This window comes from Mus musculus, chromosome 7 (genome assembly GCF_000001635.26).
Source record: "Mus musculus strain C57BL/6J chromosome 7, GRCm38.p6 C57BL/6J".
Classification (NCBI taxonomy): domain Eukaryota; kingdom Metazoa; phylum Chordata; class Mammalia; order Rodentia; family Muridae; genus Mus; species Mus musculus.
Window position 1 is genome coordinate 85,450,123 of NC_000073.6, and position 144,179 is coordinate 85,594,301.

General features: G+C 37.1%; 1 protein-coding gene and 5 pseudogenes across 1 annotated transcript; 3 read left to right on the forward strand and 3 right to left on the reverse strand.

Moving 5' to 3' along the window:
• Positions 27,444-28,383, forward strand: Gm18359 (predicted gene, 18359; annotated as a pseudogene).
• Positions 31,666-97,200, forward strand: Gm18360 (predicted gene, 18360; annotated as a pseudogene).
• On the reverse strand, positions 61,804-62,028 carry Vmn2r-ps70 (vomeronasal 2, receptor, pseudogene 70; annotated as a pseudogene).
• Positions 108,581-118,966, reverse strand: Vmn2r70 (vomeronasal 2, receptor 70). The gene is made up of 6 exons (NM_001105183.1): positions 118,770-118,966; positions 115,717-116,005; positions 114,528-115,334; positions 113,555-113,782; positions 111,735-111,858; positions 108,581-109,500 (listed from the first exon to the last, which is right to left on the reverse strand). Exons 1-6 carry the CDS (start codon positions 118,964-118,966, stop codon positions 108,581-108,583), a joined length of 2,565 nt encoding a protein of 854 aa, NP_001098653.1.
• Positions 124,545-132,222, forward strand: Vmn2r-ps71 (vomeronasal 2, receptor, pseudogene 71; annotated as a pseudogene).
• Vmn2r-ps72 (vomeronasal 2, receptor, pseudogene 72) lies at positions 139,531-140,435 on the reverse strand (annotated as a pseudogene).

Genomic DNA, 144,179 nt, shown 5'->3' on the forward strand with positions numbered 1-144,179 from the left:
ATTTTTAGGACTTCCAGAAGAACTCTAAGGATTTTGAACATCATACAAAGTAACAAGAGTCTTTTATTAGAGTCAGACCCACATGGAAAACCTTCCCACTGTGAGGGATAGGAGTGTGGGTCAGGAGTGCAACTAGGGGTTTGTAGTTTTTATATAGATAGAAGCATAAACAAGGATTCTCGGTATTAGGGGTAAGTGACAAGAGTAGGTGAAAAGTGAAGTAATCTTTCAAACAGGATATCATTTTTTCAGGCAGAGGAGCAGAATCTAGCAACTGGGAGTGGGGACTCTTCTGAACTGGGAAGTAACCTTGTGGTTCTAGCAGGAACTAGCGTTTTTAAAAACTGGCAAAAGATGTCTGGGAAATCTTTATTGTCTCCATCTCATGGACCCAAATTAGGACAATTATTTCTACAAAGATGTTTGAACTTCGCTTCTCATAAAGACAGAAGTCATCTGAGGAGAATAAGACACTAGGAGAGAGGCAATCCAGCATGAAGGACAGAAATTGCAAAAATGACCACAGCAGTAGTAACCACTGGAAGGCAACATCCTGAAAGATCACACCAGGGGCAAGCTAGGAGTACCTCTAATGGGATTCGAGCAGAATTGGTTGAGAGAAAGCATCCTGGGACAGCAGGATTAGAGGATGGTTTAGAGCCTGACAGAAAGAGGGTCAGAGCAGAGATGTCCTCATCCTCATTGTTGAGATCATCTTGTTTTCCTGGAGAAAGCACTTCAACTGCAGCATAATTTTAAAGACTGGTGAAAACAACAAGGAGGATGGAGACAAAGGATAAGGAAGGGGTAATCCCAGACTGCGACCCTCTCTTTTTGAGGGCCAGGAAGAGACCACCTATCCAGAAGTCACATCCCCACATATTCTCCAGAAATATCGAGGGGGGCAAAGCAGCTTCATCCCTAAATTGGTCCATGTGTCACAGAAAGGATTTTAAGGACCAAATCTGGGTTTCTTTAATGGTGAAGCGGGGCGAATCTATAAGGATGAGGAGCTCAAATGAAACAAATGAAGGACAGACAGATAAGACAGATGAGATGTCAAAAGGCTTGTACTAAACAGAGGACTCCCTCAGATGTTACTCCCAGGCCTTATGGTTGCAAGATGTCCCTGGGAGACAAAAAAAAAAAAAATCAGAGATTATCCCTAGTACCATGATGTATGAAACAAGCACCTCTGTGAAGTACCAGAATAAATCCATACAGAAATTAAAAGCTAGTAGAGCTTAGAGATGAGGGGATAAAGGCAAAAAAGGAAAAAGGAAAAACAAAACAAAACAAAACAAAAACTGAAAGTGAAAATGGATGGTCACCACCATGAGAGGACAAAACAGAAAAAGAATATAGGTCCATGCACGCTCAACTTCACAGGACCCACAACATAAAACACTATGGGTCCAACTCACCTAAAAAGCGACCAAAGGGAGAACAACAGTTGTGACTCCAGGAGGAAGAAAACAGATCAGGTCTAATTATGAACACAGTTCTTGTGGCAACATGCAAGGTACTCCTGGAAAAGGAGATGCACATGCAGCCCCAAATGGAGGATAATGTAGTTCATAGACAACCTTGGGTAGCAGATGCTGCTTGTGCCCTAGACTGCCCACTGCCCTACCCTAGTTGATCCTGTGTGTTGGAGATGAGGTGGCACAGAATTTCCAACACCGACTCCATTAGTAATAAAATCATTGCAGCAATACGGTATGGATACTGCAGCATATAAATCCTCAGGGGTGCCCTTTATTCCCTCCATGCCAATAAGAATCTCTTTCAAGCATCTGATCCAGGTGGGATGGCATTGTCTTCATCACAGATCCCTAGTCTCTTGTGCAGTCTTCAATTAGGTCCTCATACCAGAGTTTCCTTAGTAGCTGTGTGCTACCCTGATGTTTATGCAGAGGCAGTCATTCATTGTATACTTTGCCTCACAAAAGATTTACATTTCATGAGTTCCCACTTATTAATTGTTGAGCTTAGAGCTTGAGAACTTGGTGTTCCATTGAGAAACATTTCACCAGTAACAATGCTGTCAAGGCTACTTACTACCTTCTCTTCTATTATATTTAGTGTATGTGGATTTATGTTGATGTCTAAGATTCACTTGGTCTTGAGTTTTGTGCAGGTTCACTATATATATATATGTGTGTGTGTGTGTGTGTGTGTGTGTGTGTGTGTGTGTATGTGTGTGAAGGGTATTGTTTCCATAATTTTTTTTCTCAGTCAAATTTTTGTTTGTATAAATGCTGGCTACTGATGTTCCTGAGATACCTTTGTGTACAGCCACATCTCTATTGGTGTTTTTCATCTGTAGAAGCTCTCTGGTAGAATTGTGAGTGTTATGTGATACTTTGACTTCCTTTCAAATTTACATTCTCTTGAGTTTTTATGTTTTTGTTTGTTTGTTTGTTTGTTTTTAATTTGTTTGTTTTAATACTCCAGTTAGACCTTAACCTCTATACTAAATAGTTATTAAAATACTGGGTATTTTGTTCCTGATTTTCATTATATATATGTATATGTGTGTGTATATATATATATATATATATATATATATATATATATATACACATATATATATATATGCCATTTTAAATCAGATAAGCAGGACAAAACAACATCCCACACCACCTCTGTATAACAAATACTAGAGTAAACAAACAACTTTCATTTGTCCTTGTTAAAATGTATTGTATTTAATTTTCAGCAAAGTTTTCGTGATCCCAGAAATTTATAGCTAACAAAATAATGAATTTGAACAACCTCTATCAATTGCTTTGCTCCAAAGATCAAGTTTTGTTACAAAGCATTTTAGGCAGTTCTAACTTAACTTGTTTTCATTCATCTTCAATCTTTCCCTTAGAAATTAAATTTAATGTAATCTATGATTTCTTACTTAGAGCTTTCCTACATATCACCAGCCCAATTAACTCAGGAAGCCCCACTTAACCAGCTCAGACATAGTGAGCAACAATGATCAATATGGCCATGATCTATTTGGCAGTACTTGTTTATTACCTGAATCAGAGTGGCACTGGAATAGGATTTTTCCTGTATCCATTGCCACTCTTTTTAGTAACAGGCTGGCTGGACCAAGTATCTCCACTGGTATTATAACCTTTTGTTGGAAGGCAATATAACATTTTGGGCAGGGAGGTAATTACCCAACTCCGGAAGATGCTTTATTACATTTACCTGAGTTGTTCTTTTATGGATATCAAATTGGTATTATTCCCGCACACAGTTAGACTTTAAAAAAAAAAAATCTCTTTTTTAGCTCCAGGTTGACACAAATTTCGTATTAGTCTTCCAGTAAGCTAGACAGACAAAGTCCCCCGTTTTCTATGATCACTTAGATCAACCAATGTCTTTCCTATATTATAGAGATCTTCATGTATGAATGGCTTAGAAAAGCCACTATAATTCCATACTGGTCTCATGGTCCCAGATTAATTATCCATTTATTTAACTTTTTTTCTTTTTTAATTAGGTATTTTCCTCATTTATATTTCCAATGCTATCCCTGAAGAATAAAAAATTACTGAACTCTTCCTCACCCCAGAGCCCGACCCCTCCCATCTAGAGAGTGTTCCCAGAACACTCCTGAACTCTTCACCCCAGAATGCATTCCTGAACTCCTCACCCTAGAGTTCGAACCCTCCCAACTAAAGACTGTTCCAAGAACATTTTTGAGATAAGGGCCTCCTGGAACAACCTCAGAATGAACCGGATACATTGCCAAATAATAGGACATGACCCCTTAGTTACGTAGAATCCCTTGGCAGAACCCCTTGTCCCTTGGCAGAACCCCTTAGTTATGTAAACTTGTACTTTCCCTACCCCGCTCTCCCCCCTTGAGTTTTCCTATATAAGCCTGTGAAAAATTTGGTTGGTCGTCGATTCTCCTCTACACCACTAGGTGTATGAGTTTCGACCTCAGAGCTCTGGTCTATGTGCTTTCATGCTGTTGCTTTATTAAATCTTGCCTTCAACATTTTGAGTTCGGTCTCAGTGTCTTCTTGGGTCCGCGGCTGTCCCGAGGCTTGAGTGAGGGTCTCCCTTCTGGGGTCTTTCATTTGGGGGCTCGTCCGGGATTTGCGCGACCACCCAGAGACCCTAGACCCACTTTAAGGTAAGATTCTTTGTTCTGTCTTGGTCTGGTGTCTGTGATCTGTTTCTAAGTTTGGTGTGATCACAGTTTCAGTTTTGCGGACGCTCAGTGAGACCGCGCTCCGAGAGGGAACGCGGGGTGGATAAGGATAGACGTGTCCAGGTGTCCACCGTCCGTTCGCCCTGGGAGACGTCCCAGGAGGAACAGGGGAGGACCAGGGACGCCTGGTGGACCCCTTTGGAGGCCAAGAGACCATCTGGGGTTGCAAGATCGTGGGTTCGAGTCCCACCTCGCGCCTTGTTGCGAGATCGTGGGTTCGAGTCCCACCTCGTGCAGAGGGTCTCAATCGGCCGGCCTTAGAAAGGCCATCTGATTCTCTGAGTTGCTTGTGGTCGACGCGAAGCCGCCGCCGCTTTTGGTTTCTTTTTTGTCTTAGTCTCGTGTTCGCTCTTGTGTCTACTATTATTCTGGAAATGGGACAATCTGTGTCCACTCCCCTTTCTTTAACTCTGGAGCATTGGAAGGAGGTGCAGGTCAGAGCCCACAACCAGTCGGTAGAGGTCAGAAAGGGTCCGTGGCAGACCTTTTGCGCCTCCGAGTGGCCGACGTTTGGAGTGGGCTGGCCACCAGAAGGTGCTTTTGACTTGTCACTAATCGCCACCGTCAGGCGAATTGTTTTTCAGAAGGAAGGGGGTCACCCTGATCAGATCCCCTACATTGTGACCTGGCAGAATCTCGTCCAATTCCCACCCCCGTGGGTCAAGCCTTGGACCCCAAATTCTTCGAAACTGACGGTCGCGGTTGCCCAGTCTGATGCAGCCGGAAAGTCCAGCCCGTCAGCTCCCCCCAAGATTTATCCAGAGATTGACGACCTCCTCTGGATGGACTCCCAACCTCCCCCTTACCCCCTGCCCCAGCAGCCACCTGCAGCCGCCCCACCACAGGGACCAATAGCGAGAGGGGCTCAGGGACCGGCGGCGGGGACTCGGAGCTGACGAGGCCGAAGCCCCGGGGAGGAAGGGGGGCGGGATTCAACAGTTGCCTTGCCACTTAGAGCACATGTGGGAGGGCCAGCGCCAGGACCTAATGATCTCATTCCTTTACAGTACTGGCCTTTTTCCTCTTCTGATTTATATAATTGGAAAACTAACCACCCTCCCTTCTCAGAGAACCCCTCTGGGCTTACTGGGCTCCTTGAGTCACTTATGTTCTCCCATCAACCCACTTGGGATGATTGTCAGCAGCTTTTGCAGGTTCTTTTTACCACAGAAGAAAGAGAAAGAATCCTGATGGAGGCGAGAAAAAATGTTCTGGGAGAGGACGGCACACCCACTGCCCTCCCTAACCTCGTGGATGAGGCTTTCCCCTTGAACCGCCCCAACTGGGACTACAACACCGCGGAAGGTAGGGGACGTCTCCTTGTCTATCGCCGGACTCTAGTGGCAGGTCTCAGAGGAGCCGCTAGACGGCCCACCAATTTGGCTAAGGTAAGAGAGGTCTTGCAGGGGCAGAATGAACCACCCTCAGTCTTCCTTGAGCGTCTCATGGAGGCATATAGGAGGTACACCCCTTTTGACCCCTCGTCAGAGGGGCAGAGAGCCGCTGTAGCCATGGCCTTCATTGGTCAGTCCGCTCCCGACATTAAGAAAAAGCTGCAAAGGCTGGAGGGGCTCCAAGATCATACGCTCCAAGATTTAGTAAAAGAAGCAGAGAAAGTCTATCATAAGAGGGAAACAGAAGAAGAGAGGCAGGAGAGAGAGAAGAAAGAAATGGAGGAGAGGGAAAATAGACGGGATCGCTGTCAGGAGAGAAATTTGAGTAAAATTTTGGCCGCAGTTGTAAATGATAGACAGTCAGGAAAAGGTAAAATAGGGCTCCTGGGCAACAGGTCAGTGAAACCGCCAGGTGGCAGAAAGATACCATTGGAAAAAGACCAATGCACCTATTGCAAAGAGAAAGGACACTGGGCTAGAGATTGCCCTAAAAAACGGGAGCGATCCAAGGTCCTGACCCTAGAAGATGATTAGGGAAGTCGGGGCTCAGACCCCCTCCCTGAGCCTAGGGTAACTTTGTCCGTGGAGGGGACTCCCATCAACTTCCTGATAGACACCGGAGCAGAGCATTCAGTACTCACTAGCTCCCTAGGCAAGCTAGGCTCTAAAAAGACCATGGTAATTGGAGCCACTGGTAGTAAATTTTACCCCTGGACAACCGAACGAGCCCTACAGATAAACAAGAACATAGTGACCCATTCCTTCCTGGTGATACCTGAGTGTCCTGCTCCCCTCTTGGGGCGCGATCTGCTAACCAAACTAAAGGCTCAAGTCCAATTTACTTCAGAAGGCCCACAAGTAAGCTGGGGAAAAGCCCCCATTGCCTGCCTTGTCCTCAACACAGAGGAAGAGTATCGGTTGCATGAAGAGCAACCCAAAAATGCAGTCTCTTCAGGCTGGCTAACTGCGTTCCCCAATGTCTGGGCAGAACAAGCAGGAATGGGGTTGGCTAAACAAGTGCCTCCGGTTGTGGTAGAACTTAAAGCTGATGCCACCCCCATCTCGGTAAGACAATACCCCATGAGCAAGGAAGCTAGGGAGGGCATCCGGCCTCATATCCAGAGGTTGCTAGACCAAGGAGTTTTAGTGGCCTGTCAGTCCCCCTGGAATACACCACTTCTGCCGGTTCGAAAACCAGGGACCAATGACTATTGCCTGGTTCAAGACCTCCGGGAAGTTAACAAAAGGGTCCTGGACATTCACCCCACAGTCCCGAATCCGTACAATTTATTAAGCTCTCTCCCACCTGAGAGAACATGGTATACAGTCCTAGACTTAAAAGATGCCTTCTTTTGCCTGCGCTTGCACCCTAAGAGTCAGCTCCTGTTTGCCTTTGAATGGAGGGACCCAGAAGGCGGACAGACTGGTCAACTAACCTGGACTAGGCTACCACAGGGGTTCAAAAATTCCCCCACCCTGTTTGACGAGGCCCTCCATCGGGATCTCGCGCCTTTTCGCGCTCGAAACCCTCAGCTTACCCTACTACAGTATGTGGATGATCTCTTGGTCGCGGCGGCCTCGAAGGAGCTGTGTCACCAGGGAACTGAGAGGCTCCTCACAGAACTGAGTGACTTGGGGTATCGAGTTTTGGCTAAAAAGGCACAAATCTGTCAAACTGAGGTAACCTACCTGGGGTATACCCTCCGAGGGGGCAAAAGATGGCTCACAGAGGCCCGGAAGAAGACTGTTATGATGATCCCATCGCCAACTACCCCACAGCAGGTACGTGAGTTTCTGGGGACTGCTGGCTTTTGTAGACTCTGGATTCCAGGCTTTGCAATCCTAGCGGCACCTCTATATCCTTTGACTAAGGAAGGGGTTCCTTTTGAGTGGAAAGAAGAGCACCAAAGAGCTTTTGAGGCTATCAAGTCGTCTCTAATGACTGCCCCCACGCTAGCATTACCAGACTTGACTAAGCCTTTCGTCCTATATGTGGACGAGAGAGCGGGTGTAGCCAGGGGAGTGTTGTCACAAGCACTGGGACCCTGGAAGAGACCTGTAGCCTATTTGTCAAAGAAATTAGATCCCGTTGCTAGTGGATGGCCCACATGTCTGAAAGCTATTGCGGCAGTAGCCCTAGATGCTGACAAATTGACAATGGGACAACAGGTGACTGTTGTAGCCCCTCATGCCTTGGAAAGTATTGTGCGGCAGCCACCTGACAGATGGATGACAAATGCCCGAATGACACACTATCAGAGCCTGCTGCTAAATGAGCGTGTAACCTTTGCGCCCCCTGCCATCCTCAACCCAGCTACCCTTCTCCCTCTAACAAATGATTCCGTCCCAGTACATCAATGTACAGACATCCTTGCTGAAGAAACTGGGACCAGAAGAGACCTGACTGACCAACCCTGGCCTGGAGCTCCCAGTTAGTATACGGATGGCAGCAGTTTCCTGATAGAGGGGAAGCGAAAGGCTGGAGCTGCGGTGGTGGACGGGAAAAAGGTAATTTGGGCAAGCGCTTTGCCTGAAGGAACGTTGGCACAAAAGGCTGAACTTATAGCGCTTATACAAGCCCTCCGAGAGGCTAAAGGTAAGATCGTTAACATCTACACTGACAGCCGCTATGCTTTTGCTACCGCACACATCCATGGGGCCATCTACAGGCAGCGAGGGCTATTGACTTCGGCTGGTAAAGACATTAAAAACAAAGAAGAAATTCTGGCCCTGTTGGAAGCCATACATGCACCTAAGAAGGTAGCCATCATCCACTGCCCCGGCCACCAAAGAGGAGAAGACTTGGTGGCCAAGGGCATCCGAATGGCAGACTCAGTGGCAAAACAAGTTGCTCAAGGGGCCATGATCTTAACTGAAAAAGGTGATCCGCCCAAAAGCCCTGAGGATGAGAGGTATAACATAAAAGAGCTATTGTGGACCAGTGATCCCCTCCCATACTTTTTTGAAGGGAAAATAGAATTGACTCCCGAAGAAGGAATAAAATTTGTGAAAGGACTACACCAATTCACCCACCTGGGAGTTGAAAAAATGATGAGACTAATTAAAGATTCCCGATACCAAGTCCCCAACCTGAAGTCAGTGGCTCAAAAGATTATAGACTCCTGCAAACCATGTGCATTCACTAATGCGACTAGAGCCTACAAAGAACCTGGAAAGAGACAACGGGGAGACCGTCCTGGAGTGTATTGGGAGGTAGATTTTACTGAAGTTAAACCTGGAATGTATGGTAACAAGTATCTGTTAGTATTTGTAGACACTTTTTCAGGATGGGTTGAGGCGTTTCCCACTAAAACTGAGACTGCCCAGATTGTGGCCAAGAAGATCCTTGAAGAAATCCTGCCAAGATTTGGAATCCCTAAGGTAATCGGGTCCGACAATGGACCAGCCTTTGTTGCCCAGGTAAGTCAGGGCTTGGCCACTCAGTTGGGCATCGATTGGAAATTACACTGTGCTTACCGCCCTCAAAGCTCAGGACAGGTAGAGAGGATGAATAGGACCTTAAAAGAGACCTTGACTAAATTAGCCATTGAGACCGGCGGGAAAGACTGGGTGGCTCTCCTTCCTCTTGCGCTCTTCCGAGCCCGAAACACCCCTGGACGTTTCGGGCTCACTCCTTTTGAAGTTCTGTATGGAGGACCTCCCCCCTTAATGGAAGCTGGTGGAACATTGGTTTCCGACTCTGACCCTGTCTTACCCTCCTCTTTGCTTATTCATTTAAAGGCCCTAGAAGTGATTAGGACCCAGATTTGGGACCAACTGAAGGCAGCCTATACCCCAGGGACCACCGCAGTACCCCACGGGTTCCGAGTTGGAGACAAAGTCTTGGTCAGACGGCATCGAACCGGCAGCCTCGAACCACGGTGGAAGGGACCCTATTTGGTGTTACTGACAACCCCTACTGCGGTAAAAGTTGACGGGATTGCCTCCTGGATCCATGCCTCCCACGTCAAGAGGGCTGCCAGTCAAGATGAAGAAAACTACGAAGACAATTGGACAGTGGCAGCCACTGACAATCCTCTTAAGCTTCGTTTGCGCCGCAGGCGCCACCCTGAGCCTAGGGAACCATAACCCTCATGCTCCAATTCAACAGTCTTGGGAAGTGCTTAATGAGGAGGGAAACATTGTGTGGGCAACCACTGCAGTCCATCCCCTCTGGACTTGGTGGCCTGATCTCACACCTGACATCTGTAATTTAGTGGCAGGATCCCCCAAATGGGACCTCCCCGATCATACCGATCTTAGTAACCCACCCCCTGAAGAGCGGTGTGTCCCAAACGGGATAGGGAGCACATATGGGTGTTCGGGGCAGTTTTACCGAGCTAATCTTAGAGCTGCACAATTTTATGTTTGCCCTGGTCATGGTCAGAGCAAAAGGCTTCAACGAGAATGTGGAGGGGCATCAGATTACTTTTGTGGTAAATGGACATGTGAAACGACAGGGGAAGCTTACTGGAAGCCCTCCTCTGACTGGGACCTAATCACGGTAAAACGAGGAAGTGGCTATGATAAGTCAAACCAAGGAGAAAGAAACCCCTATAAATATCCAGAGAGTGGGTGCGCTTTTAAAAACAGCCCCCCAGGACCATGCAAAGGTAAATACTGCAACCCCCTACTTATAAAGTTCACCGAGAAAGGGAAACAACACTGTCTAAGTTGGCTTAAAGGAAATAGGTGGGGTTGGCGAGTATACATTCCACTAAGAGATCCTGGGTTCATTTTCACGATCAGGCTGACAGTGAGAGACCCGGCGGTGACACTCGTTGGGCCCAACAAGGTCCTTATAGAACAGGGCCCCCCAGTCGTACCGGCTCCCCCAAAGGTCCCAGCCGTACCAGCTCCACCAACTCCACAGCCCAACATAGTGGTACCCTCCCTAGGGACTAATACTCCCCTCATAAAGCCTACCTTGGCTTCCCCACCGCCCCTAGGTACAGAGAACCGTCTGGTCAGTCCAGTCCAGGGAGCTTTTTTAGCTTTAAATAGAACTAACCCTAATATGACTCAATCATGCTGGTTATGCTATACCTCTAGCCCCCCTTATTATGAAGGAATAGCTCAGATCAGGACTTATAATATTACTTCAGATCATTCTCAATGTCTTTGGGGAGAAAACAGAAAGTTGACTCTAGCAGCAGTTTCAGGAAGAGGGCTTTGTTTGGGCCAGGTACCTCAGGATAAAGGGCACCTCTGTAATCAGACCCAGAACATCCAGTCTAGCAAAAGTGATCAGTATCTAGTGCCCCCCTTAGACACAGTTTGGGCTTGCAATACCGGTCTCACTCCTTGTGTGTCTATGTCTGTTTTTAATAGTTCCAAAGTTTTCTGCATTTTGGTTCAGCTTATTCCTAGACTCCTGTATCATGATGATAGCTCCTTTTTAGACAAATTTGAGCATCGGGTCCGCTGGAGAAGAGAGCCCGTTACCTTAACTTTGGCAGTTCTATTAGGATTAGGAGTAGTGGCTGGAGTAGGTACAGGAACCGCTGCCTTAATTAAGACCCCCCAATACTATGAAGAACTACGTGCAGCTATGGATGTTGATCTTAGAACTATAGAACAGTCTATAACCAAATTAGAAGAATCTTTAACTTCCCTGTCCGAAGTGGTGCTACAGAAAAGAAGGGGATTAGACTTATTATTCCTTAAAGAAGGAGGACTCTGTGCTGCCCTAAAAGAAGAATGTTGTTTTTATGTTGACCATTCAGGAGTAATCAAAGATTCTATGGCCAAACTTAGAGAACGCCTAGATATACGTAAAAGAGAAAGAGAAAGCCAACAAGGATGGTTCGAAAGCTGGTTTAATAAGTCCCCTTGGCTCACCACTCTCCTCTCCACCATAGCAGGACCTTTGATTACTCTTATGCGTTTGCTTACTTTTGGCCCCTGCATCCTTAATAAGTTAGTAGCTTTTATTAGAGAAAGGATAAATGCAGTACAGGTTATGGTACTAAGGCAACAATATCGGGTCCTTCAGGAGGTTGAAAACTCGCTCTAAGATTAGAGCTATCTCCTAAAAGAAGTGGGGAATGAAGAATAAAAAATTACTGAACTCTTCCTCACCCCAGAGCCCAACCCCTCCCATCTAGAGAGTGTTCCCAGAACACTCCTGAACTCTTCACCCCAGAATGCATTCCTGAACTCCTCACCCTAGAGTTCGAACCCTCCCAACTAAAGACTGTTCCAAGAACATTTTTGAGATAAGGGCCTCCTGGAACAACCTCAGAATGAACCGGATACATTGCCAAATAATAGGACATGACCCCTTAGTTACGTAGAATCCCTTGGCAGAACCCCTTGTCCCTTGGCAGAACCCCTTAGTTATGTAAACTTGTACTTTCCCTACCCCGCTCTCCCCCCTTGAGTTTTCCTATATAAGCCTGTGAAAAATTTGGCTGGTCGTTGATTCTCCTCTACACCACTAGGTGTATGAGTTTCGACCCCAGAGCTCTGGTCTATGTGCTTTCATGCTGTTGCTTTATTAAATCTTGCCTTCAACATTTTCAGTTCGGTCTCAGTGTCTTCTTGGGTCCTCGGCTGTCCCGAGGCTTGAGTGAGGGTCTCCCTTTGGGGGTCATCCCAAAAGTCCCCCATACACCCCACCCCCCTACCCACCCACTCCCACTTTTTGGCCCTGGCATTCCCCTGTACTGGGAATATAAAGTTTGCAAGTCCAATGGGCCTTTCTTTCCAGTGATGGCCAACTAGGCCATCTTTTGATACATATGCAGCTAGAGTCAAGAGCTCCGGGGTACTGTTGTTCCACCTATAGGGTTGCAGAACCCTTCAGCTCCTTGGGTATTTTCTCTAGCTCCTCCATTGGGGGCCCTGTGATCTGTCCAATAGCTGACTGTGAGCATCCACTTCTGTGTTTGCTAGGCCAAGTGGTAGCAGGACACTGCTATATCAGGGTCCTATCAGCACAATCTTGCTAGTGTATGCAATGGTGTCAGTGTTTGGAGGCTGATTATGGGATGGATCCCTGGATATTGCAGTCTCTAGATGGTCCATCCTTTTGTCTCAACTCCAAACATTGTTTCTGTACCTACTTCCATGGGTGTTTTGTTCCCAATTCTAAGAAGGGGCAAAGTGTCCACACTTTGGTCTTCGTTCTTCTTGAGTTTCATGTGTTTTGCAAATTGTAACTTATATCTGGGGTATTCTAAGTTTCTGGGCTAATATCCACTTATCGGTGAGTACATATCATTTGATTTCTTTTGTGATTGGGTTATCTCACTCAGGACAATGCCCTCCAGGTCCAAACATTTGCCTAGGAATTTCATAAATTCATTGTTTTTAATAGCTCACTAGTACTCCATTGTGTAAATGTACCACATTTTTTTGTATCCATTCCTTTGTTGAGGGGCATCTGTGTTCTTTCCAGCTTCTGGCTATTATAAATAAGGCTGCTATGAACATAGTGGAGCATGTTTCTTTCTTACTAGTTGGAATATCTTCTGAATATAGTTTCCACATTGAGCAGAGAAATGTACTTCAAACACAACATTCCTAATTCATTGTTCACTCAGTAGCATCTGTACCTCCTAAATAGTTGTTTAGTCACTAGTGAAGAATATACCTACTTATTAGCTCCTCATGATACCACTTCATCTGGGAAGAAATAAAAGAAGAAATTAGTCTTTTAAAATGAAACTGAGAGCACAGCAACCTCAAACTTATGGTACACAATCAAAGCAGTGCTAAGAGGAAAATTTATAAAGAAATTGGAGAGATCCTAAGGTAGCAATTGTACAGTTTTTCTAAAAGCTCTAGAACCAAAATATGCAAACATATCCAAGAGGAGTAGATGACAGGAAATCAATTTAATGGCTGAAATTAGCCAATTAGAACCAAAGAGAATAATACAAAGAATCATTACACTAAATAAAGGGCATAGAGACAGTTTTAATTAACCATAATATGAAATGAAAAGGGAGACATAATAACAGAAACAGAGAGAATTTAAAAATCATCAGATCTTACTACGGAAGAATATATTCAATGTAACTGGAAAATGTAGATGAAATTGATGATTTTCTAGACAGATATTACGTATCACCATACTTAAATCAGGATCAGGCAAACTATTTAAACAGTCCCCTAACGACTATGGAAATAATTGCAGTAATTTAAAAAATGCCTAAGCAAATACTTCACGGGACCAGATGATTTTAGTGCAGTATTCTCTTAGACCTTGAACGAAGACCTAATGCCCATACCCCTCAAACTATTCCATGAAACAGAAACAGACAGTACACTACTTCATTCTATAAGGACACAGTTACTCTGATACCTAAACCACACAAAGACCCGAGAAAGAAAGAGAAACTCAGACTTGTTTTGTTTATGGATTTCTATGAAAAATTCTCAATAAAATTCTCACAAACCTAATTCAGGAACACATCAAAATAGTCAATTTTCAAGTAGACTAAGTCCCAGTGATGCAGTCATTATTTGATAAAATAAAATGTAACAACATAATACACTATGTAAACAAACTAAAGGAAAGCAATCACATGACCCATCTCATTAGTTTCTGCAAGAGCCTCTGACTACATTCCCCACCTCTTCATGTTAAATGTTTAGAGTGATCAGGAATTCAAGGCATAATAAAACTAATATATACAAAACCAACATTAAATTAAATGGGGAGAAACTAATATCAATCCCACTAAAGTAAGGTACAAAACAACACTACCCACTCTATTTGTCTCTATTCATTACAGTATTCAAATTTCTTTTTTAAATTTAATTTTATTTTTATTAGGTATTTTCCTTGTTTACATTTTCAATGCTATCCCAAAAGTCAGCCATACCCACAACCCCAATCCACTACCCACCCACTCCCCCGTTTTGGCCCTGGGGTTCCCCTGTACTGGGGCATATACAGTTTGCAAGTCCAATGAGCCTCTCTTTGCAGTGATGGCCGACTAGGCCATCTTTTGATACATATGCAGCTAGAGTCAAGAGCTCCGGGGTTTTGGTTAGTTCATAATGTTGTTCCACCTATAGGGTTGCAGTTCCCTTTAGCTCCTTGAGTAATTTCTCTAGCTCCTCCATTGGGGACCTTCTGACCCATCCAATAGCTGACTGTGATCATCCACTTCTGTGTTTGCTAGGCCCTGGCATAGTCTCACAAGAGACAGCTATATCTGGGTCCTTTCAGCAAAATCTTGCTAGTGTATGCAATGGTGTCAGCGTTTGGGAGCTGATTATGGGATGGATCCCTGCATATGGCAATCACTAGATGGTCCATCCTTTCGTCACAGCTCCAAATTTTGTCTCTGTAACTCCTTCAATGGGTGTTTTGTTCCCATTTCTAAGAAGGGGCAAAGTGTCCACACTTTGGTCTTCGTTCTTCTTGAATTTCATGTGTTTAGCAAATTGTATCTTATAGCTTGGGTATCCTAAGTTTCTGGGCTAATATCCACTTATCAGTGAGTACATATTGTGCGAGTTCCTTTGTGTTTGGGTTACCTCACTCAGGATGATGCCCTCCAGGTCCATCCACTTGCCTAGGAATTTCATAAATTCATTTTTTTAAATAGCTGAGTAGTATTCCATTGTGTAAATGTACCACATTTTCTGTATCCATTCCTCTGTTGAGGGGCATCTGGGTTCTTTCCAGCATCTGGCTATTATAAATAAGGCTGCTATGAACATAGTGGATCGTGTGTCCTTCTTACCGGTTATTCAAATTTCTAGCTAAAGCATTTAGACAACAGAAAGATCTCAATGGTTTATCAATTGAAAATGAAGAAATGAAAGTATCACTATTTGCAGATGATATAATAGTATACACAATGAACCCCCCAAATTCCACCAAAGTGGCAGACTATAATTTTAACTCCAACAAACAACCAGTGTTCCTTTATTTAAATGGTAATCAAACTGAAAAAGGAATTATTGAAATAACACACTTTACAACAACCACAAATATAATGTTGTAATTCTTATTCAGAAAGTGAAAATTTAGTATGATAAGAACTTCAAACCCTTGAAGAAAGAAATTGAAAACTTCAGAAAATGGAAAATTTTACAATGCTAATGGAGTGTTATGATTACACAGTGAAAGTGGCCAACTTGCCATAAACAATCTACAGATTCAATAGAATCTCCAACAAAATTCTAACGGAATTCTTCAAAGACATGGAAAGAGCAATTCTCAGCTTCTTCTGGACAAATAAAAATTTCACGATAGCTGAAAAATTCTCAAAAATAAACTATCTTTTTTTAGAATGATCATCCCTGACCTGTAGCTGTACTAAAAAGGCAAAAGTAATAAGCATTACATGGTATTGGTACAGTGACTTACAGTCCAGTCAAATGAATAGAATGGATAACGTAGAAATGAATCTACTCACCCATGGAAAAGTGAACACTGACAAAGAGACCAAAAACAGAGTGTGGAAAAATAAGAAAGCATCTCCAATAAATGGTCCTGGACTAATTGATGGTCTCTATGTAGAAGAATGAGAAAAGATCTGTCTTAATCAGCTTGCACAAAGCTTAAATCCATGTGGATCTAGGACCTCAACATAAAACCAGATACAATTAATCTAATTTATGATTTCTCTCTAACAAGAGAAAGTACAAAGAGCCTCAAACTTATTGGCATAGGGGGAAATTTAATTTTCCTAAGCAGACTGGCAATTATTAAATGGTATCCCATGAGACTGAAAGGATTCTGTAAGGCAAAAGACACAGTCAATAGAACAAATTAGCAACCTACAGATTGATTTAAAAAAATCTCTAAATACCCTACATCTGATAGAAAGATTCTATCCAAAAAAAAAAAAAAAAAAAACTACTGAAGAGGTTAACCTGTAAAGATACTATTATCTAATTTTAAAAGTGAATACAGAGCTAAGCAAAGAATTAAGGGAAGAAGAATATCAAATTTCAGAGAAGCACCTAAAGAAGTGAAATGCAACATCCTTAACAATCAGTGAAAATCAAATCAAACTGACCCTGTGATTCTACTTCACAACAATCAGAATGACTAAGATATAAACATCAATTACAGCACATGCTGGCAATAATGTGGAGAAAGAGTAACACACCTCAATTGCTTCAGGAATTCTATACTGGTACAACCACACTGGAACAAATTTGCTATGTCCTCAAAACATTGGAAATAGTTCCACCTGAAGAACCAGCTATACTACTCCTGGACATATATCAAAAGATGCTTCAGGATAACCCAGACAAGTGCTCCACTTTAATCATAGGAACATTATTTGTAATAGCAAGAAGCTGAAAAAAAAAAAACAGATATTCCTCAATTAAAGAAGATAATGAAAATGTGTTCATTTATGCAATGAAATACTATTTAACTATTAAAATTGTGGACACCATGAATTTTCCAGGCAAATGAATGGAACTAGAAAGTATCATTCTGTGAGAGGTAACCTAGACCCAAAATGCCACCCATGGTCTGTACTTAACCATAGGTGTATATTAGCCAAATATCACAGAATACCCTTATGCAACTCACAGACTACATGAAGTATAATAATAATGAATACACAAGTAAGGATGCTTCAATCCCAGTTTGAAGAGGAAATAAAATTATCATGATGTAGGAGAAAGAAAGAGAATAGGATGGGAGAAGGGAAAGGAAGGGAAGGGAAGGGAAGGGAAGGGAAGGGAAGGGAAGGGAAGGGAAGGGAAGGAAAGGGAAGGGAAGGGAAGGGAAAACAGAATAAGGTATGGGGTTGGGGGGACAGGAGAGAAACCCAGAGCCAGGGGGCCAGGAGAAGGAATAAAAATGGGCAGCATCCTTGGATATGAGGAGGGATAATGCATTAAAAACTACCAGAAACACAGAAGGTAAGAGACTCTCATGACTCAATTGGGCTACCTTAGCCAAAATGCCTAACAATTGGGAGAGGGAACTGGAACAATCCACCTCCAGTAGATAGAAACGACCTTAAGTTCAGGGACAGGGTTACTAATTCACAGTCAATACTTCTGACCCAGAACTATACCTGTGTAAAAGAACTACAAGGGCAAAAATGGAGAAAAGGCTGAAAATAAGAGAATAGCATGAATGCCCTCTGATAGTTTCTATCACAAAATTTTTATTGGAATGGTTCTGATGTGTTTAAAACTTCTGTATTTCAATTTGCTGGAGGAAGGAATGTTTCTCTTCAGGCTACACCTGTTTGTATGTGGCCTCCTTTTGTGTTTATTGTTTATGAGTATAATGTTGTTAGTTGTAGTAGTGATATTTGTTATTATAGTATGTGCTGGAATGCATTTGAATATCATTTGGCTGTTGTGACTAGGATGCCTTGCCTTGTACCTTTGCCTGTTCAAGTTACATTGTTTACAAACTGCCACGGCTGTGAATAATTTATCCGCGGGTGTTGCAGAAGCTTTGGATTGCTGACAGGTGTCTCCCACTTGAACAAGTGGGCCGGAATTGATGGGCTCACCCTGTGTCTGATATTAATCAGCATCCTGGACTACTGGTGCAGAATCATCAGTGCAGAGCCGAAGCCTTGATGATACAGGGTTTTCCGGCAGTGGAAACAGGACAATCTCCTCAAGTGTGGCTTGGCATGCTAGAGAAGTAGTCAATGACAGGTAAGACTCCCTGGGAATGTCACCAACCTAAGACAGGGATCAAACCAAAGCTGTTTGTTTCTCAAGTATGGGTAAGGGGCATTTCCGCAGGGGGCAACCTTAAGACAGGCATTCTCTCGGCCAATAAGTAAGGAAGGGGGAGATGTGAGGAGTGGATGTGGCAGCAGTCCCAAGATGGCACCGGGGACTGCAGCCAAGTCTTATGACTTGCAACTGATTTCCTCATACACCTGAAAATAAGCCACGAACATCATGAGAACTTCTCAGGTACACCATGATGCAAGATCAGACCATATGAAGAGTGATGATTCTGGCCAATGAACTGCTATTACTTGGACTGGGCTGATGGGGCATGGTTGAGAGGATATATAAGGGATTGTGATAGGGGGTGGTTGGTTGTCTTTCCTGGAAATATTGATTTCTGGAGAGAGATTCATGCATGATATTGAAAGGTTCCTGAATAAACTGCTTTCAGAAGAACGTAGTGTTGTCACTCTTTTCTGATGGTCGGAATCAGAGGCGACAATCAGTGAGTACATATCCTGTGAGTTCTTTTGTGATTGGGTTACCTCATTCAGGATGATGCACTCCAGGTCCATCTATTTGCCTAGGAATTTCATAAATTCATTGTTTTTAATAGATGAGTAGTACAACATTGTGTAAATGTACCACAATTTTTGCCTCCATTCCTTTCTTGAGGGACATCTGGGTTGTTTCCAGCTTCTGTCTATTATAAATAAGGTTGCTATAAACATAGTGGAGGAGCATGTGTCCTTCTTACCAGTTGAAACATCTTCTGGATATATGCCCAGGAGAGGTATTGCAGGATCCTCTGGTAGTACTATATCCAATAGCTAACTTCAAAGTAAATGGTGAGAAGCTAGAAGCAATCCCACTAAAATCAGACTAGACAAGGCTGTTCACTTTCTCCCTACCTCTTCAACATAGTACTTGAAGTCCTAGCCAGAGCAATTCAACAACAAAATAGATCAAGGGGATACAAATTGGAAAGGAAGAAGTCAAAATATCACTTTTTGCAGATGATATGATAGTATATATAAGTGACCCTAAAAATTCCACCAGAGAACTCCTATACCTGATAAACATTTTCAGTGAAGTAACTGTATATAAAATTAACTAAAACTAGTCAATGGCCTTTCTCTACAGAAAGGATAAACAGGCTGGAAAGACATTAGGGAAACAACACCCTTCACAATAGTCACAAATTATATAAAATACCTTGGTGTGACTCTAACTAAGGAAGTGAAAGATCTGTATGATAAGAACATCAAGTCTCTGAAGGAAGAAATTAAAGAAGACCTCAGAACATGGAAAGATTTCCCATGCTCATGGATTAGCAGGATCAATATTGTAAAAATGGCTATCTTGCCAAAAGCAATCTACAGATTCAATGCAATCACCATCAAAATTCCAACTCAGTTCTTCAATGAATTAGAAAGGGCAATTTGTAAATTCAACTGGAATAACAGTGCTTATATTCTAAGGCTTTTGAAAACCTCATTGAAAATGGTGTAAAAGGTCCAAAATAATATGTTGCTTTTTGTTCCTAAGTGGTCATATTATTAAATGCATTTATAAATATTTAGGTTTACCATCCAAGGCATAGACTTCTCTCATATAATTCAGAAATGCTTATTGATATCTTGCCTATATAGTATACAATAATCAATTCAGAAGTATATGATGGTTTAAAATATGGAGGTTAACATACTGGCTGAACCAAATAAAATTAAATAGCTAACCAAATCCCCTCATCATCAAGGCTTGGGAAATATAGCATTGGAGGGATAAGAAATTAAGAGCCGGTTACTAAGTAATTGGGTGTAATGTTATCTTTATAATATGATGTAGTGTTTGAAGTTCTAATTGTGAAACAAAATATTTATAAAATCAAAAAGAATAAACTCTATCATACATTCAGGAAACAATTTTGGATTCCACACATATAAATATATATTATAAGTTTGAGGAAGTAGTGGGTGCCTATGGGAGGGAAACTCATTCTTTTTTGAGGATTCAGTGTATATTAGAATATGTAATCTCTAGTAAGAGTCCCTAAACCTATGTGCAGTTTGGTATCACAAATATATATCATTAAGCCCTTTTCCAGAGTATAGGCAGAATTAAACCACCATCATATAATAAATAGTTGGATAACAAAAGAATCTTGATGTAACAATCTGAAATCTGTTTTCAGCTAATGGTTGGTAATCCCAGATATTTACAAATAAAAATATAGTAAAGTTGATCAGCATAGGAAATTTCTGTTCCATTGGTTCATCCAAAGATCAAATTTTTGTTACAAATCTTTGAAAAACAGCTAATTTGAATATATCTTTGTAATACTCATTCACTGTAATTCTTTGTAATCTTGTAATCCTGAGAGGGGGGAGAAAGGAAGAGAGGGAGAGAAGAAGAGAGGGAAAGGGAGAGGGAGAAGGGGAGGGGGAGTGGAGGGGAAGGGAGGAGGGGGAGGGAGGAGGGAGAGGGAGAGGGAGAGGGAGAGGGAGAATTAGGGAGAATTAGGGAGAATTAGGGAGAGATCTTGAACAACTGGAAGCTATAGCTTTTGTTGAAGTAGCTTGATACCAATCAATTTATTGCCTTTCTATATTCTGGCACCTACCAGCATCCCCCAAATCTCCAATAATTCCCATACATCTCAACATTCAGCCTGGCAAATGAGTTCTAGATAACAGAGGTGATGCCACTGCTTTAATGTTTAATAAGTATTTTAGGTTCCCACACTCTAAGTTTAGGCATGGCCCCACAATAAGAGATCTTTAGGATCAATGATCAACCTGAACTGTTTGTTTAGTACCCTAGGAAGTTATGGAGGTCAAGCTGGGTCAATTACCCCTATAATAGAAGATGTGCCAAATAACATATAGGGCATAGACTTGCTAGAGGATATAGGTACTCTCATAACAACAGATGACTGAGACATTTATGAAAATGTTATGCTATACTATGAAATTGGTCAATTAAGACAACCTGCCCCAAATTACTCATACCGGGTTCACTTCCTATTTTAGAGGTTTCTGCCCACTACCATTCCAGGGGGTTACAAATACCCATTCTGATAGCTCTCTCTTGGCTGCTGGCTTATTATACCTGGTTGGCATAATGTCCCATACTGGATTCAAAGCTATTGGACATCAAAATGCTGGTCAAGGAAGAACTTTATCTCTGCCATTTAGAATCTTGTCCAGCCAACATAATACCCCATCTTTGTTGTTTGCAAGAGATTGGGCCACTACAAGATTTAGTAAATGGAGACTGGATATCCTGGGACATTATGCATCTACTTGCCTCAGGACAAGGGATTCTGTGCCTTGCAGATACTTCTTTTTGTAACTAAATATTTTGCAACAAAATGTTGACTAATATTAGAAAAACTTGAGATGGTACAGGACATTTCTCTTCTTCCCTGTGACCCTAAATTTTAAACTCCTTGCTTGACCCCATACCGGTATGTAATTCTACATCAAAGCCTGAATTTGTCCCATTACAACAACAGGACAAGGCTTACCAAGCTCCTCTACTAGTCCATATTCCTCAGCAAACAAATATATAAGACAAACTTCATCAATTTCTGGCTATGTCCTCTGAAATGAGCTTCATCACAAAAGTATAGAACAAATACTTGAAAGGCTCTTTGATTCCTCTAGTCATTTAAGCTATAATGCACCATCATTCTCTCAGTAAAATTCTCCATGAAGTTCTGATGGTCCTGGTATGCCCTGAACAGACATTCATCCCCAGGTTATACAGGCAAGGTTTTCAAAGATAAGAATGACCTCCCAATAGGCTGTCCCTGGCATGCTCTCCATGGAGGCTGACCTTCCAGAGGAAGTAGTCAGTGATGGGTAAGTCCCCAGGAGCTGGGGCAACCAAAAACCAGTGCAGTTCCCTATGCTGGTTGCCCACAGAGATGGGGTTGACAAGGTTGGAACAACAATATCTGGCTCCCACTGAGCTGATAATATTAAATGAAAATGGGTGGATATGTAAGAGTTGTGAGTTGTCATGATCTGAATAGTGACCCACAACTGCCTACACATGGGCAGCAGGCACTTCCACATTATTAACCCTGGAACCCACCTGACATCTGAAAATGAAAAAAGATGTGCAAGCCTGTTATGATCAGGCCAGCCAATTGCCCTCTGCCAGCTGAGTTGGACAGGCAGTTATAAATGGAGAAGAACTTATCCAAAGTTATAAAAGCACTCTCAAATATGACAATAAATGAGTCTGTTTCAGCTTCGCATCCAGCTCCAAGGATCTGTGTGGTTGATTCTGTGCCTTCTTACTTCGCTTTGCCAAGGATCATCTAAGGGGGCCAAGGCTAGCACAATGACAGTACAATTCAATACAAACAGAAAGCCTCCACTAAGTAGGCTGGAACAGTGGAAGTGACCAGAATCAGCTCGAATATTCTACAAAACGAAGACAAGTAAAGATCTGCAAAGACCAGAAAAGCATTGTACCATGTAGCAGTGTAAGAACATGCTTTCATTGTAGGTAAGGTTGGTTTTATTTTCTTTCTGAACATCATGTGTCCTCTTAAGTGTCTTTTTTCAGCAAAAAAACACATGTCCTCTCCAAAGACAGCTACCAGAAAAACATCATATGATACAAATGAGGTAATTTTAAAAAAACCATAAACTTCCACTTTATATCATCCTCTCTGTTTATAAAAAATATATATTTTCTCTAGAATTAAGAATCAATTTACAGTATAAATAATTTTGGGAAATATAAAATTTAAGTTTTATGTCACATTTTAAACACGCTCCTTCTGTACATATATCAAAAGATATTTCAACAACTTTAAATATATATCAAGGTACAGTAATTAAGTAAAATCACTTAAATTTGTATCAATAAAACATAGTCAAACGACACCACCTTTAAAATCAAGACACAAAAGTTAAAAAACTTGAATTTCTATCAATATGTAATATCTAAGCAATCAATATATAATAGTTTAAAAATAACCTCAGATTTTTATCAATATATATTAATCTATGCCAAAGTAGACATTACTTTTATAATTTAATTATGTCTATTTGTATCTATGTCTATATCATCTATATCTATATCTACATCTATATCTATCTGTATCAATATCATCTCTCTCTTTATATATGTATACATATGGTTATTTTTATTCCATTTTCCCTTATTCCCCCATAATTAGATAGAGGAGCTCAATCTATGATTTACACATTATTTTGTTTCCTACATGACATTACCAATAATAAGCATAAGCAACCATTCTACATAATAGCAACCTAAGACACCAAATTGAAAAAAAAAAACCCACCCCAGGTTTGGAAGTATGGGAATCAAGTTCTTAAAATTACTTATCTGAAGAGATTAATAACTTTTGGGTAGTGCAAAAAATTGGGAAATTGGCCAAATCCCAGAAAGCTATCTGCAGCTTTTTCTGTCCAGTCTGTTTTCTGTGCACTCTGTATTTTCAAGACTCTTTGCCTTCTGTCAAGTCTCTGTGTTGTCCAGTCTCCGTGTGGTCAGTCATTTGCTCTTGCTCTTTCAATTTTGTTTTCATGCATATATTGGAGAATCAGTAACTGAGACAGTCTGTGAAAGTAAAACACCTGGTCTATTTGCTTTGTGAAGACATTCATGTCTTAGCTGATAAGAAGTTTTTCCATGTTCACTTCTAAAGTTTATAACTTTTATCAGTAGTCATATTTTGCATTCCCTGCACATACATAAGCAAAACTAGGTTTACATCTTGACACTATTGCAGGTTTCCATTCTAAAATCAGCATATCATTATAGTGTATAGTTTGGCCTAGTTCCTCTCTTCTTTTGAAAATCCAGTGTTTTCAGCTGTAGTTGTTTCTTTTTCTCCAACACTAAAAAAACCCAGAGTTAATAAAACAATATTAAGCCTGACACTGGGGGGTATTATATCTTCCATTTTGATTAATAAGTATTTCTTTTAAGGTATGATTGGATCTTTCTTTCTACAATTGCTTGTCCTGTGGGATTTTGTAGTATATCAGTAATATAATTTATTCTGTAATATTAAAAGTACTGCTTCAGTTTAGTAGTTCCATTAGCGGAAAAATTTCAGCCTTAATTTGTAAAGGTATCCTCAAAATTGCCATTATTTCTAATAACTGTATTTACAAAATCATCATTTGCAGAACTTAAAGCAGTTGCCCATTGCAATTCAGAGTATGTTTAAATGATATAACTTTGTTTTCCAAATCTGCTAAATGCAAAACACCCATCTGAAAAATATCATGTCTTTTGACACCTCCATGGTTACTACTGGCATGCAACACATTTTGATTATATAGAGAATGCGTAGGATTTATTATTATTATTATTATCATCATCATCATCATCATCATCATCATCATTACTTCTACAGGTTTTGACAAGTATGTGAAAGTTTTTTTTCCAAAACCTTTCCAGTTACTATGTTTCTCATGATTTTTTTTGGTTTGTCACATATCTTATCTTAGTAATTCATCAATTTCCTCATTTCCTTTTTTATTGGACTTGGTAAATTTGTATGATAATGAATATGAGTAATATGTATTAGATAGTTTCTCCTTATGATGGCTTGTTTCAATTGAATAAATTAAAATTTAATTTTGAGTTATGAGAAACAAATTTAGCTGTCTCTATATGCAAAACTAATTTCTGCACAAAAAGAATCACTAATTATACTATGAGATTCAGAACAATCTAATAATACCATAAGTATTGCATATAATTCTTTAGAACTGAAGTATAGTGAATTTTGATTACTTTGTATATTTTCTTTAACTTATAACCTGCCATGCACATATTGTTTGGATTTGTTTGAAGTGATGATACATCTGGAATTGGTGTTTTCATCACTATACATGGAAGAACCTAACTGGTACTTTTATTAATCTGTATGCTTTGCTTTTTGGATATTTGTTACTCATTGACAACCCTTAGTAATATAATCTCAGCATTAGTAAGAGGTATTACAATTTTGATCATATCTGTTTCTGACTACTGATATATTATATAATTCTATGTTTCATAGTTAATTCTGATATAATTTCCTTACATGTCTTCACTTGTTTAACGTTGTTGAGATCTAAGAAAATCCCTTCTGTAAAACTATTATCCCTTTGTAAAATGACCCTAGAAAGATAATGTGTTGAAGGAAAAATCGTGGAATTACAGTCAAGTTTAGGATTCATTCGATACAGATTTGCATGCCTCAGTCTCTGTTCTACAAAAGTTAACACTCTTCCTGCTTTACCTGTTAGACACAGTAGACTGTTGACATGTGAATCCCATTGAAATGTGTAAAACAAACTACTTAACTTATAAATCCTTAATCTGATTGTAAGCCTCAGTCAGCTAATATCTCCCATTAATGTTTGAAAATTACTAACAGTTTGCAATTAATCCCTTCTAAACAGTACCTTTTGTGGTTGGATGTTTTGTTGAGTGATTTTAGAACCCAAATAAGTGAGTGAATCTCCCCTTTGTATAGTTTTTTTTTTTTTCCTGCAGTAATCTGTTACTCACAGCATGGCAAAATTCTTAGTGATTTCCAAACATTTTCTCTAATGCATTAGAATCAGCCAATAAGATGTCATCCAAGTAATGATAAATGATAGATTGAAGAATTTCATTTCAATTTATTTACAGTGGTTATTGCAGAAAATATTGACATAAAGTTGGATTATTTACCATTGTCTGTGGAAGTATATTTCAATGCTAACTATTTGTTGGACCACTGTTGTTCAGAGTTAAGTACTGAGAAAGTAAACCTTTCCCTATGCTGCTTATGAAAGGGTATTATGAAAAAGCATTCCAAAGTAACATATGTTTCTTATCAAATATTGTACCTAGACAACAGTTTGTTTTAGCGTTATTCAACTTTAATTTTTCAGTAATGGTAGGATGTTTGTATCATTATTATTAATAAAACATCACAGTTGAAAAAGTAAGTGATTTTTAGAAGTCAAATATTGGATTACTGATGAATCTACATGGATTGTTATGTACTTGCAAAGCAATATACTATTAGAACAAATTGAATACATTAGGATTTTCAAATAATGACCTTGATGGTGAAGATACAACAAAACTAAATGCAAGTTTATGATCCCAAATGGGAATTTTGTGTCAATATAGTATTGGTAGTATGAAGAGATATTTTGTGTAAATTTCAACTAGTAAAATTTCTAAAGTTTTATTTTAGGTAGTTGAGAGTAACATCACTATGGTTATAGAAATGTGAATTATAGGGGAAATTTAAATGTGATCTAATTTGTTCAGATTACGTAAGCAAATGCTATACCATCATCATGAACATAGAGGATAAAGGTTATGATAGTCATATGATTTCAGGTATAAAACACCGTGTATTTATTTTTTAGGACTATAGAGAATTTCATATAAACTTATGTTATATTCCATTTCCTGTCAGTTAAAACCTGTACATTACTGTAGGAGTCCTGTGTTGATTTCTTCTCTGTATACTAGTATTCTGTCTGGCATGTGCTTGTACAGTTTAACAAAGTATATTGTCTACTGCTCTATTTTCAGGGTGACACCAAAGGCCATTTGATTTTCTCTGTTTTTCTTGTCATGGAAGAAATAAATATGAACTGCCATATTTTACCCAACATTTCTCTACTACTTAAAATTCAATGTGGCCTACAAGATCATGTTGAGAAACCCAGTTGGCTGTGAAATCTGAGGAACATTTTCCTAACTACTACTATACAAATCAGAGAAGATATTTAAGTATAGTTACAGTGCCTATAATGGCAGTATTTAACAGACTTGGACTTTTACTGTCCATCTGTAGAATTCCTGAATTAAGTCAAGATGGATTAATTTAAGGAAATACTATCTCAACTCAGTGAGACTCTCTGAGTAACAAAGGAGGTTAAAAGGCACAGAAAGGGATTATGTTTATTCTGTTTTACCAAGAAATGTTTTGTGACAAATAAAACTACTTTAACATAAATCAGAATGGGAGACAGCAGTATTATGCAATGTTATACCAGAAGACCAGATACTTGTACTTGTATAGAGAATCACTAGAAATTGGATATAATTGTAATAATGAGATGAAGAATAAACACTTTCTATCATGACTAGATGTTTCTGAAGCACAATCATATCTTACAGAGATTCCTCTGCATTCCATCATATTCATATTGTTGCCTTTGTTCTATATCATTCAGCTTTACTATGGTTATTTTCATTTTTTCTGAGGGATAAAGAACAATTTCGTCATCTTTACCAGATATTTCCCTAGGACACATCTCTACTACTAGCCATGGTGTCCCTAGAGATTAACTTCAGATGGAACTAGATTGGAGTGACCATTAGAGGTTATGAACATGGATTTCAATTCCTTTCTGAATATTCAGGAGAAATGAAAAGAAATATTGTTTGTTTATCGGGTGGGATTTTTATCCAAAATGATAAGTGAATCTTTTTTAAAGTGTATCATATGTATTATCAACAAATCACAAAGTCAGCAGCAAAAGTTGTGTGTGTGTGTGTGTGTGTGTGTGTGTGTGATGGAGACAAAGATTCTAATTTACAGTTTAACTTCATTCTGTGGAACTATGAATGCATTTGGAGAACCTGGGTAAATGTGTCACAATTTGATATGATCACGATTAGAGGAGATTCTTTACTGTACTTCTCTCCTGGAATATTCATTTTTTCACACCAGCAACCTGAAATATATGGCTTTGAACAATGTATTCAAATAGTACACACTTTGAAATATAGTAGTGAATTTTCCCTTGCCAAACTATGATGAATATATTTTAGATGTTCTATGCCACCATGTAATTGTAAGAAGCTGAAGAATGGTTCTACTATAACTGTATTTAAATGGTTATTCATGACATTACTTGGAATGGTCATGAGTGATACATGTTATAATTTATACAATGCTATGTATGCTGTGGTCTACGCACTCCATGATATCCCTCTGCAACAAACTGATGCTTGGTCGAAGAATGCCGGGAAGAAACTGGAATTTGACTCTTGGAAGGTAATGATCCTTACACTAAATGACATTTATCAGATTTGTGTTCTTTAATAGAACCACATGGTCTAAAGCCATGTAAATAAGTAATTTCTTACATAAATATTTATAGTTCTGTATTATTGCAGAGGTGATAGATCATGTCAGTGTCATAAATTATGATACAGCCAATACTTGTATACAAGTCAGCATTCAAATCCTAAGTCAGGAATTTTTGTTCAGACATTTAAACCACACATGTGTCTCATGTAGTAAATTTCTCTCATGAAATTCTTAAACAACAATAAGAAAAATACTTGTTTTTTACATTCATAAACTGTTCCTGATCAATTTACTAAATATATCTCAAATAATATCAAGTACTTTAGAATTAATTTCACTTATTAAGAATATCTATTACAACTTTGTATGCCTCAATGCAGGGGAACACCAGGGCCAAGAAGTGGGAGTGGATGGGTAGGGGAGTGGGGAGGTGGGTATGGGGAACTTTTGGGATGGCATTGGAAATGTAAATGAAGAAAAGACCTAAATTAAAAAAGAATATGTATTACATTGCTAGCAATCAAATAACATTATAGTTACAAAAAAGTAGATAATATATCAATACACTCTCAACATAAAATTCAGGAGAATACATTGTAGAGTATAAAAATCTATCAAGAAAATTGTATTTGTAAACATTGTGGAATTTTACATCAACATGAAATTTATTTATTTTTATTCTAGTGAATACTTATGGTAAAGTTAGAATTTTGGAAAGGATGATAATAAAATGGGAACTTTCTAAATTTTATACTTTCTCTTCTAATGTTTAAACATAGTAGATAAGAAAAAAATATGCTTTAGATGCTCTCTTTTCTGAATAGCTTGTATTTTGTAAATCCTGCTGGAGACCTAGTCAACATGACTAAGAATTTAAAACAGGATACCAAGTATGACCTTACTTTATCATGGATTTTCTAAGAGATTATGGACTTAAAATGAAACTAGGAAAAAAAAATCAGGTCATTTTCTAAGTGATCAACAGCTATATATGTCTAGGGAAATGTAGGAGTGGGCCACAGACATGGGTCAAGTAATTTAGTCTTAATTCTAATTCTTCACATAGAGCACAGTTACCTAAAATGTCCTCTTCTTTTGCTTTGCCATGGATTAAATATTTGATATTTCTTCATTTATTCACTTAATTCACACTGCCCTAGATATTCTCTATTTCTTACTCTTACACTCTTTTTTGATGTATCTTTTTTATTAGATATTTTATTATTTACATTTCAAATGTTATCCTCTTTCCTGGTTTCCCCTCTGGGAAAACAAAGCAAAACAAAACAAAACAAACAAACAAACAAAAACCCATTATCCTTTCCCTAGGATTCATGCTCACCAACATACCCTCTCCTGCTTCCTGGCCCTGACATTCCCCTATACTGGGGCATAGTACCTTCATAGAACCAAGGGCTTCTCCTCCCATTGATGGGCAAGTAGTCCATCCTTTGCTATATATGCAGCTAGAGCCATGAGTCCCTCCATATGTTTTCTTTGATGGTTCAGTCCCAGGGAGCTCTGGGGGTACTGGTTAGTTCACATTGTTTTTTCTCCTAAGGGGGTGAAAAATCCTCAGGTTCCTTGGGTACTTTTTCTAACTCCCTCGTTGGGGACCAAGTTCTCCATTTTGTAAATGTACCAGATATTCTCTATCCATTCCTCTGTTGAGGGACATCTGGGTTCTTTCCATCTTGCAGTTATTATAAACAAGGCTGCTATGAACATAGTGGAGCATGTGTCCCCATGACCTATTGCAGCATATTCTGGGTATATGCACAGGTGAACCGTCCAGCAGATCCAGTTATTCGTGGGTCTCAAGAGGACTCCTCCTGAAACCAAATGGGGGGTGAGAGAGAAATGGAGACCAAGCACAGAAACGAAAAGGAGCCAAATCTGAATCTTGTCAAGGTCTCATTGTGTCCAGCAAAACTTACAGTTTTTATACAAAAAGGGGAAATAACCTTTACGCAGAAGGGCTGGGTAGGGGGCAGTGGTAATTTTCCTTGGTGATTACAAGGGGAGGCATGGTATCTAAAAGTACATCTTGTGGTTATGACATCTGCTGTTTGTGTCAGTCAGGTCTGGAATCATCTTGTGGTAATTCTGAAACAGTCCATTGGTGACCTTCTTCTGGACTTAGCTTGAGGAGAGGGTTCAGCTGGGAACAGTCCGTTGGTGACCTTTGTCTGGACTTAGTCACCTTGGGGAGGAGGTCCAACTTTATGTCTTAAGATTTGGTAGTTCACTTGGATTATTATAAAGAATTTAGTTTTGGCTCCCAACACACAAGAGTGGTATTGCTGGGTCCTGGGTAGTACTATGCCCAATATTCTTTTGAACTGCCAAACTGATTTCCAGAGTTGTTGTACCAGCTCACAATTCTACCAGTAATGGATGAGTGTTCCCCTTTCTCAACATCCTTGCCAGCTTCTGCTGTCACCTGAGGTTTTAATCATAGCCATTCTGACTTGTGTGAGGTGAAATCTTAGGAGTGTTTTGATTTGTATTTCCATTATGAGTAAGGATGTTGAACATTTTTAGGTGCATCTCAGCCATTCCCTATTCCTGAGTTGAGAGTTATTTGTTTAGCTCTGTATCCCATTTTTCATTGTGTTATTCATTTTTCTGGAATTTAACTTCTTGAATTTTTTTGTATATATAGGATATTAGTCCTCTATCAGATTTAGGATTGGTAAATATATTTTCTCCATCTGCTGGTTGCCTTTTTGTCTTATTGACAGTGTTCTTTGCCTTAAAAAACCTTTGCAATTTTATGAGGTCCCATTTGTCGATTCTTGATCATATAACACAAGCCATTATTGTTCTGTTTAGCAATTTTTCCCCTGTAGCCCTATCTTCAAGGCACTTCCCAACATTCTCCTCTATAAGTTTCAGTGTCTGTAGTTTGTTTGGAATTCCTTTTTCAACTTAGACTTGAACTTTGCATAAGGAGATAAGAATGGATCTATTTGAGTTCATCTACACGATAACTGCCAGTTGAACCAGCAACATTTGTTGAAAATGCTGTCTTTTTTCCACTGGTTGGTTTTAGCTACTTTGCCAAAGTTCAAGTGACCATAGGTGGGTGGGTTTATTTCTGGGGTCAATTCTATTCCATTGATCTACCAATATGTCACTGTACCAGTGCCATGCAGGTTTTATCACAAATGTGATGTAGTGCAGCTTGAGGTCAGGGGTGATGATTCCACCAGAGGTTCTTTGAGTGTTGAGAGTAGCTCTTGATGTTTCTTAAAATATAAATCATCATATATTTATACTTTTAATCTGTAAAAACAAAACAGTAAAATTTAATACCATACATACATGTTAAATTTGGACTGTTCAATGGATATCTGTTGTGTGAAACACTGTTCATTAAGATATTGTCTTATTTTGATAGTGCATCTTATTCTTCACAAATTCTACCCTCAGTATGTAGTATGACTTACATACCAGGACTCAGAAAATCCTCTCAGGAAACAAAGGCTCTCTGCTGTTTTGTTTGCAACACCTGCCCAGAAAATGAAATTACCAATATGACAAATAAGGTTGTTTTTTGATCATGACAGTCACTTTGATTTAATTCTCCCATATTTGGATAATTCTCCAAAGATCTTTGTGAAAAGGAAAAGATATATCATGTTAATTAGTAAAAAGAATCAGAAATATTGTTATTCAAAATAATAAACTCTCTTACACTTGAGCTATATTTTGTCTCATTATTCCAAAATCCCAGAACATAATATTTTTACTGATTATTTCTTCCAAATACTAATGATTACTACATTATGACATGTTTTGCTTTTCAATTTTATTAAATATGTGAACGCTATGTGTTTTTCAATACTTTACCTTTTATTCACTTTGTATTCTAATCATAGCCCCATCCCTCACTTCTGCCAGTCCCATACCTCCAAATTCATCCCACTAATATATTCTCCCCCTCCTATCAGAGAATGACAGCATCTCCTTGGATACTGCTCCACCCTGGTTCATATGTTTCCATCAGGACTATCACTGAGTCAGCAAAAGTAGGGGAAACATATCCAATGGAAGGGCACAGAAATGGAGATAGATGCCATTCCAATTGTGAAAGGACCTAGATGAATATCAAGCTATATATTTGCTATTTATGTGTAGGGAGCCTAATTCCATCCTCAGCATGCTCCCAAGTTGGTGGTTTAGTCTTTATGAGTCCTTAGAGGCCCAGGTTGTTTGACTCTTTAGGTGTTCTTATAGTGTCCTTGAAATTTCTATCTCACCTACTTCTATTCCGAACTTTCTAAAATTCTCCCTAAAGTCATCCTGATATTTGGCTGTGGGTCACTGCTTCTATTACCATCTGCTGCTGTAGGAAGCCTCTCAGTAGACAGTTATGCTATGTTCCTGTTTCCAAGCACAACAGAATATTGTTAACACCGGCAGGCTTTGTCTCCATCCTAGAAGTTGAGAAAGACATTGATTTTCAATTCTCACAGACATGCTCCATCTTCATTCCTGCACATAAGCATGACAAATATTTGTTTGAAGGTTCCCTGGGTGGATTGATGTCCCCTTCTTTCTTCTAGATGTTGTGCCTATATGTAGTTAATTGAGTTTCTATATCTTATTAAGTTTCTATACAATATTTTGCTTAGAATCTCAGCTAGGGTCATCATTGTATATTCCTTGTATACTCACACTTTCCAGGCCTCTAGCTAGTCCCACAGCAGCCTCTCATCAATTTTCATTCTCACTCCCAGACCTCTGTGACCCTTTTCCCCATACTTTCTCACCATCCGTCGTCCCCCTACTTCATCTCCTACACAGTTCTTTTTCTCAGTTGACTTCCTAAGACTACTCAATTGTATCTCCTGTGTAATATTTGTACATCCTCTTTTGGAACCACCTTATTACCCATTTTCTTGCATTCATGAAAGGGTTAGTAGCATACTTATGCTGAAATTTATGGATAACGTCTACTTATAAATAATAAAATAATATACATATCTCTTTTGGCCCAGGCCTATCTCTCTCAGGATAATATACTCAAATTCTGTGCATTTGCAAATTCTGTGCATTTGCTTGAATATATATATATATATATATATATATATATATATATATATATATATATATACACACATACACACACACACACACACACACACACACACACACACATATTTGCTAGCTGAATAGGTATGACCTATTTTCCTTATTCTTTCTTCAGTTGAGGGAAATCTAGTTTGTTTCTAGTCTCTGGGTAGTATGAATAGAGCTGAGATGAAAATAGCTGAACAAGTCGCTATGTAGTAGATTGGGGCATCTTTTGTTTATATTCCCAGGAGGTATATAGCTGGGTCAGGAGGTAGACCTATTACTAGTTTTCTGAAACAAGATCAAATTTATTTCCTAAGTTGTATAAGTTTTCAGTGCCACCAACAATGCAGAAATATTTTCCCTTGATATATGCCCTTGACAACATGTGCCATCACTTGAGGTGGTTTGTTTGTTTGTTTGTTTGTTTGGTTGGTTGGTTTTTTTTCTTCCTGATGCTTACAGATGTAAGATGGTATCTTGCAACTGACCAGCCTCAGTCTGCCTCTCTCAATCCGTGGAAATTAGGGGTTTCGGCAGGTGGGCATGGAGTTGGCGAGAAAAGGGTGACAAAAGGACACAGATACAACGGAGTCCTAAATCTGAATGTAATGTTTTCCAAGTAAACACCAGACTTTTAATAGAGAAGAAAAGCAAGAAGGTTAGGCAAATAAACCTGTAGAGGTACAATGGTTCTTAACACAAAACAAAGAAAATGTGTACATAAAAAGTTGGCAGGAGCCAGGCCTTGTTTACAATTGAGAATATGAACCCTAATTAAGATCAGCTAAACACAAGAGCCAGGTGAATGCTCTGATACAATGCTAGTCTATTGTTAAACCCACCACCAGGGGTCCTTTAGTAAATACCTGATTGTGCTATTCCTCTGGTCTTAGTGAAAAAACCTGCACAAGGTGAATTCCATTCTACTAACCCTCTCATGAATGCAATATACCCATTTCCTAGGCCATTGTGTATTCCTGTGTTTGGGTGTGACTCGGCTATTGTCCTACGTAATCGCTTTAAAGGCACCTATAATAAAACAATATTGAAAGAGAGCACATGGATCCATACACCAAACTAATGTGGAGACAGGGTTTGAGCATACGGGCTATGGGAATGCCAAGATTCCAGGAGGCTAAGTTTCCATGAAACTCTGCCTCACGATTGCTTCCAGGTTTCTAAACCTGTAATGCGAGTCACTCTGGAGTGCATGTAACATTCTCTCCCTTTCTTTTATTATTTTTCAGCCAAATTTCCAGAATGTCCTGCTTCGTCATAGCTACAGATCTCAGAAGAACTCTAAAGATGAGTGGAAACACAGTGATTACTAATAAAATAATGCCAATAATAACAAGAAGCAGGATTATATATTGAACCTAAATCCAAGGGATTCAATGCACTTAGGTTAATTTTTAAATCTCTGGACAATTCATCAATATTCCAAGTATCCAGATGGCTTCTGCTAATATCTGAAATTTCTGTCTTTCTAGCCTTAAGATTTGCTATATCCTCTGCTATTGCTAAAACTTCTTGTTCTAAAGCATTATCCTTTGCCTCCAGTTTTTATCTATAATATGCAGCTCTGACAGAGCTATGGAAATATTCCTATGGATATCATTAACAAAGTGAGCAGAATGTAGCTGCTGAAATTAAGCTGTGGTAGATAATGCAAAAGATGTTAAAATTGCAATTAAAGCAGTAATTCCTAAAATCAGTCCTGTCATAAATATCTTTGGTCTAATAAACTCATTTAAACTTTTCAAACATTGCATTCCTGAATATTTAAACCAAAGATTATTTCCTAACTATTTAGGCAGCAAAACATAAGCAGATCTCTTTAACAAAATCATAACAGCAGATTCCTTATCTAAATTAGGATCTACACAATTAGTTAATTGACAAGAATTACAATGAATTTGAAAAGACTTGTCAAGATTGGTGATCTCAACTCTGTCAAAATTATCTAACAATATAGCATACCGGTAAGGAAAACAAGATTATACCACTATAGGGGAGTTGGTCTGAGCTTTGGGTTTCTTTCTTTCATTTTTTTTAAATCATATTAGCAGCAACAAAGTCTAAATATATCTTATTGAAGAGCAGTAGTATTCTTTTTTTGTCTTTTTTTTATTACGTATTTTCCTCAATTACATTTCCAATGCTATCCCAAAAGTGCCCCCCACCCTCCCCCCACCACTCCCCTACTCACCCATTCCCACTTTTTGGCCCTGGCGTTCCCCTGTACTGGGGCATATAAAGTTTGCCTGACCAATGGGCCTCTTTCCAGTGATGGCCGACTAGGTCATCTTTTGATACATATGCAGCTAGAGTCAAGAGCTCTGGGGTACTGGTTAGTTCATAATGTTGTTCCACCGATAGGGTTGCAGATCTCTTTAGCTCCTTGGATACTTTCTCTAGGTCCTCCATTGGGGACCCTGTGATCCATCCAACAGTTGACTGTGAGCATCCACTTCTGTGTTTGCTAGGCCCCAGCCTAGTCTCACAAGGGTCAGCTATATCACGGTCCTTGCAACAAAAGCTTGCTAGTGTATGCAATGGTGTCATCGTTTGGAGGCTGATTATGGGATGGATCTCTGGATATGGCAGTCTCTAGATGGTCCATCCTTTTCTCTCAGCTCCAAACTTTGTCTCTGTAACTCCTTCCATGGGTGATTGTTTCCAATTCTAAGAAGGGGCAAAGTGTCCACACTTTGGTCTTTGTTCTTCTTCAGTTTCTGTCACAGACCCTCTGGGTCCCTGGTCTTCGAGGAACGGGATTACTTAAGCAGATGGGCAAAGGAGTCAGATGAAATGACAATCAGACACACACAAGAGAGGTGTTGAATCTGAATGTAATGTTCTGGTTGAGCTTCAGACTTATATTACAATGAATTATCAGAGGATACAAATCACAAAAGACAAGATACACTGAAATTCACCAGTTACAGCAGAAAGGTATTTGCAGGGACTAATTAAATGTTTACATTAGGGATAACAAGCCCTGCATAGGATCAGCCTAATGCCAGGCAAGAATTTCACACTTTAAGGTTAAAAGCATCAGGGGGTTGTTAACTCTTGACAGGCCTTAAGAGTAATGTATTATCACAGAACTCTAAATTCTTAGGTCTAGTAAAACTTATCCTGTCTGGAGAATTTCCCCCTTATCAGGGTAGTATAGCAACTTATACTTGACATGGAATGTAGCCTGTAGTAAAAGATTTCTATCTCAGTGAGACTTTTAGTCTCTTTCTGCAGACAGCTGAGTTAATGGCAAGTGCTTTATTGTTTTATGGTAGAGCTTAATTAGTTACTGAATAGGTTAAACTCCTTGCTGCTATCTGGAATCTAAGAACACTGGGAAAAGGCTTTAGCTATGTTAGAATACAATCTTAAAAGGCATTTACTATAAGGTAATGCTTAATAGAGTGCACGTGAATCTATACACTAGACTAACGTGGTGGAAATTTGAATATTATTGGTTAGGGAAAGAAATGCCATAATTCTGGGAGGAAAATTTCCATGGAACTCTTATCCTCGTGAAACAGCTTCCAGGCTTTTCGCCTGACAAACTGACCCAAACTGGAGAGTTGACTTTCGCCAGACATCCAGGAGGAGAGTCCTAGAAATTCATTTCTCATGAGCAGCTTTTTGGCATTTCTGCCTCACAAGCTGACTCCACCAGAGTGCCCTGACAAGTTTCATGTGTTTTGCATCTTGTACCTTATATCTTGCTATACTAAGTTTCTGGGCTAATATCCACTTATCAGTGAGTACATTTCATTTGAGTTATTTTGTGATTGTGTTACCTCACTCAGGATGATGCCCTCAAGGTCCATCCATTTGCCTAGGAATTTCATTAATTCATTTTTTTAATGGCTCAGTAGTACTCCATTGTGTAAATGCACCACATTTTTTGTATCCATTCCTCTGTTGAGGGGCATCTGGGTTCTTTCCAGCATCTGGCTATTATAAATAAGGCTGCTATGAACATAGTGGAGCATGTGTCCTTCTTACCGGTTGGGACATCTTCTGGATATATGCCCAGGAGAGGTATTGCGGGATCCTCTGGTAGTACTATGTCCAATTTTCTGAGGAACCGCCAGACTGATTTCCAGAGTGGTTGTACAAGCTTGCAATCCCACCAACAATGGAGGAGTGTTCCTCTTTCTCCACATCCTTGCCAGCATCTGCTATCACCTGAAATTTTGATCTTAGCCCTTCTGACTGGTGTGAGGTGGAATCAATCTCAGGGTTGTTTTGATTTGCATTTCTCTGATGATTAAGGATGTTGAACATTTTTTCAGGTGTTTCTCAGCCTTTCGGTATTCCTCGGGTGAGAATTCTTTGTTCAGCTCTGAGCCTCATCTTTTAAGGGGATTATTTGATTTTCTGGAGTCCACCCTCTTAAGTTCTTTATATATATTGGATATTAGTCCCCTATCTGATTTAAGATAGGTAAAGATCCTTTCCCAATCTGTTGGTGGTCTTTTTGTCTTATTGATGGTGTCTTTTGCCTTGCAGAAGCTTTGCAGTTTCATGAGGTCCCATTTGTCAATCCACGATCTTACAGCACAAGTCATTGCTGTTCTACTCAGGAATTTTTTTTCCCTGTGCCCATATCTTTCAGACTTTTCCCCACTTTCTCCTCTATAAGTTTCAGTGTCTCTGGTTTTATGTGAAGTTCCTTGATCCACTTAGATTTGACTTTAGTACAAGGAGAGAGGAATGGGTCGATTCACATTCTTCTACATGATAACAACCAGTTGTGCCAGCACCATTTGTTGAAAATGCTGTCTTTCTTCCACTGGATGGTTTTAGCTCCCTTGTCGAAGATCAAGTGACCATAGGTGTGTGGGTTCATTTCTGGGTCTTCAATTCTATTCCATTGGTCTACTTGTCTGTCACTATACCAGTACCATGCAGTTATTATAACAATTGCTCTGTAGTAAAGCTTTAGGTCAGGCATGGTGATTCCACCAGAGGTTCTTTTATCCTTGAGAAGAGCTTTTTCTATCCTAGGTTTTTTGTTATTCCAGATGAATTTGCAGATTGCTCTTTCTAATTCATTGAAGAATTGAGTTGGAATTTTGATGGGGATTGCATTGAATCTGTAGATTGCTTTTGGCAAGATAGCCATTTTTACAATATTGATCCTGCCAACTTTGTCAAAATTATCTAACAATATAGCATACAGGTAAGGAAAACAAGGTTATACCACTATAGTGGAGTTGGTCTGAGCTTTGGGTTTCTTTCTTTCTTTTTTTTTAAATCATATTAGCAGCAGCAAAGTCTAAATATATCTAAATATATATTTTTACAATGTTGATCCTGCCAACTCTGTCAAAATTATCTAACAATATAGCATACAGGTAAGGAAAAGAAGGTTATACCACTATAGGGGAGTTGGTCTGAGCTTTGGGTTTCTTTCTTTCTTTCTTTCTTTCTTTCTTTCTTTCTTTCTTTCTTTCTTTCTTTCTTTTTTAATCATATTAGCAGCAGCAAAGTCTAAATATATCTTATTGAAGAGCAGTAGTATTCTTGCTCGTTCTTTCTGTCAGCCCTTCCACCTCACAAGTCAGTTTCTTTAGTTGTTTTTAAGTCAGTACCAGGTTGGTTCTCCTTGATGCAGCCCCAGCCTGAGGCTGAGATAGGGAGTGTCTCTTCATTTTGCTGTCTAGTGTCTGCACTCCCTTCTTCCTCCTTCTCTGTGTGCCTGATACAGCTTTCACTCAGCAATTCACAGATCAGCCTGTCACACAAATCATGTTAGAAGCTAGCATACTCCAGCAGCATTCTGTGGAAAAAACCCAAATATGTTCTCTTCCCCATATTAAGTACCTAAATAAGATCATTCTATGTGCCAATAAGTGGATCCTTTCACTTCACCTAGGCATAATATGTATGTCTGGTTGTAGAATACTATAAGGTACTCACTTAGCAAGAAGTTTTTTGGCATCTAAATTTTTACATTGTAATAGGATGTTAAAACTTTACTTGGAGATGAAGAAAGATGATTTTATATTAATATTTTCTTTGCCAACGAATGGCTGTGGACAAATTTAATAACAATATCTAGAATATGGAGCTAATATTTGATTATCACTGATTACAATTGATACGGATAGTTTAAAGAAGTTTCCTCTACTTTCTGCAAAGCCTTTTGTTTCACAACAGTTAATTTGAATCTCACTAGATAGCACCTAACAAAGGTTTAAGTCCTCCTGTGGTGAGTTTAAAGTGAGGTCTTAGCCAATTAACATCTCCTGAATGTTTTGAAAATAATTTGAAGTCAGCAAATCATCTTTTCTTTCTTAAATTTTCTGTACCACAACTTTTCTAGGATAACTACGACCCTAAATATTAAAAATATATTGCCTCTGAATCTCTTTTATGGAGTAACCGCTACTCCCCAGAACTTTAAAGTTCATAATGTGAAAGCAAAGTTTGAAGTAAATTTTTCTTTAGAGGCATTTGTTAATAATTTACTTTTGATTTATGAAACAATACACTGAAAGATTCAAAGTCTTAGCTTCTTGTACTAAAGCCAAGACAATAAAAATTTCTTACATAATGTAAAGCTATATAAGCCATACCTACAGGCATTTTTTTTCCAGTGATCACAAACTCACTAGAAGCAAACCCTTTACAATTATCAGGATGCAAAGTAAAAAAACAAAATTTCAAATCTATAATAATTTTATAAGAAGTATGGAAGCCAGCTTCTAATGTCTTTATAAGTTCTACAGCCTGATTGACTTTTTTATAAATTTTGAATTTAAACTTTACTTAGAACAACATCTGGGTAAATCTGCAACAATGTTGTATAGCTAAAAAGAAATTCCCCTGAAGGCAGGGAGAGGTGAGATTTCAAGAACTTCCTTAGGCATGATTGGTAAAACAAAAGGAAAGCCACACAAGCTTCCCTGAGGCTCCTCTGAGCTTTGACTTAACTCAAATATATTTCTTAATCGAAGCATATTGTCTGAATTTTGGCCGTCCTGAAGTGAGGACAGATTCCAGGGGAAATTTTTGACTGTCTAAGCCTCTAATTTTAGACAGTCTTTATTAAGAAGAGTTATACTTAAAATTTTTTATAACCTTTTATGGTCCTGCAAGGCCGCTACCGTAGCCAAACTGATTGTGAGGGTCTAATTTTTGCACAAAGAGGAATATATCTAGATAAGTCTGTCATTGCTTTGTATGACCGGATGGCCACATTGAGCTACATTAGTGCTCTCATGAGATGATTAGCCTTGTAATAACCTTAAATAACAATATATGGATGAATAAAAAATTTTAAGCTTATGATCAAACTGCAAACTGCAGTCGATGGTACACTGGCAATTTTAATGATATTTTTAAATTTTCTTTTGCAATATTAGAATATATCTATAATTTTTGAAAAAACACCAATTTTAGACAATTTATTCTCTTAATAATCAATACTAGAAACATCACTTTAATGTTACAAAGTTAGGCTGCCATTTTATACATATAAATGCATGACAGTGCAAATTTTAATGCTTTATTAAAGAGACATTGTTCTAAATCCCATTGTGTTGCTCTTTTTCTATTATCCTCTCTAGGACTGGATTTTGGGAATATATTTTATAAGTTTGGATTTGTTTTGGAATACCTTGATTTCTTCATCTTTGGTATTTGATAGTTTTCTTGGTTATATTAGCTTAGGCTGACATTTTTATTTTCTTAGGGTCTGTGTGCCATCTTCCCAAGATATTTTAGATTTTAGAGTTGATGAGAACTCAGGTATAATTCTGATGAGTATCCCTTTATGTATTACTTTACCTTTCCCCTGACTGCTTTCAATATTCTTTATTTGATCTGTTCATTTGGCGTTTTGATTATTATGTGATAGAAGGAATAACTTTTAGAGTCCCATTTGTTTGATGTTCTGAAAGCTTCTTGTATGTTTATGGCCATCTCGTTCTCTAGATTAGGGAAGGTTTTTTTCTATAATTTTGTTGAAGATGTTTGCTGGCCCTTTGATTTGGGAATCTTAACTCTCTTCTACACCACCTCTTATTTGCTCTTTTACCTTTAAAATTTCTATTTTTTTCTTCTATCTACTTTACATATTGATTATTATGTGGAAATTGTACTTTCTTTTCTGATCTGATACATTTGCTGTCATGCATGTTTCTTGTGCTTTTAGATGTGTCTTCTTTTTAGGTAAAAAAGTAAATTTTATGATAATAATTTTGGTAAAATTATTTTCTTGGCCTTTCAGCTGGTATACTCCATTCTTTTCACCTAATTTTCATAATCTAGATGTTTCATAGTGGTCTATATGTCCTAAATATTTTCTCACATGGAGATTTATATTTAATATTTTCTTTAACTGCTGTATCAATTTCCCCTAACAGTGACTTCAATGTCTGGGATTCTCTCTTCCATCTTTAGTATTTTTTTTTTTTTTTTTTGGCAAAGCTTATCTTGTTTGTGTTTTCCAATTTTTTTTATTCCAGATATATCCTTAGATTGTGTTTTCTTTACTGCTTTTTTCTTTTTTCAGGTCTGAAAAGCATTCGTTTCCTTCAATAGTTGGTTATTCCATGGACTTCTTTTGTAGACTTACTTATTTCCTCCTATTGTTTCTGTTTTCTTGGCTTTTGTTGTTTGTTTCTGTTGACATGAATTTCTTCAAGTGTTTTTTTTGTTTGTTTGTTTGTTTAACTTTTTTTTTGTTTAACTTTTTTTTTCCAAACACCATTCTAATCATCATATTTATGCTTACTTCTATGGACTTTTTGTTTTAATGTATGTTGGAAGATCAGGACATGCCAAGGTAGGAGGCACATTGCTCTGGATTTTTATTATTTTTTGGCATCTAATTATTTAAATTTTTGCTGATTTTAGGTCTACCAGCTGACTCATGATTTTGTCTTCATTGAGTGTGATTTTACTCCATGGCTTTTGATTCACCTCTGTATTTTTAGAGTGTAGGTTGGTTGAATTTTACCTGCTGTACTTGTGTGTTCATGATCAAGGGTGGCTAGTTTTGGTTGCTGGTTAATGGAAGGCCAGTGTGATGGTCTGTTAGAACCACAGGAGGCATGGACTGCTTTGAAATAAAGCTGCTCTAGTTATTTTGTTACAATACTGAGACCTGAGGATTATGTATGTGGCAATACAGGGTGTGGCTTGGGTGTAGAGACAGCCTATGAGTTCTCCTGGTAAGCATCACAAGTAATTGACCAGGGGATTTTTCTTCTTTGTGTAATTTTAAAAGGCTTGCATAATATATATATATATATATATATATATATATATATATATATATATATATATTCACTATATATTATCATTATATATTATCACTAATTACATTATATACAAATATATATACATATACATATACATATAAACATATAATGCATATATATGTATATTATACTACCTGATTTTTAACTTTTTAATTATTTCATTTTTATTACATATTGTCTTTATTTACATTTCAAATGTTATCCCTTTTCCTAGTTCCCCACCCACTCTGAAAATCCCCTACCCATTCCCCATCCCCCTGCTGCCCAACCTAAACACTCCTGTTTCTTAGCCCTGTCTTTCCCCTATACTGAGGAATAGAACCTTTACAATAAATAGGGCCTGTCCAGCCATTGACAACCATCCTTTGCTACATATCCAGGTAGAGCCATGTGTCCCAATATGTGTTTTCTTTGATAGGTGCTTAAGTCCCAGGGAGTTCTGGCAATACTGGCTAGTTCATATTGTTGCTCCTCCTACGCGGCTGCAAATCCCTTCAGCTCCTTGGGTACTTTCTCTAGCAACATCATTGGGTACACTGTGCTTCATCCAATGAATGGCTGAGTATCCACTTCTCTATTTGTCGGACACCAACAGAGCATATCAGGAGACAACTTTATTAGGCTCCTGTCAGCACGCTCTTGGCATCTGCAATAGTGTCTAAGTTTGGTGTTTTTTTATGTGATGGATCCTAAAGTGGGGCAGTCTCCGTTTGGTCTATGCTATTAATTTTGTTTCTGTAACTCTTTCTGTGGGTATTATGTTCTCCCTTTCTAAGAAGCATCAAAGTATCTACAGTTTGGTCTTCCTTCTTCTTGAGTTTCATGTGTTTTGCAAATTCTATCATGGGTATTATCAGCTGCTGAGCTAATATCTTATCAGCAACTCAATATCATGTGTGTTCATTCTTGTTTGGGTTACCTCATTTAGGATGATATTCTCCAGATCTTTCCATTTGTCAAAGAATTTTATGAACTCATTGTTTTTAATAGCCGAGTAGAACTCAATTATATAAATGTACCATACTTTTTGTATCCATTCCTGTGTTGAGGAAAACCTAGGTTCTTTGTATTTTCAGATTAATATAAATAAGGCTGCTATAAACATAGTGAAGCAGGTGTCCTTATTACCTGTTGAAGCATCTTCTGGGTATACTCCCATGAGTGGTATTTCTAGATATTCTGGTAGTACTTTGCCTTATTTTTTGTGGAACTGCCAAACTGATTTCCAGAGTGGTTGTACTAGCTTGCAATCCCACCAGCAATGGAGGAAAGTTTCCCTTTCTCCACATCCTCACCAGCATCTGCTGTTACATGAGTTTTTAAACTTAGACATTCTGACTGCTATGAGGTTAAATATCAGCGTTGTTTTGATTTTCATTTTCCTGATGACTAAAGATGTTGAGCTTTTTTTTTTTTTTTTTTTTTTTTTTTTTTTTTTTTTTTTTTTCTAGGTGCTTCTCAGCCATTTGGTATTTCTCAGTTGAGAATTCTTTGTTAAATTTGTACCCCATTTTTTAATAGTGTTGTTTGGTTTTCTTGAGTTCTTGGTGAGCAGGGGGAGCAGGAAGGGATAGGTGGTTTTCAAATGAGAACTATAAAACGTGAAATCATTTGAAATGCAAATAAGGAAACTATCTAATTAAAGAAATAAATGAAAAAAAAAAGAAAACAAAAACTAAAACAAAAGAAATAAACAAATGTAAAATGCAAGAAACATGGAGACTGGAGATATTTCTCAGGGGTTAAAAACAATGTCTACTCTTCCAGAGGATTCAGGTTCAATTCCCAGCATCCACGTGTCAGTTTGCAACTATCAGTACCCCAGGTCCAGGGGATCTGACACTCTCACACAGAAAATATTAATGCATAAAAATTTGGGGGGATTTAGATTAGTGGTAGAGTTTTTGCCTCAAAGTGCAAGGCCCTTGGTTTGGTCCACAGTACTGGAAATAAAAAAGAGCAATGAATTAAGAAATTCAAACAATGGATCCTTTACATCAGGCACTTCCTTCACATTATCTGTTACCAAGATCATGGTCTATAATAATTGACTTGAAAGAGTGCTTTTTCATAATACCCTTTCACATGCAGGGCAGGGAAAGGTTTTCTTTCTTGGTAACTACTCTGAACAACAGTGGTCCAACCAGTCCTTAGCATTGAAATATACTTCCACAGGCAATGGTAATTAGTCCAACTTTATGCAGCAAGTATTGTTAATAATTTGAAAACAAATTCTTCAATCGATTATTTATCATTACTTGGATGACATTTTATTGGCTGATCTAATTGCATTAGAAAAAATGGAAAACATGAAAATTCTGCCATGCTGTGAGTTACAGATTGTTGCAGAAAAAAAAAATACAAAGAGGAGATTCATTTAGTTATTTGAGTTCTAAACATCAATCAACAAAACATTCAACCGCAAAAGGTATAGATTAGTAGGGACAAATTGCAAACTGTTAGCATTTTTCAAACATTAATGGTAGATATTAGCTGGCTGATGTTCACAATTAAATAAAGGAATTATGATTTAAATAATTTTTTTACACATTAAATGGGATTCAACTGTCAACAGTCTGCTATATCTAAGAGCTGAAGCAGGAAAAGTGTGAACTCTTGTAGAACACAGACTGCAACATGCAGGTGTGGATCGAATGAATCCTAAACTTGATTGTATTTGTTGAATTTTCCTTCAACTAATTCTCTTTTCAGGATCATTTTACAAAGAGAAAATTGTATTATTGAATGGATTTTCTTAATTCACAAAAAAGTAAAACATATAAAGACATGTATAGAAATTTTTTCTGAATTAAATATGAAACATAGCATTATAATATATTAATAGACAGAAACCGATATGACCAAATTTATAGTACCTCTTACTATTGCTGAGATTATGTGACTAAGGATTGTCAATGAGGAACAAATATCCAAAAAGCAAAGTTCACAGTTTATTAAAATAACTAGATGGGTTTTTCCATGTATAGTAATGAGAACACCAATTCCAGATATACCAACACTTCATCCAGATCCAAAGAAGATATTCATGGGAGGTTATAAGTCAGACAAAATATGAAAAAAAAATCAAAATTCAATATGCTTCACTTGCAAAATCTTATATGGAATTCTCATAGTATTATTCAATTATTCTGTATCTTTTAATATAATTACTAATTCTTTTTATGCAGAAAGTAATTTTGGATATAGTAACTGCTAAATTTGCTTATGATAACTCACAACTAACTTTTTATTTATTCAATTGAAACAAGCCATCAGAAGTAGAAACGATCCACTATATATTATTCATATTCATTGTCATACAAGTTTACCAGGTCCAATGCCAAAAGGAAATGAGGAAATTGATGAATTCCTAAACAAAATATGTTACAAACCAAATAATTTCATGAGAAACATGGTAATTGGAAAATTTAAGAAAAAAAAAAACCTTTCCACGTCTTGTCAAAAACCAGTTGAAATAATAATAATGATAATTAAAATAATCATTAATAATAATAACAATAAATCCTATGTGTTTTCTATAATTGAAATATGTTACATGCTGGTAGTAACCCTAGAGGTGTCAAAAGTAATGATTTTTAACAGATGGTTGTTTTGCATTTTCCAGATTTAGAAAAAATATTATATTTACCATATCATTTAAACATACACTGAGTTTCAATGGCATCTGCTTTAAATTCTGAAAAAGATAATTGTGTAATTAAACAGTTATTAGAAATAATGGCAATTGTGGGAATACCTGTACAAATTAATGCTGATAATATTCCAAAATATACATCTACTAAAGTGAAGCAATTCTTTGCATATTACTGTATAAATCATATTACTGATATATTACACAATCCCACAGGACAAGCAATTGTAACAAAAAAAGAGCCAATCATGCCTTAAGAAATGCTTATTAACCAAAACAGAATATGTAACACCCCCAGGAACAGGCTTAATTTTGTTCTGTTAAGTCTTGGTTTGCTTAGTATTGTAGAAAAAGAAACAACAGCTGAGAAACACTGAATTTTAAAAAGAAGAGAGGAACTAGGCCAAACTATACACTATAAATATGTGCTGATATTAGAATGGAAACCCGCAATAGTGTTAAGATGTAAACCTGGCTATATTTATATATGTACAGGGAATGAAAAATTATGACTACCATTGAAAGTCATAAACATTAGATCTAACCTTGGGAAAACGTCTTATTAGTTAAGACATGAAATTCTTCACAAAGCTAATAGCCCAGGTTTTCATGTTCACAGACTGTATCAATTACTGCTTCTCCAATACATGCATGCAAATAAGATTAAAGGCCTAGTGCAAATTATTGATCACTCAGAGCCTGGACAGCACAGAGACTTTACAGAAAGTAATGTGTCTTGAAAACACAGAGTGCACAACAGAGACACTAGACAGAAAAAGTTGAAGATAGCTTTCCCGGGATTTGGCCAACATCCTAATCTTCAGAAAAATAATTGTAAGAGCTTGACTCCCATACGTATAAACCTGGGGTGGACATTTTTGTTCATTTGGGGTGTTAGGCTGCTATTGTGTAGGATGTTTGCTTATTCTTATTATTGATTATGGTCTTGTAGGAAACAAATTAATATGTAAATTATAGATCGAGGTTCAATAATTATGGGGGGAAAGAGCAAACATGAAATAAAAATAGCCATATATAGAAACATACACATATGTGTGTGTATTAAATGTACACATATTTTATATATAAATATATATGTATGTATATGTAACTATATAGATATAGAGCTACATATATGTATAAATACATACACATATAGATATAGATGATATAGACTTAGATATAGATTTTTTAAATGAATTTAAGTCTATTTCACTTTGGCATAGATTAATATATATTGATAAAAATTTGAGGTTATTTTTTAAATTATTATATATTTATTAACTATTATATATTGATAGAAATTTAAGGTTTTCTATACTTTTATATCTTGATTTTAATGGTTGTTTTGCTTGACCATGTTTTATTGATACAAATTTAGTGTTTTTTTCTTAATTACTATACCTTGATATATATATGTATATATATATATAAAGTTGATTGAATATCTTTTAATATGTTGTAAATAAAGAGCATGCTTAATTGCGATATAAAATATGAGTTTTTATATTTTTCAAATTTATTTTTATTGTATATCAATTCGGTTTTGTTTGTTTGTTTGGTTGGTTGGTTTGGTTTTGGTTTTTTCAAGACAGCGTTTTTCTGTGTAACCCGACTGTCCTGGTACTCACTCTTTAGACCAGGCTAGCCTTGAACCCAGAAATCCTCCTGCCTCTTCCTCCCAAGTGCTGGGATTAAATGCTTGCACCACAACTGCCTGGCTGTATGTTGATCCTTAATTTTAGAGAAAATATATATATTTTTAAACAGAGAGGGTAAAATGGAGTTGAAGTTTATGGTTTCTTTAAAATAACTTTATTTGTATAATATGATGTTTTTCTGTTAGCGGTCATATGAGCAGACATGTGATATTTTGCTGAATTCAGACATTTGAGAGGGCCCATAATGTTCAGAAAGAGAATAAACCAACATTACCTACATTAAAAGCATCCTCTTGCGTTGCTACACTATACAATGTTTTCCTGGTCTTCACTGATCTTTACTGGTCTTCATTCTTCATTTTGTAGAATATTTGAGCTAATTCTGGCCACTTCCACTCTTCTAGTCTAGTTAGTGGAGGCTTTCCGTTTTTATTGAATTGTATTGTCATTGTCTTATCTTTGGTCCCCTTAGATGATTCTTGGGAATAAGAAGTAAGAAGGCACAGTATCATCTACACAGATTCAGGGAACCAGATGAGAAACTGAAGGTGACTCATTTATTGTTATAGTTGAGAGTGCCTTTATAACCTCTACTAAGGTCCTCTCATTCTATAACCGCTCTTCAGCGCTCCTGGCACAGGCCAAATGACTGGCCTGATCATCGCATGCTTGCACACTGTTTTTTCATCTCCAGATGTCAGGAAGGTTTCAGGGTTAATACATAAGGTAGTGCCTGATACCCATGTTTAGGCAATTGTGGGTCACTAGTCAGACCAAGAAGACTCACTGCTCCTACATATCCACCATTTTTCATTGAAATGTTATCAGCTCACTGAGAGCCAGATTTTGCTGTTCCAACATTTTCAACACTCAATGGGAAAAACAGCATAGGAAAGTCTACTGGTCTTTGGTTGCCCCAGCTTTGGGATCTTAACTGTCAGAGAATATTTGCTCTGCAAGGTTAGCTGGTAGCCTGGGGGCATAGGAGAAGAAGGTGGAAGGAAAGAGCCCATGTCCAGCCAGAGCTCTTTTGCTCTGCTCAGGCAGACATTGGAGGGCTGCCAGACAATTTCCATTTGGCTCCGGGAGGGCATCTCAGCCCCTGAACCCACAGGATGGGGTGGACAAGGGACAACCCCCAATACCAGGAGCCCTGGGGTGACACCCTCAGCCCTGGAGATACAGGAGAGAGGGCAGAGGGAAAGAGGTTCCCACATAGGTGAGAGTCCTTAGTCTGGTCTGTAGAGGGAGCCCAGGAAGGCCTACTAATGTGAGATTAGAAATGGCTCATTAGGAAAAAGCCTATATATCTTCCAAGCATAGCAGGCCTTGATGAACAGAGACAGTCTATGGTGTTAGAGCTTTATTTTAGAAAGGCAGGGGGAAAGAGAAAAGGCAAAAGAAAGAACCAGTGGCCAGGGCCTAATGGTGAGAAGGGGGAAAAGGTAAGAGAGAAAGAAGAAAGGCTAGAGTAAGAGAGAGAGAGAGAGTAAGAGGTTACAGAGAGAAAGCAATGAGAGGATGAGGAGAGAGAGAATAAGAGAGTGAGAGGAGGTTCTGGGACTTCGCCAAAAGTAGTCTGCACAAGTGAGAGTGTGCACTACAGAAGCTAACAGCTTCTGGGACAGGCAGAAGCCACAGAGCTTCTGAGGCAGCACCATTTTCAGGCTCCAGACATCCGGCCACCTTCCTGGCCAGAGGACAGGTATCTGCCCGGCCCAGGAGGACTTTGCCTCAGGATCAGAGGAAGACATCTTGGTTCTGACACTCCACTGAAAGTAATCTGCACAGGTGAGAGTGTGGACTACAGAATCTAACAGCTTCTGTGAGAGGCTAAAGCAACATAGCTTCTGGGAAAGGTCCTGTTTTGGGCCTTCATCTATGGCCAGGAGTGAGGTCTGAATGCCAGATATCTGTGCACCTTCCCTGTAAGAGGAGAGCTTGCCTGCAGAGAGTGCTCTGACAACCGAAACTCAGAGGAGAGAGCTAGTCTCCTAGGTCTGCTGATAGAGGATAAAAGAATCACCAGAGGAACAATCCCTAAACAGAGACAACTATAACAAATAACTCCAGAGATTACCAGATGGCAAAAGGTAAACGTAAGAATCTTACTAACAGAAAACAAAACCACTAACCGTCATCAGAACCCAGCACCCCCATGATGTTGGTAGAGGACATCAAGAAGGACTTTAATAACTCACTTAAAGAAATACAGGAGAACACTGCTAAACAGGTAGAAGACACTAAAGAGGAAGCACAAAAATCCCTTAAAGAATTGCAGGAAAACACAACCAAACAGGTGATGGAATTGAATAAAACCATCCAAGACATGAAAAGGGAAGTAGACACAATAAAGAAAACCCAAAGTGAGGCAACTGTGGACATATAAACCCTAGGAAAGAAATCTGGAACCATAGATCAGCAACAGAATACAAGAGATGGAAGAGAGAATCTCAGGTGCAAAAGATTCCATAGAGAACATCATCACAACAATCAAAGAAAATGGAAAATGCAAAAAGATCCTAACTCAAAACATCCAGGAAATGCAGGACACAATGAGAAGACAAAACCTACGGATAATAGGAGTAGATGAAAATGAAGATTTTAACTCAAAGGACTGGCAAATATCTGTAACAAAATTATAGAAGAACTCTTCCCAAACCTAAAGAAAGAGATGCCCATGAACATACAAGAAGCCTACAGAACTCCAAGTAGTGTGGACCAGAAAAGAAATTCCTCCCAACACATAAGAATAAGAACAACAAACGTACTAAATAAAGATAGAATACTAAAACCAGTAAGGGAAAAAAGGTCAAGTAACATATAAAGGCATGCCTATCAGAATTACACCAGATTTTTCACCAGAGATTATGAAAGCCATAAGAGCCTGGGCAGATGTTATACAGACACTAAGAGATCATAAATTCCAGCCCAGGCTACTATGCCCAGCAAAACTCTCATTTACCATACATCGAGAAACCAAAGTATTCCATGACAAAATCAAATTCACACATTATCATTCCAAAAATTCAGCCCTTCAAAGGATAATAACAGAAAAAAAAACAATAAAGGGATGGAAACCACATCCTAGAAAAAGCAAAAACATAATCCCTCAATAAACCTAAAAGAAGATAGCCACAATAACAGAATGTCAACTTTAGTAACAAAAATAATAGGAAGCAACAGGTACTTTTCTTTAATATCTCTGAATATCAATGGACTCAACTCCCCAATAAAAAGATTTAGACTAACACACTGGCTACACAAACAAGACCCAGCATTTTGCTGCTTACAGGAAACTCATCTCAGAGAAAAAGATAGACACTACCTCAGAATGAAAGGCTGGAAAACAATTATCCAAGCAAATGGTATGAAGAAACAAGCTGGAGTAGCAATTCTAATATCTAATAAAATTGACTTCCAACCCAAAGTCATCAAAAAAGACAAGGAAGGGCACTTCATATTCATCAAAGGTAAAATCCTCCAAGAGGAACTATCATTTCTGAATATCTATGCTCCAAATACAAGGGCAGCCAATTCATTAAAGAAACTTTAGTAAAGCTCAAAGCACACATTGCAGCTCACACTATAATAGTGGGAGACTTCAACACATCACTTTCACCAATGGACATATCATGGAAACAGAAACTAAACAGGGACACAGTGAAACTAACAGAAGTTATGAAACAAATGGATCTAACAGATATCTACAGAACATTTTATCCTAAAACAATAGGATATACCTTCTTCTCAGAACCTCATGGTTCCTTCTCCAATATTGACCACATAATTGATCACAAAAAAGCCTTAACATATACAAAAATTTTGAAATTGTCCCATGCATCCTATCAGATCACCATGGACTAAGGCTGATCTTCAATAACAAAATAAATAAAAGAAATCCAACATTCTCATGGAAACATAGCAACACTCTTCTCAATGATACCTTGGTCAAGGAAGGAATAAAGAAAGAAATCAAGGACTTTTTGGAGTTTAATGAAAATGAAGCCACAACATACCCAAACTTATGGGACACAATGAAAGCATTTCTAAGAGGAAAACTCATAGCTCTGAGTGCCTCCAAAAAGAAAGTAGAGAGAGCACACTATAGCAGCTTGACAACACACCTAAAAGCTCTAGAACAAAAGGAAACAAATTCACCCAAGAGGAGTAGACGGCAGGAAATAATCAAACTCATGGGCGAAATCAACTAAGTGGAAACAAGAAGAACTATTCAAAGAATCCACCAATTGAGGAGCTGGTTCTTTGAGAAAATCAACAAGATAAATAATCCAATACCCAGACTCACTAGAGGGCACAGGGAAAGCATCCTAATTAACAAAATCAGAAATGAAAAGGGAGACATAACAACAGATCCTGAAGAAATCAAAACACCATAAGATCCTTCTACAAAAGGCTATACTCAACAAAACTGGAGAACCTGGAGGAAATGCACAAGTTTCTAGACAGATACCAAGTACCAAAGTTAAATCAAGATCACGTTAATGATCTAAACAGTCCTATATCCCCTAAAGAAACAGAAGCAGACATTAATAACCTCCCACCAATAAAAAAGCCCAGGACCAGACGGGTTTAGTGCAGAGTTGGATCAGACCTTCAAAGAAGATCTAATCCTAGTTCTTCACAAACTATTCCACAAAATAGAAACAGAAGTTACACTACCCAACTCATTCTATGAAGCCACAATTACTCTGATACCTAAACCACAAAAAGGCCCAACAAATATAGAGAACTTCAGACCAAATTTCCTTATGAATATCAATGCAAAAATCCTCAATAAAGTTCTCGCTAACCTAATCCGAGAACACATCAAAACAATCATCCAACCTGACAAAGTAGGTTTTATTCCCGGGATGCAGGGATGGTTCAATATATGGAAATCCATCAACATAATCCAGTATATAAACAAACGCAAAGACAAAATCCACATGATCATCTCCTTAGATACAGAGAAAGTATTTGACAAAATCCAACACCCATTCATGATAAAAGTCTTGGAAAGATCAGGAATTCAAGGCCCATACCTAAACATGATAAAAGCAATCTACAGCAAACCAGTAGCCAACACAAAAGTAAATGGTGAGAAGCTGGAAGCAATCCCACTAAAATCAGGGACTAGACAAGGCTATCCACTCTCTCCCTACCTATTCAACATTGTACTTGAAGTCCTAGCCAGAGCAATTAGACCACAAAAGGAGATCAAGGAAATATAAATTGGAAAGTAAGAAGTCAAAAATATCACTTTTTGCAGATGATATGATAGTATATACAAGTGACCCTAAAAATTCCATCAGAGAACTCCTAAGCCTGATAAACAGCTTCAGTGAAGTAGCTGGATATAAAATTAACTAAAAAAAGTCAATGGCCTTTCTGTACATAAAGGATAAACAGGCTGAGAATGAAATTAGGGAAACAACACTCTTCTAAATAGTCACAAATAATATAAAATACCTTGGCATGACTCTAACTAAGGAAGTGAAAGATCTGTATGATAAGAACTTCATGCCTCTGTAGAAAGAAATTAAATAAAATCTCAGAAGATGGAAAGATCTCCCATGCTCATGGATTGGCAGGATCAATATAGTAAAAATGGCTCTCTTGCCAATAGCAATCTACAGATTCAATACAATCCCAATCAAAATTCCAACTCAATTCTTCAACGAATTAGAAAGGACAATCAGCAGATTCATCTGGAATAACAAAAAAACTAGGATAGCAAAAACTCTTCTCAAGGATAAAAGAACCACTGGTGGAATCAACATGCCTGACCTAAATCTGTACTACAAAGCAATTGTGATAAAACTGCATGGTACTGGTATAGTGACAGACAAGTAGACCAATGGAACAGAATGGAAGACCAAGAGATGAACACACACATCTATGGTCACTTGATCTTTGACAAGGGAGCTAAAACCATCCAGTGGAAAAAAGACAGCATTTTCAATAAAATGGTGCTGGCACAACTGGTAGTTATCATGTAGAAGAATGTGAATTGATCAATTCCTATATCCTTGTACTAAGGTCAAATCTAAGTGGATTAAGGAACTCCACATAAAACCAGAGACACTGAAACTTATAGAGGAAAATGTAGGGAAAAGCCTCCAAGATATGTGTACAGGGGGAAAATTCCTGAATAGAACATCAGTGGCTTGTGCTGTAAATGAGAATTGATAAATGGGACCTCATAAAGTTGCAAAGCTTCTGCAAGGCAAAAGACACCATCAATAAGACAAAAAGGCCACCAAAAGATTGGGAAAGGATCTTTACCTATCCTAAATCATATAGGGGACTAATATCCAATATATATAAAGAACTCAAGAAGGTGGATTCCAGAAAATCCAATAATTCCATTAAAAAAGGGTCTCAGAGCTGAACAAAGAATTCTCACCTGAGGAATATGGAATGTCAGAGAAGCACCTGAAAAAATGTTCAACATCCTTAATCATCAGGAAAATGCAAATCAAAACAACCCTGAGATTCCACCTCTCACCCTCAGAATGGCTAAGATCAAAAATTCAGGTGACAGCAGTTGCTGGCAAGGATGTGGAGAAAGAGGAACACTCCTCCATTGTTGGTGGGATTTCAAGCTTGTACAACCAGTCTGGAAATCAGTCTGGCCATTCCTTAGAAAATTGGGCATAGTACTATTGGAGGATACCGCAATACCTCTCCTGGGCATATATCCAAAGGATGTCCCAATCGGTAGAAGGACACATGCTCCACTTTGTTCATAGCAGCCTTATTTATAATAGCCAGAAGCTGGAAAGAACCCAGATGCCCCTCAACATAGGAATGGATACAGAAATTATGGTACATTTACACAATGGAGTACTACTCATCTTTTAAAAAGTATGAATTTATGAAATTCCTAGGCAAATGTATGGACCTGGAGGGCATCATCCTTAGTGAAGTAACCCAATCACAAAGGAAATCACACAATATGGACTCACTAATAAGTGGATATTAGCCCAGAAACTTAGGATATCTAAGATATAAGATTCAATTTGCTAAACACATGAAACTGAAGAAGAACAAAGACCAAAGTGTGGACACTTTGCCCCTTCTTAGAATTGGGAACAAAACACCCATGGAAGGAGTAACAGAGACAAAGTTTGGAGCTGTGACAAAAGGATGGACCATCTAGAGACCGTCATACCCAAGGGTCCATCCCATAATCAGCTTCCATATGCTGACACCATTGCATACACTAGCAAGATTTTGCGGAAAGAACCCAGATATTGCTGTCTCTTGTGAGACTATGCTGGGGCCTAGCATACACAGAAGTGGATGCTCACAGTCAGCTATTGGATGGGTCACGGTGCCCCCAGTGGAGGAGCTAGAGAAAGTACCCTAGGAGCTAAAGGGATCTGCAACCCTATAGGTGGAACAACATTATGAACTAACCAGTACCCCGGAGCTCTTGACTCTAGATGCATATGTACCAAAGATGGGCTAGTCGCCATCACTGGAAAGAGAGGCCCATTGGACTTGCAAACTTTATATGCCCCAGTACAGGGGAACACCAGGACCAAAAAGTAGGGGTGGGGGGGTAGCGGAGTGGGTGGTGGGTATGGGGAGCTGTTGGGATAGTATTGGAAATGTAAATGAGGAAAATACCTAATTAAAAAAAAGAGAAAGTGAGAGGAGAGAATGAGATGGGGCTAAAGAGCCCCTCTAATGTTGTGCTTGTTATCTTGGTGTTGCTAGGTAACTGGGAGGAGTCTCCCTTGAAAATCATAATCTTGGGATATTTTCTAAATGACTAAAAGCCACGCTTTTCCTGTGGGGCTGTAGGGGTGGTAACTTCGACAGCAGCCATGAATCCAGGGGACATGAGGGAACACCTACTGTCCCATGTATGTGAATTATCACCACCAGGTACAGGAGTTCCACATGTCAGCTCGACTGGAGAACAGACTGTCTGTGCATAGCCTATTCCCCACAGTCAGCCTCCCTTGAGAGCATGCCTGGGCAAGCCTTTTGGGAGGCCTTTCTTATCTCTGATAACAATGCTTGTATAACCTGGAAATGAATGTCTTTTCAGGTATTACATGGTATATCAGAACGTCAAGGAGAACCTTACTGACAGAATGCTAGTGCATTATAGCATAAGTGACTATTCAAGAAGTTTCAAAGAACCCTTTAAGGTTGTCCTATACTTTTTTGCTGAAGCTCACTTCAAAGAATAGAAACAGACATTGTTGAAGTTTACCTTATATATTTGTTTGCTGAGGAATATGGCCTAATTGAGGAGCTTGATGGGCCTTTTACCTTTGTTGGAATTGACCAACTTCAGGCTCTGTTGTAAATAACATGTCTGGCATGGGGTCAGGCAAGGAGATTTAAAGGTAGGGTCACAGGCAAGAAGAGACATGTCTGGTAACATCTCGAGTTTCGATGATAATAGTCAAATTTTGGTTGCAAAATATTTAGTTACAAGAGGAAGTATGGGCAATGAGATAGTCCCATGTTCTGGTGCACGTAGATGCCTAATATCCCAGGATATCCTGTTGATATCAACTAAACACTGTAGCGGCCCAGATTCTTGCAAACAACAAAGATGAGGGTATTATGTTGGCCTGGTCAAGTTTCTAAATGTCAGAGTTTCAGTTCTACTTGACCAGCTTTTTGAGAGCCAATAACTTTGGTTCCAGTATGGGACATTTTTCCAATCAGGAGTCATATTACAGCATCCAAGAGTGGGCTATAAAAATGGGTATTCGTAGCCCCTGATCTGGTGGTGAAAAGAAGCCTCTAGAATGTGAAGTGGTGAAAAGAAGCCTCTAGAATGAGAAGTGAACACAGTACAAATCATTTGGGGCAGGTTGTCCTGAAAAACAAGTTTCATAGTGCATCATAGAATCATCATAAATGTAGCAGTTATCTGTTATTATTATAACACCTATAACCTATAGCAAGTCTCTGCCCTATAGGTTTTTAGGCACATCTCCTATTATAGGGTTAATTGACCCTGCTTGCCCTCAAGACTTTCTTAGAATACTGGTCAAACAGTTCAGGTTGATCATTGAACCCAATATCTCTTATTGTGGGGCAAGGCTTAAACTTCCAGTGTGGGAACCTTGAAGCCTCATTATACATTAAAATTAAAGGAGTGGCATCTGCTCTGTTACCTAGAATTCTATTGACAGGCTTCCCATTCAGATGAACAACCATTATTGGAGATTGGGGGGGGGGGAGTACTGGTAGGTTCAGTAATATAGGAAGGCTGTAAATTGATTGGTATCAAGCTACTTCAATGACAGCTGTAAGAGCTTCCAATTGTTTAGTGTCTTTCCCTCATTCTCTCTCTCTCTCTCTCTCTCTCTCTCTCTCTCTCTCTCTCTCTCTCTCTCTCTCTCTCTCTCCAAGGACTATACGAATATAGAGAATTACAGAAAGGCTTTATGATATAGATGTAATAATGCTAATAATGGAGTGATTTGGTAATTTAGAAAACCACTAGAAAGACAACAAATACAATCACACTTCCACATATCTTTTCAAACTATTGCTGTGTTATTAAAAAATTAAATTAAAATAATCAATTTGTCAAAATCAAAAATATATGTTTTATAGTTGAAAAAGAATAGTTCCAGTGTATGTAAAGTAATTGAATAAAAATGTCTGCAATAGAAGTAGGCAACATTCCCATGATTTTTTTAGACCTGGGGAGACTCTCTATAACAAATTATAAAAGTCATTAGTAGTGCTCTTACTTTTATGCTAAAACTGGATAGAACCATCCTTTGGCTAAGGACATTTCAACTACATAGTTTGAATGTAGGATAGGTCATGAAGAATTTAACCTAGGTTGAAACTGAAAACTCCTAGCATGTTGGCTAGATTTTACATTGTCAGTGAGGTTAAAAACACAAAGGCTATTGTGAATTGTTACCAAAATTCTGGCTTGGCCTATAAGAATGCATAATAAACTACCTTCATAACGGGCATGTTATGTCTGCCTGTGCAATCTTGTCTCAATGATCATGTATAAGACCAACTGTCTTCTAGTTGTAACTGATGCCCACTCAACCAAAGGCAGTTCAAGAATGGTCCTGTAAGGAACAGCAAAATCCGTTCACTAGAGAACCTATTTCTGTGACCCTTCTCAGAAGATGTGATATGCAAGTGTTATGTAAGTATATATGTTTGAATCCATTCTTCAGTGCTTTTGAGTGCAAATCATAATTTATAAAGATACTAAAAACAAGCTGTTCAGTGTAGGAGATATGCAAAGAAGAATCTGAGACAATACTGGTTTTCCTGAAGAAGAAGAACCACCTGGAAGATGATTAGACAAGAGTTATTTGGAAAGGACATGCTGTCTCTAAAATTTGAAGTGCAATGAAGGTTGTGCAATGTATTTCACATTTCCAAGTTTGTGTGGTTCTATTCATGCTGGGGTATAATGTTGTGAATGTTTTTTTGTTCCTGTAAGAAATTGCTTACTAATATTATGGTAAGCAAAACTAATAAAATTTTTGTGAAATCAGTGGTTCATAAAATTGGACTTTTTTTTTGGAGTTACCTACCAGGAGGTAATAAATATGTACACTGCATGTATCCAAGCTGAGATTGTAATTGAAAAAAATCTCAAGATTATGTGAAAATATTTTGAAATTTAAGTCCATATCACATCCTTGATGTTATTGTATTCTGTAAAGTTACAAAACTAAAAAGATCTTTTCTTATAATGCATAACATAGACATACATCGACTAACAATTTTCTAAAGATATCATCTCCAACTGGATACCACTATGGCTAGAATTTTACTGAGCTATTCTTGTCAAAATGTCCTTTAAAGAATTCAGTGATTTCTATACTTGGGTAGACTTCCTTAAATCATGAATTAGTAAAATATTTGAAAACTCTTGTTAAACTGTAGATTATATGTGTGCTGCACCCATGGAATAATCCATGTAGAAATCACATATTATCCAAGAGAATATTTTAATAAAGTTTATAGAATATTTGATGCCTAGAGTTTTTTAAATTATTCAAGTTTTGAGTCCACACAGTAATTCTGGAACTTACACTTTCTTCAAAAATAATATTAAATTTCTACCCCCTTTAATTTTTCATCCAGTGCTTATTTTGTCCACTTTTAAAATCTACTCTTAGTTCATATGAATATTCAAGAAGTAGGATCTCTCATTTTACTTCAAATAATAGATTATCTATATTATCTGACATTTAGAATTAAACTGGTGTGGAGACATCTCCATGGACTATTTTGAGGCCTGGGACTGAGTGTGATGGATATATGGACTAAATTTTTTTGAACCTAGATGGGACTATTATCAGAAGGCAATAGAGAAACCACACCCTATAGTCAAGTAGGACATTCAGAGTCAGGAGAATAACAACAATCCATCCACAAAATCTTCAACCCTAAAATTTTTATTGGAAAATGTGAAGAGTGGTGCAATCATAGAGGCAGCAGACAACCAATGACCACCTTAGACCCATTATGTGTGAGAGAGGTTACAATGAAGACTACCAATGATGTTCTGGGAGGTTCCTTACTGCACAGGATGGAGGGAGGTGCAGAGACCAGCAGTCAAACATCAGGCAGATCTTGGGAATATGAAGACTGGGGAATAGAAATAAACAAGATCAAGAATACCACAAGAAGAACTAGAGAGTCTACTAATCTGGAACTAAGCAAGGAACATGTATGAACTAAACCTAGATCCCTTACATATTTTAGCAAGTGTGTTTCTTGGTGTTCATGTGGATCTCCTAAGAAGTGGAGCTGATTTGACTCAGTTTCTGTTCCTTGCTTTAACTTCTCTTTCTCCAACCTGGACTGCCTAGATGGTCTTCACTTTTAGAGAATTTATTTAATTTTGCTGAATGGAGTGGTAAGTAAGGGGAGCTGTTACCCTTCTCTGGATAGAGAGGAGCAAATGGGAGTAGGAAGTTTGTAATGGTTAGTCGACAAGGTATGATTGGAATATAAAATGAATAAAAATAATAAAATATTTCTAAATTGCCTCAACATCTCAGCACAAATTTTCATAAAAGCTTCATGGTCCCATATATTAATACTAGGAGTTAAGCTTCAAAAATAGATGGCATTTATATAATAGCCTAGAAAAATGTCTTTAGTTGATTTCCTTTCATTTCATAAACTAATGAATGCAACCAAATACTGTCTTTCTCCCCATCTACACAACTTTCACCACATTTCATCACATTCTTTACCCAACTTCTTGGTTTTAATTTTTATTAACTCAGTACATTCATTTTGTGATACCATATTGTACATAGGTTTAGGGACTTTAACTAGAGAATACATATTCAAACATAAGCTGTATCCTCAAAAAAGAAGGAATTTTCTTCCCATAGGCATCTACTAATTCCAGAAGCTCTTAATTTCTGTTTGTGGGGATTCAAAAATTTTCTCTGAATATATGATCAGGTTTATTCTTTTTTATCTTATAAATATTTTGTTTCACAATTAGAACTTCAAGAGCATCATCATATAATAAAGATAGTATTTCACCCAATTCCTTACCAACTGGCTCTTAATTTCTTCTCTCCTCCATGCTATGATATTTCCTAAACCTTGATAATGAGGGGATATTTTTAGCTGCTTAATTTCATTTGGTACACCAAAATATTTTTTAATTGAAAATATTTTTTATTTTATGCAAATCACGAATTTAGAAGAATATCTGTCCATCTAGCTTCTGGTCTAATTATCAGAAATAAGTTTGTCCCACAAGTGATTTCAAGAGCTTCATTGGACATAAAACTCCACTACTCCTTGTCTTAGAAAAGTACCTACAACTAATATTTACTAAACCATTTTTGATATATAACTAGGTTTGAAATACTTGTCCTGTATTTTAGTCTCCATACTTTAAGCCATCATACATTTCAGAATTGATTGTTGTATATTTTATAAATACGATATAAATAAGCATTTATGACTTTATTTGAAACAAGTCTATGACTTCGATGATAAACCGAAATATTTAGAAATGCATTTAATACTGTGAACAGTTAGCAACAAAAGGCAACATATTTATATGGACATTTTACATCCTTGTCTATGAGGTTTTTAACTGCATTACAATATAGACTCTGAAACTCATTAAGGATGAGCAATCCTCAAGTTAAACTGATAGCAAATTGTTGATATAAAACACCATAATTCTAGTCATCCTATGTGCTATGACATAATCTCACATACAAAATTATTTAATTAATTTTTGTAAAGATTTTGGCTGCTCTTTATAATAGATTCTCTTATTTATTGGTATTTGTATACATTATCTATGTACCAATTTTTTTCTGTACAGTAATGAAATTTTAAAAATTATACTTGAAGTAGTTATCAAATGAAATAATTTCTCATTCAAACACACAATTACTAGATTCCAGGCAATTAAATAGTAACAGACTAACCAGCATTAGAGATATACAATGCTGATTAAATGATTTGATCTGTAGATTGAGTTCAGGGTCATATATTAGGATTTATTGTTCACATTGTATTCTAAATTATTTTATGGAAAAATCTTCAAATTTTATTATAATATTTGAATGGTAGAAAGCAGCTTTGTGTTGATGTAGATGTGTTTGGAAAGCTATGTAAGTGGTTAAATTTGATTAAGATTTAAGTTTTAGAATGTGGTTTTCTGAGCTTGTAAAAAATTTTTTTTCTGTGGACTTAAAATAGTATAACACTTTGAGGCAAAGTAACAAAGAAGTAGACTTGCATTAGAGGCCAAGATACAGAAGACCTCCACATGAGCATTTCATTATTGGCCTGGACTATAGGAGTTTCTCTGTGTTTCAAGAAGACACAGCATACACTTGCTGTAAGAGCAGAGAAGCACATAGTCAAGTCAGTAAGTGCCATGAAAAAGGGGTCTTCATAAACAAAAAAGGGCACAACATTTTTGAGGAAATGTGCTTGATATCTGTTGGTATACTGATCCTCTGGACTCTTCAAACACTGATCCATGTTTACTATAGAAAGAGACAGATTCTCAGATTTAATTTTTCTGTCTTTATCACAATATATACTAAATTAATGCATTAGAAAGTCATAACTAAATTAGACTTTCATATTGTGGGTGTTATTTGGAAATATAAATGTGGAAGCTGCATATGATGTGATCCTAGATACCAATGATAATTACTATATCCTATCTACTTTTAATAATGCCTATCAATATTTATCTTATATATTCAAGATATATACATATGTAATAATTAAAAAACATTAATGTACTCTACTGTAATATTCACCTTTCTACAATAACTAAAATTGGTTTGGTTAACATGGAAGAAGACTTTTGTCCTTCATAATTTTGTATATTATGCAAATCATGAATTTAGAACAATCCTTGTCCATATACCTTCTGGTCTAATTATCAGCAATAAGTTTGTCCCACAAGTGCTTTCAAGAGCTTCCTTGGACATAAAACTCCACCACTCCTTGTCTTAGAAAAGTACCTACAGCTAATAATTACTAAACCATTTTTGATATATAACTAGGTTTGAAATACTTGTCCTAATACACACAGATAAACCTATTCCTCTCAGTACATTGTAGAATTTGCCTAAGAAGAGGATACAAAGCATTATAGAAAATAAAAAAATTATAGTTTCAGAGTTCTGTCCAATGGATATATAAACAAAATCAATTCCTCACTAAAACCCCAAATCAAAAATAATAGTTATAAAGAATGCAGGAGATAGATGAAAAGAATTTAATGGACGGCTATGTAGCTCATAAAGTTCACAGTGCTACACTTAAAAATCTCACAGAAATATCTGTTTAAACGCAAATTGTTCAATAACCAAAACTTTAGAAATACCAAAGACCATCAAGCAACAAGCTGTCATAAGTCTAACAGACAATGAAGGAATAGTGAGAGTTGAGAAAGTTTCTTTTCCCAAAGAAAGCACATCAATGAATAATCAGTTTATAATAAAATTGTACTAACTGAAAGCATGTAAGTCATGTTACACAGACTATTTATGTTGTATTTAAAAATAAATATATATGCAGAGTTATTTGAATTAAGAGCTTGGAAAATTGAAAATATAAGGAGAGTTATATGGGAGTGGGAATGATTAGTAATATTTAAATGTAATATAATTAGTATTATATGCAGTATAATTATAATTGTTAGTATCGTAATATTGTATTATTTGTAGTATAATTATTAGCAGTATTATAATTTCCAAAATAAAAGCAGCATTAAATACAGTATTTAGCATTTTGCTGCACAAAAGAAACACAGCTCAATAACAAAGACAAAGGCTACCTCACAATAAAAGAATGGAAAAATCACTTACAACAAATGTTCCCAAGAAACAAGCTGGAGTTGCCATGCTAATAATCAATAAATTATACTTTCAACAAAAAGGTATGAAGCCTGATGAGGAAGGACACTTCATATTAATAAAAGTGAAAAATCCACCTAGGAAATAATCAATTCTGAACAACTATGCTCCAAATGCAAGTGCACCCACATTCATAAAAGAAGCATTACTAAAGATCAAAGCACACACTGAAACCCACACAATTATAGGGAGATATTTTAACACCACACTCACAGCAATGTACAGGTCATTGAAACAGAAACTAAAAAGAGACACTTGAAACTAACAGATGTTAGTGAAACAAATGGATTTAACAAATACCTATAGAACATTATATCCTAAAACAAAAGGATACAACTTCTTCTCACCACCTCACCATACCTTCTCCAAACTAAACATATATTTGGTCACAATAAAATCCTCCACCAATACAAGAAGATTGAAATAATCATATGAGTCCTATTAGATCAATATCGATTAAGCCTGCTCTTCAATAACTGAAAAAACAACAGAAAGTCCACATACACTTGGAAACTGAACAAGTCTCTACTCACTGATAACTTGGTCAAGAAGAAATAAAGAAAGTAATTAAAGAATTCTGGAAATTCATGAAAACATTGAACATCATACCCACACTTATGGGAAAAATGACTGCAGTGCTATGAGGAATACTTATAAAACTAAGAGCCCTGGTATAGAAACTGGATAGATCTTACACTAGCACTTACCACAATTGAGAGCCCTAGAACAAAAAGAAGCAAACTCATCCAAGAGGAATAAACAGAAGAAAATAGTCAAGCATGGGGTGGAAATGTACCAAAAAGAAACAAAGATACCAATACAAATAATCAACAAAACAAAAAGCTGGTTCTTTGTGAGAATCAACAAGATAGATAAACCACTGGCCAAACTAACTAAATATCCCAGAGGCAGTATCCTAAATAACAAAACCAGAAATGAATATGAAAACATAACAAGAGAAATGGAGGAAACTCAAAAATCCATCAGATCCTACTGCAAAAGTCTATTCTCAATAAAACTGGAAATTTTAGAAAAAAATGGATGGTTTTCTAGACAGATACTGCATACCAAAGTTAAATCACCAGCAGAAAAACTTTCTAAACATGCACATAATTAACAAGGAAATAAAGGAAATCATTAAATATCTCCCAAAGAAAAATAGCACAGGACCAGATAGGTTCAGGGCAGAATTCTACCAGACCTTCATAGATGCCAATATTCCTCAGACTATTCCCCCCAAATTTGGAGAGATCTTACACTACCAGCTGGACAACACTTCTGAGAGCTATAGAAAAAAAAATAAGAAAACACACCTAAAAGGAGTAGAAAGCAGGAAATAGCCCACTGTCAGATGGATTTAGTACTGTATTCTACCAGACCTTCAACAAAGAGCTAATATCAATACTCCTCCAAATAGTCCACAAAATTGAAACAGAAGGAACCCTATCTAATTCATTCTATGAAGCCACAATTACTATGATACCTAAACCTCACAAGAACCCAACAATAAAAGAAAAATTTTGAATCTTCCCTTTCAGGTGTGCTGTGGTATTCAGGGCTTGCTTTGGTGTGAGAACTGGGTTCTGTGTATGCCAAGTAGCCTTGGTTTCTATTGCTTATGTTCTTTCTCTTGCCTCTCACCATCTGGTTATCTCTGATGTTAGCCTGTCTTGTTGTCTATGACTTTAACCTCTTTTGAGCTTCTAGTCTTAGGTTTGTCAGTAATCCAGTGAGACAAGCTGTCTCTGTGTAGGATTGTGTTTTGGAGAGCTATAGCACAGGATTAACTTTAAGGTTCAGATAGAAATCATAAGGGAATCTTCATATGGACAGATAAAACAATTATTATAGTCTTTTTATATGAGGTCTCTCAATGTGGGCATAGGATTTAAGATCACAGTGCAGTCTTTCCCTGTTTGCCTTTGAAAATCTCAGCTTTCCTGCACCAACTGGATGCTCTTCTACTCCTACCTTGATGAGCTTCTTAATGTGTAACCAACCCCAATTAAATATTGCCCATAAAAGAGTTTATTTGGTCTTGGTATCTGCTAACACAATTAAGACCTTATGAAATATTTTCTCTGAGAAAAGGAGGCTCACCACACTGGGTACCATCCCATCTTGGAATATCAAATCAATGCAGGTCTAGGCACATCCTCTCCAACTGAGGCCAGAAAACTCAGACACTTTAGGGACCTGGAACCACAGGCAGACAACTCTGCTTATCCCCTGCTCCAGTTGATGAGAGCCTTCCATGAACACTAAGCTGAACTATTGCTACACATGTGGACAGATATATAGGACCCCAGATTTTTAAAATTAATTTCCTAATCTGAGTGTTCTCAAGACATCTTATAAGTTTGTATGTATTTGTATATGATAATTAACAGACAGAAATGACTGAACTGAAGGGGTGATAATTAAATACTACACAATATTTCAGTCTGAGGTTATCATGGTTAATTCATGTTCTTCAGGGCATGAGAATGACTGCAGTAATCTGAGCAGAATAATGTAATTTACAGAGGTAGTAGATGACTAGAAGAAAACATACTATTAGACACACCAGGGCAGGTATAAAATCCTAGGGACTTTACCAGGAAAGAAAAATCCTTTAAAATGTAAGAAAAATCACATTCAAATGTGATCATGAGAGCTGCATGCATAATTGTATCATTTGTATTAATGAATGAAAATTTTAGTCCCTAGGAAAGACAGACAGATTTTCTATTTTTTAATATAATCCTCACCTGATATTGTGACTGTCTTTCATTGAATGATAAATTATCCTAAACAATTTTTCCATCAAAAATTCGACTTTATGGAGGGAAAAATAATGGAGACAAGATTCTCTGTACGATAAATGTGGGAATAGAAAGAATTATCAAAAAATTTTATTATAATTAAAAAGTTCTAAAGTGACAACTATCAAAGGAAAAAAAAAAAAACTAATGAACTCAGATGCTGAGCCTAAAGACATAAAGTGCTTAAGAATCATCCAGAGGCAAACAAGGAACCGGAATGTAAATATTGCTAAGAGAAGTACACTTGTCGTTTTGTAGTAGGTACAGTAATAAATTGTGGCACCTGGATGGGTTCACAAAGTGTTAATACAAGATATTCTGTCTATCTGAATGTATGTGCTGCATTTTGCTCAGGCAGATGTCTTGCTGACAGAAAAGAGATGTTCTCTTTGATCTCTGTCTTCTGCTTTCTGAAGAATTTCCTTTATTTTTTGTCATTTGAGTGACCCCAGATGCTTTTGGAGAATAAAAGACACCGAAAATAATCTAGGAGAAATAGAAACTAATTCTCTCTTTTCTATTTCTACAAAACGTGGTTATGTGAAGAATGAATATTTCAGTTGTATTCTAAACAAGTAGTAAGTACATGCTTCATTTACATATTTTACTTTATTATATGAGACAAGACAGTATACAGATGCTGGGATATAGACCATAATAGCACGTGTTTTCAGCCTATTCCTTGCTAGGAGATAACCAAAATTTGTTTTATGTTTCAATGGTGGTAATTTTTTCGATTCCAGTTGTTTTAAGAGTATGTTATTGTTTTTCACTTTTGAGTTACAATTTCTATGTAAATGCTGAATGAATGACACATGGTCTGCTAATGTTTTATCTGTCAGCATGGATGCCCAATTTTTGCATATCAGCCATTTGGATATCTTCCCTTTTTTTAAGTTACATTATTAAGAAAATATACAGATTTTGTTCAAGTAATCTATCTATAATAATTTCAATTTTTTTGGTCTTTCAATCCTGCAGCAGAAGTTAGGACTTAGAGAACTATTTTTTCACAAGGAATATTTTCTGTTTCATTTCTCTGACATTCTGTTTCAAATGCATTGTCATATTTTTTATTTATGTCAGAAACTTATGCAAATTTATTAATTAGAAACTTATAAAGCATCTACCTGTTCTAGCAGATATTTCATTACAATAAAAGATACCCAAACAAGCTATGTCTTGCTATGTCTTTTTTATAGACTAGAATAAAATACATTGTCTTTGATACCTGATAAAACTTGAGAGAGAAGTACTTTGGGTACAGAATTTTTTGTTACCAAAACTGTCATTTACAGATTTCAAAATTTTATTTCTCATTGCTCCTGTATATTTATATCTACTATACTCATTCAACATTTAAATTTATTTCTGCTTTCCTAATAATATTACGTGTGTTTGGATTTATGGGGATTGAATGTACTTTATATAAATTGATTTGTATTTTATGTAATATCTCTTTTTAAATTAGGTTACTGTATTTGAGATTTCATTTGAAGAAATTTTGATTTCTCCACAATGTTGTAGGACATTTATGAAAAAAAGATTTCAAATTTTAATTATATCATATTTAAAATGGCATATATATATGTATATACATATATATACACACACATATATATATACACATATATATATACACATACACACATATACACATGTATACATATACATATGTATATATGTATGTGTGTGTATTTGTGTGTGTGTGTGTGTGTGTGTGTGTGTTCGTCTGTGCTTCGTTTTCAGAGTGAATCCCAAGACCAGACATTTGATATTCTCTGTTTCTCTTGCTTTGGAAGAAATAAATAAGAATTGCCATATTTTATTCAACATTTCTCTGGAACTTAATATCGAATGTATCCCATTTTTAAAAAGGTGAGAAAACTGGTTTGTTTATGAAAAGTGAGGAACTTATTCCTAATTACGACTGTACAAATGATAGAAGTTACTTAATTGTACTTACAGCACCGTCATGGGCAGTATCGACAACCCTTGGACCATTCCTGTTCGCATCCAGAATTCCTGAGGTAAGTCAAGTCAAGATGGATTAATTTTAAGGAAATACTTTCTCACCACAGTGAGACTTTCTGAGTATGAAGACTGTTTAAAAGTCAGAGAAAGGCCTTATATTTATTATGATCGTTCAAGCATATATATGGTTTGAGTATTTTAATAGAATCACAAGCTCTAAAGCCATGTCAATAAGAAATTTCACACATAAGTGTAAATAGTTCTGTACTCTATTATTGCATAGGTTGCAGATCATGTTACTGTCGTGTAATATGACACAGTCAACACTGGTTTGCAAATCAGCATTCACAATCTAAGTCATATATTTTTGTACAGATTTTTAACCACATATTTGTTTCATGTATTCATTTTTCTCATGAAATTCTTAAATAGCAATAAGAAAATTACGTCTTTTATGTTATTTAAAAGTTTGTAATCAGTTTACTAAATAGATCCCAAAGAATATCAAGTACTTGTCCATTCATTTTACTTACTAATACTTTCTATTCCATTGTCTGTCATAAAATAATGCTACTGGCAGAAAAAAAAAACAAAAAAACAAAAACAAAAACAAAAAAACCCCAGAGAACTTGTCATTACTCTCTAATCAAAAAAATAGGTTTTAAAGCACCAAGTCCAGAAAGAAAATTGTATTAGGAAACAAATTGGAACTAACTTTACATTCTCATGAAATTTATTTTTGACTTTAGTACTGAGTACTTCTGGTAAAGTTTGAGTTTTGGAAATGATAATAATAATTTGAAACTTTCTAAGCATAATAATTTCTATTCTAATGTGTAAGCCAGTTGAAACTAAAATGACAAATGTGTTTTAGATGTTCTCTATTCTGAAGACCTTACAATTTGTAAATCCTGCTTGAGACCTAGTCAGCATGAACCAGAATTTGAAACAGGATGTAGAGTATGACACTTTCTATATCATGGATTTTTAAAAAAGATTATGGACTTAAAATGAAAATAGGAATACTCAGTTAATCTTCCAAGTGGTCAGCCACTATATATGTCTAAAGAAATGATGGAGTAGGCTACAGATATTGATCAGGTAGTTTAGTCATAATTTTAATGCTTACCATGTAGCATAATTATCTAAAATATCCTCTACTTTCCCTTTACCATGGAATAAATACTTGGTATTTCTTCATTTATAGACTTACTTTACACTGCCCTAGATAGTTTCTCTTTCTCATTCTTACACACTTTTTGGCATTTCTTTATATATAACTCATTACACATTCATTCATTTTATCTGTCAAAAGTAACTAGTAAAATCTTCCTGTCAGCCTGATAGGATCTGCTTCCTACAAACCTCAGTACACCAGCTCTGCATCTCTCTGCTGAGACAAAATACCTGACATAGCAAATTAAGGAAGCAGAGTTTAATAATTTTGGCTCTTAGTTGAGATACAGCCCATTATGTCAGGGAATGCCTTGTGGCTACAACTTGGTCAAAGTATTTGGAGTCGTGAAGCATGGAAATGAATGCTGGTACTTAGCAAGGATCCTCCATCCTTCATCCTCCATCCTTCATTCACTGTCTAGGACAATGTTTTTCAACCTGTAGGTCATGACCTCCAAAGGGCCACATGTCAGATATTTACATTATGACTCATAACAGTAAATGAAGTAACAACAAAATTTTATTTTATTTTATTTTATTTTTTGGCTGAGGGGTGGTGACGAAAACATAAATAACTGTATTAAAGGGTCACAGCATTAGAAAGGTTGAGATCCATTTGTTTAAGACCTCAGCATATGGCATGTTGCCATCCACATGTAGCAGAGGTCTTCTCATTGCAATTTATTTAATCCAGATAATCTCTCACAGATGTGCCCTGAGAAGTGTCTCTGTTATGATTCTAGATGCTGTCAATCCCCAGAAACCATCACATCTTGTGCGTGCCTGACTCGCCAGCAAGAACGATGCTGCAAAAGGATCCTTCTGCACACGTTTATTGGGAGAGCTTGAATGCAGAGGCAAAGAGACCCCAAGCCCAGAACTGGTTTTGCTTATATAGGCCTAGGAGAGGCATGTCTCACACCCAGATTGGTTATGCATGGGTTATGCTTACCACCTCATTTGCATGTCTCACATCTGGTTAACTTCTCTCTCATCTGATTGTTTAACTTCTCTCTCATCTTACTGGTTAACGTGTCTCTCATCTGATTGGTTAATATGTCTCTCATCTGATTGGTAACTTGTCTCTCATCTGATTGGTTAACTTGTCTGTCATCTGATTGGTTAATTCTCAAAACCTCATCTTGGCAAAAAACTTTACTGCATATGTATACAATAGGTTCTACCCAAACTTATGCATGGTGGCCAGCCAGCACCACCCTGTAACGGCACATGTGGCTTCCCACAATCACATTCATCTTTGTGTGGGCTCTCTGGCCTCCTTTTTAAATCTTGGGCCTCATTAATTCTTTCTCACAAAGTTCCATGTCTCTGTCTCCTTTAGTCTGTAATTATCTTCTGCTAAGGTTGGATCTTACATGACTGTTGTGGTAAAGGCTTGATCTCCAGCACGATGTTATGGGTGGGAAGGTTGGAACCTTTTAAGAGGTGGAGCATGAGCTCCCCTGATTCCTGTGGATGTGCTAGTGATGGGGAGGAGGAAGAGAGGTAGGGATGGAGGGAATGGAGGGGAGACATCTGGTCCCATCTCCCTTTTCTTTTGATTACATTCATAAGGTCAGCAGCTTGGCTCTGTCATGTGTCCAGCGATGATGTGTTTACCTCAGTCCCAAATGCAATGGAGACCATCAGTTCTGGACTGGAACTTCCTAAACTGTGAGCCAAGATGAACTTCTCCTCATGCCCATAGGGCATCAAAGATGTTTGTTGTGGGGAACTGGATAATAGCTATCACATTACCATCCCCTTTGCTTGGCTAGCTCATGGTTTTCTTTCAAGTCCTTATTGGGTGTCATCTCTTTCTAGAAGTTCTTCTTAACCTCACACCCCCCAGATAGCTTAGACATCTCTCCCCATCTCCTTGCCCACCTAGCCTCTGCCTCACTTCCCTTGTAGCCTGGTCAGAGAACACAGATACAGTCTACAAATAATGTGTCTGGAACGGTGTCTGGGTCTGATCACAAGAACCAAGGCAATAGTCCCTATCTCCTCTGTGCATGTCTGTTGAAGCCATTTAGGAAATCTCATCACCCTCCTAGGCTTTCCCATGCTTAACCTGTCTGTTGGTTCAATGTCTACTTTTGCAGTAGAGAAAAAGACGCCCAAGTCCCTTCCTCATTGTGATTTAGCAATAGCCCTTTGAAAAAGATCAGTATGTGTAGAGAGGAGGAGAACCATAGATAGTCAAAAAGTCTTGAATTCAAATCATGCCTCCATTTTAAGACACTTGCTCTCCAGCCCTCAGTTTTATCCATCTGATCAGGCTAAGGAAACTTGTCTGGCCCATCTCTTAGGATGGCCTGTCTAAAAGCTGGGAGAGAAGTCAGCCTTGAACCGGTGGTACAACTACAAGTGGCTAGATGGGAAACTCACCTGGGGTTGGCAGTCATTTGTCCCCTCTCATGAAACACTCAGTCATAGCAAGGAGAGACAAGGTATTCAAGAAGCCCCTCCCTTCTCACGCCCACCTATTAATTGCAGGATGGGTGTGGAGAGCTGTGCCATGAGCAATCACCATTATAAGATGGTGCTGGCTTCCACTGTACCTAACTAGTAAACAAGCCTTATGCACAAGTGCAAGAGTGAATTCACGCCCAGTCACTGCCCATATGAGGGCGTAGTAGGGGGGTGATGGGCGAGCAACTAATCAGGTGCTGTCACGCCACATCAGGTGCTGAAACGTCACGCTGCGGGCTATATAAGCAGCGCCATTTTCTGGGTTCGGGGTCTTCCTGAGAAGTGGCGAGCAACTAATCAGGTGCTGTCACGCCACATCAGGTGCTGAAACGTCACGCTGCGGGCTATATAAGCAGCGCCATTTTCTGGGTTCGGGGTCTTCCTGAGAAGTAAGCATTAAAAGCTTTGCCATAAAAGGATCTGGTTGTCCGAGTGAATTCTTGCTGGCGAGATACTTGCTCGGGCGAGAAGTGGCGGTGAGAAACCCGGGAATATATCATCACCAGGCGCTGATAGGAGACCCCCGTTTCACAGGGTGGGTTCAGAACTACATGACTAAACGTTCTCCATCGTTAGGAGCCTTTTTGTTCCTTTTCACAGGGCTCGTATCTTTTCCTTTTGATTGCGTACTGTTTCCACTGGTAGAATTGCTAACTGGTGTTCAGTCGAGGTCAGGCATGGTTAAAAAAAGGCAAGAAGATAGCATGGGGGCCTCCCACTCTGTGGTGACCGCCTTACGGTTGGTCCTGAAGCAGCGTGGCTTGAAAGTCGCCACCAAGACACTAGAAGGCTCTGTAAAAGAGGTAGATCGCATAGCACCGTGGTTTGCATGCTCAGGGTCCTTAACTATCCCCTCTTGGGAGAAACTCAATGGAGATTTAGTTGGGGAACTGGAGAACGGCAAACTTAAAGCAGGAACCATGCCGTTGTGGAAGCTGATCAGATCGTGCTTAAAGGACGAGGAATGTCAACAAGTGGTTAAGGCAGGGCAGAAAATTCTGGATGAAATTCAAGACAGTTTATCAGAGGTAGAGAGGGGAGAGAGATTGGGAGCAAAGAGGACACATGGTGCACCAATTAAGCATACAGGCCTTTCCACGGATCTTGAACCCGAGGAAAAGATAATGTCGGGGAAGAATACCTGGGGTGAGTTTGGAAGGAAGAAGGAAAAAGAGAAGAAGAAAGATCAATCAGCGGAGGTCCCTAGGAGAAGGAACCTGTACCCGCCACTAGATGAGTTTAAGCAGCTAGCTCTTAGTAGCTCAGAATCAGATGAAGGACTTAGCTCCTCTGAGGAAACGGACTTGGAGGAGAAAGCAGCTCATTATGAGGGAGAAAGGTACCAGCAAGATAAAATGCAAGCTAATCAGTCCAGAAAAACGCCAAAAGTGGCTGGCAAAAGCCAGCTTGCTGCTCGGCCTCCAGACTGTCGGTTTCAGGGTCCTAGTGCATATCAGCCTTATGTGCAGAGGTATCATTCAGACTCATTTATTCCAAAAGAGGAACAGAGGAAAATGCAACAGGCATTTCCAGTTTTTGAAGGAGCCGATGGAGGGTGAGTTCACGCTCCAGTAGAGTATATACAGATTAAGGAGCTCTCTGAAGCAGTCCGTAATTATGGAGTCAGTGCTAATTTCACTGTAGCCCAAGTCGAAAGGCTTTCGACTTACGCTATGACTCCTGGTGATTGGCAGACTGTAGTAAAAGCTGCAGCCCCCAGTATGGGAATGTATGTTGAGTGCAAAGCCTTGCGGCAGGACTCCTGCCAGACGCAGGCAAGGGCCAATGCCACCATGGAAGGGGACCAAAGAACATGGACGTTTGAATTGCTTACAGGTCAGGAACAGCATGCTGCTAACCAAACAGGTTATAGTTGGGGAACATAGGCTCAGATCTCAGCTGCCGCTGTTAAGGCATGGAAGGCACTCTCTAGGAAGTGGGAGGCGAGTGGACATTTGACAAAAATCACCCAGGGTGCACAGGAGTCATTCTCAGATTTTGTGGCCAGAATGACGGAGGCAGCAGAGAGGATATTTCGAGACCCCGAGGCAGCTATGCCTTTAATTGAACAGTTAGTTTATGAACAAGCTACGCAGGAATGCAGATCAGCAATCACACCTAGAAACAGTAAGGGGTTACAGGATTGGTTAAGGTTTGCCATGAGCTTGGAGGGCCGCTTACTAATGCTGGATTGGCAGCCGCCATTCTGCAGGGGCGGAGGCGCTCAGACTCAGCGGAGCTCAAACTTTGCTTTAATTGTGGCAAACCAGGGCATTTAATAAAGGACTGCAGAGCCCCCATAAAAAGGACAGCGCCAGGGTTGTGTACTAAGTGTGGAAAAGGATATCATTGGGCCAAAGATTGTGGCTCAATTAGAGATATATGAGGCAGGCTCTTACAGCCAGGGCCCCCTCAAGTGGTAGAAAATGAGAATGGAGGCATTTCAAAACATGAGTTTCGGGCCCCCAAGTCCCAGGGCTCCAAAACATATGGGACTCCGATGGGCAACAAGTGGACACCACGGTCCGCAGGGCAACTGAATGCTCGGCTGGATTGGACCTCCGTGCCTCCACCTGATTCATGCTGATGCCTCATCTGGGAGTGCAGCCAATTCCTACAGATTATAAGGGGCCTCTGCCATCTGAAAGTGTCAGCCTAATTTTGGGCCAGGCTTCCCTCACCTTACAAGGCCTTATTTTCCACCCTGGAGTTGTAGATCAGGATTATAAAGGGGAACTTCAGGTTCTCTGTTCTTGTCCTCAAGGTGTCTTTTCCATATCACAAGGGGACAGAATAGCTCAGCTAATAATTTTGCCAAGCCTACATGGCTATTTTCCCTCCTCTGGTATTTCTTGAGCTCCCAGAGGGATAGATTCTACTGGAAATGATTCTGCTTACTTAATAATGTCTTTAGATTCCAGGCCATTCTTAGAGTTAGTTATAGAAGGGAAACAATTTAAGGGGATTTTAGATACAGGAGCAGACAAAAGTATTTTTTCTTCCCACTGGTGGCCAAAAAGCTGGCCCGTCACTCAGTCATCACACTCTTTACAAGGGCTAGGCTATCAGTCCTGCCCCACTATTAGCTCCCATTCTTTGAGCTGGCAAGTGCCTGAAGGTCAAGTGGGACAATTCACTCCTTATGTCTTACCACTCCCAGTTAATCTCTGGGGGAGAGATATTTTACAGGCAATGGGAATGACATTGACTAATGAATACTCACCAAAAGCTGTTCAAATGATAAGAAAAATGGGCTATACAAAAGGAAAAGGATTAGGGAAAGGAGAGCAGGGCAAGCTTGAGCCTGTCCCTCAGGAAGGTAATACTGGGAGACAAGGTTTGGATTTTTTCTAGAGATGGCTGTTGAGGGTTCCATGCCCATACCATGGCTTACAGAGGAAGCTGTATGGGTTCCTCAAATACCTCTTTCCTCTGAAAAATTAGAAGCAGCCACAGGATTGGTTTCTGAACAGCTACGCTTGGGTCATTTAGAGCCCTCTACCTCACCCTGAAATACACCCATTTTCGTAATTAAGAAATAATCTGGCAGATGGTGCTTATTACATGATCTCAGAGCAATTAGTGCACAAATGCGCCTGTTTGGGCCAGTTCAGGGAGTACTGCAATTGCTTTCTGCCTTACCAAAAAATTGGGAGATTATAATCATAGATATCCTTGAGAAGAGTTTTTGCTATCCTCGGTTTTTTGTTATTCCAGATGAATTTGCAAATTGCTCCTTCTAATTCGTTGAAGAATTGAGTTGGAATTTTGATGGGGATTGCATTGAATCTGTAGATTGCTTTTGGCAAGATAGCCATTTTTACAATATTGATCCTGCCAATCCATGAGCATGGGAGATCTTTCCATCTTCTGAGATCTTCTTTAATTTCTTTCTTCAGAGACTTGAAGTTTTCATCATACAGATCTTTCACTTCCTTAGTTAGAGTCACGCCGAGATATTTTATATTATTTGTGACTATTGAGAAGGGTGTTGTTTCCCTAATTTCTTTCTCAGCCTGTTTATTCTTTGTGTAGAGAAAGGCCATTGACTTGTTTGAGTTAATTTTATATCCAGCTACTTCACCGAAGCTGTTTATCAGGTTTAGGAGTTCTCTGGTGGAATTTTTAGGGTCACTTATATATACTATCATATCATCTGCAAAAAGTGATATTTTGACTTCCTCCTTTCCAATTTGTATCCCCTTGATCTCCTTTTGTTGTCGAATTGCTCTGGCTAATACTTCAAGTACTATGTTGAAAAGGTAGGGAGAAAGTGGGCAGCCTTGTCTAGTCCCTGATTTTAGTGGGATTGCTTCCAGGTTCTCTGCATTTACTTTGATGTTGGCTACTGGTTTGCTGTAGATTACTTTTATCATGTTTAGGTATGGGCCTTGAATTCCTGATCTTTCCAGAACTTTTATCATGAATGGGTGTTGGATCTTGTCAAATGCTTTTTCTGCATCCAACGAGATGATCATGTGGTTTTTGTCTTTGAGTTTGTTTATATAGTGGATTACATTGATGGATTTTCGTATATTAAACCATCCCTGCATTCCTGGAATAAAACCTACTTGGTCAGGATGGATGATTGCTTTAATATGTTCTTGGATTCGGTTAGTGAGAATTTTATTGAGGATTTTTGCATCGATATTCATAAGAGAAATTGGTCTGAAGTTCTCTATCTTTGTTGGATCTTTCTGTGGTTTAGGTATCAGAGTAATAGTGGCTTCATAAAATGAGTTGGGTAGAGTACCTTCTACTTCTATCTTGTGAAAAAGTTTGTGCAGAACTGGAATTAGATCTTCTTTGAAGGTCTGATAGAACTCTGCACTAAACCCGTCTGGTCCTGGGCTTTTTTTGGCTGGGAGACTATTTATAACTGCTTCTATTTCTTTAGGGGATATGGGACTGTTTAGAAGGTCAACTTGATCCTGATTCAACTTTGGTACCTGGTATCTGTCCAGAAATTTGTCCATTTCGTCCAGGTTTTCCAGTTTTGTTGAGTATAGCATTTTGTAGAAGGATCTGATGGTGTTTTGGATTTCTTCAGGATCTGTTGTTATGTCTCCCTTTTCAGTTCTGATTTTGTTAATTAGGATAAAAGAACCTCTGGTGGAATCACCATGCCTGACCTAAAGCTTTACTACAGAGCAATTGTGGTAAAAACTGCATGGTACTGGTATAGAGACAGACAAGTAGACCAATGGAATAGAATTGAAGACCCAGAAATGAACCCACACACTTATGGTCACTTGATCTTCGACAAGGGAGCTAAAACCATCCAGTGGAAGAAAGACAGCATTTTCAACAAATGGTGCTGGCACAACTGGTTGTTATCATGTAGAAGAATGCGAATCGATCCATACTTATCTCCTTGTACTAAGGTCAAATCTAAATGGATCAAAGAACTTCACATAAAACCAGAGACACTGAAACTTATAGAGGAGAAAGTGGGGAAAAGCCTTGAAGATATGGGCACAGGGGAAAAATTCCTGAACAGAACAGCAATGGCTTGTGCTGTAAGATCGAGAATTAACAAATGGGACCTAATGAAACTCTAAAGTTTCTGCAAGGCAAAAGACACCGTCAATAAGACAAAGAGACCACCAACAGATTGGGAAAGGATCTTTACCTATCCTAAATCAGATAGGGGACTAATATCCAACATATATAAAGAACTCAAGAAGGTGGACTTCAGAAAATCAAACAACCCCATTAAAAAATGGGGCTCAGAACTGAACAAAGAATTCTCACCTGAGGAATACCGAATGGCAGAGAAGCACCTGAAAAAATGTTCAACATCCTTAATCATCAGGGAAATGCAAATCAAAACAACCCTGAGATTCCACCTCACACCAGTCAGAATGTCTAAGATCAAAAATTCAGGTGACAGCAGATGCTGGCGAGGATGTGGAGAAAGAGGAACACTCCTCCATTGTTGGTGGGATTGCAGGCTTGTACAACCACTCTGGAAATCCGTCTGGCGGTTCCTCAGAAAATTGGACATAGTACTACCAGAGGATCCAGCAATACCTCTCCTGGGCATATATCCAGAAGATGCCCCAACTGGTAAGAAGGACACATGCTCCACTATGTTCATAGCAGCCTTATTTATAATAGCCAGAAGCTGGAAAGAACCCAGATGCCCCTCAACAGAGGAATGGATACAGAAAATGTGGTACATCTACACAATGGAGTACTACTCAGCTATTAAAAAGAATGAATTTATGAAATTCCTAGCCAAATGGATGGACCTGGAGGGCATCATCCTGAGTGAGGTAACACATTCACAAAGGAACTCACACAATATGTACTCACTGATAAGTGGATATTAGCCCAAAACCTAGGATACCCAAGATATAAGATACAATTTCCTAAACACATGAAACTCAAGAAAAATGAAGACTGAAGTGTGGACACTATGCCCCTCCTTAGAAGTGGGAACAAAACACCCTTGGAAGGAGTTATAGAGACAAAGTTTGGAGCTGAGATGAAAGGATGGACCATGTAGAGACTGCCTTATCCAGGGATCCACCCCATAATCAGCATCCAAACGCTGACACCATTGCATACACTAGCAAGATTTTATCGAAAGGACCCAGATGTAGCTGTCTCTTGTGAGACTATGCCGGGGCCTAGCAAACACAGAAGTGGATGCCCACAGTCAGCTAATGGATGGATCACAGGGCTCCCAATGGAGGAGCTAGAGAAAGTACCCAAGGAGCTAAAGGGATCTGCAACCCTATAGGTGGATCAACATTATGAACTAACCAGTACCCCGGAGCTGTTGACTCTAGCTGCATATGTATCAAAAGATGGCCTAGTCGGCCATCACTGGAAAGAGAGGCCCATTGGACACACAAACTTTATATGCCCCAGAACAGGGGAACGCCAGGGCCAAAAAGGGGGAGTGGGCGGGTAGGGGAGTGGGGGTGGGTGGGTATGGGGGACTTTTGGTATAGCATTGGAAATGTAAATGAGCTAAATACCTAATAAAAAATGGAAAGAAAAAAAAATAATAATCATAGATATTAAAGACTGTTTTTTCTCTATACCTCTGTCTAATCTGTCTAGGCAGCTTTCTTTGTATCTTGTAGGAAATTGGTCTGAAAGATTCGATGAGACCCTTGAGGCCCTGAGAGCGGCCATTCTAAAGATCACCCGACACGAGTGGACCTGTCATTGACAGAGGGTCTCTCCTCCTGGATTTCATCTGCATTTTCTTATTTTAAGGAATGGGTGGGGGTAGTTTTATTTGCTGCTGCCATCTGCTGTGGACTTGTGTTTATGCTCTGGTTGGTTTGTAAGCTCAGAACCCAACAAAACCTTGACAAGGTCGTTATTGCTCAAGCACTTGCCACCATTGAACAAGGGGCCTCCCCTGAAATTTGGCTGTCCATGCTTAAGAACTAAATGACATTTGAGTTCTCTGTTATTGCGCCCCACGGATTTGTGGATCCATTGCACTGGGATGAGTTACTCAATGCTCATTGATCAGCATTTGTACTTCGCTGAGTTTTACTGATTCGTTTTTTGGCTGGCATCTTTTATAGAGTTTGCCTTAGGTCATTTGGCAGTTGCTGTCACATGGTACTGCGGTATCCAGAGACGGGCAACTTTCCTCATGTACAGACCAACCTAAGACACGGGACCCGGTGGTGATAGGGTTACCCTATGACAGGAAAGGCTGTGACATTGGAGGAATAACCTAAGACAGGAGCCACAGCAGGTGGACATGACTGCAGAGGCCTAGACCAGCCTCAAATTTTAATAAAATAAAAAGTGGGAGATGTAGAGAGCCGTGCTGTGAGCAATCGCCATTATAAGATGGTGCTGGCTTCCACTGTGCCTAATTAGTAAACAGCCTTATTTGCAAGTGCAAGAGTGAATTCACTCCCAGTCACTGCCCATCTCGGGCATAGTAGTAGGTTGATGGGTGAGCAACTTATCAGGTGCTGTCACGCCACATCAGGTGCTGAAACGTCATGCTGCGGGCTATATAAGCAGCACCATTTTCTGGGTTCAGGGTCTTCCTGAGAAGTAAGCAATAAAAACTTTGCCGTAGAAGGATCCGGTTGTCAGAGTGAATTCTTGCCAGCGAGATACTAGCTCGGGCGAGAGGTGGGCAGCTGCCATCACCCCTTTCCTCTCCCACATTTGGTTCAAACCCCTAATTATTCAGTTAGGGAAGCAACCAACCATTAGCAATCGGTGGAACGTGCCAGACAAGACTGACATTCAGTCTGCCAGAGGTTAGGGTGTGGAAGGGTGACATATGATTGCCACGAGGTATAACTGGGGTTAGGGTGGTATCTTAACTCTCTTGGCCTCTCAATTCTGCAAGCAGAGAACATTCTAGAGGGAGGCAGGGAGCCGCTCACAGTGGGCTCTCTGCTTTGCTCTAATAGTCAATATTAATAAAACATTGCATTAAACCCAATTATCAGAGGAGATAATTGAAGCCATTTTTTCACATCTCCAGGGACAGAGAGCATTGACTCCTGGGTATAGTGGCTGGTGCCTAGGTAATTTGAGGTAGCCTGAGGACATGTTGGGGCTAAGGATCTACAGAGGAACAAGTTCCTAAGAAAAGGGAGTAAGGCTCAAGCTGGAGACTCTAACCCTCCCCTTCCCCAACACAGGACAGCAAGGTCCTCTCTTCTGCTTCAACCAGTACCCAAGAGGGCATGCTAAACTGCCAACAGGATAGCTGGAGTGCTGGTCTCATTACTTGGTAGCTCAGTACGTCCCTTTTCTGAGGCTTAGTTTTCTTATCTGCTCAGTGGACACGATCCTATAGAGAGATGTTGGCAAAATCATCTAATGCATTAGGGTGCCCAGTGACCAGGGAACACTCTTTCTTAACTGCTGTTAAGAGTTTGTCTGTCTGACATTGTGTGGACCATAGACTCTGCAGCACCTATTCAAAGGGTAAGATCATAATGATAAAATCTAAAGAACAGTGGTGCTGGACAGATGGCTCAGTAGACGGGGAGCACTTTCTGCTCTTCAAGAAGACCAGCACCCACATAGGGTGGTTTATTCCAGCTTCAGGGAACTGTACATCCTATTTTGAACTTTGTGGACATACAAACACACACACACATGCACACGCACACACACAAACAATATTGAGTAACAGTATTCCTGGGAGCAGTGAAAAAATAGCTACTCACCCTATTCAGGGAACTTATGACAGATCAAAGTAAGGATACCACAAATTCTAGCCTGGTGAACCAATGAATTTTGTTGACGTTACTTATAGTAAGTAGCAGAAAAGACTCAGAGACAGCCATAACACACATACACACAAACAAAAACCAAAAAAAAAAAAAACCCAACAAAGCCAAAAACAAGCAAACAAAACAAAACAAACAAACAAACAAAACCACCCAAGCATGAATGACAGCTCTTAAAGCACACTTCACTGCCTACAGGTAGCTCAACAAGTTGCAAAGTGCTATATCCACGTGGCTCAGCTGGCCTGAACATCTTTTTGGCAGCTATGTTGGTCATTGATTCTTCCAGTCTGTTTAGCTTGTGTGAGTCTCTTGTGTTCATATACTTGCCTGCTGCCATCTGATTATCAAAAGTACTCCCTGCCATCCCTATATCTGATTGGAGACTGTCATTCCTGTAATCCTGGTTGAGTCAGAACTCCTCAGAATCTGGCTTTCTCTGTGATCCTGTGGTTCCGGAATCCTGTGAGCCTGAGATTCTGGTGAGTTAGAGTTCCTGGGAGTCACGCTGCCTCTGAGACCCTGAAATCCTGGTGTGATCAAGCTCCTGGGATCCTGTAATTCTGGCATATTAAGATAATGTGCATGTTCAAGCCCCTGGGATTGGAGACTCCTCATGTCTGAGGTTTTTGAGACTATCTGCAGAGATTGTGCCAAAGGTAGAATGTCACCAAACAGAAGGAACCTGAGTCATTGGTTGGGTGGGGTTCCTGAGTTTCTGGAAACTGCAGGTCTCAGTTACTCCCAGTGGTTTTGGAGCAGATGTGATCTTCTCACCGGTGCTCCTAAGATCCTGGGCATGTTAGAGTTCCCAGGAGTGGAGACTCCTCTCATCTAGGGACTATGGGACTGCCTGCAAAGATTGTACCCATGTTCTACTTATCAATTCTTGTCTTAGAGAGTGAGCATTTAGTGTTCTGTTCATGAAATTGCCCATTGTGCCAATGAGTGGAAAGGTCTTTCCCTCTCTCTCTTCTAGTAGATTCAGTATATCTGACTTTATGTTGAAGACCTTGATCCACTTGTACTTCAGCTTTGTGCAAGGTGACAAATATGGGTCTATTTTCATTATTCTACATACATCTAGCCAGTCAGACTAGCACAATTTATGGAAGATGCTTTCTTTTATCCACTGCATTCTTTGGATTTTTGTCAAAGTTCCAGTGTCCATAAGGGTGTGGCATTATTTCTGTGCTTTCAATTCTATTCAACTGATCAAAATGTCTGTCTCTGTGCCAATAATATGCAGTTTTAATGATGATTTCTCTGTAGTAATGTTTTAGGTCATAGTTAATGATTCCCCCAGAAGGTTTTTTATTATTAAGACTTATTTTTGCTATTCTGGGTTTTTTACATTTACAGATAAATTTGAAAATTGTTTTTTTATATCTTTGAAGAATTGTGTTGGGATTTGATGGGGATTGTATGGAACAAGAGAAGGCCTTTCAACAGTTCCAGGCTGCTGTGCAGGCTGCTCTACCACTTGGACCATATGACCCAGAAGACCCGATAGTACTTGAGCTGTCTGTGGCTGATAGAGATGCTGTTTGGAAACTCTGGTAAGCCCCTGTAGGTGAATCACAGAAAAGACCTTTGGGATTTTGGAGCAAAGCTCTACCATCATCTGCAGAAAACTATTCTGCCTTTGAAAAGCAGTTCTTGGCCTGCTATTGGGCCTTAGTGGAAACTGAACGTTTGACAATAGGACACCAAGTTACTATGCAACCCATCATGAGCTGAGTACTATCAGATCCTGCAAGTCATAAAGTGGGACACGCACAGCAGCAGTCTATTATCAAATGGAAGTGATATATACGTGATCAGGCCAGAGCAGGTCCTGAAGACACAGGCAAGTTACATGAAGAAGTTGCTCAAATGCCTATGGTTTCTATTCCTGTTATAATGCCATCTTCTGCCAAGCATGTGCCTATAGCCTCATGGGGTGTTCCCTATGATCGGCTGACCGAAGAGGAGAAGACTAGGGCCTGGTTTACTGATGGCTCTGCACGTTATGCAGGCACTACCCAGAAGTGGGCAGCTGCAGCATTACAACCTCTTTCTGGGACAACCATGAAAGACACAACTGAAGGGAAATCTTCACAGTGGGCAGAATTTCAGGCAGTACACATGGTATTAGTTTGTTTGTAAGAAGAAATGACCAGATGTACGATTATTCACTGACTCATGGGCTGTAGCCAATGGATTGGCTGGATGGTCAGGGACTTGGAAAGCTCACAATTGGAAAATTGGTGAGAAGACATCTGGGGAAGAAGTATGTGGATAGATATCTCCAAATGGGCAAAGGATGTGAAGATATTTGTGTCCCATGTAAATGCTCACCAAAAGGTGACTTCAGCTGAGGAGTAGCTCAATAATCAAGTAGATAAGATGACCTGTTCTTTGGACAGTCAGCCTCTCTTCCCAGCCATCTCTGTCATTGCTCAATGGGTACATGAACAAAGTGGGTTATGCTTGGGCTCAGCAACATGGACTTCCACTCACCAAGGATGACCTGGATACAGTTGCTGCTGAATGCCAGATCTGCCAACAGCAGAAACCAACAGTGAGCCACAGATATGGCACCATTCCTCCAGGTGACCAGCCAGCAACCTGGTGGCAAGTTGTCTACATTGGACCACTTCCTTCGTGGAAAGGATAGAGTTTTGATCTTACTGGAGCAGATACTTATTCTGGTTATGGATTTGCCTTTCCTGCACGTAATGCCTCTGCTAAAACCACCATCCACGGACAGACAGAATGCCTTATCTATCTTCATGGTATTCCACACAGTATTGCTTCTGACCAAGGAACTCATTTCACAGCCAAAGAAGTATGACAGTCGGCCATGATCATGGAATTCACTGGTCCTACCATGTTCCCCATCATCAAATTTGATTATTCGATACTTTATGGCTACCATCCACATATAAGAGAATCAATACAATGCATGTATTTTGGGTTTGTGTTACCTATGTTTGAATGATAATGTTATAGTTCCATGCATTTGCCTGCAAACTTATGATGTCTGTGGTTTTAATAGTGGAGTACTATTACAATGTGTAAATGATCCACATTTTCTGTATCCATTTTGGCCTGAGGGGCATGGTTTCTTTCAAGTTCTGGCTACTATGAATTAATGTAGAAGAGCTTTTGTCCTTATGGTATGATGAAAAATCTTTTATGTATAGTCCCAGGAGGGGTATAGTTATGTCTGGTATGATATAGTGACTAATTCTACACCAGAATATGAAAGTACAAAACTGCTGAGATGAGTAAGCTGGTTCACTGTCTGTCTTGAGTGCACTCAAGGTATGCCTATTACCAGCATTGCAAATTTCATGGCCTTTATATGATGAGAGAGAGGCCTTTTGACACTTCATGGCCACCATGTATATGAAGGCTAAGCAAGTATCTTACACAACATGAACATACCTAAGTTTATTAATGGTTTGGGTAATGGGAGACATCAATTTGCCAGATTGCTTTGCAGAATAGAAATCTAGGGTTAAGTCTTGATCTACCAAGGAGCTCTAATGGTGTAAGAGGTGTTCAAGTTTTACAGCACCTTCGATGATGTTAAGATTTTGACATAATATACACATATCTGTGTGTGCATATCATGTGTGGTCATTTGTCATTGGGTTATCTCATTTAGGATGATATTGTCCAGAGCCAAACGTTTGTCTAAAAAATTCATAAATTTATGGTTTTCAAAAACTGCATTATACTCCATTCTGTTGATGTACCACATTTTTCTGTATCCATTCCTCTGTTGAGGGACATCTGGGTTCTTTACAGCTTCTGCCTACTATAAATAAGTCTGATATGAAAATATTGGATCACTTGTCCTTATTAAAGTTGGAAGTATCTTTTGAGCATATGCTCAGAAGTGTTATTGCTGGATCTTTCAGTAGTACTATGTCCAGATTTCCGATGAACTGCCAAACTGATTTCCAGTTTGGTTGTATCAGCTTGTAATCCTACCAGAAATGGAGCAGTGTTCCTCTTTCTCCACATCCTTGCCAGTATCTTCTGTCACCTGAGGTTTTGTTTTTGTTTTTGTTTTTGTTTTTGTTTGTTTGTTTGTTTGTTTTTTCATCTTAGGCACTCTGACCTGTGTGAGGTGGATTCCCAGGGTTGTTTTAATTTGTATTTCCCTGATGATTGAGGATGTTGATCAATTTTTATGTGCCTCTCAGCCATTTGGTATTCCTCAGTGGAGAATACTTTGTTTAGCTCTGTATGTCAAGTAGCCAAGAATCTCAGAATACCCAAGATATTCTTTGGAAAACACATGAAACTCAAGAAGAAGAAAGACCAAAGTATAGGTACTTCGATACTTCTTATATAGGGAAACAAAGTGCCCATGGAAGGAGGTATGGAGGCAAACTTTGGAGCAGAGACTGAAGAAATGACCATCCAGAGACTGCTCTATGTTAAAAACCTTCCCATAAACAACCACCAAACCCAGACACTATTGTAGATGCCAATAAGAGCATGCTGATAAGAGCCTGAAAAATCTGTCTCCTGAGAGGCTCTGCCAGTTCCTGAAATACATAAAGTAGATGCTCACAGCCATCCACTGGACTTAGCACAGGATCTCTAATGAAGGAGCTGGAGAAAGTACCCAAAGAACTGAAAGGGTTTGCAGCCCCATATGAGGAACCACAATATGAACTAACCCAGAGCTCTGCGGGACTAAACCACCAATCAAAGAAAACACATTGTGGTACTTTTGTTTCTAGCTGCATATGTAGCAGAAGATCAATGCGAGAAGAGGATCTTGGTCCTGTGAAGACTCTATGCCCCAATGTTAGGAATGCCAGGGCCAGGTAGCAGGAGTTTGTAGGTTGGGAAGCACAAGGAATGGGAGGGTATAAGGGATTTTTGGAAGGGAAATTAGGAAAGGAGATAACATTTGAAATGGAAATAAAAAATCTAATAAAATTTTAAAAAAGAAAAAATCGACTTTGACATAAGCAAATTAGGCAAGATGTTCTGTAAATTCTGATGGGAAAATGAATTTGCTGGAATAAAATTCTTGCTTGTTCTAGCAATTCCATGATTACAGACATAATCAGGGCACCTGCTCTCTCATTTCCTTCTGCTAATATTCCAGTTAATTTAGAATATGATCTTATGTGTGAGATGAACAAGGAATGTGCCCTATTCTTGAGAGCCTTCTTGATATATGATATGCATACGCGTATAGGGAAGAGAAGGGACAGGGTAAGAACAATTTTGGATGCGTATTGGCTGTCTGAGAAAATATCGACTGGCTCCTATTGGTAACACCCAGAAAGTTTCAGGAGTCCAAATAGTTCACTTAGTTGCAATGAGCCAGTATTAGGGAGAATGTGAGTTGTGTCATTTTCCCATAGTCTTTCGATAAGAATGCCATAAATGGGGTTATTACCATGAGAAGATGCCATTGTTTCCTTGTGAATGGGGAGATAGCTAGGAATGCTATGGGATTCAACAATAATTGGCAGATGGAACAGAGACAAAATATGTTTGTGGACAATTATACAATGAACATGTAAACCCTACCTCCATTTCGCGAAAGCTGATGGAATCTGCCAATAATCATTGAAAATATTTTCAAGAGAATGGTAGAAATTTTTGTCTCACTCCCTGTTACAAGTTCTACTTGCTAAGCTTCTCACCTTAAGAGCAAGGTGTAATGAAATCTTAAACTTTGTGGCAACCTTAGGTAAATCAGAATGGGACTGGTTAAACCACATGAGGGGCAAGTTCTGCCATAACACTACTGTAATCTCCCTCAAAGGACCACATAAGTATGGCCAGGAGGGCTTTCCCTGGATCATGAATTTCTAGAGATGGTACAGAAAGGAGCACCAAAATTTTCTGTACTAAGGTGGAAGTCTAACATCTTAGTTTTATCCTGGTGAAAGCACTGCCAAGTCCCTCTAAAGGAGAAAAGAGGTGATTCATCTCTCATAGTCTGAAATATGCAGGAAAGGTTTGAGACAGTTAACAATTTTACACAATTGCTGTAGTTCCACAAGGAAATAGGATTCTTTTGCTAAAATGGAGAATTTCCAGTCCATAATCTTGTCAGAAATATAAAAGTCCAGGTATTAACATGGGGGAACTCCCTGAATATTTTCAGGAGCAAATTTCAAGTTTAGTTTTTCTGTTAAGCAAGTATTGAAAGCACACTCTTTCAACTTCAAATAGGCTATGGTGTGCAAGCATAACAATCACACATTTATTTCACTACAAAAATATCCCTGGGGAATGCCTGTATGGTTGCAGGCACATATAGCTAACAATTGGTCAGGCTATTTTTCATGCCCTGAGGCAGGGCTGTCCATTGATATATTTTGGTTGGTTTGTTCATATTAGGCTTCCATAGTGTAATGGCAAAAACTAGAGAGCCAGAGGAATCTGAAAAAAAAAATCCTTAATATCTAGGATCATCACATGGTACTTGGGTGGGCTAGCACTAGATGAGGCAATCCCACTTTAGTAGTCCCCATTTTTCCATATGTTCATTAGTGGCTCTCAGAGCCACAGAAGCATGATTTTCCATTAATTCCTTTTAAAGACAAACTTGGATTATTATGTGTGCTGTTTTCAGCATTCCAAGTGACACAAATCTATTTGTTTCAAGATCAGTTCCTTGAGAACAGAAAGTTTAGGTTCCAACATGATCCACTGGTCTACCCATGTGTGGGCTTTCAACCACCAGTCTAATTTAATAGGATCAGGTACCTTGATGTCAAGTGTTCTTGATGACAGTGACCATTATAATTAACAGTGATCAATGACTTTGACACCTGTGAAGTCCAGTTGGTCAACGTTGTATATCATTATAAAAAAAATGGCATGATCTTCCACAAAAAGGAAAGCACCCATGTCTTCCAGAATATCTCTTCCCCAGAGGTTGAAGGGAATATTAGCAACAATAGGTGTAAAAGATCCCTGATTGCTGTCCAAGTTCTGCCAACTGACAGGTCAGGTAGTCATTTCAGTGGCCTGTTGGCTTTCAACTCACATAATAGAGGAACCAGGCCAGAATCACCAATGGGGTAATCTTAATGATTCTTTTATCTTTTTTATTTTTTCCCTAATAAAGGGACATCTTCCTCTGTGTCAACCAACCCTTTAACAGGTATATAGTCAAAATCTACAGTCATCATCTAGGAATGAAGAAACACAGGAATGTTCTAAACACTTCCTGGCCAAGCAGGTATCCCACTTATGAGGTGGGGTGGGGGTAGGACTGTGGGGGATTGGCCTGAGGGTAGCCTTCTTCTACTGGTAGACATCCGATTAGAATCATTTGTTGAAGATGCTTTCATATTTCCCTTGTATTGTTTTGCCTTCTCTATCAAAAATTAAGTGTTCATTGTTGTGTGTGTTAATTTTGTCATCTTCAATTTCATCTGATTTATCAATCTTTCTGATTCTGTACAGACACCATTGGGTTTTAAACACTTCTGTTCTGTAGTAAAACTTGAGGTCATAATTGGAGATTAATCCCAAAGTTATTTATTGTTTGTGATTGTACTGAGTATATGGACTTTTTTCAATATAAAGTGTAAAGTTACTCATTCAAGTTTATTTAGAAATTGTGTTCGCATTTTAATGTATTGCATTAAAATTGTAAATAATTTGTGATCTAATGGCCATTATCATTCTGTGAATGCTACCTATTCATGACCATGTGGGATCTTTCCATCTTCTGATATTGTCAATTTCTTTGTTAAGGAACTTGTAGTTCTTGCCATATGAATCTTTCACTTCTTTGATAGAGTAACACCAAGATGTTTTATATTATTTGTGGCTATTGTATGCTATTTTTATGATTTTTATTAGCTGAAGGAGTTCTCTTGAGGAATTTTGGGATATATATATATATATATATATATATATATATATATATATATAATCTGATTATATATTTTTTTTACTTTTTCTCTTCTGACATTGTAAACACTTATTTGTCTGGCTACAACTTCAAGTAATATATTGAATAGATAGGGGAACCTGGTCCTTGATTTTAGTGGAAATGCTTTAACTTTCACTCCATTAGTTTGATGTTGGCTATTGACTTGCCATATATTGCTTTGATTATTTTTAGATATGTTCCTTGTATCCATGATTTCCTTAATATCATTCACATGATAGGATATTGGATTTTATAAAAGATGTTTTAAGCATCTAATGACATAAGATAGTGATTTTTTTATTTTAGTTTCATATATATATATATATGATTGGTGGATTTAATTTACTAAAATATCCCTGCATTTCTGGGATAAATCCTACTTGTCCTTGATGGGTGATATTTTTTTTTCTTTTTTCTTTTTTATTAGGTATTTTCCTCATTTACATTTCCCATGCTATCCCAAAAGTCCCCCATACCCTCCCCCCCCCCCCCACTCCCCTATCCACCCATTCCCACTTTTTGGCCCAGGCATTCCCCTGTACTGGGGCATATAAAGTTTGCAAGTCCAATGGACCTCTCTTTCCAGTGATGGCCGACTAGACCATCTTTTGATACATATACAGCTAGAGTCAATAGCTTCGGGGTTCTGGTTAGTTCATAATGTTGTTCCACCTATAGGGTTTTATTTCCCTTTAGCTCCTTGGGTATTTTCTCTAGCTCCTCCATTGAGGGCCCTGTAATCCATCCAATAATTGACTGTGAGCATCCACTTATGTGTTTGCTAGACACCGGCTTATTCTCCTTAGAGACAGCAATATCAGGGTCCTATCAGCAAAATCTTGCTAGTGTATGCAATGGTATCAGTGTTTAGAGGCTGATTATGGGATGGATCTCCGGGTATGGCAGTCCCTAGATGGTCCATCATTTTGTCTCAGCTCCAAACTTTGTCTCTGTAACTCCTTCCATGGGTGTTTTGTTCCCAATTCTAAGAAGGGGCAAAGTGTCTACACTTTGGTCTTTGTTCTTCTTGAGTTTCATGTGGTTTACATTTTATATCATGTATCTTGGGTATTCTAAGTTACTGGTCTAATATCACTTATCAGTGAGTGCACATCATGTGAGTTCTTTTGTGATTGGGTTACCTCACTCAGGATGATGCCCTCTTAGTCCATCAATTTGCCTAGGAATTTCATAAATTCATTCTTTTTAATGGATGAGTAGTACTCCATTGTGTAAATGTATCACATTTTCTGTATCCATTCCTCTGTTGAGGGACATCTGGGTTCTTTCCAGCTTCTGGCTATTATAAATAAGGCTGCTATGAACATACTGGAGCATGTGTCCTTCTTACCAGCTGGAACATCTTCTGGATATATGACCAGGAGTGGTATATGTCCTTGTACTAAGGTCACATCCAAGTAGGTCAAGGAACTCCATATAAAACCAAAAACAGTGAAACTTATAGAGGAGAAAGTGGGGGAAAGCCTTGAAGATATGGGCACAGGGGAAAAATTCCTATATAGAATAGCAATGACTTGTGCTATAAGATCGAGAATCGACAAATGGGACCTCATAAAATTACAAAGCTTCTGTTAGGCAAAAGACACTGTCAATAAGACAAAAAAGGCCACCAACAGATTGGGAAAGGATCTTTACCAATCCTAAATCAGATAGGGGATTTATATCCAATATATATAAAGAACTCAAGAAGGTGGACTCCAGAAAATCAAATAACCCCATTAAAAAATGGGGCTCAGAGCTAAACAAAGAATTCTCCTCTGAGGAATACCTAATGTCTAAGAGGCACCTGAAAAAATGTTCAGCATCCTTATTTATCAGGGAAATACAAATCAAAACAACCTGAGATTGCACCTCACACCAGTCTGAATGGCTAAGATCAAAAATTCAGATGACAGCAGATGCTGTTGAGGATGTGGAGAAAGAAGATCACTCCTCCATTGTTGGTGGGATTGCAAGCTTGTTATTTAATTTCTTGATATTCAGATTTAGTACATTGTGTATTCGAAAAACTAACCACTGTTGGATATGTAATGGGTAAAGATGTATCCCAGTGTATATGTTGCCAATTTGTATGTATCATATTGTTATTTGCTATACAGAAACATTTTATTATCATAAGGTCCAAATCATTAATGTTTGCACCAAAAGTCTTCTATTCATAAGGTCTTCTCATGTCAATTAGTTGAAGGCCATTCACCATTTTCTCTTTTGTCTGTTTAATAAATACTCATAAACTATAAACAACCTAATTTTCCCTTAGGTAAAGAATGAATAAATGGTGTTGAAGTCTCCGAATATTGTTTTAGATTCTGTGTGATTAAAGTTGTAATAATGATTCTGTTACATAGTAGGGACAACTATATGAACTAACCAGTAACCTCAGAGCTTCAAATGACTAAACCACAAACCAAAGAGTACACTTGGAGGGACTCATAGCTCCAGTTGCATATGTAGCAGGGGATGGTCTTGTTGGAAATCAGTGGGAGGAAAGGCACTTGAACCTGAGAAGGCTTGATGCCCCAGTGTAGGAGAATGACAGGATAGGAGTGTGTGGGTTGGTGATCATTGGGAGGGGGAATGGGATAGGGGGCTTTCAGAGGGAAAACAAGGAAAAAGAATAGTATTTGAAATTTAAATAAGGAAATATCTAATAAGACATGAATAACATAAATAAATAAATGAATAAATAAATAAATAAATAAATAAATAAAGTAAGACAACAACAACAATTACAACAACAACAAAAAATAAATAAATAAGTGTGGATGCCCTTGTATTTGGGACACAGAGGTACAAAATTGAGATTTCTTCTTGGTGTATTTTCCTTTTGATGAGTGTGTATGCACCTGTTGAGGCCAGCCTGTGGCTCTCATGTCCGGCTTCGAAGGCATCTTAGAACTGAAAGAGAGGGAAACTAGGTGACGAGAGAAAAATGGAACCAAGACAACTATTCTGATCAAGGTTCAACTTTCATGTTGGCAAACATGCTTTATAAAGAAGAGGGGATGTCCATTCCCAGTCATGCAAAATTCCTTTGAAGTTGTCAGATCAGCCTTTTAGTAGGAACTCGCAAAGATCACAGTTTGGTGCTAACTCTGGAAGATCTTGGAGAAATGGTTCAGCCTCAGGCAGGTAGCAGGTAGTGGCATAACAAAGGAGAGGGATGAGAAGCAGTACAGCAGGTGGCTCCGCCTAAGTAGCAGATGGTCACAGACAGCCTTGCTAGGATGGTAGGAGGTAACATTCCCCCCTCTCTTAAATAATATTAAGCAAAACTGGACTGAGGCAAAAAAATTATGTATTCTCTATAGTTCTGCTGAATTCTTTGGGCCTAGTGAAGAAACCTGTCTCAGTGGTAAACCCTTATTTGGCTAAGACTGTCCTTACTGTCCTAGTAAACATTTTGCAGACCAGCCCTGAGCTGTTGGCTCCATCTTTTGTAATGCTTAATTAGTTACTAAATAGGCAACTTCTTTGCTGAATTCCTATTGAAATTCAAGTTGTCCTCTTCAAGGTCTTCTAGGATATTGGAACACTGGCGATGGCTTAGCTATATTAGAATTCAATCTTAAAAGGCACTTATAATAAGATAATACTAAAAGAGAGCATGTGGATCCATACACCAGACTAACGCAGGAATAGGGTATGAGTATCTGGCTTAATGAGAACATCAAATCTCCAGGAGGTGAGTTTCCGTGAAACTCTTTTCCTTGTGAGTGCTTCCAGGCTTCTCAGCCTGTCAAGCGGACTTTACTGGAGTGTGTGTGGCATCTCCACCGTTCTTTTATTTTTCAGCTGAAGTTCCAGGTTGTCCCGCCTCATAGTAGCTACAGATCTTAGGAGTGCTCTAAAGATGAGTGGAAACACAACGATTTACTAATAAAGTAGTGCCAATAATAATAGCAAGTAGCATAATATATTGAACTCAATCCAGGGGATTCAATGTACTTAGGTTATTTTTAAATCTCTGGCCAATTCATCAAAGTTCCAAGTGTCCAAGTGACTATTGCTAATATCTGAAATTTCTGCCTTTCTAGCCCTCATAGCTAACCTTGATCCCAAATCAGACCAAAAGCCACAAAATGTGCTGGATAATAACTGCCACCTGCATGCTGTCAGGGGGTGGGGATGCGAGCCTGCTGCAGTCATGCTGAAGGGCATTGATTGACCTGCTTGAAAAACAAAGGTGGAACAGTGAAAGGCAACAGTATAAAAGCTTCTTTGAAGAAGTCTAGGTACTCCATTCAGTTGCAAATCAGCAACGACCAAGCTCAGGCTTTGAGCTCCTGGTGTAGGGGAGCTGGCTTTGAGAATTATCAGAAAGGCCAGAGATTCTCTGGAAGTGGAGGCTGAGCTTTAAATAAACTTTGCTTGGTAATGAAGAATTTTAGCTATCTACAATAGGAATCTCTAATATTGGAATTATTACTAGACCAGTCTAAGATTGAGTTAGAATAACTGGTCACAATGAGGGAAAGAAGGATCAAAATTACTCTTTATATGAGCAATCTTTCTAAGTCAGATTACATAGTCGCTGATGTTCTTTTTACCATAAGGATAAAAGCTTGAAGCAAGGCAGCTTCACTTGTCCAAACTGGAAAAAAGGCAAGTAAGGATGGATCAAAACCATGTACCCAAATTAGCTGTCTTGTCACTAAGGTCTGGACACTCACCTGTCAGCCTGTCACAGGAATTAGCCATCATGCTTCTGCAGTGATCTGTGGAGAGAACCTATGCTTTTCCCCTTCCTAATAAAGTAGCTGTTCAGGATTAAACCATATGCCAATAAGTAGATCCTTTTAAGATACTATAAAGCATTTATTAAATTCTTAGACATCCAAATTTCAAAATTCTAAAATAAAAGTTTGATTTAAATAATGTGCTTGGGAACCCACTAAATAATATGCATGGGGATATAATTCCCCCTTCTTTGTCTTTTAATAATCTAGAGTTTTAAAGTTCTACAATACCTTGTCCTTGAGAATTAATAATATGTTGAAAAAAACATCTCAAATATTTGACTGTTATAGTCAGTATTAATGTAACATGGGCAGTGACTAATTGCACTTTTCAATTGTTACCCTTAAAGAGTGGTTGTAGCTAGAAAGCTTGAAAAGTTATTAATAGTCACATGTGTATAATTTGTTTATTTATTAACTCAGAAATAAGAGCATTTATTTGCAGCAATTTATTAAGTATAAGTCCTCAAAAATTAACACTATTATGTGGAAACAAGTAGTCACTGAGGACGATAATAGCAAAGAAATTGACATGCACAATTTCCAAGAATACTAAAATTTTATCTTAAACCATAACTGCTTTGAATATATAAAGAACAAGATTATATTGCCAATCTATCTTATATGTAGGACCTGTGGACTGCCTGAGATATAAATCTAGCATGGCATTGTTTAAGATGTCCAGGCAATCCAGAAGAATTTATTAAATGTCCAAAAACAGCCTTCTTAAAAGGACAGCATTTTTTCTTATGAGTTGTATATGCATAAGCAATTGCAAATATGAGAATAAATAGCATCCGAGGGACGTACAATCAAGCAATTGTGAGCTCTGAGATATAATATTGACTATTAATATACAAATTAAGGTTTGATTGTTCAGCATTTTAAAACACCATGCACAGCACACAACTTAATTATCTGTGCTGAAACAGGGGTAAGCTCAAAAGAATAAGTGTGTGATCCAATTCACATTTACTTTTCTCCCATAAGAGGGTTGTTTGTAAACACAGTAAATGGGACGCATGCATGCATGAATTTATAGAAGATAAAAAAGCATGCATAAAAACAATTTTTTAACTTATCTTTGGGATATTGCCGATTTTATTTAAAATGATGGTGTGTAATAGATCAATTATTAACATTCTGTAATAACAAAATTAATTGCTGTTTGTAACAAGGAACAGACATTTAGTCAGGTTTTTAAGACAAAATTCTTGTTATAGTTATCCCAACTATATGACTTTATCTTATAATTTTTGTTAGAACCACAGCGGCTTAATAGGATGCTGAAACTGTGCTATGAGGTGAATGCCACCTCGGCCTCGTCCTTGAGGGACAATAACTAATAAAATACTTTCCACTTAGGAAACAATATACATTGAAAGATTCAAACTCTTAGCTTCCTGATTACAGCTCACTAGAAGCAAAACATCTTTATAAATATCAGAATGTAAATGAAAAAAAAAAACAAGCTTTTAAATCTATAATAACTTTATATGAAGTAGGCAAGCCAGATTGTAATGCCTTTATATATTCTACAGCCCGATTCACTTTTTATAAATTCTGAAATTAAGCATTACTTCAAACATCTGGATAGATCTGCAACAATGTTTTATTAGTTAAAGGGAATTTACCCGGAAGGCAGGGAGGGGGTAAATTCTCAGAACTTCCCTAGTCACAGTTTGTGAAACAAAGGAGATTTCACGCCAGCTTCCTGAGGCTGCTCTGAACTTGCATTAACTTGAACATAAGAAAAAAAATTCCAACACAAGCATTTTGGCCCTCCTGTAAGGAGGACAGAATTTTAGAACTACTAAGTTTCTAAATATGTAATATTAGATTGTAACTACAACCTTGGGAAAGCAAAACCCAATTTCAAAATAATTTATCACCTTAAGAATCAACATTAAAACTTCACTACTACATTGCAAGATTTGGCTGCCAATTTATACCTATGAATGCATGACAGTGAAAGCTTTAATGCTTCATTAAAGAGACATTGCTTTAAATCTTAATCTTAATCCTACTTTCTGGGATAAGAATCACATTAAATATTATATCAGCTAAAAGTATCTTAGGAGGCCCAGTTTTTTAGCCTGCTTATGTCCTGTGTTTGAAAAAGTCCTGAGTTGTTAATTTAAGGCTAACCTTCTGTTACCCATGTAACAATTATTTAATCATAACCAATATCTTCAATATCTTATGAGCTGATTGTGAAGACATGCAAAGCACATTTCCAGTAAAAAACCAAATGAAACAACTACACTTAGACCAATCAGAGAATATTAATATTTCTAGCTATATTTATAAAATAAAAAGCACTTTGCCATTAGCTGAATGCAATAATCACGAATGCAGAGAATTTTCTTAGGAAAAAAAAAAAAAACATCTATCAGCTATTTCCACCCAAAACTATGAGACTGCCACTCTCAGCTTTGCTATACCAGCAGAGAAAGTTTTGGTCATCTTTTATCTTCCAACATGAAAACAGAAAATTCATTCATTCAGATTAGACACGAACATACATGAATTAAACACGTGAACAGACCAGTGCACCGGACATTAGACAAGACATTAGACAAAAATACAAAGAGGGAAAAGAACTTCTGCCGTAAGGCCCAGAGAGAATAAAGCAGGGCCTACCCCATTCTCTCTGCTTCTGGGACATTTTCCTCCCACCTGATGCAGTTTCCAACTGCGGCCATCTGTCTGATTATTAAATCTCTTTTATTAAACCCCTTATTTTCTCTTGCTTAAAAAATCAGCTTCTGGAAGATGCAGCCGACTGCCTGCCTGTTGAGTTCCTAGTTCCGGATAACTCACTGTTGAACCTAAGTGAATCCAGCATGCAGGTTTAGTGCCTCCAACTTAGCCTGTACCAACCTTCTCCGGTACGAATTTTCTTCATTTCTTTTCTTCTTCCATGGAGCTCCAAACCAGCAGTGCTTCTTCCAAATGTCCTCTGCCTTTCCCAGGTTCTGCGTTGGTTCGCCAAATTGTTGAGGCCAGCCTGTGGCTCTCATGTCCGGCTTCGAAGGCATCTTAGAACTGAAAGAGAGGGAAACTAGGTGACAAGAGAAAGATGGAACCAAGACAACTAGTCTGATCAAGGTTCAACTTTAATGTTGATAAACACGCTTTATAAAGAATAGGGGGGCCCATTCCCAGTCATGCAAAATTCCTTTGAAGTTGTCAGATCAGCCATTTAGAAGGAACTCCCAAAGATCACAGTTTGGTGCTAACTCCAGAAGATCCTGGCGAACTGGTTCAGCCTCAGGCAGGTAGCAGGTAGTGGCATATCAAAGAAGAGGGATGACAAGCAGTACAGCAGGTGGCTCCGCCGAAGCAGTGGATGGTCACAGCCAGCCTTGCTAGGCTGGAACGAGGTAACATGCACCTGCCTTGATAACTTTTGTTTTAAAGTCTATTTTACTGATACTAGAATATGTACTCCAGGTTTTTCTTGGGACCATTTGCCTGCAAACCTTTTTTTTTCCAGCCTTTTACCCTAAGATAGTGTTTGTCTTTTTTACCATAGTGTGTTTTCTGTTTGTAGCAAAATGCTGTGTTCTATTTTTACAGTCTATCACTCTAATGTAGTGCTTTTATTCACATGGAGTCATGTCTCCTGTATGCAGTGAAATGCAGTGTACTGTTTATGTATCCACTTCATTAACATGTGTCTTTTTATTGAGGAATTGAATTATTGATATTAGAGATATTTGGATATAGTTACACTTCACCTTTTGAGTTTTCATTGAAGTGTCCTCTGTAGTGTTGAATTAACATAAAGATATTGTTTAAATATCACTTTATCATAGAATATCTTTGTTTTTCCATTTTTTGGAGATTGAGAGTTTTTCTGGTTATATTAGCCTGGGTTCACATTTATGTTCCCTTAGGGTCTGCTTGACATCTATCCAGGATCATCTGGCCTTTAGGTTGTTTGTAGATAAATCTGGTATAGTCTGATATGTCTGCCTTCTTGTTATAGTTATTTTTTACTATCACAAGTTTTAATACTCTTTCTTTGCTCTAAGTATTACATGTTTTGGTTATTATGTGACAGAAAAATATTTTGGGGCCCATCCTTTTTGGTGTTCTGTAGGCCTCTTTAACATTTATGACCATTTTTTTTTTGGACTGGGGAAGTTTGCTTCTATGATTTTGTTGATATTTTCGGCCTTTTGAGCTGGGAATACTCACCTTTTGCTACTCTTATTATCCTTAGGTATATCTTTAAGTTGTTTAGAGAATTCGCTGGCTATTTTGGATTAGGAGCTATTTTCACTTGTACTATCATTAACCAATGTGTCCCTATCTTATACACACACACACACACACACACACACACACACACACACACACACACATATATATATATATATATATATATATATATATATATATATATACAGACAGACAGACAGACAGAGAGAGAGAGATAATTTCTTTATTTACATTTCAAATGTTATCCCCTTTCCTAGTTTCCACTCCAAACATCCCCAAACTCCTCCCCCTATTGCATCCTCTATGGCTGATATTCTTTTTTTCTATCTCTTGCATTCTGTTTTTGATTCTTGAATCTGTACATCCTAATCTATTTCTCAAGTTGTCCATTTCCATGTCTGCTGCCTTTTGTGATTTCTTTATTTTTCTATTTTTTTTTATTTCTTTTAGGGATTTATTTGTTTAATTTTTTAAGGGCTTTAACCTGTTTTCCTATATTTTTTAATGGGTTATTTATATACTCCTTAAAGTCTTCTACCTTCTTCATGAGATTGGACTTTTTGTCAGAAACTGTCTTTTCTGGCCTGTTAGGGGATCAAGGGCTTGCTATGGTGGAAGAACTGGGTTCTGATAGTACTAAATTGCATTGGCTTCTTTCACTTATGTTAGGGCACTTGTCTGTCTCCATTTGTTATTTTCTGGTGTCATCATACCTGGGTGCCTCTGACTAGAGCTGAACTCCTTGGAGGCAATTTATGCTCTATGACATGTGTTTGAACTGTTTTACTGGATGGCAGTCAATTTTGTCCCTGGATAGAGGTGGGGAGACCTCCTGCGTCTCTGGCTCTTGATAACCTTCTCTGTACCTTGTTGGGGCAGACCTCAAGTGTCCCTTTCCATTGTTAACCTTCTGGGAGACACGAATGCTCTGTGCTCCATGAACAGGATCTGTCACAATAGTAGATGGGGGTGATATACTAATTTATTGTGACCCTGGTATTAGTAGATCTCCTGGGTCATGGTTATTGTAGTCTTCCTGGGTGTCAGAAAGGCTGTATTCATGGTTACTGCAGACGTCATGGTAGACACATAGTCTGAGTGTGGGGAAACAGACCACAAGGTATGTTGATCTCCTCAGTATGGCAGGTGGGTCCAGATTCAGCTGGGATCTGTGAGTGTCTAAGCTGGTATGAGAATTTGGATAGGAGTCTCACATGTATTACTGTGGACCTCCTGAGAGACAGGCAGGCTTTTATGACCCCAGGCATCTTCTTTGCCACTCTTCTTCATTAAAAGAAACCATTTTAATCTATTGGTGTTCTGTTCAGGAAAATCTCCCCAGTGTTCAAGTGATCAAGGCTCTTCGACACTTCATTTTCTATTAGTTTCAGTTCATCTGGTTTAAGTGGCTTATTAATTCACTTGGATTAGAAATTTGTACAAGTATATAAGAATCAATGAATTTTCTTTCTTCTACATGCTGATTACCAAATTAACTAGCACCATTTGTTGGAAATCCTGTCATTTTTCCACTGGATTATAGTTCCCTTGTCAAACTCAAGTGACAATAGTGATGTGGGTTCCTTTCTGGGTCTTCAATTCTATTCCATTGATCTACATGCGTAGCACTGTACCAATATCATGCAGTTTTAAATCATAATTGCTGTATAGTTCAGCTTGAGGTCAGGGATGGTGATTTTGCAAGGGTTCTTATATTTTTCAGAATAATTTTCACTATCTTAAGTTTTTTGTATTATTCCACATTAATTTGCACTTTTCTCTTTATAATTCCTTGAAGAACTGAGTTGGAATTTTATGGAGATGGCATTGAATCTCTATCTTGCTTTTTGCAAGCTGACATTTTTACTGGATTAATGCGGCCCATCTTGTCTGACATAACTATCACTTGCTTTGTTGAGTCACACCAACATATTTTATATTATTGGGACTATTATGAACAGTGTTGATTCCTTAATTCCTCTTTCAACATGTTTATTCTTTTTGTTACACAAAAAAGGTAAACAACTGATTAGAAAAAGGTTTTATGAACCCTACATCTGACAAAGGGCTAATTTCTAACATACACTAAGCACTCAAGAATTTAGACTTCAGAGAATCAAATAACCCTATTAAAAATGCAGTAAAGAGCTAAAGAAAGAATTCACAACTGAGGAATACTGAATGGCTGAAAAGTATCTAAACACTTCAACAGCTTTGTCATCAGGGAAATAGAAATCAAAACAACCCTGATATTCTGGCTCAAGTCAGTCCAAAAGGCTAACATCAAAAATTCAGGTGACAGCAGAAGTTGGCAAGAATGTGAAAAAAGAGGGACACTCCTCCATTGTTGGTGAGATTGCATGTTGTTCCAACCATTGTGGAAATTGTGTTTTGCAGTTCTTCAGAAAATTGGACATTGTTCTACCTAATGACCCAGTTATGCCACTGCTGGGTACACACCCAGAAGATGTGCCAAAATGTAATAAGAATACATGCTCCACTACATTTATAATCACCTTATTTATAATTTTCTGAACCTGGAGAGGACCTAGATGTCCTTCAACAGAGGAATGAATACAGAAACTGTGATACATTTAAATTTACACAATGGAATATAACTCAGCTATTAAAAAGTATGAATTCATTAAATTATTTGGCAAATAGATTGAGCTACAAGGTAACATCCTGAGTGAGATAATCCAATCACAAAAACACACATCGGTGCACTCACTGATAAGTGGATATTATTCCAGAAGCTTAGAATTCCAAAAATATAATTCAGAGACCACATGAAGCTTGCGAAAAAGCATGACCAAATGTGGATATTTTGATCCTTCTTAGAAGAGGGAACCAAATAATCATGAGAGGAGAAAAAAAGTGTGGAGCAGAGACTGAAAGAAAGGCAATCCAAAGACTGCCCTACCAGGAGAACCATACCATATACAGGTTCCAAACATAGACTCCATTGTGGATGCCAACAAGTGCTTAATGATAGATAGGAGCCTGTTATAGCTATATCCTTAGAGTCTCTGCTAGTGCCTGACAAATACAGTGGTGAATGTTCACAGCCAACCATTGATCTGAACATTAGGTCCCCAAAGGAGGAGGTAGAGAAAGGATCAAAAGAGCTGAAATATTTTGTCATCCCATAGAATGAACAATATCAATCAACCAGAAACCTCAGAGCTCCCACAGACAAATGGATCCACCAAAGAGCAGACATGGAGGGCCATATGTAGTTGTGAATGGCCTTATCTGACATCAAGGGGAGGAGAGTCGATTGTTCCTATGAAGGCTCAATATCCCAGTTTAGGAAAATGCCAGGACAGAGAAGCAGGAGTATGTGTGTAGGAGAGTTTAAGACATCAAGGGAGTAGATAGGGGATTTTTGGAAGGAAACTAGGGAATTGGATATCATTTGAAATGTAAATATAAAAAATCAAATTTCAAAAGGACGAGAGAGAGAGAGAGAGAGAGAGAGAGAGAGAGAGAGAGAGAGAGAGAATTCTTAAGGATTTCTTTCTCTAGAAGGACTCTCATTTTTAATGCTTCCTTTAACAAGGATGGGCCTAGTGAGTGTGATGAGTTTCACGGATTTCCTTAACATATTTCCTTATGTTTTCCTTCCTGCCTAAGTAACTTTCTGGTCATTATAACATTTTAAAATCAAAAGGAACTGTCACAAATTATTCTAGCTCTTCCTCTGTTTTTAAAATTCTTTCTGCATCCTTTTCAGTAGTCATCACTTTACCTTATAGGAAATGATTATACATGCCAAAAAAAAAATGTATAAAAATTAAGTCACAATGTCATAGAAAAAAAAATCATTTTCATGATCTTCACCATTATAACTTGAGGCTGACAATAAAATATAAGTCTATGCAGACATATTTAAATAAGAGTATCACGGCCATGTCATATTAACTGAAAAAAGCCACAGAAATAGCATACTCATCCTCAGATTTTTGCTCTAGGTTGCAGCATCTGCCTTAAACTCTCTCTAGTTGATATCTGAGTCACTATTGCACAAAAAAGAAAGGCATGCCTGTTATGAAGGTACTTTAGGTTAACATGCACTGTCAAAAGTCAAGCAGTAATGTTGGTGACCTTTCACCAGAAACCTTCATGTCCCTTCCTTGACAATGTAACTAATTGTAAGCCAGCATAATAGAAGTTTTCAGTCTAGAGACAGGTTTATTGCTTCATTTTCTTCAGTCAAAGTCTGTATGTGTATTCCTGTTATCCATGGGGGTTTACCATCTACTCTTGGCAGAAAAGCAAGATGAGCTTTTATAATTTGTGTTGTTCCTCATAGTTCCCTGGAAAACAATTCACAGGAAGCTAATCTACTCAAACACATTGTATTCAGTTTTCAGCAATGGTCACATGATCCCAGAAATTTACAGCTAACAAGATAATGAATTTGAACCTCTATCAATTGATTCACTGCAGTGATAAAGTTTTGTTACAAAGCATTCATAGGCAGTACTAAGTAAATTCGTTCTTTCTGAGAAATTAAATTTAATGTAATCTTTTCATTACTTAGAAAGAACCTTCCTTCATATCATCACCCCAATTAACTCAGGAAGCCTCAATTAATCACTTCATACTTATTGAGCAACACTGATCTGTATGGCCATGATATTTCTCATTGTACTTGCTTATTACCTGGATCAGAGTGATACTGGAATAGCATTGTTCCTGAATCTGTTTTCACTCATTTCACTAGAGCGTGCCTTGACAAATTATCGCCACTAGTATTATAACCTTTTCTTAGAAGGAAATATAACCTTTGTATACTGAGCAGGGAGGAAAATTCCCAAGTTCTAAAGCGACTTTATTAATTATATCTTAGTTGTTCTATTATCGATATCAAATGACAATTATTTCCCAGGAAGGAAAATATTCCTTAGAAGATTCACAGCAGAAATTTGGACTTTTAAAATCATTTTTCCTTAGGAACTCCATGTTAATACAAATCTTCTCTCATTAGACTTCCAGTAATAGAAACAGATATATTACCCCATATTCCATTATCACTTATATCAACCAATTGCTTTCCTACATTATAGAGATATTGACGCATGAAAGGGCTTAGGAATGCCACTATAATTACATACTGGTCTAATGGTCCCTGGTGAATTATTCATTTATTTAATACTATTGTGAATATAGTTTCACGTTGAGCAGTGAACAACAATTCAAACACAAAACCTCTGATTCATTTTTTCCTGAGTGGCACCTATACCTCCTAAATTGTTCTTCAGCCACTAATGAAGAATATACCTTATTATTAGCACCTCATGGTACCACTTCATCAGAGAAGAAATTAAAGTCTTTATAGAATGAAAATGAAGACACAGCATCCACAAACATGTGGGACACAATGAAAGCAGAGATAAAAGGAAAATTCAAAGTACTAAGTGCCTTTATATAGAAATTGGAGAGATCCTAATATAGTCACTTCACAGCTCTTCTGAAAGCTCAAGCACCATAAGATACAAACATACCCAAGAGGAGTACAGGGCAGGAAATCAATTTAATGGCTGAAGCGAGCCAATTAGAACCAAATAACAGTATAAAGAATCAACCAAACTAAGAGTTGTTTTTTTGAGAAAAGAAACCCTTAAACACGCTAAATAACGGGAATAGAGGCAGTTTCAATTAAACATAATATGATTTGAAAAAAGAGAACAACAGAAACCAATGGAATTTTAAAAATCATCATATATTATGACAAATGACTATACTCAACATAACTCGAAAATATGGATGAAAGTGATGATTTCCTAGACAGATATCATGTAATAGCATACTTATATCAGCATTAGGCAAAATATTGAAACACTCCCCAAACCACTAAGAAATTATTAGTAGTAAGTAAAAAAAATGCCTAAGCAAATATTACACAGAGCCAGATGCTTTTTGTGCTAAAATTTATAACATCTTCAAAGAAGACCTAATACCAGTACCACTAAAACTATTCCACGAAAAAGAAACAGAGAGTACACTAATTTATTCTCTGAGGCCACAATTATTCTGATACCTAAAGCACACAAATACCCAAGAAATAAAGAGAACTTCACACTGGTTTTGTTTATGAATTCTATACAAAAAAATCAATAAAATTCTCACAAACCAAAAACACAAGAGTAATAAAGACAGCATCTTCATAAATGGTGCTGGACTACTTGTTGGTCTGTATTTAAAAGAAGGTGAAAATATTCTTCTCTATCAGCTTGTACAAAGCTCAAATTGAATAGAATCTATGACTTCAACATAAAACCCATTAAAATTAATCTAAAAAAAGAGTTAGTGGAAAGAGCATCAAACTCATTGGCACAAGGGACAATTTAACATTTCTAAGTAGACTGGCAATGGCTTATGCCATAAGATCAAAAATGGATAAATGGGACCTCATGACACTGAGCAGATTTGAAAGGCTAAAGCCACAGTCAATAAAACATATTAGCATCTTACTGATCAATAAAAGAATTCTCAAATATCCTTACATCTGATAGAGAGGGCTAACATCAAAATATGTAAAGAATTCAAGAAGTTCACCTCTAAAAAAATAATCCATTTTTAAAAATTCCATACAGAGCTAAGCAGGGAATTCACAGGAGAAGAGTCTTGGATGGCAGATACTCACCTAAAGAAGTTTTCAACATCTTTAGTCATCAATGAAATTCAAATCAAAATCATCCTGTGATTCCACCTCACACAAATCAGGTTGACTATGATAAAATTTTCTAGTTACAGCACATGCTGGAATGGTTGTGGAGAAAGAGTAACAGCCCTCTCTTGATGCTCAATTATATACATGTACAACCACACTGGACTATATTTGCCATTTCCTCAGAAAGTTGGAAATTGTTCTACTTGAAGACCCAGCTATAACACTCTTGGACATATACCCAAAGATGATCCATCATACTCCAAAATATGTGCTCCACTTTATTCATAGTAACCTTTTTTTGTAATGGTGGAAGGCTGGAAAAATATTAGCTATCCCTCAACTGAAGAAGATATAGAAAATGTGGTTCATTTACACAATGGACTACTATTCAGCTATTAAAAATGAGGACATCATGAATCTTCCAGGCAAATGGATAGAATGAGAAAGTACCACCCTGTGGGAGCTAACCAAGACTCAAAATGCCACCCATGATATGTACTTACCAAGAAGTGTATATTAGTCAAAAAGCACAGAATACCCTTAAGAAATCACAGATTGCATGAAGTTTAACATTTATGAATGTACAAGTAAGGATGCTTCAATCCCACTTAGAAGGGTAAATAAAATTATCATGATTTGCAGAGACATGGAGAGACCAGGATGGGATAATGGAGGGTGAGGAAAAGGGAAACAAGATCAGGCATGGGAGTTTGGGGACAGGAAAGAAACCCAGAGCCAGAGGGCCAGAAGAGGGAATGGAAATGTCCAGCCTCCTTGGAGTCAATCACGACTCAATCAAGCTACCTTAGTCAAATTGCCTAACACTGGGAGAGGGAACTGGAAGAATCCACCTTCAATAGATAGAGACAACCTTAAGTTCAGAGGCATCTTTACTAACCCACAGACAACACTTCTGACCAAGAACTACATATGTCTAAAGAACTGCTGGGACAAAAATGGAGAAAAGACATAAGACAAGAGCCTAGAATGCTTGCCCTCCGAGAGGATCAACCAGCAGTTGACTGAAAAAATATACATCATTACACCCAACTATTGGATTGAAGTCCAGCATCTCCATGGTAGAATTAGACATAGGACTGAAGAAGCTGAAGGGGTGAGCAACCCCATAATAAGACCAGCAGTCTCAACTAACCAGGACCCCAGGAAACTCTCAGAGACTGTGCCATCTATCAGGCAGGACACATTGACTAGTACCAGGTATCTGGCAGTTGTAGCGCAAAACACTGTCTGGTGTGGCATTCGTGGCAGATTATGTGCCAAATCTTCAAGAGACTTGAGACTCTGAATAAGGGGAAGTCTCCAGGGAATGGGGAAGGCTTTCTAAAAGAGAAAGTGGAAAAAGTGTAGATAAGGAACTTTAGGAGGGGTGACCTAATGGGGGAGGAAATGGCTGAAATGTTAATAAATAAAATAATACTATTTTTAAAAACCTGACAGTTTTTCTTAGAGAAACAAATCCTTTGAGGAAAAGAATCATCTCAGTAAACATTAGTTGTAAAAAGGACTCTGAGATCATACCAGCTGCCTAGAAGAATGAGAAAAATACAAAGAATCCTGAAAGAAGTTTTGAACCATTTGAATGTCCTGAAGGTTGTAAAGTATGATCCATATTGCCACCTTTGTATGGCTTTTACCTATACTGTGGGGTGTTTTATTGAGTTATATTTGTTCTTATAAGTAAACCCTCACCAAGATTCAGGTATAAAATGCTTATAAAGTTTATTGGTTAACCAAATTCCATTTTGGGGTGTGTGCCTGTGGTATGTGTGTGTGTGTGTGTGTGTGTGTGTGTGTGTGTGTGTGTGTGTACCTGAATGTGTGTTATGTATCTGGGGTTAACAGTTATTTATGATTCATTTACCAAAGTAATGTTGTTTAGTAAAACAAAATTCAAGACAATATATAAACATTTTGATAATTTAAGCCCCTATCAAAATCTTAACATTGTCCTTTCTGTCTTGTTAAGTAGCAGAACTATAGAGAGAAGTCTTTCTTATAATATGCAATATAGAAATACATTCTCTACCAAAATTTTCTAAAGTGTTATTACCAAGTCTGGAATTTCACTACTATTTTTTTTTCTTATAATGTTTTTATGGGAACCAATGATTAACTTTAAATACAAAGGCTTTTTAGAAATATGAATTTAGAAGGGATTATAAATTTGTAAATTATAGATTATTCAGAACTACACTCATGGAACAATATATGACCACCCTGTATTTCATCCATGAGGATGACATAATAATCTTACAGAGTATTTGAGGGCTAGATAGATAAAATGATACATTTTTTCCAGTTATATTATAGTTCTTAACATTACTTTTAATTTCTAAATATAACTAAAACACTTGTTAGTTTACATTTTTATTCTTTATTCAGTGTTCCTTTGCCCCTTGTTAAACTCTACTCTCAGCTTTTATGCATGTTAAAATAACTGGATCTCTCCTTTATCTACACATACAATTCAAACTAAGGTATCTCATATTAAAAATTCCTATAACAGATGAAAGATTTAGTGCAAAATTCATGAAAATTAATAATTGGAATTCAGATTCAATTTATAGATGGCATACATATAATAGTCCAGTGAAAATTTCAAATTATTTCAATTATGTAAACTAATAAATTATGAGTAATTATGAAATTTCACAATAATTTCATTGGTAGCATAATAATATTCATTCCTCCTTTCCCTATATAGCTCCTACCACTTTTCAATACAAACTTCTTTAAAATTTTCCCTTTGGGTTTTGATAAATCACTATGTATAGTTAGTGATTCTAAACTGTGCAAAGATTTAGGGCCATTTATTAAACAGTATACATTCTAGCATAAATCATGCCCTCAAAAAGAATGAGTTTTCCCTCCAAATGCCCTCTCTACTTCTTATAGTTTAAGGTATGTTGAAGGAAACCTAAAGAAGATCTGAATATATGCCAGTGTTTTCAATTTTTGATATGTTGGAGATTTTGTTTAGCAGTAAGAATTTCAAGAACAGCATGCTATTATAAAGCTAGAATTTCACATCACTCCTAAGTGATTGGTCCTTAGTTTCTCTGCCTCCTATGCCAAGATATTTTCCAAGTGTTGATGAAGAAGATGTTTTACTTAAGGTGGAGAACCCGGTCTGTTATTCTTTGTACTATAAACCATTATGCATTTCTTAACTGATTGCTATGTATTATATAAATAATTATCTATGACTAAGATTGAGGGAAGTCTATGTCCTAAATTATAAACATCAGTACAAAAATATGCATTTTAGGGAATCACCACTAAGGAAAATATCAACAGATTTTTATGGAATCATTTATATTCTCATTCATGAGGCTTTCAGCAGAATTACAATATAAATCATGGAGTATCTTCATTATGGTCAGTATTCAAATTGAAATAGAATGAAGTAACACCATCATAAATTTTTATCATCCCACATTCTGGAATATCATGTTACAAAGAAAATTAGTTATTTTTTCTTTATATTTTTTTTGGCAGAACTAGAAAAATATAAATGGATTCCTTCTTAATATCTATATGTATGTACTATAACCATGGTGATATTTTTTCTAGAAAGGAATAATAAAGCAAAATTAATACAGGTAGGTAGATAATACATGAAATCATTTGCAAAACCAAGTGCCCATTTTAAAATGCCTGACAGTTTTATTATAAAAACAAACTGTCATTACAGGTATCAAAGTGTCTGATTACACAGTTTGATCCAATAAACTGAAGTCCAGATCATGTGTTGGAATTTTATTATACAGCTTATGTTCTACATTGTTTATATGATAGCTACTTCATATTTCAACATAATACTTGATGAGTAGAAAGCAGCTTTTTGAAAATGTAGATAAGTTAGTTATAGTATTTAAGCGGTGAAATTTAACTTATATTGTCAGCTATAGCATGTGGTTTTCTGAACTTTTGAAAAGAATTTTTCTGTGGTTTTAATAAAATAATATAGCATTTGGGGGCAAAAATGCAAAGAAGCAACCCTGCACTGGACGCCAAAATAGAGAAAACTTCCACGGCAACCATAGTCTTGCCTTTGGTGCTGTGATAGACAGGGATAAAAGTGATCCAGACACTACAGAACACCAGCATGCTGAATGTCAAGAGCTTGGCTTCATTGAATGTATCAGGCAGATTCCTGGCCAAGAAAGCTACAGTGAAACTTGCTAGAGCAACAGAGCCCATGTATCCAAGGACACAGTAGAATGCAATCACAGAACCTTTGTTGCAAACAATGATGATGTGGCCATGTACCATGTGTACATCAGCATCAACAAATGGAGGAGAAGTTCCTAGCCAGATTCCACAAAGAATCAGCTGAATTATTGTGCATATGAGAATTATGTATTTTGGTGCCCCTATCTCAAGCAGCCATCTCATTCTTCTTCCGGGGACAGTTATCTTGAAAGCCAGTACTACAATAACTGTCTTGGCCAAGATAGTAGAGGTAGCCACAGTGAACACAATGGCAAATGTGGTCTGCTGCAGGATACAGATGACCATAGTGGGATGACCAATGTAAAGCAAGGAACAGATAAAACAAAATATGAGGGAGATGAGTAGGACAAAGCTGAGAGATTGGTTGTTGGCTTTGACTATGGGAGTATCTCTGTTTTTCAGGAAGATACCCAATACAACAGATGTAAGGACAGAGAAGCATAGAGCAAAGCCAGCCAGTGCTTTCCCCAAAGGGTCTTTGTAATCTAAAATAGCCACAACTTTTTCGAGGCAGAGAGTATGGTCTTCATTGGCATATTGATTTTCTGGACATTTCACACACTGATCCATGTCTGTATAGAAAGGAAAGTATTATCAGATATATCCATTTATTATAATTTGCAAGAAACACTGAATTAATTCATTGAAAAAAATTTAGCTAAATTAGACTATCATCTTCTGGTATATGTAAAAATTAAATGTGGAGGCTGCATAGCATGTGATCTAAATTCTAAGATTTATCATCATGCAAGATTTTGTTTATAATTATCCTATATATTCAAGTTGTTTTTTTTTCAAATACTAATACCATCACATAATTTTCATGTTTCCCCAATCACATATCTTAAATGTATCATTTATGGAAACAAAATTTTTTAATTTAATTGTGCTCTATATTATGCAAAAATAACTAAAATGGGCTGTGTCCATACATGTTACTGATTATGGATCAGCAATTCTTTCGGTCTACATGTGGTCCCAAGTTGATTGTTGGACAAATAAATTGTATCCACTCCCTATCTTGGAAAACAATCTATTGTCAACATGTTACTAAAACATTTTTATCCCTAACTATACTCCAAATATTTTCCTTACATCCACAGATAAGTATAGTCCTTTTTCTACGAAAAAGACAGGCACCAGTAGAGAAAATCATAGTAAAATTGAGGGTCTTGGAGGCCTGTCAAACGGATATATCTGCAAAATTGATTTCTCATTTAATACTTACATTTCCAAAAGAAGGAGTTTACAGGTTGTATCAATTAGTAGATGAAAATTTTATGTGAGTTTATATTTTTTCTAACATTATCACTAGTAAAACCCATAAAATCTCAACAAAAGAGAATCTTAATGTAAGCTGGATGAGATAAAAACAATAAACACAAAAAAGTGGAGTAGTGAAAGATTATGTGGCAAAATCTTACATAGGGAACTAAAGACAACCAGGGAATATTGAGACAATTTCCTAGATTAGAGGATGCCTACTAAATGTCCTTGACTAACAAAATAGTCTCCCCCCGACCAAACACAAAAGTAATATTGTACAGACTAATTTATGGTATTTATAAACATTTTATATATAGAAAATATTTGTATGGAACAGCAAATATAAAATCAGTCATAAATTTTAAAGAAAGTAAAGAGTGTTGATTTTGAAAGAAGGATACAAAAAGGTAAAATTATGTTATTGTATTAAAATTCTGGTAGTAAAATATCAAATGAAAATACTGATAATGTCAAGGAAGGCAGAGACCGATATTAAATATTAACACCCAAATTTTTTACATATTAAAATGAGATCTTCAGTTTTGTGATTCAATTTATGAATTTTGGTAAAACATACTTCCTCCATTGCTTATATTTTCTGTAAGATTTGACAGTCTAATGCTCCCAAGGTTGTAGTATATATTCAGAAACTTCTACATAATATTCTATTTCTCAAAAAATTTCTTGAAAGAATATATACACGAAGGCTTAGAACATTTTCTGCTTGTATCCTTTTAACTTTCTCTACAGTATATTCTGTTTTCTTTTAATTAACTGAAACAAATTTAGCAACATGAATAGTTGTGATGTTTTTCCACTCCTGTCTCTGTATTGAAAGATATACATTCTATTTCATTTTGTATTATCTCTTTGATTGTACTGAACAATGCTGTCTAAATTGGTAAGTATAAGTACTCAAATACTTCAAATTTCTATTTTTTTTTTTAAATTAGGTACTAACCAGGTGTGGTGGTGTACACCTTTAATCACAGCACTTGGGAAGCAGAGGCAGGTGAATTTCTGAGTTTGAGGCCAGCCTGGTCTACAAAGTGAGTTCCAGGACAGCCAGGGCTATACAGAGAAACCCTGTTTCAAAAAAAAATCAGATACTATAATATACATATATACATTATATATATATATATATATATATATATATATATATATATATATATATATATGAGGGATGGTGTAAGTGACAAGACTGTAAAGTGAATAAATGTTAAGAATTGAAAATGCATAGTATTCCTATTTTTTTAATAAAATTGAAAAGTGTCATAATGTAGTAATCTTTATTATTGTAAGGAATATTCAGGAAAAATATAATATTCCAGGGATCTACAATAGTGAGACAAAAATATATTGAGAGAGTGAGAGAGAGAGAGACACAGAGAGAGAGTTTATTATTTTGAATAATAGTATTTCTGAAGCCTTTTACTCCTTAACATGACACATCTTTTCCTTTCCCCAAAGGACTTTTCAGAACTATGTAAATATGTGAGAAAAAAATCAATCTTATTGTGATAAATGATAATCTTACTTGTCATGTTGGAAATTTCATTTTCTGGACAGGGGTTACAACCAAAACAGCAGATGTCCTTTTCTTCCTGAGGGGATTTTCTGAGTCCTGGCCTGCAAGGCATACTACATATTGAGGGTAGAATCTGTAAAAAAATAATATGCTTTATAAAAATAGGGACAATATTCTAATGGATAAACATCCATTGATTCACCCAACAGAGATCCACTGAAAGACCTCGTTTAACACACATGTATCCAATTAAATTTTACTGTTTTATCCATTAAAAAATGGGGTACAGAGCTAAAGAAAAAAATCACAACAGATTATTACCAAATAGCTGAGAAGCAGCTAGAGAAATGTTCAACATTTTTAGTCATCAGGGAAATGCAAATCAAAACAACACTGAGATTCCACCTCACACCAGTCAGAATGGCTAAGGTAAAAAACTCAGGTGCCAGCAAGAGCTGGCGAAGATGTGGAAAAAGAGCAACACTCTTCCATTGCTGGTGGGATTGCAAGGTTGTACAGTCTGGAAATCAATCTGGTGGTTCCTCAGAAAATTGGACTTAGAACTATCGGAAGAACCAGTAATACTTCTCCTAGGAATATACCCAGAAGATTTTCCATCTGGTAATAAGGACAAATGCCCCACTATATTCATTGAAGCCTTATTTCTAATAGCTAGAAGCTAAAAAAAAAAAAAAAAAAAAAAAGAAAAGAAAAGAAAAAAAATGTCCCTTAACAGAGGAATGGATAGAGAAAATGTGGTACATTTATACAATGGAGTACTATGCATCTATTAAAAAGAATGAATTTATGAAATTCTTAGGCAAATGGAAGTATCTAGAGGATATCATCCTGAGTGAGGTAACCCCAATCACAAAAGAAGTCACTTGATATGCACACACTGGTAAGTGGATATTATCCTAGAACCTTAGAATACCCAAGATACAATTTGCAAAATAGAAGAAAATCAAGAAGAAGGAAGACCAACGCGTGGATACTTCATTCCTCTTTCGAGTAGGGAACAAAATACCCATGGAAGGAGTAACAGAGATACATTTTGTAGCTGAAATGAAAGGATGGACCATCCAGAGACTGCCCCACCCAGGGATCCATGTCATAATCAGCCACCATACACAGAAACTATTGCATATGTCCGCATGATATTTCTGAAAGGACCCTAACATTGCTGTCTCGTGTGAGGCTATGCCAGTATATTCCTGGCAAATACAGAAGTGGATGCTCACAGTCATCTACTGGATGGAACATAGTGCCACCAATGGAGGTGCTAGAGAAAGTACCCAAATAGCTGAAGGAGTCTGCAACTCTATAGGTGGAACAACAAAAAGACCTAACCGGTAACCCCAGAGCTCGTGTCTCTAGATGCATATGTAGCAGAAGATGGCATAGTTGGCCATCATTGGGAAGACCGGCCCCTTGGTATTGCAAACTTTATATGCCCCAGTACAGGGGAACACCAGGGCCAAAATGTGAGAGTGGGTGGTTAGGGGAGAGTGTGGAGGTAGAATATAGGGGATTTTGGGGATAGCATTTAAAATATAAATGAAGAAAATATCTAATAAAAATTGAAAAACTTTACTGTTTTCTTTTGACAGATAAAATGAATGAATGTATGATGAGTTATAAATTAAGAAATGCCAAAATGAGTATAAAAGTAAAAAAGAAAGACTATCTCGGGCAGTGTAAAGTAATTCAATAAAGGAACATATACCAAGTATTTATTTCATGCTAAAGCAAAAGTAAAGGATATTTTAAGTAATTATGCTATATGTTAAGCATTTAACATATGACTAAATATATTATGTCTAAATTACCTGATCAATATCTGTAGCCCACTCAATAATTTCTTTAGACATATATAGCTGTTGACCACTTGAAAGTTGCCCTGAAAATCTTCCTATTTTCATTTTAAGTCCATAAACTTTTTGAAAATCCATGATATAGAAAACGTCATACTCTACATCCTGTCTCAAATTCTGGTTCATATTGACTAAGTCTCCAGCAGGATTTATAAATTGTATGGTCTTCAGAACAGAGAACATCTAAAACACATTTGTCATTTTATTTTCAACTGGCTTACACATTAGAATAGAAAGTATTTTGTTTAGAAAATTCTCAATTATTATTATCCTTTCCCAAAACCTAACCTTGCCAGAAGTATTCAATACTAAATTCAAAAATAAATTTTATGAAGATGTAAAGTTAGTTCCACTTTGTTTACAAATACAATGTTTTTCTGGACTTGGTCCTTTAAAACCTACAATCCTGATTTTTATAATTGGAGAGCAATGACACATACTCTATGTTTTTTGTTTTGTTTTGTTTTGTTTTGTTTTGTTTGTTTTGTTATTTTTTTTCCTGTCAATAGTGATACTTTATCACAGGCAATGGAATAGACAGCATTAGTAAGTAAAATTAATGGAAGAGTACTTGATATTCTTTGAAATCTATTTAGTAAATGGATTAGGAACTTTTGAATAACATAAAAGACATGTCATTTTCTTATTGATATTTAAGAATTTCATGAGAAAAAAAATTATAGATGAAGCAAATATGTGGTTTAAAATCTGTACAAAAATATGTTACTTAGATTGTGAATGCTGATTTGCATACCAGTGTTGATGGTGTCATATTACATGCATTAACATGATCTGCGACCTATGCAATAATAGAGTACAGAACTATGTACATTGATTTGTGAAATTTCTTATTGACATAGCTTTAGACCGTGTGGTTCTATTTAAACACTCAAACCATGTAAATTTCATTTAGTGTAGCACTCATTACCTTCCAAGGGTCAAATTCCAGTTCCTTCCCAGCATTCTTTGACCATGCGTCTACTTGTTGTAGAAGCATTTCATGGAGTGAGTGGGCCACACCATACACAGCATTGTATAAGTTATAGCATGTATCACTCATGGCCATTCCAAGTGGTGTCATGAATAACCATTTAAACACAGTTTTGGTGGGACAATTCTTTAGTTTCTTACAATCAGAAGGTGGCAAAGAACATCTAAAATATGTCCACCAGAGTTTGGCAAAGGAAAATTCACTACTGTAATTTGAAGGGTGTACTGTTTGTATAAATTGTTCAAAGCCGGATATTTCAGGTTTCTGGTGTGAGAAAATGAAAGTCCCAGTGGAGGAGTAGAGCAAGAAATCTCCTCGAATCGTGATCATATCAAATTGTGACACACTAACCCAGATTCTAAAAATGCCATGAGATTTCCATGAAATGAGGGCATAGATTATGGGAGAGTCTTTGTATCCATAAACTATCACAACTTTTGCTGATGACATTAAGATTTGTTTATAATTCATATGTAACTCTTTAAGGGCCACGAGCTTCTGAGTTTTGATAGTAATAACAACTGATAAACAGACAATGTTGTTTTGCATTTCTCCTCTCAATTCAGAAAGGAATTGAATTCCATGGTCATCATTTGTAATGATTACTCCTATCCAGTTCCATCTGAAATGAACCACTAAGGACACCATGGCTAGTGGTAGAGATGTGTCCTTTTTAGATATTTGGTAAAGATGAGGAAATTGTTCATTATTACTAAGAGGAAGATGAAAATGACCGCAGTAAAGCTGAAATATACAGAACATAGATAACACTATGAACTTGATGGAATTTAGAGGGATACTTGTAAGATCAGATTTTGCTTGAGCAAAGTATATTCATGCGAGAAAGTGTTTATTCTTAATCTCATTATTACTATTGTATCAAACCTCCTGTGATTCTCTAAACAGTACATGTATACTGAGTCTTCTGGTATAACAGTTCACAATACTGCTGTCTCCCATTTCCATGTATGATAAAGTTGTTTTGTGTGCCACAAAACATATCTATATATTAATGCTTTACCGATCATAATAAATATAATCCCTTTCTCTCCCTTTAAACTGCCTTCATATTCAAAAAGTCTCACTGTGGTGAAAAAGAATTTCCTTAAAATTAATCCATCTTTACTTGATTTACCTCAGGAATTCGGGACATAAAAAGGAAAGGTCCAAGTTTTGTAGATATTGCCCATGTTGGTGCTGTAAGTACAATTAAATATCTTCTCTCATTTATGCAGTAGTAATTAGGAATAAGTTTCTCACTTCTCAAGAGCAAACCAGTTTTCTCACCGTATTTTTGTAGGACACATTCAATATTAACTACCAGAGAAATGTTGGGTAAAATATGGAAGCTATCATTTATTTCCTCCAAGGCAAGATAAACAGAGAAAATCAAATGCCTGGTCTTGGGTGTCACCCTAAAAACAGAATAGTAGAAAATATAATTCCTACGCCTGTACAAGCACAAGCCAGAAAAAAAATCCTAGCATACAGAGAGGAAATCAACACAAAAATACCAGTTATGTACTGGTTTTAACTGACAGTAAAGGTAATATAGCATAAGTTTATATTAAATTCTCTATACAAATAAAAAATAAATTTCTGTTGTAGTATACAGCCTATGAACACAAATCATAATGCTATCATAAGCCTTCTTCCCCATGTTCATAATGACGGAATAGTTTATGGTTAGATGTAATGTGAAGAAATATAATCACATTGCACTTTCTCCTATAATCCATGTTTTCCTAACATTAATGTGGTTACTCAGAAAAAGCTAAAACACAACTTTAAACAGTTTACTAGTAGGTATGTTGGCAGAATATCTTTTCATACTTCCAATACTATATCCACACAAGATTCCCATTTCAGATTTAAATTTTTATGATGTTTAATTTTATCTCCTCCATAATGGTATTGTTTTTGAGGATCCTAATTTATTCACATTGGTCTAATATTCTATTATTTTGCAAGTAGTTCACAAAAATATAGATGCAACAGTACCCCAATACTTTAGTTCTGAAAACAGCTGGGTTATCTAACTCTGGTTTTATTTTTATAGTAATGATATAAATGTCCAAGTATTAGCACAAATTAACAGTGAATAACTGTACAAAAATCTCTTTTGTGTTGGCAAAATATAGCATGAGAACCATATCTGCTCTGTAGTATAGAAAGCTTTATAGGAATTTATTTATAATAATCCTACTATGATGTATATATATAATCATTTGTGTATATATATATATATATATATATATATATATACACACACACACACACACACACACACACACACACACACACACATATATATATATTTGTAATTGATCATGACCACAGCATCCAAACTGTATTTTCTACATAAAACTTTATTTTTTTGTTTTTAAAGTCTAGATAGGGAATTCTTGCCTTGATATTTTTCTTATTAATAATAATTAAAACACCTCTCTAAATGTACCTCCTTTTGAAACAAGTGAAAATACATAGTGAAAATTCATGGAGTTTAAATTTTTTGAGTGCTGGACATAAAAGCTCACATACTTTTAAAAGAGAACATTTAGGTATATTATCACATTATCTACAAAAATTTGAAAGTTAATTAAATGAATTACAAAAATTATTTGTCTAGATATGACAAGGCTTATATGAAATAGTATCTAGTTTATCATAATCTTATGGGAGATTTACAAATGTATTTCTAAAGATGGTCTTGTTCAAACAACTCTTCTACATTCTTTCTCAATTATATCTGAGCATTTGGATTTCTGGTTCATCTCCTCCATCCTACAATATACCATGAATATAGATTTTTATTTTTAAATACTGATTTTTCTCTGTTAAATCAACCCATTTCTTCCAAATATTTTTAATCTAATTCTAAAACAAAATATTCATTATGTCCATTTTTATTTTATTCTGATATATTCTATTTAAAAGTGAATAGAATCTATATCTAAAAGTGTCAATATCACTGGGATAATATTTCCCTTCTCTTCTCTCTCTCTCTCTCTCTCTCTCTCTCTCTCTCACACACACACACACACACACACACACACACACACATACACACATACACACACACACAAACACATATGATGCCATGTTAAAGATGATATAATTGAAATTTTGTAATATTTTTTGATAAATGTTCTACAACATTGTGGAGAATTATCACAATTTCCTCAAATGAAATCTCAATTACAGTAACCCAATCTAAAAAGAGATATTACATGAAATGTAATTATACAAGATATTACATGAGATGTAATTATACAGTAATAGTATGAAATAAAATTTTGAAATATATAAATGACAGTCTTGGTAATGGAAAATTCTGTATTCATAGTAATCCTCTCTCAACTTTCATCAGGTATCACAGAAAAAATATTTTATTCTAGCACAAAAAAAATTAGAAATAACAAGTCCTAGCTTCAATGGGCATCTTTCCTTGTAACAAATTAACAAATTATCTGCTGGAATAGGTACATTCTTTATAAGATGCTAATTGATAAATTTGCATAAGGTTCTGATATTAATACAATAAAAATATGGCAATGTCTTTGAAACAGAATGTCAAAGAAATGAAACAGTAATTTTTCTTGTGAAAAAGCAAATAGTTCTCTCAGTCCTGACTTTTGCTGAAGGATTCATAGACCGAAAAACATTGAAATTATAGTAGATAGATAATTTGAACAAAATCTATTTTCTTAATAATATAAATAAAAATAAGGCAGATATCCAAATGGCTGATGTGCTAGAATTGGGTATCCATGCTGACAGGTGAAACATTAGCAGACAAATAAAGACCACTATATTTTAGTCTCTCTGAAATAAGGCAAAAGCAATGTTTGTTCTAATTTTATATGGTAAATCCCAAGAAAAAATACGTTGGAAATTGGCAAATTATGGGACTTTCTCTAGTAGAAATTTCTATACCGTGGGTCATTCATTCAGCATTGACTTAGAAATTGTAACTAAAAAATAAAAAAAAACAATAAGGTACTCATAAAACAACCAGAATTGAAAGAAAATACCACCATTTAAACATAAAATAAAATTTGGTTATCTCCTAGAAGGAAGAGCCAGAAGACACATGGTATCATGGTCTACATCCCAGTATCTCTATAATGTCTTGTCACTTATGATAAAGTAAAATATGTAAATGAAGTATGCACTTACTGCTTGTCTAGATTCCAACTGAAATAATCATTCTTCACATAGCCATGTTTTGTGGAAATAGAAAAGAAACAATAAGTTTCTGTATCTCCTATATTATTTTCAGTGTCTTTTATTCTCCAAAAGCATCTGGGGTCACTCAAATGACAAAAAATAAAGGAAATCTTCAGAAACCAGAAGACAGAGTTCAAGGAGAACATCTTTTTCCTGTCAGCAAGATATCTGCCTGAGGAAAATGCAGCACATATATTCAGATAGACAGAATTTTACGTATTAACATTTTGTGAACCCATCCAGATACCAGTATTTATTACTGTACCTACTACTAAAGGACAAGTGTACTTCGCTTAGCAATATTTACTTTTGAGTTCCTTGTTTGCCTCTGGAGTATTCTTAAACACTTTATGTCCTTAGGCTCTGCATCTGAGTTCATATGTTCAGGTAGCAAATAAGAGGAAATAACTTTGTTCATGATTAACCTTTCCATCCATATCCCTTATGATTACATCCATATTAGTAAACATGAACCTCAGGCACAATTCCTCTTTTGAAAATTTTCTAACAATCCTAGTTCATCAAACAAGTTTTCTGATGACAATTTGAAACAGTTAACTCAAATTACATTAGGTAATCCAAATGAGCTTTACTAGAAACTATACCAAAGACTTCAAATGGACTCAATAATGAACAAATTAACAATTTCATAAAATGTCTGCATGTGTCCCTAGCACTTGCAGTTATTAATTTTATAAGGTGTCTTATAGGGTGGTTTCCTCTTTCTTTAATTGATAACTATTAATTGAATTACTTTTGTGTCAGTGTTATGGAAGAATGAGTAATTTGAATGTAAAGTTTTCATAAATGTACATTGTAAAAACTGATTTTGTAAGAAATTTAAGGCTAGTAAATTGTATTTTCCTTTTTCTGAAGAGAAAACAATTTGACTACATAGAATATCATTCTTAATTTACCTCAATATTTATTAACCTTAATCGTTAAAATGATTAAGAATTCCAGTCTAGATAAATATGAAAGGAGATAATGTTTGAAATGTAAATAAAGAAAATATCTATAAAAAAAGAAACACAGTCTATTACAGTGTAAGAGATATATGCATAATGATTCATCATTACAATGCACACAAGCCCTACATTATATTCAGTTTGAATTACCATTTAAAATAGTTATAAACATTTTTATTTATTCATCTTCAATGGTAGTTTCCTTTATGGAAGATTTTGTGATGGGTATATATAAGCAATAGGAAGCAAAAATTATCCCTGAAAGAGTGAAAAATATCACTATCTCAGCATTGATTTTTTTTAATGAGTATCATTTGTTAGAATACAGATTCAAGAATACATGGGTTTTCCCATTCAGTTTCTTTTGTTTTGTTTTGTTTTTTCCTAGTTGCTATATTATACTGAACTTGCCTGACAGTTATTTCTTAAAAAAACTTAATATTTTTATTTTTAATTCTTTGATAGTCTTTATTTTTGCACTATTTTTGATTATCATAATATTACCCCTAATTTTTTCTATTCCTACATTTATCAACCACAGAACTTTGGGTCCTCTATTTTTTTTAATCCATGAAATCTACATTTGGCTGAAAAAAATTGTTTAGGATAAGTGATCATTCAATGAAAGACAATCACAGTTTTAGGGTGTGGACTGTATTATAAAATACAAAACCGTCTCTCTTTCCTAGGGATTAAAATTTCCATTCATTAATACAAATAATGAAAGTGTGTATGCTGCTCTCCTTTTCACATTTGGATGTGATCTTTCTTAGATTTGCAAGACTTTGTGTTTCCTGGTAAAATCACTGGGATTTTACCCTGAGTCTAAGAGTATGTTTTCTTCTAGTCATCTACCACCTCTGTAATTTATATTCAGTCTGCTCAGATTATAGAAGTAATTCCCATGCCCTGAAGAACATGGATTAACTATGATATTCTTAAACTAGAATATTGTGTCGTTTTTGTCACCCCTTAAGTTCAATTACTTCTCTCTGTTAATTATCATATACAAATATATCAAAACTTACAAGGTATGTTTTTATAGCTCTCTTGAATTATGTAATTATTTTAATAAATCTGGGGTGATATACTCCCTATCCTCATATGTAGCAGTAGTTCAGCTTGATCTTCATGGAGGTCCCTCAACTACTGGAGCAGGGGCTATCCTGTTTTGTCTGCCTGTGGTTCCTCTTTTCATAAGTGGTCTGAGTTTTCTGGCTTCAATTGAAGAGGATGTGCCTAGTCCTTCAGAGATTTGATATTCCAGGAATTGATGGTACCCAGTGTGGTAATCATCCTCTTCTCAGAGGAAAAAGATTCTTAGTTAGTGTTTACTTCTGTGAGCAGATTTCATGAACAAAGAAACACTTTTATGGACAACATTTAATTGGGGCTCACTTACAGGTAAAGATGCTCAGATTATGAGAGCAACCAGATGTTGCAGGGGAACTGCCAGTTTCTAAGGCAAATAGGAAAAGACTGGAGACGATCTTAAATCCCATGCCCACATTGACAGGCTTCATTTAACAAGGCTATCATAATTGTTTTGTCTTTCCATATGAAGTTTGCCTTCTGGTTTTGTCTGCACCTCAGAGCTAACACTGTACTATAGCTCTCCCCACCACAATCCTGAACAGAGGCAGTTTGTCTCCAAGGAGTGTTGACACACCTAATATTAGAGGGTCACAGGCTCACAAGAGGTCCCAGTCAGAGACAGCAAGACAAGCTAACATCTGAGATAACAAGATGGTGAGAGACAAGCCAAAGAACATAGGCAATAGAAACCAAGGCAACTTGGTATCAACCTAACCCAGTTCTCCCACTACAGCTAGCCCTGAATACCACATCACACTTGGAAAATAAGATTCTAAAGTTCTTTTTTATTGTTGGGTTCTTGCATATTTAGTGATCATATAAATTGTGGCTTCACAGAATGAGATTTTTAGTGTTCATTCTCTTTATATTTTATGGAATATTTTGAGGAGTATTGGTATTATCTCTTTGTTGAAGGTCTATTAGTATTCTGCACTAAAGCCATCTGAACATGTTTTGTTTGTTTGTTTGTTTGTTTTGTTTTGTTTAGTTTTGTTTTTTAAGTTGCGAGTGTTTTAGTGAATTTCCTTAGGTCATCTGGGCCTCATTGGATAGTTCACCTGCTCTTGATTTAACCTTGGTATGTGGATTCTGTCTAGAAAATCATCAGTCTCATTTTGATTTTCCAGTTTTATTGCATACAGGCTTTTGTAGTAGAATCTGATGAGTTTTTTAAAATTTCATCTATTCCTGTTATTTTTTTTTCATTTCTGATTTTGTTAATTTGGCTGATCTCTCTGGGTTCTTTAGTTCATTTGCCTAGTGAATTATCTATCTTGTTGATATTTTGAATGAATGAGAATTTGGTTTCTTGATTCTTTGTACGGTTCTCTCTCTCTCTCTCTCTCTCTCTCTCTCTCTCTCTCTCTCTCTCTCTCTCTCTCTCTCTCTCTCCCTCTCCCTCCCTCCCTCCCTCCCTCCCTCCCTCCCCCCTCCCTCCCTCCCTCTCTCTCTCTCTCTCTCTCTCTCTCTCTCTCTCTCTCTCTCTCTCTCTCTCTCTCTCTCTCTCTGATTGATTTCTGCCCTGAGTTTTACTATTTCCTGCTGTCTACTCCTGTTGGATGTGTTTGCATATTTTTGTTCTAGAGCTCTCAGGTGCATTGTTAAGTTGGTAGTGTAGGATCTCTCCAACTTCTTTACCAGGGCACTTAGTGTCATGAATTTTTTTTCTTAGTGCTGCTTTAATTGTGCTGTATAAGTTTGTGTATGCTGTTTCTTTATTTTCATTGAATCCTAGAAATTAATTACTTTCTTTCTTTATTTCTTCCTTGCCCAAGTTACCACTGAGTAGAGAATTATTCAGTTTCCATGAGTATGTGGGTTTTTCATTGTTTTGTTGTTCTTGAAGACTGAACCTTAGTCCATGGTGATCTGATAAGATGCATAAGATTATTTTAATCTTCTATCTGTTGAGGCTTGTTTTTAGACTGATTATAAGGTCCATTTTGGACAAGGTACCATAATGTGCTGAGAGGATATAGGCTCTGTTTTAGGATAAAATGTGGGGTATCTAGCTGTTATACATTGTGGTTGATAACTTCTGTTAGTTCCACTGTGTCTCTGTTTATTTTATGTTTCCATGATCTGTCCACTAGTGAGAGTGGTCATTGAGGTCTCCTACTATTATTGTATGTGATCAATGTGTGTTCTGCATTGTGTTAGCTCATGTCTTTATATTGGGGAATTGAGTCTGTTGATATTGAGAAATATTAAAGACAGATGATTTTAAATTCTGGCTATACTTATTATAAGTATCATTATATACATGTAATTCTCTCCTTTTGGATTTGTTGTAGGATGATTTACATCTTGTTTTTCTTTGGGGTAGGGTCTCACATTGTGTTGGAGTTTTACTTCTGGAATCCTCTGTAGGGATGGATTAGTAAATAAGATATCGTTTGAATTTAGTTTTATCCTAGGATATTTTGGTTTTTCCATCTATGTTGATTGAGTTTTATTGAGTATTGTTGCCTGGGTTTGCACTGTATTCTCTTAGGGTCAGCATAACCTCTGTCCAGGCTCTTCTATATTTTATTGTGTTAGTTGAGAAGTCTGGTATAATTCTTATAGGTCTTCTTTATATGTTACTTGTCAATTTTCTTTTACTGCTTTTAATATTCTTTCTTTGTTCTGTGCATTTACTGTCTTGATTATAATGTGCTTAGAGGAGTTTCCTTTCTGATCGAATCTATTTGTTGTTTTATCAGCTTCTTATGAATTTATGGCCATCTCTTTCTTTAGATTTGGGAAATTTCATTTTATGATTTATTGACAATGTTTTTGGGTGCTTTGAGCTGGGAATCTTCTCGCTCCTATATTCCTATTATTCTTAAATATAGTCTTTTCATTTTGCCCTAGATTTCAAGAATGTTTTGCATTAGAAGGTTGGGTTTTGTTTGTTTGTTTGTTTGTTTTGTTTTTTGTTTTGTTTTGTTTTGGGTTGTTTTTTTTTTTTTAATTTTCTTTGAAATTTGTATCAAGATCTTCTCAGGCTTGTTCTACATTTTAGAGCCTCTCTTCTTTCTCTTGTATTTTGTTGGTATTGCTTTCCTCTATAATTCCTGACATTTTCCCTATTTTTTTCCATTTATACATTTGCCTCCCTTTTTGTTTTCAACATTGTTTCTCCTTCCACTTTTAGGTCTTGGACCACTTAGTTCAGTTCTTTCATCTGTAGGATTGTGTTTTCCTACATTTCTTTAAGGAAATTATTTGTTTTCTCTTTAAGGGATTCTGCCTCTTTATCTGCATTTTCTTGTATTTCTTAAAATATATTATTTATATCCTCTTTAAGGTCTATATTATTTTCATAAGACTGGATTTTAGGTCAGCTTCTTGATTTTTCAGTTTTGTTGGTATATCTGGGGATTACTGTGTTGGGAAAACTGGGTTCTGATAATACCAAAGTATATTAGCTTCTGTAGTTTGTGGCCTTGCACTTGCCTCTCCCCATCTGGTTAACCATAGTTTAAGATGGTCTGGGTGTCTGTGTCTGTAACCTGCTTCTTCTCTCCCTGGGTAGCTGCAGGTCTCCTTGGAGATCTATGACATTGTCTGTAGCTAACCTATTGTGAGGTCTTCAGACTGTTGAATCTTCAGAGGAGCAGATCAGCTGTTGGCCTGTGCATACTATTATCCTGGGAGACTTTCACATGATGAGCTCTGTTGCCATGTCTGCAGTAGAACTCCAGGGAGGCTTTCAGACTGTTTGGTGAGTTCTGCTGCATGCATAGAAACTCCTGAGAGATCTTCAGTCTTTGCTCTCTTCAGAGGAAAAGACAAGTTAGCAATCTGCCCTCTCAGAAGGTACAGGCCAGAAGGGGAGTAGAATTCAGGGTGTAGGGGCTTTGATGGCTTTGATGAGAGATGGATCCTGAGTCTACTGGGATCCACAGGATTCCATACTGCAGTACCTGTTTGTGAGACTCTTGTACCTATTTGAACTGTTTCCAGCAGAATACCTAGAAGGCCTTCAGTCTGTGATATCTTCAGAGGAGCAGACAAGCTGGTGATCTGACCAGTCTTAAACTTAAGGAAAAAAGGTTACTTAAGTTTCATAAGTGGTATCTGTCTTGAAAAAAACTATACATTTCATTTAGATTTTCCACTATTATGGGGTAAAGATTTTGAAATAAGACCTAATGATTTTTTTGTAATTACATTAGTTTGTTTTGTTATGTCTCCCTTTTTATTTCTTATTTTGTTAATTTGCATACAGTCTACATGCCTTTTAGTTTATTGTCTAAATGTCTATATTTTTTTCTAAAGGACTATGCTTTTGTTTCTGCCTCTTTGTATTGTTTCCCCCTTTTTCCTAATTGCTTGATTTCAACCTTGAGTTTGAGTATTTTCCGCTGTCCCCTCCTCTTGCAAATGTTTGCTTCTTTTGTTCAAGAGCTTTCAAGAGTGTCATTAAGTTTCTGGGTAGGATTTCGCCCATTTCTCTATTAACATACTTTGTGCCATGAATTTTTAACTGAATACTACTTTCATTGTGTTCCATAAGTGTGGGCATGCTGTACCTTCATTTTCACTGATTTCTTGAAAGTCTTTAACTTCTTCCTCAATTACTTCTTTGACCTAGTGTTCATTGTGTAGAGAATTTTTCAGTTTCCATGAGTATATGGCGTTTTGTTGTTTCTGTTGCTGTTGAAGTTCAGCCTGTATGTGTGGTAATCTACTAAGATTTAAGCTGTTATTTAAATTTTCTTGAATCTGTTGAGACTTCCTTTTGAGACTAGTCATATGGCAAATTTTGAAGAGGGTTCTGTGAGGTGCTGAAAAGGTAAATTCTTCTGTGCCAGTGTAAAAATTTTGAACATATCTATTAGACTTACTTGGTTTTTAGCATCTGGTAGTTGAATTATTACTGTTTGGTTTTTGTTTTAATGACATATTTGTTTGTGTTTGGACTGAATACCAGTACTATTAATTTCTGTTGTTATTTGTTTGTTTGTTTTTGTTTTTGAGATTCGATGTTTTTGTAATGCAAAACATTAATTTTGTAATGTGGATATCCTTGCATTTGAGGTATAGGTGTCCTGAATTGAGATTTTCCTTAATGTGCTTTTCCTTTGGTGGGTATGAAGTATCCTTTCCAATCCCGTTTGATTATTTTGGGTAGAGACTTTAATTTATTAGATATTAGGATGATTACTACAGCTTGTTTCTTGGGGGTGGTTTTCTTTAAAAAAATCTTTTTCTAATGCTTCATTCTGAAGTTGTGTCTACTTTAGTTGCTAATGTGTGTTTATTGTATGCAGTAGAAAAGTAGATCCTGTTTATATATCTACACTGTTAGACTGTGACTTTTTATTTAGTATTGAGTCCATTGATGTTGAGGCATATTAATGAACAATGATAGATCCTATTATATTGTTGCTGGAAATGGAAGTGAATGTGTGTGTGTGTGTGTGTGTGTGTGTGTGTGTGTGTGTGTGTGTGCACGCACACATGCATATGTGTATATGTGTGTGTGTGTGTGTGTGTGTGTGTGTGTGTTTGTGTGTGTGTATGTATGTGTGCATGTGTGTGTGTGTTTCTCCTCCTTGTGTTGGAGTTTTCCTTATAATAGCCTCTGTAAGGCTATATTATTAGAAAGATGTCTTTCAAATTTTGTTTTCTCATGAAATACTTAGTTTCTCCATTTATGGTGATTGAAAGTTTTGCAGAGTATGCAAGTATGATCTGACATCTATTATTTCTTAGAGTTTGCAAGACATCTTTGCAGGATATTCTGGCATTTGTGAATCTCTTTTGAGAAGTTTTAAAATTTTACAAACTTTGAAAGAACATTCAGGAACTTCATGGGACAAAGAAAAAACTGAACATAGCAAAAAAAAAAAAAAAAAAATCCTGAACAATAACAGAATTCCTGGAGGTAGCACCACTTCTGATTTCAAGTGTCTCTAAAAGGCTATAGTAATAAAGGCCCCATTATATTTGAGTAAAAATAGACACATTGATCAATATAATAGAATTAAAATGAATTATATTTTCACATATCAATGGGCAGCTGTAGAAAATTTTGATGGTAAATGTTTCATGTTGTCTCTGACTTTATTGAAATTAAAATGCTTTTTTCTTTTTAATTAATTAATTAATTAATTAACTATTCATTAATCTATTTACACTCCAGATTCAATTACCCTCCCAGTCCACTCTCTGTCCATTCCATATCCATATTCTCCTCCCTGCACCCTGTCTTCACGATGATAAACCATCCACACACACCCCTCCCCATCAGACCTCTAAATTCCCTAGGGCTTTCATTATCTTGAGGGTCATATGCATCTTCTCTGACTCTACCCAGACTCAGAAGTCTGCTATATAGGTGTTGGGACCTCAATCAGCTGGTATATGCTGTCCAGTTGGAACTGCATTGTTTAAGAGATCTTGGGGGTCCAGATTAATTGAGAAGGCTGATCTTCCTTTAGAGTCACTCTCCTCCGCAGCCTCTTCCAGCCTTTCTCCAATTCAACCACAGTGGTAAGTAGGTTCTATCCTTTGGTTGGGTGTAAATATCTGTATCTGACTCTTTAAGCTGCTTGTTGGGTCTTTTGTGGGGGCAGGAATGATCAGTTCATTTTTGTAAGCACTCAATATCCTTAGAAATAGTATCTGGCCTTGGGACCTCCCCTTGAGTTGGATCCTACTTCCGGCCTATTGTGGGACCCTGTCTTAGTCAGGGTTTCTATTCCTATAGAAACATCATGACAAAGAAGCAAGTTGGGGAAGGGTTTATTCGGCTTAAACTTCCATACTGTTGTTCATCACCAAGGAAGTCAGGACTGGAACTCAAGCAAGTCAGAAAGCAGGAGCTAATGCAGAGAGCCTGGAGGGATGTTCATTACTGGCTTGCCTCTCCTGGCTTGCTCAGACTGCTCTTTTATAGAACCAAGACTACCAGCCCAGAGATGGTCCCACCCACAAGAGGCCTTTCCTCCTTGATCACTAATTGAGATAATGCCTGACAGTTTGTATCTCATGGAGGATTTCCTAAACTGAAGCTTCTTTCTCTGTGATTACTCCATCTGTGTCAAGTTGACACAAAAGTAGCCAGTACAGACCTCCTACTCAGGATTGTCTCCATTTCCATTCTTGCAGTTCTTGCAGACAGGAAAAATTATGGGTCAGAGTTTTGACTGTCGGTTGGCAAAATCTCTCCTTCATTTCATGCCTTGTTTTTCTGCTAGAGGTCAGCTCTAAATTTTTCTCCTCCCTACTGTAGGACATTTCATCCAAGATCCCTCCCTACAACTCCCAAGAGTTTCTCACTCCCCTGGTTATGGGTGAATTGTGGAATGCCCCCCCCCTTCCACCTATCGAGATTGCCTAGTTCTGTTCATTCTGCTGGCTCTCAGAGTTCCAGTCCTTTTTCTTCACTCAACACTGTATCAAGTTCCCCTCTATGCCCTGTGCACTCCACTTTCCCTACCAGGCTCCTCTCTCCCTCTGCATTGTATTTACTTTCTTCTCTCTCCAAAGTATGACTGAGGCATCCTCAATTGGGCCCTTCAGCTTGTTGAAGTTTTTGAGTTCTGTTGACAGTATCTTACGTATTCTTTATATTTTTGGCTAAAATCAAATTATTTATGAGTACATACCATGCATGTTTTTTGGATCTGAGTTACTAGACTCAAGATGATATTTTCTAGTTCTACCCAATTTCCTGCAAATCTCAGGATGTCCTCATTCTTAATAACTGAGTAGTATTCCATTGTGTAAATGAAAAACAATTTCTGTATCCAGGCTCTGGCTTAGGTAGGATATCTGGGTATCCCAATTTGAAGATTGCCACTTTATCTTATTGAATGTATCCTTTGCCTTACAGATGCTTTCCAATTTGATGAGAGTTCATTTATCAATTCTTGATCTTAGACAGTTAGCATGTGGAGTTCTGTTTAGGAAATTTCCCAATGTGCAAATGAGTTCAAGGTTCTTCCCCACTTTATCTTCTATTAGATTTAGTGTATCTAGTTTTATGTTGAAGCACTTGATCTACTTAGATTTGAGCTTTGTGAAAAATATGGATCTATTTCCACTCTTCTACATGCAGACAGCCAGTTAGATCATGACCATTTATTAAAGTTTTTTTTCTTTCCATTGTATATTTTTAGATTTTTTTGTCAAATATCAAGTATCCATGAGTGTGTGCTTTTATTTCTGGGTCTTTAATTCTATTACCTTGATCAAAGTGTCTGTATCTGTGCAAATACTATGCAGTTTTTATTGCTATTGCTTTGTAGTAAATCTTGAAGTCAGAAATTGTGATTCCACCAGAAGTTCTTTTATTATTAAGAATTGTTTTCGATATTCTGGGATTTTTGTCTTTCCAGATGAATTTGAGAATTGCTCTTCCCATGCCTTTGAAGAATTGTGTTGGGATTTTGATGGCAATTTCATTGAATCTGTAGACTGTCTTTGGTAGGATGGCCATGTTTACTATGTTTATTCTGCCAATCCATTAGCATGGGAGATATCTCCATTTTCTGTTTTTTGTTGTTGTTGTTGTTGTTGTTGCTTTCTTTCTTAAGAGTCTTGATGTTATGTTCATACAGGCCTTTCACTTTTTTAGTTAGAATTACTCCAAGATAGGTTAAACTATTTGTGGCTATTGTGAAGGGATAATTATTTCTCAGCATGACTATCATATCTTCTGCAAATAGTGATACTTTTATTTCTTCTTTGTCAATTTGTATCCGCTTGAACTCTTTTTGTTGTCTTGTTGTTCTAGCTAGTATTTTGAGTGCTATATTGACTAGATATGGGGAGAGTGGGTATCCTTTTCTTATCCCTGAATTTATTGGGAGTGCTTCAAGTATCTATCCACATAATTTGATATTAGCTGTTGGTTTGAAGTTAATTCCTTTATTATGTTTAGGTATGGGCTTTGATTTCCTGACCTCTCCAATACTTTTAACGTGAAGGAGAGCTGTATTTTGCCAAATTATTTTTCAGCATCTAAGGAAATGATTGTTATTTTTTTATCTTTGAGTTATTTTATATAGTGTATTATATTAATGGATTTTTGTATATTGAACCAACCTTGAATCCCTTGAAAGAAGCCTACTTGGTCATGTTTAATAATAATGCTGATGTGTTTTTGAATTCCGTTAACAAGAATTTTATTGAGTATTTTTACATCGATATTCATAAGCAAGATTAGTCTGAAGTTCTCCTTTTTGGTTGGGTCCTTGTGTGGTTTAGGTATCAGAGTAATGGTAGCTTTATACAATGAGTTAGGTAGTATTCCTTCTGTTTCTATTATATGGAATAGTTTGAAGAAAGTTGGTGTCAGTTGTTTTTAAAGGTCTGATAGAATTCTGCACTAAATCCTCCTTGTTCTGGGTTTCTTGTGGTTGGGAGATTTTCAATGACTTCTATCTACTTGTGTGATATAGGTCTTTTAAGATAGTTTGCATGCTCTTGATCTAACTTTGATATGTGGTATCTTATGTTATGTTTTCATTTCTGATTTTGTTGCTTTGGATAATGCCTTTGGGTCGATTATTTAGATTGGCTAGCAATTTATCTATCTTGTTGATTCTCTCAAAAACCAGCTTTTGGTTTGGTTGATTCTTTGTATGGTTCTCTTTCTTTTTATTTGGTTCACTTCAGTACTGTGTTTCACTATTTTTTTCCTGTCTATTCCTCTTGTGTGGGTTTCTTTTTGTTCTAGAATTCTAGGGTGTCCTAGTTGCTAGTGTAAGATCTCAGGTTAAGTTGCTAGTGTAAGATCTCTCCAGTTTCTTCACCAGGGCACTTAGTGGTATAAATAATCCTCTTAGCACTGCTGTAATTGTGTCCCATAAGTTTGTGTATAATGTTCTATAATTTGATGAAATTCCAGGAAGTCTTTAAATTCTTTCTTTACTTCACTGTTCAAGTTATCATTGTGTAGAGAGTTGTTCAGTTTCAATGCTATGTGGGTTTTCTATTTGACATATTTGTTTGTGTTTGGCACTGAATACCAGTACTATTAATTTCTGTTTTTTCAAGGCTAGTTAGAGATCATAGTGGTTTGTAAAATATTAGTTGTAGGTTCTATTCTAAGACAGGGAGTGGTGGAGTTTTATGTCCAAGGAACCAGTTTGCTAATAATTGGACCATAAGATACATGGACATGGATTCTTGTAAGTTCATGATTTGCCTAATATACAAAGTTATTAATGAAAAAGTTTTCTTCCATGAGTAACCAATCAAAGTTATATCATTTCAGAAAAGTGAATATTATGGTGCAGTATATTTTAGTTTTTAAAAAATTATTATACACAACTTGAATATATGAAATATATATTAATATGCATTATTAACAATAGATAACATAAAAGTAATTAGCATTGGTATCTACGATTACATCCTATGCAGCTTCCACATTTATTTTCCCAAATACCATCAACAATATGAAAGTCTATTTAGGTTATGCTTTTCCAATGAATGAAGTTAGTGTACCTTGTGATAAATACAGACAAATTAATCTGACAATATGTCTCTAACTATAGATAGATGGATTAGTGTTTGAAGTGTCCAGAGGATCCATAGAACAACAGATATCAAACATACTTCCTCAAAAAAGTTGTGCTGTTTCTTGCCTATGAAAACCCGCTGGGAATGGTACTGCCTATCTTAGTCCTGTGCTTCTCTGCCCTTAGAGCAGTTGTATGCTGTGTCTTCTTGTAACAGAAAGATACTCCCATAGTCAAGGCCAATAATTAAATTCTCAGTTATGTCCTACTTATCTCCTTCATATTTTCTTTTATATGTTTCTTGCTCTACATTGGTCATCCCACTATGACCAGCTACATCCTCCAATAGAAAACATTGGCCATTGTGTTCAATGTGGCTGCCTATACTGTCTTGACAAAGATAATTATTGTAGTACTGGCATTCTAGATTATTGTGCCAGGAAAAAATATAACAGTGCTACTTTTGTCAGGTGCACCTTACTACATCATTCTCATATATATCATGATCCAGCTGATACTTTGTGGAATATGACTGGGATTTTTTCCTCTATTTGTTGATGCTAATGTACACATGTTGCAAGATCACATCATCATTGTTTGCAATAAATGTTCAGTGTTGGCTTTCTACTGTGTCCTAAGATATACTGGCTTTGTTGCAGCACAAAGTTTTACTGTACCATTCCTCGCCAGGAATTTATATGATGCATTCAATGAAACCAAGCTCCTGACATTCAGTATGATGATATTATGCAATGTGTAGATCACTTTTCTTCCTGTCTTCCACAGCACTAAGGGCCAAAAACGGTTGCTGTGGAGGTCTTCTCTATCTTAGAATATAGTGAAAAACTACCTTGTGTCTTTGCCTCAAAATGCTAGAGTAATTTATTAAGACCAGAGATTTCTTTTTACAAGTTTAGGAAATTACATTCTAAAACTTATAATCTTAATTAAATTTAACTGCTTACATAGATTTCTAAACACATCCACATAAGAACAAGGTTGCTTTCTAGTATTCAACTATTATATCAAAATTTGAAGATTCTACCATGAAAAAAGTGTAGAATACAGTATGATTAATAAAACATAATATATCACCTTGACATCCATCTACTGGATCAAACAATTTAATCATAGATTCTTATTTCTTTAATGCTGGTTAGAATTTACTATTTAATTGCCTAGCATCTAGAAATTGGATCTTTGAATTAGAAATTATTTCATTTGAAATCTATTTCCAGTATAATTGTTAAAATATCAGTACTTTCCAGAATAATTATTGCTACATGGATAATGCATACAAATAACAATAAAGAAGAGAACCTGTTATAAAGAACTGCCAAAAAATTACAAAGATAAACTAAATAATTTTGTATATGAAATTATGTCATAGTACTTAGGATGATTAGAATTATAATGTTTTATTTTTTTTAGCTCTGAGCCCCATTTTTTAAATGGGGTTATTTGATTTTCTGGAGTCCACCTTCTTGAGTTCTTTATATATATTGGATATTAGTCCCCTATCTGATTTAGGATAGGTAAAAATCCTTTCCCAATCTGTTGGTGGCCTTTTTGTCTTATTGACGGTATCTTTTGTCTTACAGAAGCTTTGCAGTTTCATGAGGTCCCATTTGTCAATTCTTGATCTTACAGCACAAGCCATTGATGTTCTATTCAGGAATTTTTCCCCTGTGCCCATATCTTCGAGGCTTTTTCCCACTTTCTCCTCTATAATTTTCAGTGTCTCTGGTTTTATGTGAAGTTCCTTGATCCACTTAGATTAGACCTTAGTACAAGGAGATAGACATGGATCAATTCGCATTCTTCTACATGATAACAACCAGTTGTGCCAGCACCATTTGTTGAAAATGCTGTCTTTTTTCCACTGGATGGTTTTAGGACCTTTTCGAAGATCAAGTGACCATAGGTGTGTGGGTTCATTTCTGGGTACTTTTATCCTTGAGAAGAGTTTTTGCTATCCTAGGTTTTTTGTTATTGCAGATGAATTTGCAGATTGCTCTTTCAAATTCGTTGAAGAATTGAGTTGGAATTTTGATGGGGATTGCATTGAATGTGTAGATTGCTTTTGGCAAGATAGCCATTTTTACAATATTGATCCTGCCAATCCATGAGCATGGGAGATCTTTCCATCTTCTGAGATCTTCTTTAATTTCTTTCTTCAGAGACTTGAAGTTTTTATCATACAGATCTTTCACTTCCTTAGTTAGAGTCACACCAAGATATTTTATGTTAGGGGGCTTAGAGCTAAACAAAGAATTCTCACCTGAGGAATACCGAATGGCTGAGAAGCACATGAAAAAATGCTCAGCATCCTTAATCATCAGAGAAATGCAAATCAAAAAAACCCTGAGATTCTACCTCACACCAGTCAGAATGGCTAAGATTGAAAATTCAGGTGACAGCAGATGCTGACGAGAATGTGGAGCAAGAGTAACACTCCTCCATTGTTGGTGGGATTGCAAGCTTGTACAACCACTCTGGAAATCAGTCTGGTGGTTTCTCAGAAAATTGGGCATAGTACTACCGGAGGATCCCCCAATACCTCTTCTGGACATATATCCAGAAGATGTCCCAACCGGTAAGAAGGACACATGCTCCACTATATTCATAGCAGCCTTATTTATAATAGCCAGAAGCTGGAAAGAACCCAGATGCCCCTCAACAGAGGAATGGATACAAAAAATGTGGTGCATTTACACAATGGAGTACTACTGAGCCATTAAAAAAATGAATTAATGAAATTCCTAGGCAAATGGATGGACCTTGAGGGCATCATCCTGAGTGAGGTAACACAATCACAAAATAACTCAAATGATATGTACTCACTGATAAGTGGATATTAGCCCAGAAACTTAGTATACCCGAGATATAAAATACAATTTGCAAAACACATGAAACTGAAGAAGAACGAAGACCAAAGTGTGGACACTTTGCCCCTTCTTAGAATCGGAAACAATCACCCATGAAAGGAGTTACAGAGACAAAGTTTGGAGCTGAGACAAAAGGATGGACCATCTAGAGACTGCCATATCCAGGGATCCATCCTATAATTAGCCTCCAAATGCTGACACCATTGCATACACTAGCAAGCGTTTGTTGCAAGGACTGTGATATAGCTGTCTCTTGTGAGACTAGGCCGGGGCCTAGCACACACAGAAGTAGATGCTCACAATCAACTATTGGATAGATCACAGGGCCCCCAATGGAGGAGCTAGAGAAAGTATCCAAGGAGCTAAAGAGATCTGCAACCCTATAGGTGCAACATTATGATCTAACCAGTACCCCAGAGCTCTTGACTCTAGCTGCATATGTATCAAAAGATGGCCTAGTCAGCCATCACTGGAAAGAGAGGCCAGTTGGACAGGCAAACTTTATATGCCCCAGTACAGGGGAATGCCAGGGCCAAAAAATGGGAATGGATGGGTAGGGGAGTGGGGGGGAGGGTGTGGGTACTTTTGGGATAGCATTGGAAATGTAATATAGCAAAATACGTAATAAAAGAAAAAAAAGAATTATAATGTTTTATATCAATAACTTCCTCTCAGTTTAACTTGAAAATTGCTCATCATGAAAGCGTTTCAGGATTTATATTGTAATATTGTTGAAAACCTCATGGATTAAGATGTATAAGGTTCACAAAAACATGATACTTTCTTTTTGCTAAGTGGTCATAGTATTGAATACATTTCTAAATATTTGGGTTTATCATCTAAGACATAGATTTGTCTCAAATAAAGTTATAAGCACCAATTTATATCTTATTTATACAACAGTCAATTCAGAAATGCTTTAAAGTACAGAGACTAACATACTGGGTGGACCATATAAAATAAAACAGCTAACCAAATCCCCTCATCATCACGGCTTGGGAAATATTATAGCATGGAAGGGAGAAGAAATTATGACCCAGTTACTAAGGAATGCAGTGAAATCCAAAATTTGTAATATGATGTTGCTATTGAAATTCTAATTATAATGCAAAATATTTATAAGATCACAAAGAAACCCTATTATACATTTAGGCAACACTTTGGATAGCCCATACACATACATTATAAGCTTCAGGAAGTGATGGGTGCTATGGGAGGGAAACTCATTCATTTTTTTTTTTTTGAGGAAACAGATTACATTAGCATTTGTACTCTCTAGTAAAAGTCCTAAACATATGGACAGTTTGGTATCACAAAATAAACCTACTTATTTAATACAAACTAAAGCCAAGTAGTTGGGTGAAGGGTGTGATTAAATGTGGTGAAAGTCGTATAGATGTGCAGAATGGATACGACTGGGTTGCATTCATTAATATATGAACTGGTCAAAAGAAACAAATTAAAGGTATTTTCTGGGCTATTATACATATACCATCTATATTTTCAAGCTTATTTCCCAGTTTTAAATATATAGGGCCTTTCATGAAATTTTGTGCTAAAATGTTGGTATTAGAGGAATATTTTCTCATGTACTTGTTCACTTTTATTCCAATCACACTCCTGATCCTCTCCTTTTAGATTCATCTTTACAGTCTTCCCACTCCCATTTGTCCCTTACTTACCAGCGAAGGGTAACCCCTCCTCTTCCTTAGCACTCAATGATGTATGACTAAGTACATTCTCTAAAAGTGAAGACCAACCAGGCAGTCCAGGTTGGGGAAAGAGGAGTCAAAGAAGGGAACAGAAACTGAGACAAATCTGTTCCATGTCTTAGTGGGACCACATGAAGACCAAGAATCACACTTGCTAAAAGTAGGTAAGGGGTTTATGTGTAATTTATGAATGTTATATGGTTGGTTCCAGATTAATTGTCCATTTAGTTCTTCTTGTGTTGTTTATGACCTCTAAATCCTGCTTACTTCTATTACACACTATTCACCTTCCCAAGATCTGTTTATGTTTGACTGTTGGTATCTGCACCTGCCTCCATCCGCTGCAGTATGAAGACCCTCAGAACATCATTTATAGTCTTCATTGTAGGCTCCTTAACACAGAATGTGTTTAGGTTAGGGTGGTCATTGGTTGTCTTTTCCCTCAGTGACTGCTCCACACTTCACATCTTGCAAGAAAAGTTTTGAAGTTGAAGATTTTGTGGGTAGATTTTTGTTGCTCACATGCCTCTGAATGTTCTGCTTGGATATAGGATGTGGTTACTTTAGTTTCTGTATCATCTTCTGGAGATAGTCTCATCTAGGGTCACCACTATGAAGTCCCTGTAGCCACCACACTCAGCCCCAGGCCTCCACCTAGTCCCCAGTGATATCTCTACACCAATTTAATTCTAAAAGTCAGATAATATAGATAATTTATTATTTGATCTAAAAATAGAGGTCCTGCTAATTGAATGTTGATATGAATGAAGAGTAGATTTTAAAAGGAGACAAAAGGAGCATTGGTTAAAGGATGAATAATTAAACGGTAGAAATTTAATATTGTATTTGAAGATAGTATAACTTCAACAATTTCTGTGTGGACCCAAAAACTGAATAATTTATAAACCTCTAGGTCTCAAATATCCTATAAGCTTTATTGAGCATTTCTCATGGACAATGTATGATTTGATTATGGATTATTACATGGGTGCAGTACACTCATAATCTACAATTTAATAAGATGTTTCAAATATTTTACTATTTCATGATTTAAGTCATTGAATTATATAAAGAACACTGTGACTGTAATAAATTTTAGTGAAATTCCAGATATGCTGATACCCATTTGGAGATGATATATTTGGAAAAAAATCTTAGTCAATATGTGTTTATATTACACATTATAAGAAAGACCTATCTGTTTATTTCTGCAACTTTACAGAATAGAATGATGTTAAGAATGTGATATGGACTTAAGTTTCAAAATCCTTTCATATAATCTTGAGATTTGTTCAATTGCAAATCTCTGCTTTGGTACGTGAAACACACATATCTGTTAACTCCAGATAGGGAACCCCAAAAACAGTCCAATTTTGTGAGCCAGTAAGATTTATTAGTTTTGCTTACCAGAATATTAGTAAGCAATTTCTTTCAGGAGTAGAAAATACTCAAAGCATAATACCCTAGCATGAATATAACCAACAAATCTGGAAATCTGAAATACATTGTACCACCTTCAGTGCACTCAAAAATTTAGAGAAAGCATGTCCTTTCCAAATGACTCCTGTCAAAACTTCTTTCAGGAAGATTTGTGTGGTTCTACTTCTTCCAGGAAACTGTATGGTCTCAGAGTCTGCTTTACTTGTCTTCTTCACTAAACAGCTTGTTTTCCATATCTTTATAAATTGCAATGATTTGATGCTGGCAATAACAATGTAGAATGGATTCAGACATGTAAACTTACAAAACAATTTCACTTGCATATCACATTTTCTGAGAAGGGCCACAGAAATAACTTCTCTAGCCAAAGGTGTTTGCTTTTCCTTACAGGACAAGTCTTGAACTCCATCTTTCTGAGTGGGCATGAAATGCAACTAGAAGACAGTTGATCTTATCCATAATAAGTAAGCCATAGTTGCACAGGCAGAAATAACATGCATATTATAAAGGTAATTTATTATTCAGTTTTATAGGCCAAGCCAAAGTGTGGGTGACAATTCACCATAGCCTTTGTGGCCTTTCCTCACTGACAATATAAAATCAAGCCAAAAGTTCCATATGGTGGTCTCCCATTGAAGGGGGTTTAAAATGTTGGCACACCAAACTATTGCTCCCTCTGAGCTGATAACATTTAAATGAAAAAGGTTGGATATGTAGGATCAGTGAGTTTTCATGGCCTGATTTGTGGCCGGCAACTGTCTATACATGGACAGCAGGCACTTCCACGTTTATTAACCCTGACACCTACATGATATCTGGAGATGTTAAAGAATCTTATGTTCAGGCCAGCCAATTGCCCTCTGCCAGTTGAACTGGAAGAGCAGTTATGGAAGGACAGGACCTGAGTAGAGGTTATAAAGGCACTCTCAACTATAACATTAAATAAGTCTTCTGTATGTCATCTGGCTCACAGAATCTCAGTAGTTGATTCTGTGCCTTCTTAGTTCTTATTGTCAAGGATCATCTAAAGGGTCTGCAGTTAGGACAATGACAGTATTATTCAATACAAACAGAAAGATTCCCCACTAAGAAGGCTTGAGTCAGTGGAAGTGGCAAGAATCAGCCCTCTTTACTTCTTATAGTTTATGTTTGAGAAGACCAAAAGAAGATCTCCAGAATTTATACCAGTGTTTTTAGTTTTTGGTATTTTGGAGATTTTGTTTAGTAATTAGAATTTCAAGAACAGCATCCTAATAAAAAGATAGAATTTTACAACACTTCTTCTAAGTGATTGGTGCTTAGTTTCACTGACTCCTATGGCAAGATATTTTCCAAGTCTTGATGGTGAAGATGTTTTTCTTAAGGTGGAGAGCTTGGTCTGCTATACATTGTAGTTTAAACCATTAAGCATTTCCTAACTAATTGCTTTGTATTATATAAATAATTATCTATGACTAAGATTGAGGGAATTCTATGGCCTAAAATATAAACATCAGAACAAAGATATGCATTTTAGGGAATGACCACATAGCAAAATAACAACAGATTTTTATGGACTCGTTTGTATCCTCATTCATGAGGTTTTCAGCATAATTACAATATAAATCATGGAGTGTCTTCATTATGATCAGTGTTAAAGTTGAAACAGAAAGTAGTGATAACATCATAATTTTTTATCATCCCACATCATGAAATACCATGTTACAAAGAAAATTAGTTAATTGCCATTTATTTATTTATTTAGAGAACTATAAAAATATAGTGGGCATAATTCTTAATTTCTCTCTATATATGTACTGTCAACAACATAATATTGTTTTCTAGAAAGTAACAATTACACAAAATTATTACAGGTAGGTTGATAATACATGAAATAATTTGCAAAACCAAGTGCCAATTTTCAGATACCTGACAGTTTTATAATTTAAAAAATGGCTATTAGAGGTACAAAAGTGTCTGATTACACATTTTAATCCAGGAAACTGAGCTCCAGGTCATCTCTTTGAATTGAATTATACAGCATATTTCCTACATTGTTTACATGATAGAAACTTCATATTTCAACATAATACTTGATGAGTAGAAAGCAGCTTTGTAAAAATGTAGATAAGTTTGGTATACTATATAAGTGGTTAAATTTAAATTATATTTTCAGATTTAGCATGTGGTTTCCTGACCATGTAAAAATAATTTTTCCATGGACTTAATAAAATAAATAAGCAGTTGGTGGCAAAGATACAATGAAGAAGCCCTGCAATTGAGGCCAAGATACCGAAAACTTCCACAGCAACCATAGTCTTGCCTTTGGTGCTTTGGTAGACAGGTATAAATGTGATCCAGACACTGCAGAACACCAGCATGCTGAATGTGAAGAGCTTGGCTTCATTGAATGTATCGGGCTGATTCCTGGCCAAGAAAGCTACAGTGAAACTTGCTAGAGCAACAGAGTCCTTGTATCCAAGGAAACAGTAGAAGGCTTTCACTGAACCTTTGTTGAAAACAATAAGAATGTGGCCATGTAGCATGTGTACATCAGCAAGAACAAATGGAGGAGAAGTTCCCAGCCAGACTCCACAGAGAATCAGTTGAATCATGGTGCATATGAGAATGATGTATTTGGGTGACCCTGACACAAGCAGCCACCTCATTCTTCCTGGGACAGTGATCTAAAATGCCAGTACTGCAGTAATTGTCTTGGCCAAGATAGTACAGGCAGCCACAGTGAACATAATGGCAAATGTGGTCTTCTGCAGAATACAAATTGCCATAGTGGTCTGAGTAATATAAAGCAAGAAACAGATGAAAGAAAATATGAGGGAGATAAGTACTACATAACTGAGAATTTGGTTATTGGCTTTGACTATGGGAGTTTCTCAGTGTTTCAGTAAAATGTGGAGTACATCAGATGTAAGGACAGAGAAGCATAAAGCAAAACCAGCCAGGCCCTTTCCCAAACTCTCTCTATAATCTAAAATAGCTGGAGTTATAGAGTACTATTTTCATTAGCATATTGATCTTCTGGACACTTCAAACACTGATCCATGTCTAGTATAGGAACAAAAGTGTTATGGTTTACAAGATATACTTAATTAATCCATTGGAAAAATCATAGCTAAATAAGACTTGCATCATATGGTATATGGAAATTTAAATGTGGAAGCTCCATAGCATTTGGTACGCATTCTAGTGCTTACCATTTTATGCAAGTGTTGTTTATAATTATCTTTTATATTTAAGATATTTATAGCATATTTCAAAAACTCATATCATCATATAATTTTCATGTTTCCACAATCACATATCTTGTCTTGATCATTAAGGAAACAAATGTTTGAAATTAAATTATGCTCTATATTGTTAAAATAACTAATAATAGGATGTGTCCATACATCTTAATGTTTATCGATCAGCAACTCTTTCGTTCTACATTTGGTATCAATTTGAATTTTGGGCAAATAAATCATATCCACTCCATATATCTTGGAAAACTATCTATGGTCAACATGTTACTAAAACATTTTAATACCTAACTATGCTCCCAATAATTTTCCTTACACACACAATTAAGAATAGTCCTTACTGCCCAGCGTGGTGGTGCACACCTTTAATCCCAGGACTTGGGAGGCAGTGAGTTCCAGGACAGCCAAGGCTATACAGAGAAACTCTGTTTCGAAAACAACAACAACAACAACAACAACAACAACAACAACAACAACAAACAAACAAACAAAAACAAAAATAACAAATCAAAATAATAATATAAAATTCCAAGAGTGACAACACTCATATAGAACATATAGAACACTCATATAGAACATATAGAACACTCATATAGATGAACATCCAGATTAAGAATATTAGGCATAGAGTATGGAGCATACCAGCTTTAAGGCTAAGAAAATATTTTTACAAAACCATAGAATTGACTATTCCTTACCTAAAAAGAAGACAAATATAAAGGCACAAGTAACATGCAGAACAGCAAATATATCAGATCAGAAAGGAAAGTACAATTGACACATAATAATCAATACACCAAGTGATAGAAGAAAAATATTAAATAGATAAAGTTAAAAGAGCAAATTGGAGGTATAGAAGAGTGAAGTTTCCCAAATAAAAGGGCCATCAATATTATATGAAAGATGTTCATCAATATTATAGAAAAATCTACCCTAACCTAGAAATCGAGATGCCAATAAATGTACAAGATGTCTACAGAACACCAAACAGATGGGACAAGAAAATAAACTAATCCCATCACATAATAATTAAAATGCAAAATAAATCAAACAAATATACAATATTGAAAATAGTAACACACAAAAAGATGAAGTAACACACAAAAGGTTTACTCATTAGAATTACACCAGAGTTCTTAATATAGACTCTAAAAGCCAAAGATCTTTGGAAGATGTCACACAGACCCTAAGAAAACAAAAATGCTAGCATATGCTAATATACTCAGGAAAACTACCAAATACCAAAGAAGGAAAAATCAAGGTATTCCAAAACAAAATCAAATTTAAACAACATATTTCCATAGTCAAGTCCTATAGAGGGTAATAGAAAAAAAAAAAAACAAACAAACAAACAAAAAAAAACACCACAAGTAGAGAAACTACACCCAAGAAAAAGGAAGAAACTAATGACACAACAACACCAGAAGAAGAGAACAACACAAGCATATATCCACCTCTGTAAAGGAAAATAACATGAAGCAATAATTGTTGGTCCTTAATATCTCTCAACATTATTGGACTTAACTCCCCAAGAAAAAGACATAGACTAATAGGCTGGACATTTAAACAGGACCAGCATTTTGATTCATAAAGGAAACATACCTCAGTGACAAAGACAGATGCTATTTCAAAAGAAAAGGCTGGAAATTAATTTCCAGGTGAATAGCCACAAGACACAAACTGGGATAGAAACTCTAATTTCCAATAAAATATATTTTCAGTTGACAGTTATAAAAAAAGTTGGGGACGAATACTACATACTGATTCCAGGAAAAAATCCAGTAGTATGAGCACCAGAACATCTTTAATATCTGTGCCCCAAATGTAAGGGCACCTGCTTTTGTAAAAGAAACACAGGAAAGCCAAAATACATATTGAACCTACCTTACTAAATAATAGTAGGAGACTTTGACACTCCACTCCCACCAATGGACAGATCATGGAAACAGAAATTTAACAGATACACAGTGAAACCAAGAGAAGGTATAAGCCCAATGGACTTAACACATGTCTATAGAAATTTTACCCTAAAAGAAGAGTATACCTTCTTCTCAGAACCTCATGGTAACTTCTCAAAAATAGATCATATAATCAGACACAAAACAAGCCTCAACCAATACAAACCAATGGAAGTAATCACATGCATACTATCAGATCAGCACAGACCAATGCTGCACTTCAATAACATCAACAACAAACCAAACCAAACAAACAAACAAAAAAACCAGGAAACCCACATATACATGGCAGCTAAACAACTATCTATTCAATGATAACTTGGGCAAGGAAGAAATAAAGAAATAAATTAAAGGATATTTAGAATTTAATGATAACAAAAGCGAAACATACCCAAACTTATGGGCCACAATGAAAGCAGTGGTAAGAAAAAAAAATCATAGCTCTGAGTGCTTCCAAAAAGAATTTGGTGAAAGCATACCCTAGCAGCTTAACAACATGTTGGGAAGCTCAAGTACAAATTGAAACAAATACATCTAAGAGGAGTAGACAATAGGTAATATTCAAACTCAAAGCTGAAGTTATCCAAATAGAAGCAAAGAGATGTAATCAAAGAATCAACAAAAGCAGGATCTGGTATATTGAGAAAATCAATAAGATAGATAAATCATTATCTAGAATAAACAAAGGGCACAGAAACCATATTCAAATTAACAAAATCAGAAATGAGCTGGGTAGTCGTGGTGCATGCCTTTAATCCCAGCACTTGGGAGGCAGAGACAGGCAGACTTTCTGGGTTCGAGGAAAGCCTAGTCTACAAAGTGTGTTCCAGAATAGCCAGGGCTACACAGAGAAACCCTGTCAAACAAACAAACAAACAAACAAACAAACAAACAACAACAAAAAGCAAACAAAAAAATCAGAAATGAAAATAAAGACATAAGTACAAAAACTAAAGAAACTAAAAACTTAACCAACCTTACTACAAATCCTAAACTCAACAATACTGGAAAATCTAGATGACATGGATGATGTCATGGATCAGAGAACCCATTAAACACTCAAACAACCACCAATGAAATTGAATCAGTCAGTAATAGTCTACAAAGAATAAAATCCTCAGGAACAGTTGGTCTTTTTAGGATTCATTCAGACCTTCAGAACAAGACCTAATATAATTACTTCTCACATTTTTTCATAAAAAAAGATGTAGGAGGAACACTACCAAGTAAATACTATGAATCTACAGTTAAACTGATACCTTTGTCACACAAAGGCCCAAAAAAAAAAAAAAAAAAAAAAAAAAAAAAAAAAAAAAAAAAGAAAGAGAACATAAAAACATTTTTTCTTCATGAATATTGATGCAAAAATACTCAATAAAATTCTTGTGTACTGAATACAAGAACATATCAAAATGATCATTCATTATGATCAAGAAGATTTCATCTCAGTGATGCAGAGATAGTTCAATATATGGATTTCCATTAACATAATACACTATATAAAACAACTCAAAAATATATTTTAAAAAACACAATGTCATCATCTCATTAGATTCTCAAAAAGTCTTTCACAAAATACAAAAGCCATTCTTG

Bases quoted from the DNA above. Each gene is read 5' to 3' on its own strand.
- Vmn2r70 (NM_001105183.1), bottom strand. From the start codon at position 118,966: ATGTTCTCCTTGAACTCTGTCTTCTGGTTTCTGAAGATTTCCTTTATT. The intron at 116,006-118,769 runs GTAAGTGCATAC...TTCTGTTTTTAG, and splicing joins AGTTGGAATCTAGACAAGCA to GGTGACACCCAAGACCAGGC. The intron at 109,501-111,734 runs GTAAGATTATCA...CTTTCTATACAG, and splicing joins TGAAATTTCCAACATGACAA to ACATGGATCAGTGTGTGAAA.